This window comes from Drosophila willistoni (genome assembly GCF_018902025.1).
Source record: "Drosophila willistoni isolate 14030-0811.24 chromosome XR unlocalized genomic scaffold, UCI_dwil_1.1 Seg8, whole genome shotgun sequence".
Taxonomy (NCBI): Eukaryota; Metazoa; Arthropoda; class Insecta; order Diptera; family Drosophilidae; genus Drosophila; species Drosophila willistoni.
Window position 1 is genome coordinate 1,164,278 of NW_025814059.1, and position 144,179 is coordinate 1,308,456.

Genomic DNA, 144,179 nt, shown 5'->3' on the forward strand with positions numbered 1-144,179 from the left:
GTGAATCTTAAAAATCGATTACAAAATATCAATCGATTAACTTTAATCGATATCTAGTATGCCACCACTTTTATCATCGACCATTAAAGTAGGCCTTGACTTCCGTCAGAATGTCAAAAATAAATTTTCCTAGCTAGCATTAAAATTCTTGATCATTAGTCTCACATCGTCTGTGACTCGGAACAGTTCTCAGCTCTCCTCTCTTAAAATATTTTCCCTATTTAAAAATGTTTCCCAGTTTTTCCTTTTTAATTTGATTAAACCAAAAATATCAAATTAAAAGCCCAACTGGTTCTTGAAGCTATTACAATTTTCCTTTTTATTTATCTGAATATTAATATACCTATTAATGCACTATACTACGAGTAACCTGCGGTATAGATTCGAGCTTTAAAGAGGCAATCCATTACCTTTCTGTAAACGATTTTAAAAAATCGGTTTTGTTACTAGTTTGGAATGGTATGGAAATATGTCATAGTCATACCTCTATGATACATATATACATAGGTCATCGTGTGAGCTTCTCCAGTTTGCCGATTCAGTTTCCCAACTAACTCAATATTTTGCTGCTATTACAACACCATTGGTGGATATCACTGTTTTAATTTAATTTCATTCATTTTATATTTGAACTACAATTTTCCCTTCAAAGGCTTATGATTTGAACGATTTCTCAAAGATTTGAAATTTCAATCAAATTGCAAAGCTCAGTCGTATTTTTCCATTTGATTTATGTAAATATTAATATTTTATTTCCGGAAATTCCGTTTTTTAACTATTAATTCAGCCGTTTATCTTCCCCTCTTCCACGCAGTTTATCAAGTTTTTAATGAAAAATGTATGTAATTTTAGCCGCTTATAATCGGCAAATGATTGACAATTGCCCCATTTCAAGTGTATTCTCTCTTTTTTATACCTACTTTTTGTTTCGACTGTTTTATGATTCTTTAATGCTATTGAACTAAAAATATCAAATTAGAAACATACTGAAACTATTGGAGGCGGGAATTCTGGCTGTTTTCAACTATAAATTCAGCCTTTTTTTTTACTTTACTTTTTTCAATGTCTTCATAATAACGATTTATTAACATTTAATGTTTTTGTAATATGTATTTAACTTTAAAGTGTTATAATTGCGCACAGCACTTTAGATAAGCACATTCCATCCGATAATTCGGATGACTTTGCAACACTCGTGAATTTTAAAAATCGATTACAAAATATTAATCGATTAACTTTAATCGATATCTAGTATGCCATCACTTTCGTCATCGACCATTAAAGTAGGCCTTGACTTTCATCAGAATGTCAAAAACTATTAGTCTCACATCGTCTGTGACTCGGAACAGTTCTCTGCTCTCCTCTCTTCAAATATTTTCCCTATTTAAAAATGTTTCCCAGCTTTTCCTTTTTAATTTGATTAAACCAAAAATATCAAATTAAAAGCCCAACTGGTTCTTGAAGCTATTACAATTTTCCTTTTTATTTATCTGAATATTAATATACCTATTAATGCACTATACTGCGCGTAACCTGCGGTATAGATTCGAGCTTTAAAGAGGCAATCCATTACCTTTCTGTAATGTTTTAAAAATGTTTCCCAGTTTTTCCTTTTTAATTTGATTAAACCAAAAATATCAAATTAAAAGCCCAACTGGTTCTTGAAGCTATTACAATTTTCCTTTTTATTTATCTGAATATTAATATACCTATTAATGCACTATACTACGAGTAACCTGCGGTATAGATTCGAGCTTTAAAGAGGCAATCCATTACCTTTCTGTAAACGATTTTAAAAAATCGGTTTTGTTACTAGTTTGGAATGGTATGGAAATATGTCATAGTCATACCTCTATGATACATATATACATAGGTCATCGTGTGAGCTTCTCCAGTTTGCCGATTCAGTTTCCCAACTAACTCAACATTTTGCTTCTTTTACAACACCATTGGTCGATATTACTGTTTTAAATTTAATTTCATTTATTTTATGCTTGAATTACAATTTTCCCCTCGGGGGCTAGTGCATTTCATTTTATTAAAATGAAAGTATTACTGGCAAAGATTTGACATTTTTTCATTTAATTTCAATCAAATTGCAAACAAAGTTCAGTGGTGATTTTTATCTCTCTTAGAATTCTTTGTCGATGTCGTTTCTGGTGTACAAATAGTGGACACAAAATAAATAATGGCAGTTTATTATTTGCAAAAGTTGCCTTTTTGTTGGGTTTTAAAAAAGCTAAACCCACTTTTGATTGATATGTTTATATGAATATTTGTTAGGTCTCACACACAAACATTTTCCTGTGATTTCATTTGTAAATTCGCAATTGACTTTAAATGAAAACTTACGTTCGTTTTATAAACGTTTTTTAATTTACAAGCATAGTCAACATTTTTAAACAGTCTATTAAACGTATTCTTGGAGCATTTCTAAACAGAATTTGTTTAATAGTAGGAAATGACATTCAAATATCCATTGCATGGTCATTACATGGACAAAAGGATTGTCTGGATTGTGCCTAGTTTCTTTTAGTTTCACTTAACTTTAGAATAAACAACATTTCCATCTGTTTTGTTTAAATGAAAACGTTAAGCATCTTGCCTTTCTAGTATGATTCATTTTCCATACTTTGGCTTACTTTTGAATCACAAATGCAATATCTGCATAAAAATTCTTTTATTCAGGTAGCAGCTGGACTTATCTGTCTATTCTAGGCAAACCTATTCATTGCCTGAAACTAAATGCATGAGCTCAAGCTAAATTGCAATTCTTAAGCTTTCAGCAGATACCTGCAGGGCCAAGACAAACTGATGTGCCACAAAGTGTTGTCATATTAACTTGGGCTAAAAACCAAGCTTTTTATTCCATCCGATAATTCGGATGACTTTGCAACACCCGTGATTTTTTAAAAATCGATTACTAATTATTAATCGATTAACTTTAATCGATATCCAGTATGCCATCACTTTTATCATCGACCATTAAAGTAGGCCTTGACTTCCGTCAGAATGTCAAAAATAAATGTCACATAGTCTGTGACTCGGAACAGTTCTCTTAAAATATTTTCCCTATTTAAAAGTTTTACCCAATTTTTCCTTTTTAATTTGATTAAACCAAAAATATCAAATTAAAAACCCAACTGGTTCTTGAAGCTATTACAATTTTCCTTTTTATTTATCTGAATTTTAATATACCTATTACTTCGGGAAAGTCCGCTTAACTACCAGTTATAGGTACGCATTACCTCGTGAGCTTCTCCAGTTTGCCGATTCAGTTTCCCAACCAATTTAATATTTTCCTTCTATTACAACACCATTGGTCGATATTACTGTTTTCAACGATTTCTTAAAGATTTGAAATTTCAATCAAACTGCAAAGCTCAGTGGTGATTTTCCCTTTGATTTATGTAAATATTAATATTTTATTTCCGGAAAGTCCGCTTTTGAACCACAAGGTGGCGCAAAAGAAGTCATCCGATGTTGTTTGGCTCTTATTTTTTTTCTAAATGAAAAACTTCGATTCTGTACCTTTATTTTAATTGCGTTAAGTCGAGAAGATGATATCGGACAAATGGGCGCCGTCACATTGATTGCCATACGGGCTCGTTATATGGCATTTTCCATCACTTCGGCGAGAGTTTCGGGCGATAAATTATCGCATTCGTGTCGGATATTTACTTCCAAGGTATCAGGCTTGTTAATGTAAGCACGGGACTTTAAAAAACCCCATAAAAAGAAGTCCGGGACCGTTAAATCGGGCGATCTGGCGGGCCAGTGCAAATCGCCAAACCTCGAAATTAAGCGACCCGAAAACGCGTCCTAGACACAATAGACACAATTATTCCGCGTTCTTGGGGAGTGTATCGCTCCGTGGCTTATTCACTTGTATTCTGTATCTATCTAGTCCACAAATGTCAAAACAGATTTGACATTGGCGGCCATTTGCAAAAATGAGAGCATCTTCCAATAGGGTCATTTCTTTTGCGGCACCTTGTATTAATTCAGCCTTTTATCTTGCCTTCTTCCACACAGTTTATCAAGTTTTTAATGTAAAAGGTGTTGATGTTTAGCGGTTTATAATCGACAATGATTGGCAATTGCCAAATTTCAAGTGTATTGTCTCTTTTTTTGCCAAATTTGCATTTTTTTTTTTTTTGATTCTTTAATGCTATTCTACTAAGCAGACGCTCACTTGACATTAAAATCATAAAAATATGCCGACTTGAATAAAATTGAGAGCTGTTTTGGGTTTAGAGTCTATGTGAAATTGAAATCCAAGATAAAAAAGGAAACTGACGTTGATTTTCTTTTGTTAAGCATCAAGTCGATTTTTCGATTATTTGTGATAGTATCATCAATTATTTCCAAAAAATTAAAAAATTTGTTGACTTTTAAAAAACAAGAGTTTCTTCAGAGTTTTTTTTTTTTTTTGAAATAAAATGGAAAACTTATTTATTTGCAAACTATTAAATAAAGCAAACAGTTTAGCCTATTTATGGAATTTGCTTAATTGTCCAGTAACATAAAAAAAATTTAATGAAAGAAATCTCTCTTATCGGTTCAATAATGCCAATTGACATGTTTATGAACGAAAATAAAATATAAAGAAATGTGTACAAAAAATATAAAATAAACGAAAACGAATCAAAGCACAAGAATGGCATGTTTTGATTTTACCCATAGCGTTAATGAGCTACTTAAATGTATATCCCTCAGTTGAGTTGAAAATTATGCATAAACAGACTTACTACACACACACAGATACACACACATACATATGTATATATACATACATACATATATTATGCACTAAAAATGATAAAAAATGTCACCATAAAACTGGAAATTTTATGCCTTTCATTTGGCAACCAGAGCCATAAAAAATGCATATTTAAATTACAACCAAATTTGGACACGCCGACTTGGCTAAAAAAAAAAAAAAAGAAAAAAAAAGAGTAGGCTCAAAGAGCTCCAAACTGAAGCTCAAGTTGAGGCTGAAACTGAAGCTGAAGCTTTCCCCGCGGCTTTGCATATCATAAATAAGCAAAGTGCTGATGGTGATGGTGGTGCTAGTGGTTATAGCGGTATCAGGGGAAGGCACTCCAAACCCCACACACACACACACACATTAGCTGAGAGATCTAAAAACTATTTAACTTTTCAATATTTTAGCTAAACAAATTGTGACAATCGCAACGCCAACTCGCTTCCGTCGCATACTCGCAATACACAGCCCACCACAAAATGAAAAATTGTCTAACATTTTTCTTTATGCTGGCTTTTAAAGTGAATAATTTGAAAACATTGTAATACTTTTATTTTACTTTCGTTTTCTCGTCTATCTTCCAATTTTGTAGTATTAATTTTAATAGCTAAACTTTAATATTTAATATAATTTATTAATTTTTTCAAGTAATAGCTAAAACTTACCTGTCCTAAAGGCTTGTTGTCTAAGGTTTTTGTAGGTCACCTACAAAAAAACAAGAATTTTCTTCTAATCCGAAAACTTTCCATTCAAAAATTTTTGAAAATCAAAGAACATTTTATGAAATTGGTCAGATGTACATATATATGGTAGAGAAGGAGATGTTTTCGGCTCTATAAAGCCGAGTTGATATATCGATTCATCTCAGTTAAAACATTTGGTATTAAACCTTAATTCGCTCTACTTACATTAAGTTCTTGGGGTTTTTCGAACTAGAGAAACGAGCATTCAAGTAATTAGTCTTAGGGGAAAAAAACTTATTTGTTTCTTAGGCTTTCTGAACCCAAATTTGAATGATTTCTGTTTCGCCTACAAGGTTACCAAGCTTGAATGATTTACGAAGTTTGAATTATTTCTGTTTCGTCTACAGGGTTACCAAGCTTTATATTTATTTAGGTATTAAACTGCTTTCGAGTACAAATACTGACAAAAATAAAACAAGTATTTCTTTTTTTTAGAAGGTTTCAACTTAATTCGAATCTAGTTCTAACAAATGAAATTCCTTTTTTAATAATTATTTAACATTGAATTTATTATTACCATAAACGGAAACGGGAATATGTCGATTCTACTTTGATGACTGTCGTATATTTTCTCGTCTCAATCATCTTGTTGCTTGTTCTTGTAAATATGTAGGTATTTATCTTTATTTCTGTTTTATTTAAAAAACAGTATATTTTTTTTTACCTATTTCTTATTTCTAAAGAATAATAGACAAATATTTAGAAGATGTAAAGTGAATATGTCAATGACAAAATTGAAAAGTAAAAAATCAGATCCTGTCAAAGCTATGTTCCGAATCGAAAATCAAGATCAGGCCTGATTATATAGAAATATAACTACATAAAACATATCCACTACTAAAAGTTAGCCCGAGGCTTAATACTTTACAAGTATTACTGACGTTTTTCTAATTTTCTCAACTGATGGTATTATTCAAACAAGTTTTCTAACTATTGAATTAGAATTTGAATTGAAACCTTCTAATATAATGATTCCACTTTTAAAGAAATATAAATTCCTTTACTTTTAATGCCTTTTGACTTTGATGCGTCAGATCATAATGCGTTAGAGTTATTTTTTCAATATTATGCGATCTCCATACCCCCCGAAAATAAAAAAAAAACAACCAAACATAAAGGCAAAAGTGAGGTGTCGTCTGGGGGCCCAGGTCACAGCTTTTTTGAGGGCGCTAATCTAGATTTTGCGTCATTATGATTCGCGTACAGATTATACAAATTTGGTTGTCTGGTCTCTCTGTGTGTGCCCCAGCTTGAGTTTTATGTTTATGAGACATCTGCAGACAACCCAGCGGGTTTCAAATGTACAGCATCGGCATCATCATCATCATCATCATCATCACCATCATCATCACCATCGTCATCAGACACGATCTTCATCCTCACGATGAACAAACCAATTTCATTTTGTGATTCGTTCAGCTGTCGGTATTTGTGGGCTACTGTTTCGAATTTTTCAAAGTCGCCAAATAATTTTAATGATCTTGCACAACAACACACACATACACAGACACACAAAGTACTAAATTAACTTAAGAGCCTTGTCTCGAGCTAAAGTTGTGTTTCTTCTTTTCTTTTCTTTTTTCTTCTCCTCTGCTTTTGTGACTTAAAATGATTTATGGCATTCCTGAGAGAAGGTCTAAACTGAAGGCGACAGCTTTTGATTCTTTTTGTTTGGAGGCAATCCGAAAAATCAAAAATACAAATAGTTGCAAATTCTTGTTATCAAAAATCAAAGATTGAAAGCTTCAACTTTTATAAATTTTTAAAAATAATTTTTAGTTTAATAAACTTTCAATAAAAGAAGATTTCAAGAGGTCTTTCAAATCGTCTTTGCTTTCACCTAAAGATCGCCATATTTTCTATAGCATAGTTTTTAGCATAAAAGTAAACTATTTACTTCCGGTTGATAGGAAAATCATTACGAATGCTTAATTTAATAAAATAAAACTAAAATAAGGAATTACATTCAATTATGGAAATTAAAAAATAAAAATCAAATAAATCAATTGATATATAATAAAATCATTTTTCATTATATATCGAAATTAGTTCAACAACAAATCGAAAATGGTTTGTTATTAATCTAACTAGAATTAAAATAATATAAATTTTCGATCAAAACGAAATTTTAAATTTTCTTTCTTCATTTCTTATTTAAATCAATTTTATGCTTGAATGAAATTTTAGCAAAGGACAAAAAAATGGATATTAGTGAAATAATTGCTTACATTAGCCGGCATCAAGTTAATCTGATAAGCATTCTGATGTCTCTTTCAGATGTCTGGTTAAACACACACCAAAAAAAAAAAAGGTCAATAATTTCAATTTTTTTCACTGATGATTAACCCCCCAACTCCTCCCACCCTCTTTTCTCACGAAACAATGTCACATGTGAATCATTAGCATTACGATCTGTTAATGATCTCTGTCCGATCACAAAAACCACAAATTCAATTGAAATTTTAATCATTTTGTCAAGTGATTTGAAAGTGTGTATACGTTTCATAATAATGGATCAAGCTAAACCCTTGATACTTTGCCTTATATATTTTATGTGCTTTACCCTTATTATATACACCGAAGGACGTAAGGTAAATGAGAGAGAGGTAGATAGATCCTTTGATCCTTGATTTCTTTCTTATTATTTTAGAGCATTGGTCATATCACTTATACGAAAATTGTTAGTGATTTTTCACCAAAATATATTCGAAATTTTTCCGCCACTATCAGTGAGGATCGTCAGATAGTCAACAATACGGTTGACATTAAAAGGAATCTAACATCGGATATATGGTTTAAATGCAGTTTGGCTCAACGTGATGGCAATTCCCATGGCTATAAGAATATGTTCTCATACAATGTGAATGCCTGTCAATTGATTAGAGCCGGCAAGGGTGTAAGTTTGATACACTTTTGGATTGAGAATTTCTATAAAGTTAGTAATTTACCCAAAGGTTGTCCCATCAAGGAGGTAAGTTAATATAATTGTAATTATTTGAACTAAATATCATCTCTAATAAATTTTAAATTATAGGGCAATTATTATTGGACCATTTTACCGGATAAAAGTGGCTTACCAAAATTTATGAAATCGGGCTATTATCGCATTTCAACTGAATTTTATGTAAGAGATTGGCATAATGATTTCTTAGTCAATTTCACAGTTTATTCCGATTTAAAAATGAAATAAAATCAATGTGTGTGTGTGTGTGACATTTTCCGTTTGACTTTTGACATTAGGCCATTTTTGATTGTCAGTTTTTGATTTTACTAAACCTAAAAGGATTTGAGTGTTGTGTCAAAATCAATAAACGATATATAGAAGAGATATTAGGATATTGTTTAGATGGTAGATGGAGATTGGCAAGCTACAAGTTAGTTACTTACCAGTTAATGGAGACTTCACTTTGATAAATGACACATATGTATATAGTAGGTACATATACACAAACAAACATACGCAAACTCTGGCGGAATCAACTTATTTTGAATGTCAATAGATTTTTGTGGTAACTGTACACAAACAAATGTTTAACTAATCTAATGTTATAATGGTTATATATATATATATGTATAGTTTATAGACAAATATATACGGGTTGGTTATATGTTCTTAAATGTTAATACTTATTGGGAGACACTTTGTTTGTTTTGCTTAAGTCACTGGTTTATATTATTTTATACACAAAAAAAAAAAAATACTATTGAACTACGGTCTATTTTGTTTAATTAATTATTATATTTATTATGCAATGTTTTTTTATTTTTTTTTTTGACTGTTTTGCTGGCTGTTTTTTTTTTTAGTTGATTCTTAGTTGATTTGGTAGATAGAGTTAGTTAGTTAGCTGCTGGTTAGTCATTTGGGTTAGTTGGTTAGTTGAAGATTCCAGAGAGCTTGCACGTTGAATGCTTGTTGACGTTCGTCCAGTTACTGAGACAACGTTGCACGGCATTTGCATCGCAGCTGCATTCCTCGAGAGCCCACAAAATGGGGGCAATCGGCATGGCATGGCACGGCACGGCACTATGCAACACGACACGACGACACGACAACTTGGAACCGACGACGACTAGACCAACTGAGACGAATCGTTGCCATTTTGATTGCCGAAAGGATGCCTCGACTCGTTGCATCTCCTGCATGCACACACATTTCTATGTAGGCACGATTTGTGGTTGCTCTTGTCGTGCGCCTTCTGTGTTTGGTCAGAGGCGAAAAGTGCGTGGGCATTAGGTTTTCAAGTATTTGCCATTTCGATGACTGAGCGACTGACTCATTGACTGAGTGACTACCTAAAACATTACCCATAATAATTTGTTGCATACATTTTAGCTACTGTTTAAGGGCGAGAGAGAGAGAGGGGGAGTGCAGCTTTTAATTGTATCTTCTCGCACCCATTCAATCGTCCCTACTTTCCTACTCCTTCTTTCTGTGTGCGTGCGTGCGTGCGTGTGTGAGTGTGTGTGTGTGTGTATTCAGTTGACTGAAATGGCTTAGCCAATGGCTGTGCAGCTTTCAAGGTCATTCCATTTTGGCGGCCATTTTAAATGCACTGCATCGTTCAATGACCGCCCATCCGCCCACACATATAATGCATTTCCTGCCCAATGAGCTTCTCACAGGGTTGCATTGACAGCGTCCTTCGGTGGGCGTGACCTCGACATTGAAACTCCCACCCAGAGCTGGTGCAAACAACAAAAAAGTCCAGCTGATGACCAGAGTTGCCAACACATTGGCAAAATGCCTCAAATTATCGAAATATAAGAATATCGAATATATTCTTCATGTTTTTTTTGTTTTCGTATGTTATTCTCGTGTTATTATTTTCATTTCATTTATTTCTTTTTGCTTCGTTTCTTGGGTTTTTTAATTTTATTTTGGCTTTTTAATTAAATTGAATTGGCTGTTGCTGTTGTTGTTGTTGTTGCTGTTCTTGTTGCTAGTGTGTTTGGCTTATTGGCGGGCCCCAGCAAAAACTCATTTCGTTTACTGCCCCATAAATTAATCAGTGAAAACAATAAAGATTTCAATATAATTTTCAACGACATCCGGTCGAATGCGGCACCAAATTTGGTGGAGGAGACGCGAGACGTTTTTTGTTTCTACACACACAAAAGTCGAAGCGGCCACTTTGCGAGCGCCACATATGGGAGGCATATAAAAACAACAACAACAATAATGAAATTCATATATATATGTATATAAATATCTAAATATATAGATGTACATATACATATGTATTATTTGGTAGAAAGACGAGGGACATTCAATAAGTAACTGGCATCTTCTTCAGGCCCACGACTTTTTAAAAGGATTTAAAACACTTGAGTAAGTTAAATAGGTTAACTTCGACCGCGTCCAAGTTTGTATACCCTTGCAACATTTTTGGTAACTCTTTCGTTACCCATAACCATCAAAGTTAAGAAACGTTTTATCTAAAACGGCTAATGTTTGCGAAAGAAAGGCCCACAGGAAATAATTAAGATATTGATCAAAGTCACTGTTTTCTAGTGATTGTTCGTATGGGAGCTATATTATATAGTCACCCGATCTTGAATTTGGCATAGTCGTTTATATGTGTAATAAACTTATTAAAATTTAATTTCATGACAATAGTTTGGAAAATAACGAAGTTATTGAGAAACGTCACTGTTCGTGACTTTGCCGTTTGTACGGGAGCTATATGATTTAGTGGTCCGATCCGGCTGAATCCGAAATATACAACCTGTGCAGTATACACAAGCCTACATGCAAAGTTTCAACTCTGTAGCTCTAACGGTCTAAGAGGAGTTTGCGTTGATCCAGACGGACGGACGTACGGACATGGCTATTTGAACTCGTCACGTCGTGCTGATCAAGAATATATATTTTATATGGTCGGAGATGCTTCCTTCTTTGCGTTGGACACTTCTGACCAAAATGAATACATATATGCATAAAATCCCCTTTACTCCTTGTCTATGGTCCTTGTTACTGCCAAGTCAATATGATAGAAAAATAAAATTTTGGTCAACAATGTTTGAAACAAAAAGATTGAAATGAATGTAAATATAAGTTGGTTAAATGGGTTGGATTCTTATAAAGTCGTTGCCTTAGTGGGGACATACTTAAACAAAAATACTAATTATCTAGAGTTCGATTCCTGGCTTAAGCCTGAAAGGTAGTTCCATAAGGGAATGAAGGAAACATTGAAGTTGGTTAAAAAGATTAATGAAGCAATTGTTTTTTCTATTTTGGAATCAAACATTTTAGCCTAATTTAATGCTTCTTTTTCTTTTGAATTTGTAGCAACTACTCATTACTTTTCCCTAATTAGATTGTGGACTGTTGGAATATGAAATATTTTTGAACTTCTTTTATGTAAAAAGAGGGAAAAACTGTTCAATTAACCCATCTAATTAAAATTGCTCGTTTATTTCATATTCAAATTTAAAAAGCTTCAGTTGGCTATTTATTTTTGAGAAAACTATTTGCTTAAAACATCTCAAATGAAATGAACCCACAAAATACGTTTACAAGAATTATATAATTAAATAAAGTATACACAGATTTTAGCAGGAAATCTAACCTAATGACCAAGTTTCGGGAAATTAAACACCATCGCTTTTAGGGATGCATTTTCCTATAAGCCACTGGCACTAATTGCAGATGAAAAACCATCGATAGCCGGCGATAGCAGCACCATTGCTAACAATACTATCGATAGTTTACCACCTCTTGTACTAATCTACTAAATTTTTGCTTTTGTAAGACAATTTCCTTGCTTTTTCTGCGTATTAGCCGCCTTTAGAGGTAAATCTTAAGTCAGACATTAAAATCAAAGGCATTATTGCATGGTGGAGTTTTTTAACATCAGCAAAAAGGAAAACCACATCTTAAATGCGCAAACTAGTTGAGAATTACAACTTAATGAAGCAAAAATAGGTAGGAGAGGCTCGCAACATTCGCTTTTTTACGAAATAAGAATAGAAATAAACGGAATAATGCCTCGTATAAGTGTAATTACGGCAGACTTACACGCTAGGGGCGTACAAACAAGAGATGTGACAATCGATTTACTTTATGTTGTGTGTGTGAAAATTGAAAACCTTGTGGTGCCGCAATATATGCGTGTATCTGCCATTGATTAAATCAATCGACAGGATATTTTCGTACGAAAAGGATAGCACTTCGCCCTACTATAAATACCAATATGTAGTACCTATATATAGAGCAAAAAAGCATATAATTTGAATTCAATTTTATTAAACACAAAATGGGCTGCTGGCTGGCAAAAGGAAATTCTATTTTTTGCCTCTTTAAATTTAATTTTAATTTTTTATGACTAAGTTGGATTCTTTTTTTTTGTGTCGTGTTTGTATTTCTCTATCTCCCTCTCTCTCTCTCTCTTTCCATCTCTTTCGCTGTGTGTGTGTGTGTTTGCGTGCGTGTTTGTGTGCATTCAATTTGCAATATGTATAAATTTCGTTCTGTGGCCTCTGACGTCACAAGTGTCCTAGATAATCTTTGTCTGCTTTGCCGAGGTGAAATGTATAAACATGAACAATCTCATGGCAATTTAATAGACACAAAACTCACGTGCGAAATGTGTGTGTGTGTGTGTGTATGTGTGTTAAATTAAATTCAAATTAAATTGATTTTATTTTTGCATTTCAAAAAGACTTTTTTCAAATCAAATACTTTTCTGTTCCCTTTCCCTCATGAAATACTTTTGCATAGGGAGAGTTTCCTCGGCTCAGTGGCGCACTCTGGTATGATTCCCCTATTAATTGGAGGTTCTGCTGCCGTGGGTTTCTGTTACCTTCTTTACTTAGATCGCTACCAGGTCCAGCCGAGGAATTCCCATCGTTAAGTCCAACGACTTAATCGCTCGGCAGTTTGGCTTCTAAAAGGCAATAGAATGCTGGGGACAGTCGTCTCTCTCCCCCCATCCTCGACATTTCTTTAAAGCTCAAATATTACTAATATTTGGGAATTTGGAAAGAATTCATCCATATTTTTTGTGGAGTTGGAACGAAAACCTAACTGCAGTCTCTTATCAACAAGAGCTTGAGTAAATATTAAAATATTGAAACAAAATGTATTCCTTTATCTAAAAGATTCTTCCAAAATCGCTTCAAACCATGGACGGATTTTAGATGGAGGAGTCTAAGCAAACATCCTTTCTCCATTTTCGATTTCCTTTAAGCCCAGTTAGTGAGTCATCGCAATAATCATCTTATTCTCAGTGAAAATTACTAAAATTTATAAGTCAAAAATTGGGTTTTTTTTAACAAAGAAAATATAACATTTAGATTCGTCTATGCTTAAAATATAATTAAAATTTACATAGTTTATGTAAAATCGAATTGATCAGCCTCCCACCAACGCACTTAAGCAAATGATGGAAGTGAAAACACTTATTGTTAAAAGTCATAGCACCTCCTCCTCCTCCCCCTATGAACGAGGCATGAGGGGTTGAATAAGGCTAAACAGGGAAATAAGATAAATTTCAGTTAATTAAAGGATAAATGTCATTTTGGTTAAACTTTGTTTGTAAATTAATAACATTGCAAATGTTGAGAGACAAGACAAAGTTAATTTGTCAAATGCAGAAATATGTTTTAATTAAGCATATGTATATTCGAATTTTAGTTAGAAATTTTGTCTTAAATAATTGTTAAAGCAAAAATGATTATTATTATTTCTGTGATTTTAGATTTGAGTCTGATTAATATTGATGTTTAGACGACGACGAACAAAATTGATAAATTTGCATAATTCAAAGGAAACATTGTATAAATTTCCATTTGACTTTTATTTCTCCTTTTCATTCATGCAGAGCCAATACACACAGAGAGAAAGAGAGATAGAGAGAGAAGGAGAGAGATTGAGATAAGAGTGGAGGAGAGGACGTTGTGGCATTTATTTGCTAAGCATTTTAAGCTGGCACGCTCAAGTGGCCATGTGAGTCCTTCGCCAGTCGTTTCGTTTTTCTCAATGAATTCAAAACGACGACGACCATCATCAGCCAACCCAACCCAAAACACCCACACCCACACACACACACACACACACATAGTATATATATATATATATGTATATATTCAACCAAACAGCGCCAAGTGCTGCCCTAGTTCCACATTCTCAACATTGTCTTCTTCTTTTTTACTCAACATCATTCACCACCAGGTCAGGGCGAGGCCACCCAGCCAGCTAGCTAGACCGACCCAGTGAGCCCTTTTTGTGGATACCATTTTGGCGAATTGCCTTGTGAATGAAAATCTCACGCCTTCTCACTCACTCTCTATCTCCAGCTCTCTCTCTCACTCTCACACAGTATGAGATTTGTGGCGTCATTGAATAAAGTTTGCTTAATGTTTGTTGTATGCTACCCTCGAGTTTCTTTCTTTTTGCCTTTGGTTTAGCTTGGATGCCACATGTCATTGTTACCTCTGCGCCTGCCCCAAGGCAATAGCTTGGCCTGGCTTAGAGTTGGGCCAAGTAAGGAAAAAAAAATGAGAAAAAATCAATGAATGAACATGAAAACACGTATCCCTGTCTCTCTCTCTCTCTCTGTCTCTACATATATTTTAGTCAATGAAATTTCACAGACACACACACACACACAAGCACACCCGGTTGGTGTACACACACACACACACACGCAGACAGAGAGGGATAGAGACAGAGAAAGGAACAGGGACATAAATGTATAACGCTTATTTATGATTTTTTATGGCCAAAAATGTAATGAAGGAAACTCTTTCCATTTTTGCAAAGAATTTCCTTCAATATAATAAATTCTCATCTGTTGTGTGTGTGTGTGTCTCTGTGTGTGTGCGGTGTAAGTATGTGTCGATATATACCCCCCATAGGTGCAGTTGATTTTTGCTACGTGCCAGAATCAACGTAATACGATACTAAAACATATACTGGGGACATTCCACAACGTTCAATATGATGTGCGAGTGTGCGTGTGTGTGTGTGGGTGATTGTGTGTGTATCATAAATGCTGATATTTATTGCACAATTCGCATTATTATTGCACTTTTGGGTAGACACTTTAAAACTTTATGGCACTTGAAGCATTTAACAAACCATTCATTCATTCATTTATTCATTCATTCATCCATTCAATGCTTTGCTAGAAAAAAAACAAATTGTTTTTATCGATCTGCATTTTGCACTTGCCATTTTTGAAGTTAATTACTTGAGGGTAATCAGGTATTTCCTAATCACTTGAACCTAATTTCAAAATAGACTTCGGGAAATTTCTGAAAATTTAAACCCTATAATTTGCAGAGTGTTCAATATATTTTGCTCTTTGGAGGCTTATGTATATATAATGATATGACTATTTCTTTGTACTAACCTGAGAGAGAGGGCTCCAACATGGCTTCATCTGGTCAACTTGCTCCAACATTATCAGCTTATTTGTTTCTTAGTTAGAGGTTGCTGTTGACTAAGTCCAAGTCGAACGAATTTTCACAATATTTTGAACGAAAAGCATAAATAATTTTTTCCTTAGGCTCTTTTTAAACCAATTTTTTCGCGAACTTAAAAAAAACGTTAACTTTAGGCAAAGAAAAAGGTAAAATTGTATAACAAAATAATAATTTCCGAATAGTTTTAAAGGTAAAAGGATACAATTTCTATTCTAAGTATATAAATTTTAAAATTTTAGTAAAGCAAATCATAGCTTTGCTCTTTGTTTCAAATGATATTATTATAGGTCCCTTTGGAAGGGAAATTGAGGAAAATTTCACCGGCACCAAAACCCACCTATGTATAAACCTAATCAAACTTTGATATTTAAGAACGAACAGGAAAATTGTATACATATGTATGATTTTCTTCATTTGTGGAAAAACTTGGAAAGCAACTCCTCAATTTGTTAAGAATGGATTCGCAGAAATAGATTTCGATATGTGTAGATATTTAATAGAATTTCAACTTACCTTACCTTTTCCTTTCCAACAGCTACAGATGATTGTTTTCTCACTCACCCACAACACACAAAAAAAAAAGAACACTGCATACACATAAAAACCAGAGGGCCGGGGCTAACTTCGACCGCGTCAAAGTTTGTATACCCTTGCAACTTTTTTGGTAACTCTTCCTATTCAAAGTGGAAAAACTTTTTATCTAAAAAGGCTAATGTTTGCGAAAGAACGGCCTACAATCTTAGCATAGGAAATAACGAAGATATTGATCAAAGTCACTGTTTTCAACCGATCGTTCCTATGGGAGCTATATGATATAGTAACCCGATCTTGATCAAATTCGGCACAGTCATTAACAGATATATTTAACTAACAAATGTTTAATTTGAAAGCAATCGCGTCAAAAGTAACGAAGTTATTGACAAAAGTCACTCTTTTCGAAAGATCGTTCCTATGGGAGCTATATGATATAGTCACCCGATCTTGATCAAATTTGGCACAGTCGTTTATATGTGTAATTAACTTACCAATATTAAATTTCACGACAGTAGCTCAGAAAAAAACGAAGTTATTAAGAAAAGTCACTGTTCGTGACTTTGTCATTTGTATGGGAGCTATATGATATAGTGATCCGATCCGACTGAATCCGAGATATACAACGCCTGCAGTATATACAAGCTTACATGCAAAATTTCAGCTGTGTAGCTCTTACGGTCTAGGAGGAGTTTGCGTTGATCCAGACGGACGGACAGACGGACAGACGGACGGACGGACGGACGGACGGACGGACGGACGGACGGACGGACATGGCTATATGAACTCGTCTCGTCATGCTGATCAAGAATATATATACTTTATATGGTCGGAGATGCTTCCTTCTATGCGTTGCACACTTCTGACCAAAATTAATATACCCTTTTTGCAAGGGTATAAAAAGGACAAAAAAATATATGTACATATATGTATATAACAGGATCTTATTAGCGAATCACGCATATTACACCACTAGAAGCTGAGCAAAACTCTCTCACTTTTTTTGTGATTGGCTTATTCCATATTCGCGACAGAATTAACGACTGAGACGCAGCGCTGCATTACGCTTACTTTTTCCGTTATTTTTTTTTCTTCTACCAATATGAATTTTCTATGAAAAACTTGAGAAATATCCAACCGAATGCAATGCAAATAACACCAATTAGGAGAGGATTGATTTATCTTCACACCAAACTAATTTGTTAACAACTTTAAACACTTTTAAAACATAAAAAAAATTAATTTATATTTTCACTTCAAACGGGATAACTGAACACGCTTACTTGTGATGCAAAACTAAATGTGTGAAGGAACAAGAGAGAGAGAGAGTGAAATATACAAGAGAGAGGAGCTTTGACATTCTCTGACCTGCAGCCAAGCTACGATCGGTTAACGGTTAATCAAGTGATGTATGCGAGAGTAATTATAATGGCATCCCTTTTACTCCTATTTTCACGCACTTCTCTTGAACTTTACAAATACATTAACATTTTTGTATTTGTTTTTGTCTCTCTTTGTCTTTTTTGTTTTGTTTTGATTTTATGCATGTTAATGGGTGGGAGGGGCGATTTGCTTTGATGGGATGCTGCCGGATTAAAACTTATACACTTGCTCGCAAAACTCTGCGAACGCTTAGAAGAAAATAAACGTTTTTTCCACATTCAGTTATATTATTTGAAAACTATTTTTATTATTTAAAAACTGAAAAACATGTTACCTCAAAAGTCTGCGTACAAAATTGGAAATTTCATGTTTTTTATATATTGTGGGGTTATCTAACAGATGTTAACAGATGTCTTGGCATTGGAGTCAACAAGATTCCGTGTTATATTGCGGCATTTCTTTATGATTACTTCTTTTTTTTAAATGTACCTAGAGTTATGTAAGCTACTTTGTATTTTTAAGAAGTAATACAAAATATAGACGAGTCTAACTAGCAAATTTGATGGCCATGGTCTCCAAGATCTGAGATGATACTGATCAAGTGTGTATATATAAAAGATGTACTTTATTACATTGGCAAGGCTTATTTAAGGACTTTGCACATTATTTATGTACATATAATATAAACTACTTCACTTAAGATTAGTAGCCACTAATTTAAAAGATTTCCAGGCAATTTTAAATTGTTTAACTATAAAGATATTTAAGATTTGTTATTTTAAAATGAAGTGATTAAATCAATGTTCATATGCACTTATGAACATATGATTACGTTTCAAATGTCAAACTGTTGACCCTCTTCAATAACGTTTGAATCCTTGGTTAATTGGCAGCTTTGGGTCCATTTTTTTCAAGGGAAAAGCTAGTTCTAATGGTGGTTCATTAATTGACGCACTTGAAAACTCTCTGACACACACACACACACACACAGATAACCATTATGAGGGAGACAAAGCCAAAGCCAATTCAAACGAGAAGCACTTAAGCCAAAGAGTTCAAGAGAGGATAAATGACCAGAAAATGGAGGACACATGGTCGATGGATGATGGGGGGAAAAGGAGAATCTATATGTATGTAGATATATGTTTCAAGGACTTACGTGTAGAGCATACAAGTGCCTGCCTGCTTACATTTGCGTCATTCACAAAAAAAAAAAAAGAGGAAAACTGGAACACTTTGTCCATCTATATACATACGTACCATTTACCGTCTCTATATACTATTCTCATCGTCAGAATGAAGCTCATAACTATGAACGACACAATTGTCCTTACCACATGAGCTAAAGAGCAACAGAAACAGAGAAAGAGAGAGAAAGGAAGAGAGACAGCAGGCCATGCCCGTGGCTATCATCGTCGTCGACGTCGTCATCATCAGGTTGAACGAACCCGAGACCCGGTCTGACCCAGTTTTCATTCTTCTTTTTCTTTTTTATTGTGCTGCTGCTGCAGCAGCCGTTGCCAGGCATCCTCCATTCATACGCATCCTTGTGCCGTTCAATGACACAGCCAAACTAACCAGCTGCAACTGCAGCATCAACGCCACCAACGGCCGGCGGACTAAGGCTATGAATGAAAACCAGCAACAGCAGCGGCAAAACGTCGACGGTTTTAGTTTTTTTTCAGGGTATGCGCATGCCAAGTGGGTCAATATCCTTTATGGAGGTTACCAACGCCCACGTCATGCAACACTCACAATGCGGCGCGTCATGACGTCATCGGTGACACAGTTTTGCCTTCACCGCCCCTCCCTCCTTCGTCCCTCCATTCACCCCAAAAAACTTCTTCTACAACTTTTCTATTTGGCTCTTCTAGTCGTCTCCTCTTTGTTGGTCTCGCTCGCTCGTCTTTTTTAAGTTACGTATACGCAATGCAATTGTTTTGTATTTTGTTTCTTGTTTTCGTGTTTTATTTGTTGTTTCATTTAGTTTTATATATTTTTGTTTTTTTATTCTCTATATAGGCGTAACAAAAAAAAATTAAAAAGGCTCAGGCAAAAAATGTTGCATTGAAAAGCGTTTTACAAATTTCGATTTTAAAAACCATTAACACAATTATTAAGCGACAATGAAAATGACCACGACTCATTGACTGATCGATCGATTGATTGATTCCATTGACTGCACAAGTATTCCAAAAAAAAAAAAACTAAAGAAATAGAGTGAAAGAGAAGGATTCACAGACAGAGTGGGAGAGAGAGAGAGATAAATAGAGAGGGAGATAGAGAGAGAGAGAGTGTGTGAAGTTGTTTAAAGGAATCAACAACTGTATCAACTTGGCCGGGATCATTAATCATCATCATCATCATTATCATCTTCATCATCATCATGATCACTTGACTTGATCATTATCATTGAGAAAGAGTGCACACAGTCTGCAAGTTTCAAATAGTTAATAGAGTTGTTTGTTTGTTTGTTTGTTGCTTCTTCGTCTTCTGGTTGTTGTTGTTGTTGTACGTTTCTTGTCTATTTTGGCAAATATGATCACTAGAGAGATCATAGACGACAATCAGGAGAGATGGATTTATAAAATCTCAAAGAGTTTCTTCAGTTCGACCATCAATGCCCAATCGGCCTTGATCAGATCATCGCGGAAATAATCCTTGCAGGCATCAATACTCTGGCGTGATATCTGCAAATGAAACAAATTATATATATATATAGTAAATGTATATGCATATAATATAGGAGAAATCTATGAATTATTGCCCACACCAAGTATTTTTATATTTTTGAATACATAAATCATTCATTTCAGTTTTCATTATTCACATTATCAACTTTGTTTTGGTTTGGTTTTTAATTTTTCTTTTTCATTTATAATTGGAACGTGCCAATTGTCATAAGTTGAGACCTCCGATTTCAGGATGCGCATATTGGCTGCGGTTGCTCCATCAATCAAACAACAGGGCAGCAGCAGCTTGGCACGTGTGTGTGTTCTTCCCCCCCACCTCCCTCCTTTATTCTCCTGGACAACTGACGCATAATAATTAAAATGATTTTTAATAATAACTTTTTGTTTTTCTTTCGATATCGTTTTCTGTTACCCCGTTGTTCTCCCTCTCCCTCTTCCTCTCCCTCTCCCTCTCTGTGTCTCTTTCTAGCTGCCGCCCCCCTCTCCTCTTTTGATATTTCAACATTTTATTAAAGCCTTATCGTAGATATTTTAGTGTCGCCATTTTTTACGGCATTTTTCTTCTTTATTTAATGCGTTTTTTTAATGTTTCACATTTATGGAAAGTGGGAGAGACGAGAAAAAGCCAGACTCTTGAATCTTCTTGGTTTTCGCCTCTGACTTCGAAGTCGAAGAAGAGTCAATCTCTGCCCTTGACTTCTTGGCAGCGGCTGCGGCAGCGGCGACTTTATATTTCACGTTTAATTATTATTTTTGGCGACTGGCATATTAATTAGCCTTTTGGGGCTCACCGATCAATGGTTTTGATTATTTTCAACATATTTATTGAATAGGTTTCTCCTACTCTCCACCACTCCACCACCACCTCTCAATTCAATTCAACTCAATTCAAGCCTGGCCCAGACAAAAGATGCCTTTATATGATAAGGCCCCCGGAATCAGAAACAGAATCGTTGACTCTCTCTCTCGTGGTTGGGTCTGCCGCCGCCTTTATGACTTTTGCATACTAAAAACTTTGTTTTTGTTTGACTTTAAAGGATAAAAATACTTTACATATCTACAATATAAATGTATATAGACAGAGCGCTGTAGGCTGTAACTATAGTTAGTAGTTGTCATTAATACGAAGTTGGAATTAAATATTGTCGAGAGAGAGAAAGAGAGAGAGTATTGAATTTTTATTCAGTTTTTTTTTTCTCTGTTTTGTTTTTAATGATTTTTGCCATTTGCCGGTAGTTATTAAAATTCGAAATGGTATCCCCCCGCTATAAAAAAAAAATGGCAATCAGATCATGTTTCAAGCATAAATTACTATAAAATAACTATTAAATAATTTTTGTGGTCTAAATAATTTATGTTATATCCCAGTGTGAGTGATGCAAAGGGGGGCGGGAAGGGGGAGTAAGTGCCATAATCACATATTTGCTCAAATCCTCATAACAATTCAGATATCTATGTAAATGCTATGGCAAAAAACGATTCCCTTAGGAACAGAGAGAACAAGATTTAACACCAAACTATTATCAAGTTACTCTAAAAAAGAAAACAAAGGCAAAGACAAAAAGAAAAGTTGAGAAACACGTGGAAACTCTAGCATTCTTGTATCTATTCTTTGATGTTTTTTCTAATTAAGCTGGAAAATGGGGAACTTCAAAATATTGAAAGTGCAATATCGCTCGACAATTCCATTCTTATTATTGTTTTTTTTTTACTAAAGAAAGACAATAAAAACAGCCAGCGCGGAATTGTCACATTACTTGACCTTATGAATGACCTTTTCTATCAAAAAAAAAAAAAGATGACTTGCCCTAGAGACAATTGACAACACATCAAATTAAATAGAAAAATTGACAAAGTTTTTCATACTAATCAAGAGACGATGATTCATATTACAATGATAGGATTATGTTGAATTGGTATCGACAGTTCACTTTACTTCTTTTCACTCAATCGTAGCATCTCACGGTACATATCCATTCAGTCTTGACTAATTTGCAAGCTATTTTTAGTTACATTCAAAATAATAAATATAATAATAGAAAGGCCTTGCCCAATTTGGTTGAACTGACGGCAGGGCAGGGCAAGGCAAGGCAAGGCCAGAATCAAACTGGGTTATAGCGCTACACACATTGGTGGGTTGTTGCCTAGTCAAACGCCCGGGTCGACAAATGCGTCATAGCATACATTATTTTAAAGTCATAGCCGCAGCTCAATTTGCACAATGGTGAAAACTGAACACTGAACACTGAACACTGAAACCCAACCCCCAGTTAGAACCCCCGAATCCAGTTGCAACATAAACTGGCAACTGGGTCAAGTGAGTGCCCGAAAACACAACACAAGGCGGCGTCGGAGGCGGCAAAAAAAAAGAAACTGGGTTACTCGATGACGATGACGACGACGGCGGCGACACCGACGACTACAACGATGTCGTCGACATCGTGAACATGGTGGCTATGACTGTGACTGTGACTATGGATGACTATGACGGGCATCGTCGTCGTCGTCGGAGAGATGCTTAAAAGTCAATGAACGTTGTGGATGCTGCAGCAAGTGCAATTGCCGTGGAAGGTAACAAGTGACGTCAGAGTGGAAAAAAGGGACTTTGTCGATCCAACAGGTCAGCCATGACATAATACTCTTTCATGGCTCTCACTATCATGAGCATCATCAGCATCATCATCATCATCATCGTGGTCGTCTTTGTTGTTGTTGTTGTTGCCGTTGTGTACAGCAAAAAGAAGATATTGACGGCTAAAAATAGCCAAAAAATATCTCAAAATAGAATAGGAAGGTCGCTTGCTTGGTCTTTCATTGTAACGAAAGCGAAAAATCATCAACAACCAAGCCAACCAGCCAACCAGCCAAGCGTCGCCTTTATCCTTGAGAGCTTTTTGTGTGATGTTCTCAATATTATTATTATTATTCCATTTTTTTTTTGTGTATAGGCCTAAAAATATAAGCTATATACGAAATTAATTGAATCAAACTGACAGCAAAGTGAACTCAATGAACAATTATAAACCATCCCCGCCTCTCCTAGTCTCCTCTTAGCAAATTGCTGACGTCACACAGAGAGAAAGAGGCAAGAGAGAGAGAGAGAGATATGAAGCAACAGAGTAAAGAGAGTGAGATAACAAACTAAAATAATGTGAAAAATTAAGTTTATTATTGATTTTTTGTTGTTTTTTTTTTTTTGGTTTTTCGTTGTCAATTTTCCACCATCTTCTACATCATCATCATCATCAGAACGACCAATCCACTCCTTTTGACGTCAGCGTGGTTTTTAAGTAATTGTTAATCAAATGATAGAACTTTACACAATCAGTGCCAAGGTAAGGAGAAACCAGGAGCTAGATGATGGTGTGGGAATGGGGAAGAAACCTTTTAACGCCACTTAAGACAGCGACAAGCAACAGCAGCAGCAGCAGCAGAAACTTGGCCATGTAATTTGATAAGGCAAGTGGCAAAGTTTAAGTGCTCACGGTAGAACAAATGATAGGTGAAATTATTTAGAGTGGGGCTGGGGCAGGGGCAGGTAGACAAAGTGGTCTATCTACTACAGCAGATTCTAACGCCAAACTATTAGCAATTGACAGCTTTTGGCATTTTAGGGCCAGTTGATTGCTCTAGAGCAAAACTTAATTGACAGACGTAATTATTTATTGCCTAATTGATAGGTAATTATGGTGGTCGGAGTATTGTTGTTACACCTATCAAATGTAACCTTTAACCTTTTTTTTCAAAAAAAAGCGATTGGCAATGACAAATGATACCAAGTAGGCGGGGCGGGGCAATCAATTTGCAAAATGATTACCAAACAAACACACAAAACAAAGAAGAAATATAATTTCCGCTAAACCACAATGGCCAACGATTAGAAATCTAAACGATAACAGCAATTTGAGGTTAACAAACGATAAACGATATACAAAAATATATATTGAGAATTTTTAAACGACAAACGATATTCAAAAATATCTTTTGAGACTTTCTAACCCCAAACGATTAGACCATGTAGAAACTATAACTATAATATCGAAACGTAAAGTACGATATGTACTTTTTAATTCTCCAACTAAACGAGAACCAGCGATAACTTTTCTTACAAGCCGATTTACAGCGATTAACGACAAACATTAGAATTGAAAACGATTCGATAAGCCAAAATAAGATACGATTAGAAATGATAAACGATAACAGCAATTCGAGGTTAACAAATGATAGACGATATATAAAAATATATAATTTACAAGTTTAATCGAAACGTAAAGGTTATTCTACCTAATTTCCCTACAAGACGATAACTAGCGATAACTTTTCTTACTGCAAACGATTCGATAAGCCAAAATGAAACACGATTTGATGAGATAAACGATAACAACAATACGAGGATATTAAAAGATAAACGAAATACATAAATAACTGGCAAGAATTCCCAAAACAAACGATTATTAACCATAAACTATACACAAATTATAACAATTTATAAGTTTAATGTTAAAACTTAAAGGCATTGCTACTCCGATATCTTTCATTCCAAGCCAATAAGCAGCAATAAAAGGCATATTAATTACAAAATGAAACACAGAAACAAATTCACTTACAAGCCGATTAGCAATTATGAAAGGCAGACTAACTACAATAGAAATACAGTTGCCTCGAAAACGATTAAAGAAAACAGTAAACCATCTTTGCATCTCTCTCATCGAATTGCATGCAATTTAAATAAAGATTTAGAAACAGATTTCCCAGATTAATATCATGACCACAACAACTAAGGACTTTGGTAAACAACTTAAGCAAGCTTAAAATGCGTTCAAATATAAATTGAATGAATCTCGCCAAGTCATTTTATTGCGATGAAAAGATTAATAAAGACTATCTTAATGAGTAAGCAAACTCTAGCAACACAAGAGAGACGACAGGTAGGTAGGTAAACGCAACGACGACGACGATTACTATTATTGTTATTGTTATTATTATTATTAAATAAGAACAAGAGCTAAAAATTTCCAAGTAGATTGTTCCGCTCCTTGGGTCTTAGTTAGTTAGTTAGTTCTGCGCATAACGCCCAAAAGTGGTTTTGTGCTATGCTAGGATACTGGCCAACTGAAGTGGGCCAAGTGCCACTTGAGAGACGACGCAAGCCACAAGTGCTTGTTGTTTGGTTTTTCATTTTTGTCATGTATTGCTTAATTAAATATTTTGTTGTTGTTTGCGATTTTTATAACTTACCTTACTGACAAGCATATCATCCGCCTCAAAGTGCCGTCCAAACATTTTTGGTGATTCACCAGGAATTGGTTCGATTTTTATACAAATCTCTTGACCTTTGCGCGCAAATTCGATTTGCTTGTGATTCGATTCAATCGATGTGACAATGCCAATGTCCACAAACTGCAAAAGAAAGTTACAAAATCGTAAGATAATTAATTAAAAAATACAAATTTATTTCATTAGAAGCATCATTTAATTTGAATTGAAACAAACAATTATTAATTTCACATAGCTAATAATAGGAAAGGAAGAAAATGTAACAAGAAAATTGAAATGAAAATTAAAGGGTAAAGGAAATGTTGGAATTATTGCCAATTAAAGATAGAGAAAGTGAGATAGAGCTTTATCAATATTTGTGCATACATCTGGGCTTATGCGGCGTATGTGTAATATGACACATTAGTTAAGTTAAGAGACAAAGAAAGGGGGGGGGGGGGGCAGAGGTGGTGGGAGGTAGGTACATGGTTGGTCACTGATAAGTTTCACAAGCTCATTTTGTATGCAAAGAGAGGCTAAAGGGTGGAGGAGAGAGTAAGCAATAAAATAGCTTCACACACACACGCACAACAACAAAGGTTTGCCAAAATGTGAAGAAGCAGCAGCGGGCGGGCATGAACAATGTGTGGTAAATGTTAAGCTTATCAACGCATCTGGCCCAAGTTCCATGTGTGGCGGTAGCGAGGTCGTCGACGGCAACAGCGACAGCGGCGGCGGCGACCACTTCCTCAATATTGCCGCCAACTGATAAACAATATATACATATATATGTATATAGTGTATATACAAAAACTTGTGGGTGGTGCCACAATTAGGAGTGGGAGGTTAGATAACGAACGAAACCAACATTCATTCACCAACATTTCGCCTCCCTGTATAAACTCGCCACTTACACTGACAGAAAAAATCACTCAACATTATTGAGGCAAATTCTTCAAGGATAATCTGATATAATGACAAAGCTTGTTTTGTTATTTCGGCTATAGAAATCAAACAAAACGATATGAAGTTACCATAGTATTGAGTTTTGGTTTATGTGATCTTTAATTATCAATACTAATTCAGTTGGTCATTTAAATTGATGGTCAAAATACAATTTCTTTCTTTTCCTTTCATAATAATCCAAATTATAACGATTCCATTAACTGTGTATCGACAATTTTAAAGTTCTATACGTCATATCGATTAATATTGAAAACATTTTGTTTTACTTTCCAACAAACTAATGGACTTGCTTCAAGTTTTGGCCATGCATGGCTTGAATTTATCAAAAATTAAGAGCTAATAAATAAAAGTTACAAAAATTTAAAGCAATTTAATTGTAAAATCAAATTGCAATATAGAATTAAATTTGCATTATTTGCTAACAAATTTTCCAAGGGGTAAGTCGTATAATAGTTTTGTTTTTTATTCATTTGTTTAGTTTCAAATTTCGTCAAGTGTATTATTTCTATCTCTATGGCCTGGCCAAAGTCATTGAACCAAATTGTAACATGTTTGTTGTCGTAACCCGTTTGCATTCAGCGTCAACAGCAACAGCAACAACAACAACAACAACACAGGAAACTGTTGCCAAGCTAAAACGTTGACGTCGGCGGACGACTGCTGCTTCTGCTGCTGTTGCCGTTGCTGGTGCTGGTGCTTGTGACGCCTCACTCAGCGTTTCCTGTGGGCGCCCCAATGGCGGCCACGTCGTCGTCGTCGTTGTCGTTGTCGTCTCCGTCGTCGCCTTAGTCGTATTCGTCGTTCGTATTTCATTCAAACCAAATAAATTATTGAAATTTTTTTTTTTATTTTTTTTTTTTTGGCTTGTTGCTATCGGTGCAAATAGCTACAACACATTTACACACCAAAACACACTCTCGAACACACACACACACATGGCTAGGGTTAGGGATGGGCAGGGGCATATTTGTCACTATTTCCTGTCGTTGATTACTCATACGCTCTGTATTCCATTCGGTTTTTGCTTTCTTTGGTTTGGCTTGTTCATTATTTTTTTTTGTTTTTGAGCTGTAAAATTTTTCATTAAATGTGTTAATTTATTTCCATTTCCACACAATTTTTGTTCTTTCGCTGCTTCTGATGCTCCATAGTGTGAAAGAGGGGGGGAAAGGCCAAAAGTATCTCCTCAGAGTGAGTGATATTTATGATCGAGGAAGTTATTACAGAGTCATGATACTCGGATGCTAGACAAAAATGGAACACTCAACGGGGCAGGCAACTTTATTGATCAAAACAACAAACTGCAGATTTGTGATGTCTCTTGAAATGCAATGAGAGAAGTGAAAGAAATTAACCTTTTTTGAAATTTGCTATCTTTAAACATATTTTTATATAATTTCTTGATGCATTTTTATATCTTTCTGGAAAAGATGAAACGTTCAACGTATAACGTATTCTTTCTTAGATTATTTGCCTATTTTATAATTTTACAAGGATAAACTCTTTGTGTGACTCGCAAATTCTTCTTTCCTGGGCCAAAAATGTTGGCTCAACTCCTTTTTTAACAATTCTAAACTTCATTAACTAAACTTTTCTATATATATTATTATAAAATCACATGTAATAGTTGTTTCCCCCCTTTTCATCATTTAACTACAATTATTACTTATACATTGACCATTAAGAAAAAAATGAAAAAGAAATTATGAATTATTGTTTTCTATTTCTTTCCAAATAAAAGAAAAACAAATAATTTGGTTTCACATTTTGAAAAATTTTTCTTTTTTGGATTTTCTAATACAACATTTTTTCTCTTGCTGGCACTGGCAGAGGCAGAGGCAGCGACTGCGCTGCGCTGCGTGTGTGTATCAACGTTTATCTAAAAATATGATTTATATATTTCGTGCAGACCGGATGTCGTCTATTTTCATACAACAACAACAACAACATCATCGTTCGCGTTGTATGAATGAATGAGGCAACACACAAAAACAAAATCAAAATCAATTTTTTGTTTTTTTTTTTTTTTTGTGAAAGGGTATATTGGTTAAAAAAAAAGAAAGAGGTCCATTGATTTTGGCCATTGTGAATAATATATAGCTAGATTTTTGAAGTTTTTAGCCTTGCTTAAAAAGCTAATTAACTGTATTACGGGGGCAAGGGCATTGGAAAAGTTTTTCTTTCTTATTGTTAGTATATATATATATATATATTTGTATATGGTATATAGTACAAACATTTTTTGACACAGTTCCGTAATTTCTTTCACTCTCGCTCGCTCTCTCTCTCTCTTTATTGAAAAAAGCTTAAACTGCTGTTGTCAGCAGGAAACACTAAATTAGTTGACGGCAGAGAGAATTACGTATACGTACATAGATACAAATATATATATATATATATATATATATATGTATGTATGTATATATGATAAATCAGAGTGCCGAAAAAAAAGCTACAGAAATTCGCAACATCCGTCGTTGATCTCGATCTCTCGCTCTTTCTCTGTCTCTCTCGTCTTTCGCCCTGACTCTCGATGTTTTTGTATACAAAAAAGATTTGGCAACGTCATCAGAATGATATTAGCAGCTGCAACTTCGTTTCCATTCAACAACGACACAAACCAGTAGCCAGTGGCAACATCAATCTTTATATATACATCTGGATGTGTCTGTGTGTTTGTGTGTGTGTGTGTACTTTTCAAATGAATCGAAGAGGCGAGCAGCACAAACAACAAACAAAAGCTACCAATAACAACAACAGTCAGAAAGTTGCCTACGTCATGTGTTTGAGAGATGAAGAACTTGTCGCTGATTCGAGTGTTACTTGCAACAGCCAACTAACCAGCCACAAAGACAGAAAGACAGTCAGTCAGTCAGTTAGGGCCCACATATTGAGGAAGCGCAGTTATATAGTCGTCATCATTATGATCAGCAACCAATCAGATAACCCCACTCAGCCTAAAGTACACACACGCACTCGTCATCTGCCTACAAAAACATTTCTAAAAAGAACACAAATGGGAAGGGGATCCTAGGACAGAGAGAGAGAGAGAGAGCGAGAGAGAGAGTGGCCAAGCTAAGCAGGGTTGCATAATCAGCTAAGAAATTATTCGCCCTGTATTAAAAAAGTATTAAATAAGCAAATAGTTAAAGGCATATAACGTTAATTATTCCAGAAAATATATATAGTCTTGCTTGACTTGGGCAAAAATGGCAAAAATCGAAATCGATCAGTGTTGTAAAGTCAATTTCAAGACAACCAGTGCTGTACAGATTCAGGACAGTAACTACAAATAATCTTTATGTGGTCTTTACTTATATTTCCTTTTACTATTTAGAGCGTTATGATGGGCACTTCAAAAACATAATACTTTATGTTCATTGTAATCATCGCTCGAAGCGGATATAAAAAACCAAAAAATATGCTACACTAACTCGATTAGTGAAATGCATTTTCTAGTTCGTTAGTTTCCTGCAACCCTACATCACTTGACAATGCACACACAATTCTAGCTACTGCCCACCACACCACACCACAGCGCAAGGCAATGGAGCTTTAGCAAAAAATACTTCATTTTGAGCAATTTCAAGTACCCAACCAACCAACCAACCAACCAACCGACCAACAGGCAAAGGCAAAACTGACAACTCGGCAACGTCAATTGAAGAGGCTTTCAACGGTAATAACAATGCCAACAACACCTACTAAATGAGCCAACCAACGAATTTTCATCATCATCATCATCAGCAGCAGGCAGCAGTATCAGATGATCATCATTATCTATGGCCATAGGGCCATATGTCTAGTCATGCTCATTAGCATTTGCATCAGTGAATGCAACAGTATCGCCCACAACGCCTACAACAACAACAACAATGAGAATCAGAGCTCGTGTAGGAGGGCTCCAAAACATACATACATACATATGCACATACATATGTACATATGTATATAACAAACAAAAGTCTTTCACTCACAGGAAGTTAGTGGGCAACACTCCGAGAGTTAAGTTACATAAACGTATTATTCCCTTTGAGACATGACAAGCCCAGCAGCAGCCAGCCCCTCTCTTACCTCTATCATCTAACTATCTAGTCCAGTGGGTGTTGTTTTGGCTTACCTTCATTGACTAAAACCACTCAACAAGTTAGAGAGTGAGAGGGCAATAGTTAGTAGATAGGGAAGAGTGTATTTGCCAACTCTAAGTTACTATTTAGTTGTTGTAGTTGTTTTATGTTTTTTAATTAGCGTCTGGCGCAAAAAAAAAAAAAAAATATTGTATTGTTTAATTCATTTTCATTGATTTTGATATCAGTAAATCGGAAATACTTATAGATACTCCCCACTTACCCACTCCAGAGTTTCATTGTTTATTGCCATTAATCAGTAATCAATAATATTGGAAACGTTTGCCCACATAAATTAATCCAAGTGCAAAACAATCAATTACGAGAGTGAATGAATGAAATACACACACACACACAAAGTCGTTGATAAAAGGCATAGTACGAGGAGAGGAGAACAACTGCGGGTGGTGTGCATAGTGTGTGTGTGTGTGTTTTGGGTATTGATAATTATATTCGAAGTGCGAACGATATGGCTCTAACCGTCACAATTGCAATCGTTAGTTAGGATGAAGAGGGACGGAGGGGGCAGGGGGAGGGAGATGGACTCTGAAAAGGAAGTGAGTCCGCACAAATTGCACAAGGTGAGGTGCTGCTATAGTTGGTGTTACCCATATACTCAATTCTCTTGCTCTTGCTCTTGCTGTTTCTCTGGTAATCATTCTGGTATCAAGTTCAATGCCTGACATGCTTTTGTTGTTGTATAATGGCATAGAGACCAAGGTTGACGTTTTTTTTTTCTTTTTTTTTGGTTTTATTTGGTCTTTGTTTTATTTTCGTTTAACCTTCGTAAAGTGTTATTGGTGGTTGTGTATAGAAGGTTTACAATATTATTTTTGTTTTATCAGACGTCTCTCTCCTTCTCTCTCTCTGAACAATTGTGAAGTTAAGTGAATTATGATTGTTGTAGGGCATGGCATTGCTGCCGTCGCCTCTCTCTCTCCTTGTCAAATGAGAGGGGGTAAGTAAAAACCGAAAACTTTATAAAACAATTTGTTCAATTTACTTTTTCATTGTTACGATAAGTTCTCTAATCAACTAATTATGCTATACATGCGGAATGGGTAATAATAATTTGGCAAGGACCGAAATTTTTGACATATTTAAGTCTATTTATAGTCTGTTCCATATGATGAATATATATAGTCAGGAATATTGAGTTTAAATTACAAGTCGTTTTAATAATTTAGCTTTAAGCTTAAGACTTTACTTACAAGAAGTTGATTTCTACACATATTACAGGTTAACAGATATAAGAGATGCAGAAGGACTTCGTCTTATTATTCTTTTCTATCGAAAAAGACAAGCAAGACAAGAAATTTCAAAGTTTGAGAAAGTAAAGTGACTAAAACCAAAACTTTGTCTGCTTGAATGAGTAATTTCTTTGTATTTCTCATGCATAAAGAGTTTGAACAATAAAAAATCGAAATCTCTCTTATAAATAATAATTTAAATATGATGCCAAAAAATGCATATTAATTGGTAAATTGAAAAAAAAAAGCTTCATTATTTTTTTTTGCTGCATTTTGAAGTGTGTTTTCTTTTATTATTTTTGTTTTTTGAGCACGTGCAACACACCGCAAACATAAAAATTATAGCACCCAAAAACAACAACTAGACTGATGGCTTTGACTAATTGACGGTCACATGGCAACAGAAATATCTGCCCCACCACCCTCCCATTTCATCATCTACAATTCATTTCTCTTAGCTAGCAAAAACAAGTGTGAGAGAGAGAGGAGAGAGGCGAGAGGAGGGTGATGGCGGGCAGCAACCACACCAGACAAATTGTCAGCCCTTTATGGTTTATTGTTCTACTTAGGAAAATTTTGCGTAGGCGTCATCATCAACTTTGCTGGCATCGACGTCGACGTCGGCGCTGGCTTTGGCTTTGGCGTCGCTGTCTGTTGCCATCGTCTGCTAATATTTGCTGTTTGGTGTTTGGTTTTTTTTTTTTAATATATAAATGTATATGTTGTTTTTTTGTCTAACTTTTATAACATGCAGGCGGTATGGAACACACTTACTCTCTCTCTCTCTCTTTCTCTATGCTTCTTTGTCTCACACTCTTTTGCCCTTCTTGCCTCGTTTTAGCCCACTCTGTTTCGGTTGCGATTAAACAAACGTCAATTAAGTATATTTATTTTGGTCGCGCGTGTAACCAAAAAAAAAAAAAAAAAATAGACCCCATGAAGAAGAAAGAAAAGAGTGAGAGAGGGAGAGAGAGAGAGAGAGAAGAACAAAAAGAAGAAGAAAAGAATAAAAAAAAAAAAAAACTAAACATTTTTATGCCATTTTTCCGTCGTTTTTGTGCAAATTCAGCATTTCCGGCCAAGAAAAACTGAAATGTGACGATGGCAAACCAACTGACCAAACGAACCAACAGCAGAGCGCAAAATACAGTTCTTCCCCCCTCCTAAACACCTCCTAGATCACACACACACACACACACACACATACATATCTACATATATGTATGTAAGCCCACCACCAAAAACAACGACGTCAATTTTTAAGCCACACAAAAAGAGCAAGTGAGAGGGAGAAAAAGAGAGAGAAAAACAAAAAAAGCTTTGAGTAATTTGCTAATTACGCTAATTTCGTTTGTTGTTGCTTTTGCCCCGCTTTTATTGCAATTGCCATTTGTAATCGCCAGCCATTGTTGTTGTTATTGTTGTTGCTGCTGTTGCTGTTTATTTTCATAGTAAATACAAAGCACTCATAGATACAGATACATTTGCCGCAGTCAAAGTGAGAGCAAGAGAGCCGGCAAGACGCGGAAGGCGCAAAAAAAAAACCGCGTATCTAAGCGGATTTTATTATCTTATCGTTTGCTTGAATGACTTTCTGTGTGTATGTATTTTATGACTGTGCAAACTAACAGACGAAAGATGAAGCCCGCGCCTAGCCTAGACAACAACAGGAAATAAGCATTTTTATGAATGAAACGAAAGCGAGATACACACGCACACACATACGGTGAGAGAGCAGCAGCAGACAGAGAGAGAGAGAGCACTTATACGGATAGATAGTAAGCAAAAGAGGCGCAGCAGTTACAGTTACAGTTATAAGCAAAATGTTTAGCTAAATATTTTGCAAAGACACCGGCCCCTCAGGGAGGAGGGCGCCAGCAGCCAGCAGACTAAGCTTAAACAGTTTAACAGTCAATGTTAGTTAACATTATAATCATAACATGGAAAGAACAAGGATCAAGGCACTGTTAAAATTGCTTTAAACCTTGTTTTAAGGAAAATTATAATTCGTTTGGAAAATGTTCCGATTTTTAAATGTGTTCAATAGCTTTTAGGTCTCTATTTGTCTTCTATTTGTAATCAAAAGATTACTTGTCGTATGCGTAATGCGATCGACATCAATCGAAGCTAACACAGGTACATATATCTGATTTCCATTTGTTCCTTTTAAGGGGATAGGTATATAGAACTAAAAGCCAAAAAAGGGTAATTTATGAAAATTACTCCTAGAAGAAGTTTCTAATATTGATAATTGGAAGTTTAATTTATCTGAAAATACGTAGATCTTCTTGAAATATCAAAAACCTTTCGCATAAGTGAACTCAGCAAAGATTTATCTCGATATATCTAAAGGTTAATTTTATTTTTATTCAGTAATACATCATCTACATGTATACAATTCATTTATTTAAAATAATCTTGAATAAATTTTGTGTCAAAGAATTCTACAAATATTTTTATATCATATTCTATCTATTTGATTTAGGTGTGGTTTGTCCCAATCAGCCAGAAAGATAAAGAATTAGATTGTAGAGATATATTCCTTATATAAATCTTGTATATTATATTTATGGTTGTTTGTTATAATCTTTCTTTGTTTTGTTTTGTCATTTTATATTAGAAGCTTTTATTATATCTTTTTTGTCCGTTTGTGTGTGTGTGTGTATATATCTTAGAGATATAAAAGACAAAGTGAGTGAACCCGCCCACACACTTGACAATAAATTTTCTATGATTATGAAATGTTCGCCTTTGGATGCCGCTGATGTGTCTCTGCTGACGACAGCAAAACGAGATTCATAAATTTTCATTCATAAATTCTTTCGAGTCAACGGCATAAGGAACACCTGCCCTTCTTTTCTTTTTGATTTTCTGTCTCTCTGTGTGTGTGTGTGTGTATATACATATGTATGTATTTTTTCTTCTTTGTGAAAGAGAGGTGCGAGTTAGGTAGAGGAGGGAGGGATCTGTCTCTCTCGCTTAGGGGTTGCTTTTTGCCTGGTTACTTCCAATTGCTAACAGCATTTTTCAAGTACTTACTTAAGTTTTTGGTATCTTGCACACACACACACACACACACATATTTCATTCATTCATTCATTCATGCGTTTTGCTACGTGCGGAAGTATTCACTTCCGTTCTGCCGCTGTTGACGTTGCTGCTTCCGTTCTGCCAGCAGCCAGATGCGGGACCTACTACAGCTGCCTTTTTGGCCTGCTTCCATGACCGCTTCTCTTTCCCCCATCTCCTTCTTCTTTACACACTTCACTCCATTCGCTTACAGCTGCAATTTCTTTTGTATTTAATTACTTGTTCCGGTTCTTAACGCTGTTTTCCATCGCCTTCTTATCGCTTCATGTTCACAAAACAAAAAAGAAAACAACAAAAAAAATGCTCTTTTGTCATCACACGTATCGTCGGTCTATCCGATTTGCTTGCTCAACACACAAACACACACACACAAACACAAGGTTTCAGCCTTCTAAGCAAATATTACTTCCTTTTTTTGTCATAAGAGTAATAATACAAAACGGAAGGAAGTAAATAAGGATACCCCCTAAAAGGAACTCTCCATCACTTATGCTGAGAATTAAAGTGAATGCCCTATTAAATGTCGGATTATATTAAGGATTGGAAAGGAATTGAAATACGTGGGTCCTAAAAAGAAAATGACAGACCAAGCCATACCAAAAACCGATTAGGACTGAAAGATTATGAACTAACAAGAAGAAAAGGATATCTTTAACTTGTTGTTAGTTAAGATAAAATTCCATAAAGACCTTATACATACGATCTTTTATGTAAAAAGAGGAATTTTCACTAGAGAACTGTCTGCAAACTTAGGCCAGAGTAAAATAAAGTCAAATTTTGAAACATTTGACGTTTTCCATTCAACTTCAAAACTAAAGCAACTTAAATTTTAGTTCACTATATGCACATTCTATCACTACTTAAACATAATAAGCATGATTAAATAAAAAGAATTTATATTACTTGTTTCATCTCCCTATCACTCTCTCTCTCTCTCTTGAAATACAAGTACAAGGTTCATTTACAACCATCGATACCTGTTGGTCAATAAAGATAATTATCACCTGCATAAAGCAATGTTGTTCATTTTAGTTATTGTTATTACCCCACCAACAGCAGCAGCAACATCATTGAGAAGTCACAACGGAAATCATAAGCCATGAAGGTAAACAGAAATTGAAATCTTTTGGCTAAAAATGTCAGGCCACAACCACAAAAATCAACCAGACGACGACGCCCGACTGACTGACTGACTCGACTGACTCTCCCTTACCTCAAAAAACCTTACCCAATATAGGAGACCATAAATTAAGCAAGATCAACACGATGTCTGTCTGTCTGTCTGTGTTGGATGGGATGGGGCTGCAAATTGAGGCTGCCAACTGGGACTTCAACTGGGCCTGAGATTGGGCAGGGCAAGGCAAACTGGCTACAAGTGCACCTCAATATATACATATACACACATACACACACACATACATATAGTGTATAAATCGAAAAAATTGCATGGCCCCCAAAGGCATTTAATTAACAGAAACCAGCAGTAGCAGCACATTGAATGAGCTTTCATTTCCGCTACAGCAACAGCAAACACTTGCCACAACTACAACAACAACAACAATAACAGGGTTGAGGCATGAATGAAAATATTAAAAGATATTGATCTGCCTGCCTGCCTACTACTGCTGCTGCTGGTGCTCGATCTCACTCAAGTGTTGCAACCGAAAAAGAAAAGAAAAAACCAAAAAAATAACAAAAAAAAAAAAAAGACTTTTGCTCACAGATTTCTTGTTTTCTTTGTGGTTTTGCAAGGAACTCGCTGAACAAGATCTCTCCCCCCTTTCCCCTCCTCCTTTCACTCTTTCTCACTCGCTCTTAACATCAAAATGCAAAACTCTTTGCCATCCTGAAACGATTCGCAACATATTTTTTATCATATTAGATTAAGGTATCGTTTTGGTATATACCTTTTATTTCCATTTGATTGATGAAGAAACCTTAAAAGATGTTTTATGGGGATATGTGGAATTTGATTTCTGATTATATCATAGCTGTATATGATTCCAAGATCTTAATAAAGCACATCATTTTGAATAGGATTTTCCAAGATTATATTTGAGATCGAAATATAATCTTTTTCCTAAGCGCTCTTCAATATACCCCTATATCCATTACAGGGTATATCACAAATGGTCTGCTGTCTTTATTTCTGTTTTTAAAGACCGTCTTTAAAGGTGGCCAACAATCATTTGGATCATTTGGCTATGTAGAGCCACCAGTAGATTTTGTATTCTCATAGACATACAAATATATATACATAAATGTATGTATATATATGTGGATCTGACGGATTTGGCGCTGGGAAACGCCTCCAACTTCCGTTTGCTGTTTTGGTTTTGTGTAAAGAATATACACACACACACACACATAGAGAAACATAGAGACCAGATGGAGAGAGATGGAAAAAGGGGGGCACAAAATAATGAAAACGTAGTATTCCTTGGCAAAGATGATTATGATCATCATGTTCCAGTGGGTAAGTGAATGTATGATTGACTGAGTGAGTAAGTGAGCGGGTGGGGCGTGTTTAAGTTAGATTGTGATGCGATAAACACAAACTGTTTGCTACAAGATTCTAAATTGGCCTTATTTGAAAGGAAACAAACCCCAAATACAATTAATAAATCGATTCAAGACTCAATCTGGCCCTGGTGTTTAACCCCAACAATTAACCCCAAATGCACTTGCCCTTTTCCGTTTCTGACAGTTGCTCAATATCATTTTACACCTTTCTGACACTTACTGACAACAATCCTTCTCCTTGTGTGTGTGTGGACTTTTCTGTGAACTCAATTTGTCTTTTGGATTAAGGGTTGTTAAAGTACTCACAATTATATATCACCTGTTAACCTCTTATACTTTGTCTTCAATGAGACTAACCAAAAAACGGGAAGTGGAAGTGGTTTTCTTTTTTTGTGAGCCAAAACCAAACGCCTGTGAGAACGGAAGTTTTTTTTTCAGTTAGTGGTTGAACTGGGAAGTGGCAAACAATGCGAAAACAAAAGCAACTGCTGATATTACAGATTTAATTATATAATTAATAAATGTAATCAACCAACTGGGCAAGACAACAAAACTCTGCACTCCGGACTCGGTATCTCGGCTAAATGGCTTTGGCACTCTGGCACGCATGCCCATCAAACGATACGCGGCGAAAGGAAGTTGTCGCTGGTGAGACAGCAAAAAAAAAACAGAATCATACCAAGAGGGTCTTACTTAAACTTAAACTTTCATTCAGAAGTTTTTAATACTCTATAATATATTTCTTGCTAGCCCGGAAACTACTTTGATTTCTATTAATTTAGTTGCCAATTAACTACTTCTTATTATAAATATTACTTGTGTTTTATTGTGTTTAATTGGTGTCTCTTATTCAAGCTGTGTTTATAATATACCCTTCTTTTAGGCAAGGGTATACAAATCAAAGAGAGGAAGAGACAAGTCAACGGAAATCGCAAGGCAAAAAAAAAAAAAAAAACTGAACGACTACGAGCAGCATTCTTAGTCTGAAATAATGTGCCCAGTTTTAAAGTGGAGTTTGATCTGAGAGGGGAGACAATCAGAGACAAATGAACATATGTATCTCTCTACATGTGTGTCACACACACACACACACATCCAAAACATACATAAGAAACATTGATTGAAACTATCATGGTGACTTGTTAAATGAACTATTGAAAGTCAGGAAAAGTTAAGAAATTTGCTTTCAAAACTGAAGATTATTCTATATTCACATATGTCTATATAGATCAATCATCTAAGATCCAAAATGATACCCATTTCATCTTTCAAAACACTCATTTATATAATATCTATCCAAATAGGCATTATCTTCCAAGTTCCATAAAAAAATATTCTTATTTTTCATATATTTTAGTATTTTTCAGAGAATTATAAGTTTATAATCATTATCGAAAGTAAAATCAACATTAACTTAATCAGAAATCTAAATATTTTCGAATTTAAGGACTTTACTCTGAGAATTTCAATGCAAAATGGCATCTAGATGTAATGAAAAGAGATTTTATACCAAAGTAAACTCATTCACCATTATTTTTTGCAAAATTCTGAATGTTAACCAAAACATTTTAGATGTTGCTGTATAGGGTGTTGTATAGAGCATTACGAGAACACAAAAACTAAAAAAAAAAAAAATCAGTTTTGAGTCTTCTTTTGAAAAGAAGAAAGAAAACGTTAAAAAGAATGACGATGAATGACGGGAAGCGCACAGCTTAGCTGCGCTCTGCTGGATAATTGAGGAAGTTATAATTGCCAATGAATGCCTGCCAGCCGGCTGGGCTGGGACGACGACGACGACGACGACGACTTAAGCGACCAAACTGATTGTCCACCAGCTGGCAAAAGTCAAGAGCATACAACAAGGGAGACACACACTCTGGGAGAGAGAGATAGAGGAGAGATAGAGGGGGGCAAGTGGACACAAGAATAAGGCGAACCCTTGCCAAGATCGAGGCAAAAAATGTATGGAGTAGTAGTTGTAGTTGTGGTAGTAGTAGCCAACGTTGGTGTCGTTGTCGTTGTCTTTTGTTGTTTTGCCAAGAGGAAACAGTTGTTCCTCTTGGCTGTCGTTGTTGTTGTTGTTGTTGTTGTTGTTGTTGTTGTTGTTGTTGTTGTTGTTGTTGTTGTTGTTGTTGCTGCTGCTGCTGGCAAACGGGAAACAGGACATGTCAGCGCATAAATTGAAATGAGTGCTGCCTCCGTCCGTTTACCATGACACTCCTCCAGCCTGCCTTTGCAACTCCAACTCCGACCACCCGCCTGCCTACCCCTCTACCCCTTTCACGTAATCATCATCATCCACAACATTGTCTCGAAAAGCATCAGTAGCAGCAGCAGCAGGATAACCATAATTGAATGGAAAAGCTACTGCAATCGTCAGTTAAAACGAATCGAGTTGGGCTCAAGTTATTATGAAAGAATTTAAAAAATACAAAAAAAAAAAAAGAAAAAAAAAACAACATTGCGACGCAATTTTTTAAGACGATGAGCTAATAATTATTTGTTATGTTCTTCAACTCAACTGCATCATGGAACAACAAAAAACACACGCACCTGTGTCAACAATGGCAAAAGCAAAAGCTACCCCTAGCCAAAGATACAGAAACCACGATGGTCTGATTGTTTGATAGGTAGGTAGGCATAAGAAGATAGGTAGGTAGGTAGGTAAAAACGCAAATCAAATACAAATAAGCTCATTACAATATCTAGATACTTGACACGTTTTTCCTTTCATTTTAAGTACATATATAAAACGACAAGGACTTTCATTGTTACGTTTTTCTCTTCTTCTTTTCCTTTTTATTATTTTTATCATCATTATCGTTTATCCAAGACGCAATAGAAATCGCACTGAAGTATCTACTACGAGTATAAGTAGTATATATATATATATTTTTTTTTTTTTTTGTACAAAGCATTACCATTCAATAATGATTCAAGAAGATGCAAATGCGTTTTTTTTTTTTTTTAGAGTTAACTTATACACTTACCTCCTTGCTGGGCACACAAATTGGTGTTCCAACTTTAACAATGCCATTCTCCACCATCACACCCATCACAATTGGATCACGACTATTGAATATAAACTGTGGCAGTATCTAAAAACAAAAAACAAGAGCGAAAACGATGTTAATGAAGAAGATTCAAATGAAATTAGTTCAATGATGCCTTAACTAATAAGCGGCTTAATCTAGAACGATCGATAACAATGGGTTGAACCAACTCCATAACTACTTTTTAAATAACACTGCATAATTACACATATATACTGGCCAAGTTGGGCGATGCTAACAACAGTTTCCAAACGCATCCCAAACTGTAATTGACCATCAGCTGTCTGTGTGTTCGTGTGTCATGCACTCTACAAACTCATCAAAAGAAGTAAATTAACTTCGATGCTAAGTGGGATTAGATTAGATTTTGAAAAGGCTTGATATACTCAGCTAGAACATATACTTATTAATTAGTCTTAAAGCTTTGAACCTCAATAGAAATCTATCTAGGAAGTGCCCCTAGCTTATCTAATAACTAACCCTAATGAATTTCAATTAGAAGTCTAGATATATTCAACTAAATAAGCTTATTCGCAACCAAATTATTGTAAAACCTAGAATATATATCTTTAAATTTATCCAAAAGGATAAAGGATTAGGCAGATCTTGTTGGCACACATCATAATGGAATAGAAATAGTTATTGAAAACTTCTAAATAAATTCATCTAAAATTTTAAAGTTTTTAAAGAACAAAGAAAATTATAAAAAAAGGATGTTCTAAACAAAGTTCTTCAGAGACTAACTAAAGTAATAGAGTATCTCCTAAGTTTAATTTACATATATTTAATACAATAGATAAGAATTTAATATTTGTATATTAACGCTTAAATTAACTATGTGTATAGAACATATGCAACAAGTTAATAACTCAAAATTATAGAAATAATAGAAATTTCCTGGTTTCAAAAAGATTTTTAATATTAGATTATGTTTTATAAAATTCTTAAACTTTTTAAAGTATTAAAACAAAAATATCCACAATAAATTATAAAGATTTCCGTAATATTAATTAAAAATTTCTCTGTTTTTAAAGTTTTGCAAGCTTTTATAATACAAAACAATTTTATTTCCGTCTTTTGATAACTTGAGTCTATGATAAAATTGCCAAAAAGTTGCAGTAATCATATAAAAAAAATGGCAATTTTTGAAAAAATAGAATTCTAATTACTAAAATTTCCTTTTAATAAATGGATTAAGAGATCTTTAAAGCTGCTCGCTGATGAAAAAGTTAACTTTCTGTTTGAGTCAGATTTATTTTGCTTTTTTAGAGCATTTCGTTTTCGTTATGGTTGAAAGTTGAAAAAGAAAGAAAATAAATTGGACTACCCAAGAACAACTCAATTTCCGTTGCGTCAACTGATGGTGCAGAAGGCCTCAAATGGTTTGCCGCCTGAAGCAGGAGAAGGAGAAGGAGATGAGAAGGAGGTGGAGCAGCTTGAGAAGGAATTGCATCCCATCATAGAAAACGATCGCACGTAGCAAGAAAAAGTAGCCCAGAAGAGAGAGAGAGCGAGAGAGATAGAGAAAGAAAGATATCTCCAACTCTTACGGGTTTTAACTAAAGAGAGGTAGGTAAGTAGGTGGCATGGGGGAGACACAAGGCGAGTTAATAACTCAAGCTAAACAACGTCATTGTTATTACAAGAATATGTTGGACATGGAGAAGGAGGAGGAGGAGGAGAAACAGCAATAACAAGAACACCAAGAGCAAGACAAGCCACTGGGACGAATAGACTAACAGCTGTGCGCTATGTGTCCAATTACCAGCACAGTGGGAGCTCTAGTGAGGGATATAAGTATCTAGCTTGATATTTAGCTCGGCTAGCCCCAGAGTCTTAAGTCTAGAGACAAGAATCGAGAACCAAGAGCTCTGACTGAGAGAGAGAGAGCGAGAGCGAGCGTCTTAACATTGCATACGACCATAATCTAATGATTGCCTATAAATCAAATACGCTGTTTAAACATTATTTGAGCAGGAAGTGTGGACGTGATGCAGGCGTCTAGTATGTATGCATGTCTGTCTGTTTGTGATGAGGGGCAACTCAAGAGCTTTAATCGCTTGTTGAGTGGCTGGCTTTAGTTGTGCCTGTTGGCTCTTGGTTAGTTGTTCTTGGGCCAGCAGCAGCAGCAGCAACAGCGGCAGCATCATTAAGACAGGCCAAGACTAGACAAGGCACAGCTGGAGATCGGTCTATTGCTGCCATCGTCATGTAGTATATATGTATACACTAGATTGCCCAGTCGATCTTGTTGGTATTGGTATCGGAGTGTTGGAGTATTGGTGTTGATAGTGTTTTTTGTGGTGTTCAACGAGTTCAAGTTCCACTTGGTGTTTTCAAGTCAGAGCAGATTGCATTTTACACCTGTAGCTTCTTTTGGGGGTAATTGCAGGCTGGCCACATTAAAATAATGCCCATAATGACACCAAACCAGTGGCATATCAATAAAAACCAAAAAGGGGATCCATTTCAAATGTGGTTAATATCTGTACATAGCCCCTTCCTTTTTGGCTTTCATAGGAATCCAAATATTAAAATCTCTCATTTTATATTTCCCTTTATTTACCTTTATATCTGCTCTCATTACGTTTTTTTTCTTCTCAAAAAGATTTCTGTTCTACCTTTTTGACTGTATCCATCAATTTTCTCTTATATATGTAGAGAATATAGCTTTTCTTTTAAAACCATTCAGCAATTATTGTCTGTATATAAGTAACTTTTCTGTATTATTTACATTAACTTATCAGCTTTATATAGTAGATTCCTTTCTCCTTACTCCTATTGATATATCAACTAATTATATTTCAATTTATGCTGCTTTAGTTAGTTTCTTTCTCCTCTAATCTAATCATACTATGGTCTTCCCCATGTTTCTTTTCTTGGGGGAACCACTGGTCATCGTGTTGAGTTAAGTGTAAGTAAGTTTGGTTTTTTTTTCTTTTTTTGTTTGGTCTTACCTTTAGTTTGCATGGAAAGACTGCTATGGAACGGAACTCTTCACGTTTCTTGTTCTTTAGCTCCTCACGATATGCGGTGAACTTGTCGAACAGATGATAGATAATGTCCGCTTGGAATATCTTAACGCCCAACGAATCGGCCATTTCCTGAGCCTCACGCTCTATCTTAACATCAAAAGCCAAAATTGTTGCATATCTAAAAGGGCAAAAGAGAAAGGGTTACTTACAAGAAAACATAATTAAACAAAAGAATAATAAGCATAATGATAATGATAATGAATCCAGCTCTTTAAGACTGTTTTCTGTGTCTCTGTTTGTTTGTTAATGATCTTGCCACATGGCGGCCAAGTCAGGCCAGGAAGCGTTAATAATTGAAATCACAACAACAGCAGCAGCAGCAGCAAGAAGAAAATCTCGGGTTCGATTCGGGTCTTGTCCGGTGTTTTTTTTATTATTATTACTATTATTATTATTGTTGATTTTAGCTTGGTCAACTTGCGCTCGGCGCGCTTTCAATGACAGGAAACGACAGAGAGAGACAGACAGTCGGACGGCCGGACAGACAGTCAGATGTATGGAAGAAATCGACGGACTAACAGTTGGCATTTCAAGATTCAAGACTCTCGACTCTTGACTCATGCACACGACACGGCACGGCAACAGAGTCCAAGGCATTTGGCTGGTGGTTTGATGGTAGTTTAGTTTGCTTTGCTTGGCGGTGGTGGCGCCGCCAACAGTAAGGGTCTACAAATTATGTGCTGGCTGCTTTTGATAGTCTTTGAAATAAAGACGACGGGGACGGTGACGACGACGACGACGTCGGTGACTTAATGAGCGGCATTTTTCGATTTTGTATACAGGAAAAGGCAAAATGTTGGCAATTTAATGCCTTTTAAACTGTCGAAGACTAACGATCTATGAAATATTAACAATTTGTATACGAATTAGTTCCTGTTTGTGTCTAACATTGAGTTCCCTCCCGCCCTCGGCCAAATAATCTGTGTGTTTAAATTTCAATTACATATTCAAATGTCTCTTGCACTTAAAGGCAAAATCTTCAAGTTAAGTTAATGTTTGCAGTTCTTACCAAAAACCCTTCAAAGAGCTCATTTAAATATCTGTTTTAAAATATTAGTTACAGCATTTTACCAGTTTCTATCAAATGAAAACTAAAGTACAGTTTGGAATTGACTTTATGAACTTTCATTAAAAGCTATTTAGAAGCAAGCTGCAGAACTTTCTTTAGAATTTTTTTCTATAGATGCATTTGGTACATTTTATGTTAAAATCTAAAGAATTTGATTACATTTCTTTAGAACTTCTTTTGATGTATTTGGTAAATTTAAACTCAAACCCTGAAGGATTTAAGAGACCAAGTTCTCCACTAATTGTAGACTATTAAGAAATTTTCTTAGTACTAAATATAAACTGTTTTAGTTTGTTAAAATCATTTCCCATTCCAATATCCAGACTCACAATGATGGACAAAAATCTGCAATTGTTGTAATTAATAGTTGGGGTAAACAAACAAATGTAAAGTCGATTCATCCTTTATCCGAAGTTAGTAAGGATTTTGACTGATGCTAAGTTGATTTTTAGTTAATTTTATTCTTTCTTCCTTGTAGAGCGATAACTATCAACTCATTTATAAGTTGAGGGTAACATTTCATCATTATGGCAAAACGTCCTCCAGTTGTCTGGGCTAAGCTGGTCAGTAACATTGTACCCAATTTAAATGCGCCATATTCGAACACTTAAAAAACCCAGCAAGACGTCCCCGAGATAGAGAGAGAGGAAGAGAAAAAAGAAGGAGGATAGGCTAAACGACTTTTTGATATATGACAACGTACAATGCAATTTTATTGCCGCTTAACTTCATTAACACAATTCATCGCAAACTCCCCCTACCCCTATACTATCCCTCCTCCTCTCCCGCTAAGCCCCCACCCCCCTGCCCACTTTATCACAATGGCCACAGAACAAAGACGGATCTTTGAAGATTGTGTGTGATATAGCCGACAACAAAAAGAAAGAGAGAACAAAAATAAAAAAAACATAAGTTAAGGAGTAGCTTGTGGGTCGGGTTAAGTGATTCATTTAGCGGCAATCACAAAATGCACTTTACAATGCACAGCGGTGTGGTGGAGGAGGAGGAGGAGGAGGGGGAGTGTATCTCTGTGTGGAATGGAGTGGAAAGCGATCCTCATGATTTATTATAGAGAGCAAACCTTTAAATATTTGCCCGACAATGACGGCAGCTTTGTCTCATTAGCGTCTCAGAGTGGACGTTAAGTGGTGTCCATTGCCAATCCCCCCATGCCCTGCCCGCCGCCCCGTTCCACCAACCCCCTTTACTTTACATCTACCTTTCTCTTTCTCTATTAATCTCTTGCTCTGTGTCTCTGTGTTTCGGTTTCCATCTGTTGTTACTAGTTTTCAATTGCAAAAAAAAAAAACCAACTAAAACTATTTGTATGCATTTTCGTGCTCTGCTTGGCAAAAACAACACCAACAACAACAACAACAACCTAGCCTACACAGAAAGTAAACGGCAACGCGGCCCACTCAGATTACAACTAAAAAAAAATGTATATATATATATATATCTCTTAGAGATACAAATACATTTTGTATCTTGTTTTTTACACTAAGCTGAGCGAATGATAGATGCAGCATTTCCGTTCGTTTTGCATACATTTCCGGTGGCCCTTTACACACACACACACTAACACACACAGGCAGTAATGCATCCTTTGAAAAAAAAAAAAAACACCCCAACAAACTCCAAGCTAAATGATAAGCCCCTCATCAGAGACTTATTCACTTAGCAACGCTCAGTTTTTCATAATTTTCTTTTTATTTTTTTTTTCATTCGTTTGTTTGTTGTTGTTGTTGTTGTAGTTTTTTACTATGTGTTGGCTTGCTCTTCATTTATTTATGATTTTTACGCGTGTGGAATTTTTTAACCATAAAATTTTGCATTTTACGCTGAGCGATCATAAAAAAAAAAGAAACAAGAAAAAAATTTGTCTGAGTGCCTTTTGAGGATAGAAGACGAGGAGGAGAAGGAGGTGGAGGAGGAGGAGTAGGAGGAGACCTCCTTCTTCTTCTTCTTGTTGTTGACTATGGATAGATTATGGAGGTTTTTAAATGGGGATAAAGAGCAAAGAGGCTACGGGTGCCGGTTAGGAAGAGGGCATAAATGTATGGGTCCGGGTACGGGTCCGGGGCCTTGTCGCATTTATCTTTCTCCATTGCTCGTCACCCATAAAATATTTAACTGTTTTTATGTGAACTTTTTATGCATCGACAATTCTGGTTCGGTTTTTGTGAATATCACAAAGAGTGGCACCACTGTGAGTGTGTGAGTGTGAGTGGCTTCGGGGCACGAGAGTAATTAAATATGATCGCCAATGATCGCCATAAATTTTAATGTGATTACAGATTTGGAAATCATTGAAATGAATTTGATTTTGAATGCTAAAATGGCTAATGCCAAAACCGATCTAAACTGAGCTGCTGTTTCTGGTCGTTTTCATCTCTAATGGATTTTCAATTTGCCATTAAAAAGTCAATATTTTTATTCTATAGAAATACATAATCTTAATTGATAAACATATATACACATAAATGATTCATTTGTGAATCTTCTTCTACTTAAGTTGCCCATTTTTGGATTATATATTAGATTTATAGACTTTAGCTCAGATTGATAAACGATCTGTTGATTGCCCTAAAGAATTTCATATGTTTATAAGGTTATAACTAACAATGGTTAGAAAGATATAGCAAAGCAACTTACAACTAACTCATGACAAAAAATCTGAGTTATGTATAGAAAAACTTATGCTGAATGAAACTCCCAAAGATATTTTTCTAAAGATAAACATTTTATATAACTAGACCAAAAAAAAAGGACTATCACTCGCCCTACTTAATCATAATTATATTAATATTAAACAATTAATATTAAACAAAGAAGTTTGTTCTACTAATTTTCCCTCCATAGAGTATTAGAAATTCATTGTAAGAATACTATTTAGATTACCAAATAAATGCTGAAACTACTTTTTTGCAATTCGAATGATATATTCTAGGAAAAAATCTTTTCGATTGATGGCACAAAAACATTTCAGAATCAGAATCTATTATTGATTATTAGTCAACTCTCATTCACTGTAAACAAAGAGAAATGAAATGCTGATTTAGCCAATTTGGCTTAAAAACATTTTGCAATCTATTGCAAAGAAATGATTTCTTAGCCAACTGAGTGGTAGAGTTCCAGATAAAGTCAGCTAATTATAATAATAAATGAATACAGCAAATCAATAAACAAAGGCAACACCATCAAGCAAGTGGTGTCAAAGACTATAATTGAAATCTGACATTCAATCTCTTCTATGATAAATAAACGCAAAAAGAGTTTCATTCATTTATTATTTTTAAGCTATATATGTTTGTATGTATGTGTAGGTTGGAACAGACAATATTCTTTTTAAACCAATTCATTCACAGCAAAAAAAAAGCAAAAGAAAAAAAAAATTGTTAGTCAATAGTCTGCTCTCATGCCGCCCTACCCCCCGTCCCCCCAAACACCGCTCCAAACCAAAACTCTCTGTTCTTTTCCGATGGTTTACAATTTCAAAGTAGTCAACAGAAAATTTCTGTTTCGGTTTTTGCACAATCCATTCAATAAACCAACCAATATGAATTTGATAGTTACAATGCGGAAAAACCAAAACAAAATCAAATGAGGAAATTTCAAAGTTCAGCGATTTATGTTTCATTTCATGAGTTAACTTACTGTGCCTCATGCTCCAGCATGGTGGAAGCCTTCATTACATCACGTTTAACCACAGGACCAATGCGAATAGCCGAATACTGAAAAGAAGAGAAAAAAAAGACGTTAGAGTGTTTAGTATAGAGAGAGAGATAGAGCCCCCCATCATAGGGCATACAAAATTCGCTCGTCGCTGTGATTTGTGTGTGGTTTTTCTCTTAGTTATCTGACCCAAAGAGACGTTTAGGGGATATTTTTAGGAGCATGGCCATAAAAACACAAACCAAAAAAAAAATCTAAACTAAACGGCCTACAAGTGAGGCGCAGCAGCATATGAAAAAAAAAGGGGGGACGCTTTAGGGGAATAGATTAGGAGAAATAAGACCTCCACCAAAGGCCCCAACATGAGTTCATTCACATCGAAGATGTTCAATTTCGTCGACTCGAACTCGAATGTCGAACGGGACGAAGACGCCGACGCTGACGCCGACGCCGATGATGGAGGACAGAGGAGCATAGAGGTAGGCTAGGCACTAGGCACACACCATAGTGGCGGCATCAGTCTGCCAGATGATTACAAATGATCATTGATAAAAATAACAGCACACACATATAGACGTACAAGTGTGTATATATTAGAGTGTCTGACATGAATGAATGGTCAGATGGATGGGCACGTCGCTTGAATGAAATAAGAAGGGGAAGAAAGAAAAAAAAAAACAAAAAATTTACTTTCGATAGCAACTTAATTGCGCCACCGGATATGCACGATATGTAGAGAAAAAGAGAGAGAGAAAGAGAGACCAATACAAAAATTACTGATAAGCTTACGATACTAATTTGCTGCAGGCATCTCTTTAATCTCTTTTCTTCTCTTGCAAACAGGCAAAATTCATTTGACATTTAAATCCGTTCATTAACAAAAAGGTAAAACATCAGGTAAATGGCAGAGGCAGATGAAATGTCGGACATAACAAGAGAAAAAATTTACCAAATTACACACACACACACTCACACACACACACACAGTCAGTAACTCAAAACAGTAGAGTTAATTCTATACACAAATGGTAATTAGGCCTGTTGTTCCTGGTTTTCGATTTCAAAATGATTTGATTTTGCCGGAAACGCATTCGAGGCCTGTTTTGGCTTTCAATTCGTATTGCCTTTCAGTCAGTGGAATGAAAAATAATTGACTGCCAACAAATTTTGTGTTAGTATTGAGTTCCCATATGCTCATTAATTTACAAGAGAATTTTACTCTTTAAAGGTAATGAGAAAATTTAGTGCAAAATTTACCTCTTTTGCGTCAAATAAACAAAGTTGTACCTAAATACTAATAAAATTGCAGCAAAATGTTTGGAGAACTTGGCTTAAAATATGAAACCGAAATCGGCTTTATGAACACCAAATGGAAATATGAAAAAAAAAGAAATATATTATCAGCTTAACTATTTTTTTTTTTAGAAAGCACTGCCAACTATGGCCAATTAGACAACTTATCTACCGAGGACAGCAGAAAAAAATATTGCCATTTTCTGTCATCCTTTCATTTTCTGCATCCTTTTATATGCTTTGCACATTTTTATCTCCTACTATTCTGTATATAAAAGAAGGGTTTTTTTCTTTATAAACTATTTATAACTTGTGGAAATTAAGTAGCATAATTGGCAAAGAAATTCCACATAAATGGACAAATGCTCATGTAAAAGCATGTGGCAATTAAATGAACATAATTTAACCCATGGACTAGGTTATCATACATCATCATGATAAGTTGTTAGTAACAAAAATAAATTAAACTAATGAGCTTTGACAGAGAACTTTCATTCTGTGGGAAATGTTGAATTTTGCTTTAAATGGCAAAATATATTCCTGATTTGAGTATTTTTCATTTTAACAAGTATTTCTTTTCGGTTTTTTTCAACAAATCGTTCCTTTAATAACAATTCCCATTAGAATAGACCCTAAAATTACTATTCTAGATAAAATCCTGCTCATTTTCTACAAAATGAATCCTGTTCATCACTTTCAAAATGATTGAAAAGTTATCCGATTCTTAACGAAAAGAGGGAATCAATTAAAATGAGGACAAAAAAGGATATATAATAAACTATTTGATAAAGTTATTGAATCAATGCAATCAATGTTTGATATTGGCAAATTGTTCAGACAGTTGGGCACTTGTAATCGTCATGATTCATTGTATATTCATTTCATTCATAAAAATTCATTCATTATGTATTTTCAAAGCAATCGTCGATGTTGTTGTTGTTGTTGTCGTTTGACACCGTCAGAGAGTTGTATGAAAGAAATTGTAGTCTGTGTAACTAACGGGAAAAGTAAATACAAATACAACACATACGGAAAGAAAGAAAGAAAGAAAGATATACAAAAGAGCGAGAGAGAAGGAGGGGGTATAAAAAAAAGGAAAAAAGAGTTTTGCAATCGACAAAACAATGAATGAAATCGGAAGTTTATTGTTGTATGCAATCGTAGCACACACTCACATTCACACACACACAGAGAAAAGAGAAAAAAAAGTCGGGTAATTGTAGTCGTTTGGTTGGTTGAACTGGCGGCAAACGGAAGTGATAGCGAAAAATGCTCATTTTATGGGTTAGAAGTGTATATACAATACAATACATACATAGATATCTACATACATACATACATAAATATATATTGTTACTTATACTTGGAGGAAATGCAAAAGAATAATGGGTTGAGGGGTGGGGAGTAAGGTAGAGAGGGAAAGGCAGATTGTAAGAAGCGTTTCCACGTGGCGGCGGTCTTTTTCAATATCGTCATCAACTCATTCCCCAATCAAAGTGGGCTGCGCGTGAAATGTAATTGAATTTTAAATAAAAGAGCAATTCCATTTCCGTTTACCTACCCCCGGGCCCCCTTCTCCTCCACCCACCCACCACCCACAACGCCTTCTCCACATTCACTCTATTTTGCTTCCTCTCGTCTTCTTAGTGACCATAAAATAACACACAAGAACAAGATTTTCCGGAAATTCGGTGGGCGGATGGAGAAATTGCCTGATGCTGATAATGATGATGATGATGATGGCGATGACGATGATGGAAATGCGTAAAAGGCGAAACAAACTGAAAGCTAATTAGCAACAAACGAGGTAAATGGCACAGGTGATGCCTATTGCTGTTGCTGACGTCAACAAATCATTGAAAAGCAATGCCAACCAACTAAAATTAATAGCAATTCGTAGCAATAGAGACTCGACTCTCATCACCTCTCATTGCCCCAGAGCCCATCCATCCATCCATCCATTCATTCATTCTTTCATTGACTTTTGGCATTGAAGCGAGCGTCAATCTTAAACCAAACAGCTGATTAATGTCAAATAGAATATAAGAATAGGGCCAATCACCCATCCAACATTATTTCACATCAAATTGTACAAATATACATACATATAATGAATGCTATTAGATCAACACACACATATTGTACACAATTTGTACAAATATTTTGATAAATTTTGATAAGTTGCGAAACAATAAATTTAAGTGGCATATTAAATTGCCTTTTCTTAGCCATGTTTTAGTTTAGAACATTTAAATTAGTCAAATATTTACATGAAAATGAATAAAGTTTTCATTTGACTCTAGATTTTTGTATATCTTTGATATATATATATATATATATATATATATATATATATATATATATATAGTATATACTTCACACTAATAAAAAAAGGCAATATCTTTTGATTTTAACATAATTTAAGTATTTCTATCGAATGAAGTCGCCCTTTGGTTGCATTTAGTCACCAAAAGAGTCGTTTGAGTGAATATAAGTAATTCAATTATAATTGATACTAATAATTATTAGTATTTAAGTCTATATATAATATAGATTCTATACTTCTGAAGGGCAGCAATAATCTGTGGCCAAGAATAAATATTATTTTCATGTCAATGTTATAAACAAAGAAATAATTTTCATGGGACTTTCAAGATGTTGGTCCAAAGTGTTCATTTTAGAAGGTTGCAAATCAAAGGAATTCAGCCAATAAGGACCAGCTGACCCTTAAAGAACTGATCACCATGTAATACCTAAGCATTTTCTATAAGCAAACTTCATTTAAATATTGTCTATAGCTTTCATTATGTGCCAAAAGGGTAAAACACAAGGAAAAAACATGCGGAAACGTTGTGTGTGTCTACGGGGAGGGCGTTTTTTTCTTTGAGAAATTTTGGAAAATTACGTTTTTAGAGAACTTCCGTTTCGGTTCTCATTCTTACACACACACACATGCGTTTATTATATATAAATATATATAGATATATATATTCATCTATGGACTTCCTTTAACTGTCGTCGTCGTAGTCGTCGTCATGTTGGGCATTTGATTTCATTGAAAATGCGGTTGTGCGACGTGTTTATGAATGAAAATTAAGCAATAAGCTCTTTCGATGTGTGTGTGTGTGTGTGTGTGAGGGCAGGAAGAATTGCTTCCGTTGTTGTTGTTGTTGTTGTTGCTGCTGCTGTTTTCGTATCTCATTTATACATTCATTCATTTACTCATTCGCTTGCTTTGCTTCAGTCATTCATTGTTTTTGTCTTTCTTTGCCCCTTTGTTGTTGTTGTTGTTGCTGTTGTTGTTGTTCTTGGCAACTACGCCGCGCATTAATGAAAACGTTGGCATTGTCTGCCTCCGCTTCGTCGTCGTCGTCGTCGTCGCCTTCTTCTTCTTGTTCTTGTTCTTCCCTCACTTCCTTCCTTTCTAAAAGAATGAGAAAAAAAAGACCCAACAAATAACAAGAACAACAGAAGGCGCACAAAATTAAATTCATTCATGAAAATCAACCCATGGAGAGTGAGGGAGAAAGAGAGAGTGTAAGAGAGCGAGAGAGAGAGAAGGAGAAAGGAGGGGGAGGAAGAGGAGGAGGATGATGGTTGTTATTGTTGGTAAGGTTAGGTTTGCTTGGTTGCTTTGGGTTTATGTTTACTTTTTTGGTCGACTCATGAATGAAACGAGGCGTCACGCTACAACGCCAAGCAAGGCCTTATACGTCTGTCTGTGTGTGTGTGTGTGTGTCGGTGTGTGTCGGTGTGTGTGTGTGTGTAGATTGTTTTTTCTTTTTCATAACTCTTCAAGACATGAACTTATCATCATCATCTATTTACCCTATATACACAGAGGAGCAGCAGGCTAACGTATATCTCATTTCCAGGATATCTCTATATAATCTGTAGGCCAATATATATTACGTATACGCAACGTTTAGCACAGGGCTATTAAAACTAAGTTTGCATGTTATATAAGACTGATATTTACACAACTGAAAAGAAAAACAAACCTTGTTCGAATCGAGAATTTACATATTATATATTAATCGCCTTATCATAATACAAATACTTTTAGATCTACGCTTTAAAAAAAACATAATTTTCAAGATCCTACTATCTTAGTTACGGCTATAAAGGACATCGAATAAGAAATAGCTTAACTATCGAAAACAGATGAAAGCCGACGATTAAATTTTTTCACACAAATCGTAAAATGTTTAATGATACTTATCGATTTCGGGTCGATCTCATCTCCTAATAGGGACTTCAATAGAAACAAAGAAAATAGAAGCATAAAGAAAAGGAACATAGAAAACGACATTTGCCTAGCATAAGTATTACTAAAATACTAAAATTTAGACAACATTTAAAACTAATCGTTTGATTAATCGATTATTTTTACTTTTCATCGATTAATCGTAAACACTGTATGCGTGTGTGTGTATATGTTTTAATATCTTAATGTAGCAAGGAGGAGCGGCAGCTGGTTTGACCTTACCATATCTAAGTTTAATTAATCATATAATTAAATAATCGTTTAAAGATTTTTATTTGCCGATGGCACTATAGGAGGACTACACCAATACAATTTGAAGTAAACAATTTGAATGCATCGCCAAACAATGAATCTCTTTAAATGAATGTAAGCTCTTCTACTAAATCAACACTTGTGTTTGCGCTCAATTTATTTGAGTTTTGAGCCTTATTCGATTTAAATGCATTTATGCAAGTCTCTGCTAGATAATTGGATTATATGTGTATTGAGTGTTTCAACCTTTGATAAATTTTAAAAGCTTTTTGATTAGTGTGTTGTTGAAAAAGTTTTTGTTGAAGCTGCTACAACTAAAAGGATGGCAAAGGATAAAAGGATGCAAGGATGCTGCTGCCGTTGCTGTTGCTGCTTTGTTAGTTGACATTTTGGCAGGTTTCTGTTGTTGTTGTTGTTGTTGCTATTATTAAAAGATGTGAATTTTCTACGTAGTATGTGAAAATATTTTTCTCGGTTGACCAAAGTGGCCAATTATTATTTTTTTGACTGATACCAAAATGGGATGCCTACACATATGCGGGGGCGTCACTCTCGTCAATGGCAAGTGACGTTGGCATAACGCTCGCATTATTTTGCATGCAACTTTATAAATATAAATATATATAGATATCTGTGTGCAGTACATACAAATAAGTCTCGATTACAAATGGCAAAAACGTAGTCGGGGTGAGCAGCTATAACACTACAACTACAACAACATGATGGCTTGCGAAATTCTCTGTTGTTTACTTTTAATTAAAATGCATGTGGGAATCAAATTACGTACGTAGAAGCAGCAGCAGCAGCAGCAGCAGCCAGCCAGCCACATTCAACCAGCCTACCCACCAAGCAAACCAAGCTAACCGAGGTAACCAAACCAAAGCAAAGCAAAGCCACCAACCAGCCGACCGACCGACCAACCGACCGACCGACCGACCTACCTACCTACCCACCCAAAGTGGCACACACAATTATGGCAAAAAGTAACCGCACCACCACCACCACCACCACCGCTGGCAGCAGTAACAGCAGGTAACCAGCAACAATGCATAGAAATGGTTGATGGCTACATAATTACATTTTAGCCCAAAAAGTCAAAAGCAGGCAGCAGGCAGCAAGCAGCAGCAGCTGGAAAACCTCGCAGATGGCAACAAAGACAAACTGACAGGTTGGAGAAGTACCAACACGTTATCTAGACGACTCTATGTCTATGACTAGGTGTATGTGTGTGTGTGTGTGTGTGTGTGTAGGTCTGCATGTGCAATTTTTCATTCAAAAAACAACAGAGTTGCGGGAAATTTTGTTGTGCAAATACATATATATTTCTTCGTTTTTTTTTTAGGAGCGTAGACAATGGGTTTAGATATCTCATTACAAGCAATTATTAAAAGGAAAACCATTTTTCCATTCATATTTGTTTCATTCTCTTAATTCAATGGATTTTAGAAACTTAATAATAATAATTCATATCAAAATAAGTAATAAGATTAATACAAAAATCTAACTCTAGTATGCAAAAAAGAAAAAGAAAGAAAGTAGCTAAGGTATTGCTTAAAAAATTGTCAATAAAATATATATTTACCATTTTAAAGACAAAAAGACTCAAATTTTGTATAAATTTTAATGTGTGTATATATGCTAAATGAATATTTTTGAAAACTTTGGTCGAGTTTTGGTCAAGTTCTGTCTAATTTAATTGCTTCCTCTTCTGGCTAAGCAGTTTTTGAAGTAAGTAACGGACTAATACAGGCAGCAAATGTATGGAAATCGGACCGATTTGATTAATATCAATTTGTTTCTTTCTTGACAGTCCCCTTTTTGAGCCCCTTTATAAGGTATGGTGAGCCTCTGTGCCTCTGATTGGTAGGTAAGTAGGTAGGGTAGATAGAAAGATACATAGATGCATTGCAAAATGTATGAATGAACCAACAACAGCAACAACAGCAGCAAATAACAATGATGTTGCGGGTGTAGCCATCAACCAGCCTAAAACCCAATGTGGCAACAACAACAACAACAGCCAAGCTCTTGTTGTATAAGAAAAAAAAGAAGGAAAACCAAAAAAACAAAACAAAAAGTCAAGTGCCAGAAGAGAGAGAAAGAGTGCGAGGGGGTGGTTGGGTGGCACAAAAGAAGAAGGAGCTGGTTGCAGTTGCATTTTTTTCTTTCTTTTTTCGTCATCGTTGTTGCTTTTATGAATGGCAGCGGCAGCGGCAGACACAACCGCCATATTTGGCAGGCAGCAGAGGGAGGAATGGGGCGGCGAGGGGACTACGAGGTGCAAATGTTAATGAAGTCAACGCAACCGAATGAAATTGCAGGCCAAATGCATAACGGTGTTTGCAATACAGAGAGAGAGAGACACTAAGACAGACAGACTGGCAGACTCACTGACTGAGGGAACTGGTGAAGCAAAAAGGAGAAAGAAAGAGAGATAGAGACAGGTATAGCTATGGCTATGTGTGTGTGTATAAGTACAACCCGTTCCCGTTGCTTAGTCCATTCATTCATTCATTCATTTATCGTTGTTGTTGGCTTGTCTTTTTCTCTTGGTTTTGGTTTTCCTCTTCGGCATTTGGGTACTGTGTTCCGGCAGGCCAATCATAAAAATGTGCAACCAACGGACCATAAATCTGCCACATGACGTAATATGGGAATGGCGAAAGGAATGCAGCAACAGCAGCAGAGGCAACAGCAGCGGCAGAGGCAACAACAGCTCCCGTGTTAGAAAATAGAAATCAATAGCCTAGACTAATGTGTTTTGCAAAAATCATACGAATTAGCGTAAGAAGTAGGAGGAGCAAGCAAGATGGGCAGATGGCTAAGTGGGTGGGTGTGTGGTTAGGTGGGCTGGGTAGGTACGGTTGGTTGAATTTTGGTTAGCAAAGAGGCCTAATCTCAATAGTGACGCACAACACACTAAACGCCCTGGCCACATGGTCATCCATAGTGTGAGAGAGAGAGAGAGAGAGAGAGAGGGAAGAAGAGGGAGAGAGTGAACTAACAAGACCCTCAACAAGTGCAATCAATTTTTATGAATGGAAAAACGCGGCCAACAACTGATCGGCTGCTGTTTTTCTCTATTCTCCTCTATTTGCCGCCGTCGTTACGCCCTGCCGCGCATCGTGTTTAATTTATCGAAATGTGTAGCAAATGTTTATTTGATCAATGAAATGAATTATTGTACAAGCAAGTAGTGTCTGTCTGTCTACCACCACCCCCCCTCCCACTATCTCTTCTCTCTCTCTCTCGAGCAACTTTCATAAAAAGACCAGAAAGCGTGTCTCTGTCTCTGTCTTTGTATCGCGTGGCCTGTTCCATTTGGCGGTGCCGATGGCGTTGGCGTTGGCGGAGTAAAGAGCGGTTAGTTGTAGCTTTGTGTGTGACAACAACACACCACAACACACAACACACTACACACCACATCACATCATACAGTGGTAATTGATTTGTTTTCCATACAATTTATTGTGTGCGTGTGTGTAGATGTTTAGTTTATTTTTGGTTATTTTGGCGGGGGTTCACTTGTTTTTTGGTTTTTTTTTTGTTTTTTGTGGTATTGTCAATTAATTAAACTCGAAAACGAAATGAATGATATATATGGCAAACGCATTCGTTGTCTGTCTGACAAATTAACTTATCTTTAACTCAATGCCATGTAATAGCCTCCAATTCTCCCTCTTTTTCTACCTTCTCTCACGAAAATTCTTTCTTAGTTTTTTGTTTAAATAAATTTCAATTATTCAAATACAATTTTAAGCGCAAATCTATGAAATAAAATGACTGTAAGGTAAAAAATTGATAAATTTGAATTCCTGGCATTTTCTTTCAGTGAATCGAAATCGAACTTTGTTTGGTTATGAATCTTTTAAACCATTTTTATCGGTATAATTAGAAATTTATTCTTCAATATAACAAACAGTATAAACCGATTTTGATCCATTTTAAATTACGCTTACCTTTCTTTTTCATAAAAAGAAATCAACAAGTGTTAGTTTTCAGACTAAAAAGAAGATCGGATTTACCAAAAATGTCGTCCTGGGGATCAAAAGTTATGCTATTCCATTGTCATATTCTTAAAGACAAGTAAAATCTGTGTATGGCATTTAGTTGTTGTATCTTCAGATGGAAAATTATGTAACTTTCTTTTCACTTAACTACGATTTTACCTTTTTGAAACTCGGAAAATTTCGTTAGCCAATAAAGAAGAGTTTTCTTCGAATTTGCCACCACCACAAAGCTATAAGGATTATGGATATAGTTTTAATCTAACAAAATTCAACTCAATGGGCGTAGATGGTTAAACAATTTTGGTCGAATTGATCAGATTAATCTATACTTTCCATAATTTAATTGAAAATTAATAACCAACTTTTGTCTTTATTGGACCAATTGGCCTTTAAACTGATTTATTTTTCGATAACTTTAACAATTACCTGACCAATTTAAAAAAATTGTTTGCTTTGTAAATTGTAAATTGTTTGATAGGCTCGAACATTTTAAAGTTTTTCTAAATGAATTTATAAACAAAAAACTAAAGAGGAATTAAATATCAATATCAACATTATTAATTTTCACTATATTAAGCTTTATAGAAATTAACTAAAATCATTTTTGATTTTTAGTTAGAGATTTAAACTCCAAAAGTATCAAAGCAAGAAAAAATAAAAAAGAGGAGACAGTTGGACTTGAGGGGAAATGAAAAAAAACGCAACGTGTCAGAAATTAATGGGCTACGCAAAAAAATTTTGTATCTGCCAAAAGCAGGCGGTGACGGCGGCATTCACCACACGCACACACACACACACACACACACACTGAGAGAGAGAGAGACCAATACACACACAGTGGCACATCCAACGCGACTGACTAACAACTCAAATGACAATTTCCGGCCGTCAGTTTGGCAGTGCCAATAAATTGGCAACCCTGCTCGTATTTCAACGGCCACGCAGCCAGCACAAAGCAACAGCAGCAGCAAAACTCAAGCCAAAAAGCGAATGAAAAAAAAAAAAACGAAATAAATATACAAAAAATAAAGCAAAAATTAACTAAAATTAAAAGCAGAGTATATGGCCATGTGGGTGGCTAGAGCAAAAGCAATAGAGAGAGAGAGAGAGAAAATGACTCTAGGCTATAAAAGCGATAACTATAAAATTTTATGGCATTTTACATGGCATTAGAGCCCCAACCACAGCCACAGCCCCAGCCCCGGTCCAAAAGTCTCCTAAAGCTAGTTACTAAATTTGGTATAAATGAAGGCGAAACTTGTTACGTAGCCGTAGCCAGCCGGCCGGTAGGCTACCCACATGGTCATCTCTCAGAGCAGCTCAAAGAAAACTTCAAATTCATGAATGAATGAATGAATGAGATATATATATATATACGTATATATATATATGCATATGTATATCTATCTATATCTAGCCACTAGCCAACAGCAGGCAAGACTGCTGTCTGTCAGTTTGCTAGTTTGTCAGTCACACATTCAACTCTTTTGGCCATAATTGATTTTCGAAAAAAAAAAATTGAGCACAACTACAAAACAACAACATAAACGGCAGCAAACATGACGGCGACAAATTTCGTTTGTCTAAAATGTGACAAAAAAGCAAAAAAAAAAACCAAAGCAAAGGCTTAAATATCCATATGGCCAACATGTGCATAGAATTGCCGAAGAAAAACGACAGAAAAAAACACATACTTATTAATTCATTCAGTTTAAAGCCCTACAAATAGCAAGAGGGCGGGAAGGGATATGGCCAGGGGGGGCAAAAGGAAGTAGACCGAACTCAAATCTAATCGGAGTTTTAGTTTTAGTTTGTCCAAGAAAGTAAATTAAGAATCTAAAAAATTCAAGCGAATTCATCTTTTTCTATGAGAAATTTGCTCAATTTGTGATTTAATATATAGATAGGTATATATAACCCTTTAAACTGATGTATAAAGTAGAATAAAAACAACAAATGTAATGAGTTTAAAGAATGGAAACCATCTGGAAATGTATAACATTCATTTGGGAAATGTCTTTGGCCCATTGGGCATTATCTATTCCTCCTTTGCGACCAACATAAATCAATAAATTGAGTATTGAATTTTACCCAAATGAATGCAAAGATGCAACAAGATAAAATTGAATAACTCTTAAACAAATTGTTTAATATTTCACATCATCTTAAACGTTATTTTCAGGTAGAAGTTATGAACATTATTTCAATTAAATACCCTTTAAGAACTGAATATAAATAAAGAAAAGAAAAGAAATTGAAAAGGAAATTAAGGTAGGTCCTGGTTTGCCCTACACATAGGCAAAAATACTTCTAAACTGGGTTAAGGAATCATTTGAGTCATCTTTAAAGAAATCTTCTAATTAAATATGAAATCGTATTGTGCTGGTATTTCTTTTCTCTCAATTTAGGCTTAAAAATATGCAAAAAGCTGAAATTTTCGAGATGACTTGTCGTATGAGTTATGTCTGCATTACGTATACGACAAGTGTTTCTTAAATTTGTATATAGAAGAAAGGATGAGAAGATAGAAAACTTTAAGCAGTTATTCTTTTCCTGTTGAAACGTTGAAAATTCTTTAGAAACTTCTTTTAATTTTCTTTCTCTTATTTAGAGTGAAAAGGGAAAAGAGCCTTAAGCACAATAGATGAATTCGCTCCTGTTTTAAGCTCATCATTTACTGAAACTCAACTATACACAGGTCACTCATTCATTTATTCATTCATTAAGTCAGTCATTCATTCATTCATTCACATCACAACCACGCGCCTGTGACTGCATTTGGTAGCTAATTTGCATAGTTCATTTTTTTTTTTTGTATTTCGCCTCTCTTGTGGTCTTTGGCGTTGGCGTTTTTCGATTTGGAACCTAATAGCACAGCATTTGCTTGGGAAAGTGTTGCGGCTTGATGATGATCATGATGTGGATGATGATGATAATGATGACACTGTGGGAAACCTTAGCAAATGTGGGCTGTGTGCTACTAATGAGCTTGTAGTGTCAGCAGAAAAAATTTTAATACAAACAAAAGAGAAAAGAAACGACAAAACAACAAAAAAAAAAAAACAAAAACCAAGAAGAAAGATAAACACACACAGAGAAAACCAACGACGACCCTCAAAACACAAATTATTTACTTTGAAAATAGAAAATTGCTGCTAGTGCAGAAAAGGAAACAACAAGAGCTCAAATGAAGTATATAAATATGAATTTATATAGAATCTATATGTTTTTTTTTTTTTTGTTTGTGTCATGATGGCCTGAGCTAAGCGAAAAAATGTTATTATAATTATAATGTTTATTAAATTGGCAAAAAAAAAAACAACCAAATGAAACGAAACGCAAATCAATTGATACGTTTAAGGCGCGTGAAATTGATTCAAACGAAAATCGAATATGAAATTGGAATTTTGCAATTTGAGTTGGCATATCCGTTCGTTTAATGAATACAGGAGCACATTTGATTACATTTTTGGGCCAAGGGTTAAGTGCTTTGGCCTTTTTCATAATGCCCCAAGTTGGCTCCATCTTTAGCCTTGACAGAATAGAGAATTAGGCGTAAGTCTAAGACAATAAGAAGCTATATTTAGGTCTAAGATAACTTCATTTGAAAAACTAAAGGAAAAATCATTAAAATAGTTTTTTTCTACCGATTTCTGATGAAAAAATAATTTGGAGCAATCCAAGATTAATGTGGTCTTCTTTCCATCCTTCTAATCCATCCCTGAATATACATATGTATATATGTGCTTTTGCATGGTGTGGCTATATACATTTTTCCTATATCTAAATGGTATATAGAGCGCGCGTTCAGTATTTTTAGTTGGATTTTCAATCTCAAGCGAGACTGGGGGGCAGACAGTAAATGAAATGTTATGTGTATAGAAGGATGGAAGAGGGAAAGGAAAGGCAAAAGGAAGGGTGAACGTTTCGTCTGTGGGGTGGGGGGAAGGGGAAAATAGTGCGTCGTGTTGGCTACGCGCCCGTCGTTCTTAGCTGCCTGTGGCATGAATCATCAGCAGCATCAGCAAAAAACATAATGATCATGATCGTCATGATGATGATGATGATGATGTGCGACATGGCCGGGTTTGCAACTATTTGCCTTGCATTTTACACCAAAAATACGCATTTTATGTTTACGCCGTCTCCGGCAAAACTAAAAGAAGAAGAAGAATACAATTCAAAAACTATTTCAATCACCCCCTCACACTGTCCCACCCCCTTTTAATCATCCATCATCATAAACACACACACACACACAATACTCGCTCATAATTTCTCTTTACGAAAATAAAAATTATAGAAAATTTACAACTTTGTCACGTACGAGATTCAATTTGCCAAGGAAATCGACAAACAAAAAGAAATAAATATTCAAATATAAATGAAAAACGAAATTTCTTTTCTTTTTCAAACTGCGTAATTGTTTTGAAGGGGGGAGGAGGATGGGGGGTGCTTTTCGAATTTTGTTTATCAATAAGCATATATAATACGAGCTGCTAAAGAAATATATGTACATATGCCCATCATCCCCCTCCCCTTAAGAGCAAAAGAAATTAATAATATGTTTGTACATAAATTGCAAAAAGTTGAACAAATAAAAGGTAAATTCCTAATCATCCCCCTTTCCCCCACCATTCACCCACCCCCCCTTTGCCATAACCATTGAAATAAGCATTGGGATAATTGTCTAAACAAACATTATTGAGAAATATGCAAAATTTGAAATGTGCTTGAAGAATTTAAGTAGGTGCAAGACGATTTTTCTTTACTTTTTTCAAGTGCCTATTATTATTATTATTACTATTTTTACTTGTGGAATGATGATGCTTGAAAGAACTCTTACAAAATTAGGTTAAGGAATCCTTATTTAACATGAAAACTATAGTTTGTTCCTTTCTAAAAGATAAAACTTAACCTAAGTTGGGAAAACAGTTTTTTTTTTTGTTATATTCAGAATGAATTTTCGAATTTTTTTTCAAATATTTTAAGACAAATACAATAAATAATTTCAGAGATATAGTCAAGTTTAAAGGAACAAGTCGTTTTTGTCGATTTGTTATATTTTAATTGAATGTGTCTTAAAATTTGGTTTTTCCCATTGGTAACTGAAATTTCTTAAAAACTAATGAACCGATCGTCTTACAATTATCGTGTAGTTATTCTTTACAACAATATTTTCAATTTTTAAGTTGCATAATTTCTTTATATAGGCAAAATGTTATCAAATTTATAAGCCCCTAAGCCACATTTTATGTTCAAACCTTTGGCATTTGTTGGTCAAAATCAAATATTTTTTAAAATCAGCTATAAAAGAAAACTAAATTTGAATACTTGGCTTGAAAATTTGTTTTATTTCTTTCGCCATTGGTTAACAAGGAGGAAATTTGTTTGTTATTTGTCAATTCTTCCTTTTTGCAAGATTCTGAAGGAAAATATATTATACTAATTATTTTACTAATTCTATATGAAAAAAAGTCTTCAATATTTACTTCATTCAGAATTTAGTTAGTTCTCCTAGTTATCCTTTTTGGGCTTCTTCTTAAAAGAACACTTAAAATGTTTTAAACTTTAGTTGAATAGTTTTAGATTTATAAATTCAGACTAAAAGTCTGCCATTCTCTATACCATTCTTGCTATTTGAAACCAAGACATTGGTTTACCTGCTAATACTCAGACAAACATTTAAAGTTTGATTAGAAAAAACAATATCTTGCAACATCTTTAACTAGCGCCCAATTTTAAATTGGGTAAAGCTTAATTCCTTGTATTAGCTCTAGAATCCTACATTTAATTCTCTTTATTAAAATTAAACATACAAAGGAAAGCAAACTTGGTTAGATGTTTGCAAGTTTTCAACTTAAAATCGCTCACAAGATTCAATACAGAAGCTAATGAAGTAAACTTTTTATATAAACATTTTTAAAATCTTCTATGTATGTGGATTTAATTAGTGCACAACGTGAACTGCAAGTATCGCTGGGCAGGATTAAGAAGGCCATCACTGGAGGAGCCATAGTTTCGCCTCAGCTCATATTTGATGGGAAAAGAGTGCTCGGAGTTGAGTCAAAGCGCAGTGTCTATGGTGTGACAGAAACAACTACTGTGAGGAAAGTGTCCTTCATACAGTTGGCCATCTGCAAGATCATTCAGAGGCCAAGGTTATAGATACCAATGGCAATTGTGTGCTAACTGGTCAACCTGGTAAGCTCTGCGTACGCGGATATGTCGCAATCTTCGTCGACAAGGAGAAAACCGAAGAGACAATTGGAGCGGATAAATGGCTACGCACTGGCGATCAGTTTGTATTGCAAGGGGATGGCTATGAACGCTTTGTCGGTCGTCTCAAGGAGAGAAAAACATATTTCCCAGAGAGGTTGAAGACTTGCTCAATGTCCATTCGCAGATTGTGGAGGCTCTTGTAAGTAGAAACTTGAATTCTGTAAACTTTTTTCCTTTGATTTCAGTTCCGATGAGCGTTTGGGTGAAGAAATCATTGCCTTTATTCCTTGTGAATAAATCAGCATGAATATATACATATATAAAATTCAATTTATTTACGCCAAAGGTCAGAAAAATCGAACAACCTTACCCAACTAGAATGTATTCATGTTTACTTTATGAGAAAATTGTGTAAGAATTAGGTGATATATGTGGAGAAACATAAGGTTAAGGCTCAGTTTTTGAAATAATAAAAGAAATATTCGGATGAAAATAATGTGAGAATTAAAAATTAGGGCTTTTTGTCTTGTCTAAATATAAGACTATTGAAAATTTAACTATTGGTAGTAACATTCGAGCATAGAAAAGCGACATTCTTAGAACAAAAGCTTGTTAACGGCTAATACAGGTGACAGATTTGTAGATATTTCAACAAAATCTAATATACAAGCAGCTAACAATCTCAATATGCGGTCTAGCACCTCAACAAATTGGATATATTAACTTAGTAGGAAAAAAAACATTTTCCATTTGAGGAAATCACAAATCATTTGCCAAAAACTGTTCAAAACTATCAGAAAAGGATTCGAAAATGTCAATACAGACATGAATTGAACAGGTTTTGGTCAATTCATCAATTAATTATTACAAGTTTTCGTGTTTCTTGACAGTTTTCAGTAAAGATTTGTGATTCATTTGATTTGAGGATAATATTTTGCAACCCAAAATAATGGGATAACACATTTTATGGAAAAATTGTTGTTTATCTATTGTTATTCCGAAACAAATATTGCATTTGATGCCCTGATTCCAATCGAATCTAATGCGTGTTTAGTTAATTTTTGCGTTAAACTTACCGGAATTTTGGAGGTACGTAGAAACTCTAGCAATGCCTCTAAGGAACCCAAAGTGGAAGCCTGTACATAAACACCTGACGGGGCCAATTTAATGTGACTCAATGCGCTCTTTAGCTCACGGGCAACTTCCTCTCTGAGAAAGAAAGAGGGAGAAATTAATACATTGGCCGAAATAAATATTGGAATTTCACTTACTTGCATATTTCAACCTCATCGGGTTTATGGGCAATAAGCAGATTGATGCCAGCAATGGCTTTTTCCAAATCTTTGGCAGCAATTTTGACACCTTGAGCGGCCTTCACCTCCTTGTGCTCCACATAGGCATTCTTGACACGCAACTCCCTCATGGGCTGGGGCATGAGCAAGGAACGTATTTGTGTGACTATGGGACCATCTGTGCCGGCAACAACCATTGTTTGACCCTCGCGTAGCTTGCCATTGATCAGAATGGCATCGATGGTAGTGCCCAGGCCAGGCAGAGCCTTCACTTCGAGAACAGTGGCCTGCAATTCCTCAGAGTACATCAGTCGTTTGGTCAGCATATTCTGACAGAAATCGGCAATCATAAAGAGAAGATTACCCATACCCTCGCCGGTGATGGCACTTGTGGGCACTAGGGAGATATAGGTCTTGGGATCTGTATTCTCATAGTATAGAGCGGCATTGAGACCCTGTTCGGCAAATTGCAGAATAACATCCTTGGTGCGCTGTTGGAATTCTAGCTGGGTGTTGGCCTGCTGCTCTTTCACCACATCGCGGACATCACGACGTGGCAACACTTGCCAATCATACAGACGATCGATCTTGTTGAGGGCAACAATGAAGGGGCATTTCTTTTTCTTCAACAACTGGATGGATTCAAGGGTTTGAGGCTCCAGGCCATGCATAATGTCCACCACCAGGATGGCTATATCACAAAGAGACGAACCACGATTACGTAAATTGCTGAAGGACTCGTGTCCGGGTGTATCGATAATGAGCAGACCAGGCAATCGATGCTCAAATCCAATGGCTGACTTCACATATTTCGTTTGCTCCTTAATGGCATCAATTGGCACATTGGTGGCACCAATCTGTTGGGTAATGCCACCAGCCTCCGAATCCTGGACATGGGTACGACGCAATTTATCGAGAATTTTAGTTTTACCCGTATCGACATGACCCAGAACACAGACAACACCGGCACGCAGTTCATCTGTGGTGCGTTTCTTCTCGGCCTCGGCCTGACGTTTGATAATACGCGCCTCGGCTCTGAGACGTCGAGATTCGGGATCATTGGCCAGATTGGCATCTTCTTTTTCATCAGCCGACGAGGATGAGGCATCGCTATCGTCATCGTCATCGTCATTCTCATCGTCATCATCGTCGTCTTCATCGTTGCTGTCGTCATCATCGCCCGTTCCATCGTCATCGGCTTTGCCATTATTCGTGGTCGCCTGTGAAGATTCATCTTCGGCTTCTGGTTCTGCTTCGCTATCGGTGGCATCCCAGCTATCCTTAACCACCTCCTCCTTGGGCGTGGTCTCACTGGCAGCGGCGGCAGCAGCAGCTGCTGCTTCCTTGGCCTTCTCCTCGACCGTGGCTTTGGTCTCATCGCCTTCGGCAGCCTCATCTTTGGGTGCCTTCTTCTTATTGGGTCGTATGCGTGTACCTGCAAAACACACACACACACACACGAGAGTTATAGAATATTAACAAATGCAAATACCAACCTGGTCGTGGTGCCCTCTTCTCATTGGGATCTGGAATCTCCAAGCCTTGTGCTTTAAGTGATTCCAACAGTGCTTGGGCACGGGCACGATCTTCCTTTTGCTTCTTGGTCAGTAATTTACCCTCGGCCTTAAGGCGAGCTTTGCGCTCTGCTTCACGCTGTTTTTTCTTCTCCTTCTTTTCGGCCTCCAGGCGTAGAGCCTCCAAGCGAGCCTCTTCGCGCTCATCGTGCAGCCTAATACGTTCCTCCTCCTCCCTTTGCAGACGCTCTTCCTCCTCTTTACGCTTCTTGAGTTGCTCCTGCATGGCTGCGACTATGGCAGCGGACATACCCTTCTTCTTGCCCTTGCCCTCATCTTCGGCTGCTTCTGCTTTCTTATCTTTTTTACCCTTCTTCTTGTTGTTTTTGGCACCTTTTCCGCTTTCGTCGGCGGCATCACCCTCAGTCTCTGGCTTGATCTCCTCTGTGACTTCTTCTTCTGCTGCTGCTGCTTCTGGCTCTGGCGGCGGTGATGGCTTCTCGGCAGCCTTGGGCTTGGGCTCGGTTGCTCCTCGCTGCTTGGCCAATGCTGCTTCACGCTTTTGTCGCTCCTTTTTCTCTTTTTTCTTTTGAGCAGCCGTCTTCATGCCGCCCTCCTCCAAGCCATCGTCATCTTCATCATTGGCAGCAGCATCTTTTTCATCTGGTTTATCCTTGGGTGCTTTCTTATTCTTACGTTTCTTGCTAAACTCCTCGTCATCGAGATCATCGGGTGAGACAACAGTAGTGGTAGGTGGTGCTGGTGCTTCACCAGCATATTCAGCCTGAAGTTCAGCCAATACCTTATCCAAATCCTCATCATCGTCGCCACCCTTGCCCTTGCGCTTTGACTTTTTGCCCTTTTTCTCATTCTTTTTCTGGGCTTTTGTCACCACTTTGTCATCGTCATCGTCTGGTTCGCTTTCCACTGCTGGCGGCGATGCATTACCATCGTCATCATCATCATCATCGTCCATTAGCAACTCAAAGGCGGATTTCTTTGCGGCCTTGCCTTTGCTTTTGGTTGCAGCGGATGTTGCTTCATCATCAGAATCCTCTAATTGTGCCTTCGACTTCTTTTTACTCTTGGTTTCCTGGACATTTAGTTTCGTGACAGCCTTCGATAACTCTTCAGTTGCGCTCTCCTCATCCTCGGATTCCACTTTCTTGTTCTTCTTTTTACCCTTTGCCGGCTGCTGCTGCTGCTGATTCTTCTTATTCTTGACGCTCACCTGGTGGTCACTGTCCATGTCAGAGTTCATGCTAAAAACAAAAACAGAGAAAACGAAAAACATGTAAATCAGAAAAACAATTTTTTAGAAAGTTGCCAACACGACAATTGGCCAGCACCTTGCACTCACATCTCTTCCCCTGAGGAACCGCCACCTCCTTCCGCTGTGGTCAATATCTCTTTCTTGCCCTTTTTAGCTTTAACCATCTTTCCTGGCGTAGTCCCAACACGCTCCTCCGCTGAACACCCACAAAATGCCGTATGAAATTCACTGCTGAAAGTAAAGTGTGCACGCGTCTGCGACTACCCTACGTCTTTCCTGGCCTCTCCTCTATTACTATCTATCTCGCTCTGACAATGTATGTTGTTGTCAAGTCTCTTTGCTCCACACCGCTCCGCTCCTGCTTTTTGTTTGTCCTGCCCGCTTAAACGGCTAGCCAAACGAAATGTCCAATGAATTTGAGAAAACTAATATATGGATTTGCCCACCGACAGCTTCTGCTTTCAGTTAGTCACAATAATTTGGAATTTAGGCAACTGACACTTTTCTATGTGATATATTGTGCAAAATTCTTCGTAAAGCTGTAGACAACACACACAAAATATGTTTTTGTTGTTGCACAGCTGAGTTGAGGTTAGGTATTAGTGATGAGCAAACTGTTGTCACCAATTTATCGATATGTTATCGATGGCTATCAAAAAGTCACATGAAACAGTTCACAAGTGACTTAGGACGGGGCGAATTACTCTAACAATAAAAAAAAGGAAAGCGAATTCAAAAATCTAAGCGAATTCGGTGAAATGCGTGTATTTTAAGATATATTGCATATTATTTGACCATAAGTTAAAAGTTACACACAAAACCTTACCTTATCTAGGCATCTAGTTTATCCATTAATACATCTGAACATCTTTACAATGTCCACCGAAGAAGCATCCACCAGCCGCTCCAATATATCTGAGGCCGGCTCAAGTATAAGCATTTCTTCTGCTCCCGCTGAGGTTTGATTTGATTTGTTTTGTTTGTTATTGAAATTCATGTTTCTCTTCTTCTTGGTCAGGCAAAGAAAGTCGAAATTCCGCCAGAGACAGAGGCAGTACTGGAAAGTGATAGGGCTCTTAAGACCACTGGAAACCACATGTTGCGTTTACAAGAGCTGCGCAAGGAGCTTAATTACATTAGTGAGACGGACTGGATGTATGACAGCTTGGAGAAGAAGCCGCAGCAGTAGAGGACATATCTAGGGCTCATTGCCCTTAATGTAAATTGAAATCATAAGCTTGTTGTCTCTTAACCTCTGTACATTGATGAGCGCACTATCAAGTGGACAAGGATTAACGGCTTAAAGTCCTGTCCAGCAGGACGGATTGCCGAATCATCCCCACCAAATATTGGTTCTTCAAGTTATGTTAAATTTATATTTTAATTAGTATTAATGAACACTTTCTTAAATAATACCAAATTGTATATACGATCTCATATTTTCTGTCATTAAATTGTGTTAATAAAAGGAACTCTGCCATTTATGTTAAAAAAAAGCCCAAAACAAAAACAACTTTGCCATTTATGTTAAAAAAGAAGAACCTCAAAAACAAAAAAAACTTTTAAGAACAATTGGAGAAAAATTCAAATAAAGTTTTCAGTTATATTAAATTATAGAGTTGCCCAACTTAATTAATTACAATCAGTGTGTACATATTTGAAAGAACCGTTAAAGTCCTAGTGCAGGGAGCCATTTTGTTTTTACCATTTGTTTTGCGCTTTTCTTCGCAAATAAGTTTTCAGTTCTTATTCCTACTTCGTTCTCCATGACAAGAGGAAAATGCCTAATTTCGAGCTAGAGGATATCTTTATTGTGGATAAGGAAAATAATGGGCAAAATGCTGATGGATTTTATGTGAGTTGTGTGTGGTGTGGTATAAATATTTTGTGTGTATTTTCCTGGTTTGTTTTCAGCGCCTTTCGAAAAGTCATTGGGTAAAGGATTACGCGGACGATATACTTAAGACCCTGATGGAGGACGAGAAACGTCGACGTCCCTTGTATTACTTATCTCGCCAATTGAGCGATCGCAGGAAAATGTTGCAACTGTGCCAGCATGTGGCAAGTTCCTACAAGTCGACACGTTGTGCCCTTCACCTATGTAAGTGGCCTTGATCCTTGCCCCCCTTCTCCATTCTCAACGATGTGTTCTCATTTACATTCTCCGCCAGCTGTCTACTATATGGATCGCTTTGTGGACTTTTTTAAAATCCGTCAGGATAAATTGTATTTAATCGCTATGGTCTGTTTCCATATTGCCTCGCAAATTGAGAATGTGGAAGCTAGTGTGCCACGTTATATGGATATGAATAATATGCTTAAAAACATGAATGGCATGTCATATGCACCTTCTGAATACAAAGCCGTCGAACGCAAAGTGTTGCAATATTTTGATTTCCAACTAATACGCCCAACTGTGGCTACTTTTGTGGAGTTCTTTGCCTGTAGTTTTCTCACTCGCTCCGATTTTGAGGCCTACACGAAACTGTGCGAGGAACATCCCGAATATGAACGTTATGGCACTTTTCAGGATATGCTGGCCGATCTGGTTCATATATTGCTACGTATGGCAGATTATACCATTAGTATACATCGTTTTGGCAATGAGCCGCCATCCCTCTTGGCAGCCGCCTGTATTGCGGCAGTCCGTCAGTATAGCTGCTTGCCCCAACGCTGGACACCCCAGCTGACTGAATTGACATCGCATTCGGAGCGTATTATTGAACCATATGTAGATATCCTAACACTTTATCATTATTATAGCAAATCATCGGCGGAACGTTTAAAATCATATATCGAAGAATTGGAAGAAGAAACGAAGTATCCGGTAGGTTATATGGGTTATATGAATACTTCAAATGCTGATTCCGGCTGTGATACAACAACGCCAAGTAAAATAGAGAAAATCGAAACGGTCAATATAATAAGTGTGAAGCAAATACGGAAACCAAATTTTGATCATCAAACAGGAAAAGATGACGAGAAGCCAACCAAATCTGGCACAAACGACGAGGATCATCTATCTGATCAATCCATCAAATCAATAAACAAAGAGAATATTGATCAATCATCATCGAATGACAATGAAAAACCGTCCATGAAGCGTAAACGCGATGAGGAACTCTCTTCGGATCTATCATTAAACGATACTGGCCTATCATTAGACATGTCTGAAGAGGAACTCCCAGGTTTAAAAGAGCTTCTGGAGCCAGCATCAAAGAAGCATTGTGGCGAACATCAAGACACTGACAATTCTCGTCACAATGTGAAGTCCGAAAAAAATTAAACAACAATCCAACAATTTTAGTTCACATGAATACACTGGAATGTATTCCTTGCAAAACTAATAAGAATTTACTTACAAACTTTCCAATTTGATTTTCCTGTATATTCATAGTTCAATATGCCCGGAGATGATTTTTGTTATACGATAGATCAAATTTTGCCAAATCCAACGACTAAAATGCAGAAATAGAAATATGAGTACAAACGAATACATATGTACACAGCAGAAGCTAAAGCAGAAGCTGTTTTTTTTTGTTGTTTTCTAAAATGTATGTTAATATTTGCCCAAATATAATTTGTTTCTCAAGTTGTAAATGCTTTTGAAAAGCGCCACAAAAAAAAAACAAAAATGTTTGTTTTAGATCTATAGGTAAATCCATTTGTACCTGAACAACCTGAGAATCTATCTATAGCCCAATCCCATTTTCATTCATCCTCTTTACTCTTTATATACACAATATAGTAATTTTTTACCATTTATTTGTTTTTTTAAGAGCTTTTTGAAAAATCACATTGAATTTAGTATATAATCATTATCTATATATATGTATGTATATATAGTAGATATATATATAAATATATGTTATATTATATATTAAAATGGAATTTTCTCAAAAAAAAAAAGTTTAATAAAAGAGTCAACAACAAAAACGATGTTACAAACCTAAAAATAAAGCATTACAATTTCGTTTAGTCAAAGAAAGAAAAAAAAAAAGAAGAAAATAAAGAACCGATCGTCATTGGAGGGAAGGAGATAAAACATCATACAACATTTGTTTTGTATAAACTAGGAACAAATTGAAAAATGTAATAAGTGCTAAATTATAAGTATGTATATGTATGTATATCTATGCTAAGATTCTAAAAAGAGGTTTATTTATACTGGGATATAGATCTAAGTGTGTTTTTGAAGAGGCGGGTAAGGGGGACGCACATCATTTCATTTAATACATTTATAATTTATTTGTTTTTTTTTCGGTTTTTAATTGATTTTTCTCTGCTACTATCCAAGTATAAACTCCTCTTTATCAATTAGAATTTACAACATTTACAAGAGCTGCTCCGAGCAAGTAGAGTCAGGTGGGGTAGGTTGAGGTGGTGGTGGTGGTGGAGTGGAGTCGGGGGGAGGGAGTGTATGGAATGTTACTTTCATCTGATTGTGTTGGCAAGAATATCAAATCTCATCGCTGCATATCGCGTCGTTTTAATACATCGAAAATAACATCAGATGAATTCTGTTTATCATTGCCAGACTCATCATCATCGGAATCGGTTTGCTCTAGCAATGGTACAGTCAATGATGAATTGGCACCACTATGGACACCAACAATTAAATTGCCACCGCCACCACCGATGGCACCATCACCACCACCATCAGAACCACCACCACTCGCCACACTATGGAAATTATATTCAGCTGTTAAATCATCATTATCATTATCTAAATGCAATGCTTGTTGATGCTTCTCCGCTTGGGCCATATTGGAATATTTGTGTACCAAATGGCATATAATGCCGGCCAAACAAACAGCCAAACCAACAATGTTAATGGAACTCAATTGATCTCCTTTGATTGTGACAGCCAATACCAATTGACAGATATCCTTGAAAATGCCAGCTATCGACAGTGTTAGACTGGAGGTTTTGCATAGCACCATGAATTCGCTAACCTCCATAAGGAATGCAATAAGAGCACCCAATGTGATGCGTGCTATAGTCCATACAATGATGTCCTCTGAAACGTTTTTCAAATTCTCTACCACTCCATAAAGCTTTCCACCTGAAAATGAAAGAGAGACAAACAAAACCAGGTGAAAGAGAGAGACAGAGAGAGAAGTATTAACTTTAAATTAGAACAGGACACATACCTTCAATACCAACTACCAATGGCAATAGAGATGCTATCATCCATGGCTGCATGTGATAGATCATATCGATGGGATTATGTAGACCTAATTTTGATTTTTGCATTATAAATTGGGCAAAACTCCAACGTAGACCACTACTAAGTGAGGCAAATAAGATGAAAAAGAAGCCCAGGGCATTAAACTGTGTCGATTTATAGGTGAACATAAAGAGACCTGTGCCAATGAGGCCCACTATGAAGACCAAAGACCAGCTCTAAAACAGAAACAAAACAAATTAAGTTAAATATAATTTAACAACAATTTAACCTTACCTTACGCTCCAGACCCAACATGATGGCAAATAGCAGTATAAAGACAATAGTTGATGATTTGGTCATGGTGTAGAGGGATATGGGCACCAAGGCTAGTCCCCAATTGGAGAAACCAATATCAATACCACTGGCCACACCAGTTGGTGCCATTTTACGTATGGCCACACGCCAATCCAATTGCACACGAGTCTTGCCCACACGCATCTGATAGATATGCCGGATGAGGGCAGCCAACATGAATTTCAATACCAAGTGATACGTTACTATGGTCAATGGGAATGGCATCTCACGATTGATATCAGTTTGATAGAATGTCAACGTGATTGATAACGTCAAATAGAGCAAAATTGTGGCCAATGTACCAATGGCCATTTGCATGAAACGTGCATCGGCATGGCGTGTCATCATCATTGAATTGGAATTCCCCTTGCCTAATGACGTGGCAATACTAGATGCTGGTCCACCAATTGAGATACCGTCAACACTGCTGTTGCTCCGCGTATTGATGTACTTGAAGTTGGCCAGTTTTTGATCTAGACTAAGTTCGACTTCCTCACAATCATCGTCTTCGCCACCGCTACCGATACCAATGGTGCTTCCACCACCACCGCCGCCACCTCCTCCGCCGCCACCGCTGCCGGCACCAATGCCACCGCCTTCACCGCCGCTCCCAGTGCTGAGACGTTCATATTTTGCAGCTACCATTATCTTCTCACCTCACTTTTTTTCCCGATCGATCCACTCTCTCTTGCTCTTTCACTCTCTTGCTGTCTCTCTGGTCTGTTCGCTCTTCTTCCTTACTAGAAATAATATAGAAGTTGCTGAGTTGGAAGTGAATATTGCTACGCAACAGAAAAGACCCATAACAACAACAACAATAACAACACTAATAATAAAAACAATAGCAACAACTGCAACACATTGCTTACCTTTATTTTGTTATCTTAGAATCTTTATGGGAACTACGACAATTGGAGGGAAGGTGGAAACGACGATCCATATGGTTTGTGGTAATTTGTTTGTCCGTTATCTGCGTGTTGATGTGTGTGTGCGTAAGAAAGGGCAGGGGGTAAAGGATAGAGTGGTAAGGCAAGGTAAGTGTGATTCAGTTAACAGAGTTTTGGCAGTATCGGCAAAAATTGAATTTGTCTTTACGTTTCCATTTCTTTTTTTTTCGCTGGCTTCGTCTTCCGTTTGCCTTGCCAACTGTTTATACAGTTGTTGTTGTTGTCGTTGCTGCTGCTGCTGCCGTTTCTTGACTTGTTTTTTTTTTTATTCAACTGTCTGTGTGTCTGTATGTGTGTGTGTTGATAAACGTAGTACAAAAATATATCGATAGGAATTGCACAACTATCGCCAGGTATCAACCAGCTACCAGCTGATTATGGGTTGCAGGGGTGAGCAGGTGTAAGGGACGAAAACCTGTTCAATAATCTAAATAAAAATGCATTTAACATTGTTGATAATTTAATATTTTATTTTTCAGCTGGTTGTGCGTTTTTCAGAATAAATGCATTTCTCGATGTACTTGTCACAATTTAGGCAGAATTCCATTGCTGCAACACTATGGGAGCTGAAAAGAGAACAAAAAAAAAGAATGGCAAAAACCTTGTTAATTATGCTACTCAACTTTGATTTAAGGCACTTGATTTAAGGTCCATTCTGATTGCTTAAATACTTCACAATTCTTATCAAACACTTTGTATCAAGTTTCACTTAAAATTTGATTTTAATTGCCACTTTTCTAATTGGCACTAAATGTGTTCCGATTAGAAATGCATTTAATTGTTACAAACATTCTATTAACTAAAACGATTTAGCCACTCCTTTTTCATGTTTGGCATCTAGCACGTAACGGTTTTATTATAAACCATGTAGTTAAAAGGATGTATGCCCGTTTTAATTAATAATTCTGTTCAACAATGAAAGTTTGTGGAAAATTTTATATAAGGTTTTTCTTTTACCTAAGCGAATAGCGGCACACAGTGTTCCGAATACAATGAAATTGAATCGCACTTCAGAGGACACACGCTTCTGTTCCTCAGCGGGATCGGGTTGAGCTTGTTGGAGGCGAAACATTTTTGTTGTTCGGCAGGCGGGCGGCTTTATTTAATAATAATGGAATACGATTTCAATTTGACAACAAAAACACCGCGTGTTTTCTTTTCTATCACCTGATTTAGTGTTGTTAAATTAAGACAATCGATAGACGTGCCAAGTTGATCGATTGTTTTTAGTGTAGCCAAAGTTATCTCAGTGTTTTCTAGTATTTCAATTACACGCGTGACAATAATGATTTTAATCGAAATTTAAATAAATTTTAGCCGTTTTCTATTTGAAATTATTCCCATAATTTTTTTGTAATCTGAGTCATAAAAAACTATGATTTTTAGGGGTTTATTTTATTTTCAGTTAATTTATGGTAGTAATCAGTTGAACTTGTGTCATAAATTTAAAAAAAAAATAGGCAGCTTAAAGATTTTAGCACAATATAGTTTCGCACATATATATTTTATGTATATTTTAAAATCATTGAATTCGCAAATTATTTTTAAATTAATACCAACTTTTTAGATTTATTTGCCCATATACATATATGGTATTTTTATGGTATATATTGCATCTGGGTTATTTTTGAGAGATTTTGAATTCATCTGGGTACGGTCCCACTGGTGCGTATCCTGCGTATCCTTGCAGTGCCATCCTTTTTAGTTGATTTTAGCAGGACAAACTCGTCGCGACCAAGCCGCGCATTGTTTTAAGTTGCAAACTTTAATCAAATCTCATAAATCAAAGCAGAAATATCAAAAAGAAACAACAACAAATCCCTAACAACAACAATGTGCAAGGAAGACAAATCACATTAACCAATAACATAAAAAAAAATAACAGCAACTACAGTGATCAATTGATAAACAGAAAGAGAGTGAGAGAAAGAGATTCACATTGAATTCCAATTCTTAGTGCAAAAAGGCGTGCACAAAGATGTCGACGACAATTGTGGAACAGGTGAGGGGGGTGGTTTGGGGCCAAGATAAGGATAAGGCATTGTAAATAACAGTTAATTTACTTGTACAAGGAAATTAAAATTGAAGCGGGAAATTTATCATTGGTTTCGTTGCTAAAAAAAAACGAGGGAGGCAGCGTTCAAGTAAAATAACGGCATTCGATGTTATGTTACGGTATTCTTGTATATTTTCTTTCAATTTTTTTCCTTTTTTTTTTGGTTTGATTGCGTGTGTGTGTTTCGAAAGACCGCCCGCCGACTGCGTAACATTCAGTGTCTGTCAATTTATTTGTATGTGTGTGTGTGTGTCTGTGTGTGTGCGTTGTTTTTGCATTGCCATGCCAACGACTAACGGGACTTCCGCCTGACGTTGGTCTTGCTTTCGATTTGACAGTAAAATTCGATTAATTTCTAATCTGCCAAATCAGTGTGACAAGTGCAGACGACGAGCACACATACACACACACACGCACATATATACATACATATGTATGTATGTATATGTACTCACTCTCACCCATTGACAAATATAAATAGCTGCCATTTTGCAAATGAATTTCAATTCCCATTTCACACACACACACACACTCTCGCACAAATCGACACCCTCACACAGACGCATTTTAGCATGCAAAATTACATTTACTTTTGGTCTAGTAACAGTGATTTAACATTATTTTGTTTCAAAATTTAATTTGAATGTTATTTTTAAATTCAACTTTTCTAATTATATTTAAATTTCATACATATGTATATGTAAATCCTGCCCAGCTGAGACTCAGTGTGTGTGTGTGTATGTGTGAATGAGTGCGTGCTTGTCTGCCTGTGTGTGTGTGTGTGTGTGTGTGTGTATGAGTATTTCTCTTTCTTATATTTTGAGCAGGAATGTTCCTTTGGGTTGTCAAAGTCAATGCGAAACTTTTGTTGCATACTTTCAGGGGTGTGCGCATGTAGCGCGAGTCATTACGTTTTATAGACTTTATAAGAAGTTCGTTTTATGCAGTTTGCCAGCAAAAGTTTTTGCTAGGTGAAATGCCATGTACATGCTTTCTATATACACATATTATATATAGCTGTGTCTCTCTGTTATATATATATATATATATATATATGCGGAAGTTTGTTCGTTTTTGTTGAGCAACTTAAAGTTGCGGTGGAAAGATAAACATTTTGCGGCATTTTCTTTCTTTTTCTTGTTTTGTGTTTTTTATGGCGGAAAGACATTGACAATAAGCAAAATGTGCTACCTATAATTTTTTATTGTAGTCAAATTACATGCAGATTATCAAGGATAATGGGCATTTAAAAATCTTTTGTTGTGCCTTATTATAATACAAAATGGAAACATTGAAAGAGCTATCAACTAAGAAGTTTTTCAAAATTAAATTACTTTTACATAAAGCAAATTATCTATCAAGTTTTGGTTTTTTTCAATTTTGCCTACTCAAGTTATCAATAGAAATTCCTGCCGCATTTTCTTCATTTTTGTGCGAAAATATCGTAATAAATCAAAACATAAGTTCAATAAACGAACTCTGTTTGCTGAATTTTTGAAATTTCTATTAACAAAATTTGTGCTAGATTTTTAAAGAAGTTCGCAATGAAGACAGTTGCTTAGATTTTACGTTAACGATTCATAAATGGTTAAATATTATTATAATTAATTCTATTATAAACGTTATTTAACATAATCCAAACTTAATTCTTATCGCAGTAGTCTTTATTTGCCTTCATTTTCAGCGCCTTCTGCGATACTCATACCCTTTTGTAATATTATTACACCAGCTTAGCTTTATTTCAGGAGTCGCCCTCAAACCACAGAACAGAACTCATAATGAAAGATTTCAATGGTTGGTGCTTTAATTTATGTAGCCCATAAAGGCCAAACACCTGATATACATAACGCAAAGATAGATAGATATATATATATATAAGCATTTACATGGATACATATATATCTACCCCATCAACTGCAATACATAGGCTAACTATGCGGCATCCTCGTCTCATTCAGCTCCAACCCGCATAGTTTGCTATGTCGCTGTTACGTGAGAGGCTTCTTCTGTCTTTCTTTCTTTTTTGGTGCGCCATTTTGTCAGAGCATAAATTACAACTTCAGGGCTACTTACCTGAAGTGTGGTGGTGGTGATGGTCGACGGTGGTGGGCGTACGGTCTGGGCAGAGCCAAGAGGGGAGTTAAGGGTAACAAAAAAAAAACCAAAAAACAAAAAAGGGGAGACGCGAGTGGGGTGCACGTTGTGAACGTCTGTTGCCATTGCTGTTGCTGTTGCTGTTGCTGTCACTGTCGCCGGTTGTTGCTTACATAATGTTAATGATGCCATGCTGTCCATGCCGGCCTAGAAAGCGTATAGTACAACGATGCGGTGTGGGATGGGGAGGGGAGGGGAGGGTAATACAGTAGCAGCAGCCAGAGCTCATTTCATACTGTTTGCCAAAACAAAAGTCAACGCGGAAAAACTCGCGTTGTTTGCAACAACAGTGTGTGTGTGTGTGTGTGTGTATCTTCACTTCTGTTACTCCCTTTTTTTGTCTGAACTATGCGGTGTTGTCTTCATTTTGCACGTTTACATGGTTATGCATCCTGTTGTTGTAGTCTTTGTTGTTGTTCTTCCACAAATTTGCACACTTTGTATTGAAGTAAGACTGCAAACACTTGGCATCAAAGCATTGGAAGAGCAGCTTAAATAATAGCTGATCAGTAAACAGTGTGGCTGTCTATTTTAAATTCTAATATATGGTCACACTTTAAAGCAGTATTGGGTAACTAAATCAAAGCATCAATATTGTCAGAATTAGATTAGTTCTTCGCCATTAAACTTTATGCTAACAGTGTTAAAAATTCAAATAATGAATTCTATAATATAACTAAGATGGGTCAGACTTATTTCACAGTTGCAAAATCATTCTCAATAATCTTAAAGACATCTTTTTGTATACGTACATAGTTTTTTGTTTTGTAAATATATGTATTGCATGGCATCCTTCATATATATTTCATATTTATGCTCGTTTGCTCATGTGTGCTGACCCTGCATATTATTTCAACTTGGGCGACATAATCAAAACGTTCCCTTGTCACAGTCAATGTGTTGTAACGATCCTTTTCGTCCTTCGGGATATTTACAATTATCTCTTGGGCTAGGTTCGGCACAACAAAATTTATTTTGTGCCCCGGTGAAATTAGAACAGGTTTGTTTATTGATTTGTCTTGGTGGTATGTTTATTTACGATTGTTTATGGGCTTGGTTGGATATGACAAGTTTCCTTTAGAGGAGTCCCGACCTCTTTCCTGGTATTTCGGTAACAGGATATATCCTTGTACCTTCCAATATGCTGGGAATTGTCCTGGAGCAGTTTGACCTTACTCGATTCTTGCATAAACACGGTGTCTTAGTCCTATTCCAAGGACTTGCTGGTTACAGGATAATTTGAGAGGTTACTCGTAAGGCCGTCTCAAATTATTCTGACTTTTCTTGATCCTTTCACTTGTTTGTTTCACTAGTCTGAGCTTTTAAGGTTACTCGTAAGGCCTTAAAAACTCCCTTGATTGATCATGACTTGTAGACTTGAGTCAATTAGTTCCACGTCTAAACTAAGACTGCCTTCTAAACTAAGACTGCCGGCTCTGTCGAGCGTGGTCCCTTAAATATATCCCGAGATGCCCATAGGGCGCTGGCTGCGGCGTCGTGCTGTTGGCAGCGGCGTTGGGACCGTGTCAGAAGTGGGTCGCCTCTTCCGGCGAATTCTGCTTACCGGCAATATTCAAAGAATGGCTAGGCTAAAAAGTGCTATGGGTCGCGATGCACGCGTGCTGTGTGCACTCGTTTAATTTCCCTTGCAATGCACTTTTATACGTATATCGTATCTATCAGATAGAGGGCTTCCCATCGTTCATCCCTCCCCCTTCGGTTCGTATATTCCCCTATGCAATCCACAAACCATTATCGTTTCATATAATGCATGCATGCCCCTCACGCATCTTCCCGCTTGTACGCAATTGCCAGCGGTCGCATGTGGTTCGATCGGTCATGTTTGATCGTAAATCATGGGATCGAGCCATGTTGGACTTGGTTGCCCATCGCATGTGTGTGCATATCGGCTTCTTGCATTATGCTCCCCACGCATCTTCCCGCTTGTACGAAATCACCGGCGGTTGTGTGTGGTTCGACTGGCCACGTTTGATCGTATGACACTTCTATCGAATCGGTTCGATCCATCAGCAGCGGGTTCGGTCGTATATCGTACGTTTGGTTTGTGTCTCGGCTGTATCTTGTATCTGGTGCATCGTTTGCACCGCTTGATTGTGTTGTTGTGTGGGATATTATAGTTAATTATAATGTTCCTCACACTCCCCCCCTTCTTCGGGAGTGATTTGCCCTCCCCTGTTCCTTGTACCTTGTGTTTGTTTTCTGTATGTGTATTTCTTTCTCGCTGCCATGTCATCAGAGTCGTCCTTACTCATTGTTCATCTAGTTTCTTGCCATCTGTTTGTTCACATATTTGTTGTTTCATCTGGCTGATATGTGCTTGCCTGGTTTTTCCTGTTTCTTTGTGCCGTAATTTACATATAACTGGAGACTAATTGGCCTTTATATAGGCAGCTCCCACGGCCTCAGGGATATATTGGTGTAGTACCGCTATACAGCTGGCCAGTTTCCATCGGCCCTCTGCTTTCACCCACGCATCCACTTGTTGCTATCCGTGGTGAAAGTCCCGTTAATCCTTGGCGCATATGTCCACTTTCTCTGTGGCTGCGCGCTCATTTATTCCTTGTCCTTGTCTTTCTTGCTTGTACACCTTGGCTTGCATCACTTTTTCATGTTGGCGTCGCCTTCCCATTGGCCGCCACACGTATCCCGTTTACTTTTCGCTGCTTTCCCTTTTCTGGCGGCGCTGCCGTCGCCCGTCGCTCCCCTCAATCCGCTTGTCATACCCATACTTCGCTCGTTCTACTCGTTTCTGTTTTGTTTGCGATTTTCCCCTTGATCAGCCAATTTGTTGAAGAAACCTCTTGGCAGGAAGTATTTCTTGAAGCCCTCAACGAACTCCTTCCACGATCGCCACTGCTTATTGTTTGCGACGTAACACTTGTGTGCTTTGACTTTCAGTAGTTCTGGCATTGCTCTTGGGATCATGTCCAGCTCGATGTCATACATGTCTGCTAACCACTCGATTTGTTCTATAAACTCTAGCAGTCTGGAATTGCCATCGAATCTGACAGTCCACTCCCTCTTTGTGTCGGTGCTGTCTAATGCTCCTTCGCTTCCCCATCTTGGTGGTGCAAATGGAGGAATCGCTAGTGTAGCGATATTTATTTTTTTGAACTCCTCGGTTTCCTTGTTCTCACCATTCTCGCCTGACTGTGCTGCGCTTATTTCTGGTTTTTGTTTGGCCATTTTTGTGAACTTGAGTTCTAATCTTCTTATCTCCTCTCTCCACTCTGGATCAGACTCTTTGTTGTCTATCCATTCGCCGAATTGTTTTCTCATCTCCTCTACCGTGCCGTTCATGTTGACTCCGATCCATTGGCCTGTTTGTAGCAGATCCTCCTTCTTCATGTGGTACATCCATCCTTTCTTCATGTGGTACCTCCATCCTTTCCCCATTTTGATGTTTTCTTTTCAATTTTTAAACTTTTGTCTTGTTTAAAATTTCACCAGTATAGCACGTTGGGCGCCAGTTGTAACGATCCTTTTCGTCCTTCGGGATATTTACAATTATCTCTTGGGCTAGGTTCGGCACAACAAAATTTATTTTGTGCCCCGGTGAAATTAGAACAGGTTTGTTTATTGATTTGTCTTGGTGGTATGTTTATTTACGATTGTTTATGGGCTTGGTTGGATATGACAAGTTTCCTTTAGAGGAGTCCCGACCTCTTTCCTGGTATTTCGGTAACAGGATATATCCTTGTACCTTCCAATATGCTGGGAATTGTCCTGGAGCAGTTTGACCTTACTCGATTCTTGCATAAACACGGTGTCTTAGTCCTATTCCAAGGACTTGCTGGTTACAGGATAATTTGAGAGGTTACTCGTAAGGCCGTCTCAAATTATTCTGACTTTTCTTGATCCTTTCACTTGTTTGTTTCACTAGTCTGAGCTTTTAAGGTTACTCGTAAGGCCTTAAAAACTCCCTTGATTGATCATGACTTGTAGACTTGAGTCAATTAGTTCCACGTCTAAACTAAGACTGCCTTCTAAACTAAGACTGCCGGCTCTGTCGAGCGTGGTCCCTTAAATATATCCCGAGATGCCCATAGGGCGCTGGCTGCGGCGTCGTGCTGTTGGCAGCGGCGTTGGGACCGTGTCAGAAGTGGGTCGCCTCTTCCGGCGAATTCTGCTTACCGGCAATATTCAAAGAATGGCTAGGCTAAAAAGTGCTATGGGTCGCGATGCACGCGTGCTGTGTGCACTCGTTTAATTTCCCTTGCAATGCACTTTTATACGTATATCGTATCTATCAGATAGAGGGCTTCCCATCGTTCATCCCTCCCCCTTCGGTTCGTATATTCCCCTATGCAATCCACAAACCATTATCGTTTCATATAATGCATGCATGCCCCTCACGCATCTTCCCGCTTGTACGCAATTGCCAGCGGTCGCATGTGGTTCGATCGGTCATGTTTGATCGTAAATCATGGGATCGAGCCATGTTGGACTTGGTTGCCCATCGCATGTGTGTGCATATCGGCTTCTTGCATTATGCTCCCCACGCATCTTCCCGCTTGTACGAAATCACCGGCGGTTGTGTGTGGTTCGACTGGCCACGTTTGATCGTATGACACTTCTATCGAATCGGTTCGATCCATCAGCAGCGGGTTCGGTCGTATATCGTACGTTTGGTTTGTGTCTCGGCTGTATCTTGTATCTGGTGCATCGTTTGCACCGCTTGATTGTGTTGTTGTGTGGGATATTATAGTTAATTATAATGTTCCTCACAGTGTGTATGTGTCACATGGCGTATGCGTAATGCAAAAGTGCATCCTGAATCCCCAAGGATAATGGTTCTCTCTAGTTTTGTCTCGTTATGCTTATTTGCGCAGAGAGTAGAAGAGAAAACTGCATAGCCACTGGGGTCCTGACACACACACACACACACACACACACACACACAGGCCACACAACGTCAAGGTTCATGGCCTCAAAGTAAAATGGGATGGCTAACTCTATATATGTATGTGAGTGAGACCCTAATGCATATATATTTATATATATATGTATATCCTTGATGATGCTGCCGCCATCGCTTCTGCCTTGCTGTGGCTGGTTATTGCTGCCCCGTCCTGAACCAAGGTCAAATTTAACTGTTTTGATTTAATTTATTGTTGCATAAAAAATTCAAACGCCTAAACACCTGCTCATCCTTTGACTTGGCTGCTTCTTCTTCTACTCATCTGCGACCACTAAAAGGCAATATTTTTGCTTGTCTGCCTCTGTTTATCTTCTTCTTTTGTCTTTGTTTCGTATTTTGATTGCTTTTCCACACTCGCATCTCACCCACAATGCCGTTGCCTTCCCCCACAGTCATTGAGGAGGTGACTCAATGTCTTGCTCATTTCCTTTCGTATAGACCAAAAAGAAAGAAAACGAAAACAAAAAAAAAAAACCAAACTATGTTCAGTTTCTTTATCTGCTTCTGCACAGTGGTTAAGGGATGGTTTGATATTAGCCACGACATTTGTTGGTTTGCAGTTTTTTGGTGAATTGGGTTTTCTTTGTCCAAAATGAAAGTGGTTTGTTTTGCCTGTCTGATTCCTCAATGTCTGTCTCTCTCTCTCTCTCTGTGTGTGTGTGTGTGTGTGTGGGGAAAAGTTATAAGTGTATGACTTCATATGGAGAAACGTTTTCCTTTGGCAGTTTGTCAGTTTCTTTAATTTGGTTTTCGTTTTGTCTATGAAATGAATTAACATTTCGTTTTTCTCTACTCCTCAATTTCTTCCCCTCTCTCTCCCTCACACTTTGCTTTCTCGTTTGGCAATTGATATGGATAAAGCGATTAGTTTGCAAAACTCTTTTCTATTTCTGTGTGTGTGTGTGAGCGCAAATCAATATCGATTTCTAATCTAAAGAAAACTTTTGCGAAATAGCAACTATGTGTTTTCATTTATTTTCTACGAAACGAACCTAATTGAATCGAGTTCAGTGATTCTGACATAATGAACTAAATCAATTTCGTTTAACTGTCAATGCAAATCTTTTGATTAATATTTACAATTAAAAAATTCATCAAAATTTAGAAATGCGATTAAAAAATTAAACAAAAATGTTTTTAATTGCCAATTAGAGCTGGAAAACTATTTTACATTTACCTATTGATTTTAATTTGAAATTTCACTTGTATTCAAGTTGTTTTCAGTTCTCTTGGAGTTCTTTTAAAGCATTTCTATGATTTGATTTGTCTAGTTTTTAGTTCTGTGCCCAATTGATTGATTCAATTGGATATGCATTCATAAACTTCTAATTTATTCAAATGTGTTTCATTGATTCATATCTGATCTGTAGAAACTATTTCATTTGGATGCAATGAATTGGAAATATATATATTTGATTATTTCCCCCCCACCCCTCAAAGAAGACAAAAATTTAGCCCACTGTTTGCACCGCATTAAGGATTATCTTTCCCACACTCTCTGGCATTGTTATTCCAATGCGATTCTTGCTGTTTTTTTTTATTATTATTTTCGAATTGTTGTACTCACTGGCAGTCTTCGTCGTGTGCTACTTGCTTTTGTGATTGTGTGTTTGCTGTCTGTTTTTGATAGCTGCGATATTTTCATTTTCTCATCAATTTTTAATACCCTGTATGCATATAGGTTATTTTTGATGGGTATCTACAGATGTTTGTTCAGCTCAAGTGAATATATGGTTGAAAGCTATGAGCAAGATCAAATTGTTTTATATTTTACTTATAATTTAGTGTTTTTTTTTTTAAATTATTTGCTTACGAATATGAATAGTTTATTGAGTATATAGGGTGAATATTTGGTCGATCCAGCAATATGGTAAAGCAATCTTTTCTGTTCATTTCTTTCTTTTTTTTTTGGCGTTTCTTTTTGGCAAAAGACACAGGACACGAAGCGTATGTGTATGGGTTTCGCTGTGTGTGTGTGCGAGTGTGCGTGTGTGGTTTGTTTTCTCATTTTCTTGATTTTATTACTTTTACTTTTTACGATTTATTTGCTGAAATTGCTTATTTCCCTCTTTTTTTTTTGTCTCGAAAGATTGGTGTGGGTGAAGAGGGAGTCGCATTGGGTAGAGGGATAGCTGTTTCAAAGAAATGGAGGGGAGTGGCATGGGTGTGAGTGTGTGTGTGGAGGGAACAAGGACTGTTGCTGCGCTACCGTTATTATTGGTTCTGCATTGTTTCTTTGTGTGCAGCTCTCAATCTCTCTCTCTCTCTGTCCGTTTCTCTGTTTCTCTCGCCCTCTCACTATTTCGTTTATACGCTATTTTGGCTTCTGGTTTTGTCTCTGACCTTTTCCTATCCTTCTCTTATACGCCATAACGATTTACTTGTTGTTGGTGTTGGCAAATTCAATCAACGTTTTGTTTTTAATCGATTCCTTTTTGCAAGTCTGAGTCCTTGGCTTTGACTTTTGTTTAGTTTCGTTCTGTTCACTTCAGTTCAGTTCAGTTTTTTTTTTATCATTCTTTTTTTGTTCCTCTCATTGTTTATTATCTGTCTATGCACACACACACACACACACGTTCTCTTTTTCACAGTTGGCAAAAGATGAAAATACAATTCCATTTTGCCTTTTCAACTTTATCCTTATGAATGCGCAATATTTCATTTTCATTAATCATACGCCACGTTGCCTTCACATAAAATAGTTAGTTTCTTTTTTCTTGCACACGGATTTTCCAAGTTCCTGCACATGCAAAACTGCAAAAGAATTGAGAAAATGAAGGAAACTCAAGTAATATGCAAGGCAATGGCAGCCAGACAACGCAAAGGGGAAGACCCAGTAAGGCATAGATTGAAGTAGAAGAGCGATAAATAACCTAGCACACATTTTGCATTTTAAATTGTGCTTTAAATGTCAATTAAACAACAGCACAGCACACAAATTTGGTTTACATTTTTCATCAAATTATGTTTAGTTTTCCTCCGGCATCCCTTTTTTGGCCAGCTAAATGAATCTTTAGATTCATTAATATTTTAAAGAATAATTTCCAAGAATCAAACAATAAAGCAAACACACAACTTTCAATGGTTTACAAATTATTTATTATCAAATAACAATTAAATGTGATTGTAACAAATATCCAGAGCATGGAAATTTTCCTTATTTTCTTCTATTTTGGAAATGAATCGCAAGCATATTCAAGGCATTCAATTCGACTCTCATTGTAAATCCAAATCTCTCATCTAATTATGTCTTCATTATACGCAAATAGCTATTATTAAGGAATCGCATGCATTTCAATTTTAATCTAAAATTAACTCTCTGAATATAACTATTTAAAATTTGAATAATTGACTCAAAAATTGCCACCAAGAACAAAGCCGCTGACTCACTTTATATTCCCCTTCTCTTTGTGTTTTTTTTTTTTTTTTGTTATTTGCCACACAATTTACCCCAAAAAACAAAAACAAAAATGCATATTAAAAAAATATGCTAAAAATATAACGCAAAAAAAAAGACAAGAACAGAAACAACAGCAGCTTATTAGATAGTATTATCGACCATAAGGATACCCTTTTAGCTCTTAAATATATATTTTAAAGTTACTTCAAAATATACTCAATTTTATTCAATAATGAATTCATTTATTTTAATTGCATTTCTTTTTTGTTGTTAAGCATTTTGTCTTTAAGCTTTCAATTAGAGACATTAATTTTGGGTTTAACATTTGCTTGACAAGCTTATCTATTATTATCTTTGTATATTTTTGCAATCCTAAGGATAGTCGGTTATAGTTTTGAATCGATTATTAATGCATATATGCATAATGCCTTTTGTAGGGTATAAACAAAATAAAAAAAACTCAAATTTTAGCTATCTAAATTGCAAATTTTGCGGTCTGGGTAATTGAAAAACATAAACTGGCCTTGTAAACCATCCCTTTTGCCATCTACTAGCTGTGCCGCCCCCTACCAAACCCTCTTCCCCGCAACCCCCGACTTGCTATGTTCATCTTTTAGCTACCGTTCGGCATTTTAGTTATGCAGCATGGGCAGCAAATTAAATGAAAATGGCGCTAAAAATAGCAGAGAAGCAAATATGTCGCCAGTAAGAGATGAAGCGAATAGCCTTTTCCTCCCTAGCCCATCCCCTTTTCACAAACACACACACATATATATAACGGTCTGCTAATACAATTACAAAAGCGCTCTGGCAAAATGCCTCAATTTACAGCAAAATGGCTGTCATCGATTTCCGGCAAAAAGAATTGAAATGTGCGTATGTGTTCGCGTATATGTGTGTGTGTGTGTGTGTGTATGGGTATTGATGAAATGATTTCGCCATTCGGTTTACTCTTTCACTTCGTTATACTTGCGTTTCATGTTGTATTTTTCCTTATTTTCCGCTTTCTTTTTTGTTGTTGTTGTTGTCGTTTTTATGTATTTGACATTTTACGTTATGCGTTCAAAATGTCATCAAAATATGCATAAATTTTGTGTTATGTGTATATATACTGACTGCGTGCTTGTGTGTGTGTGTGTGTGTAGTTGTTATTGTTGTTGTTGCTATGTACACTCATATTACTCGATGGAACATGGGCAACTGCCACATGAAGTTCAATATTTGCCTCTGTTAAACTGTAGATGTATTAACATAATGTGTCAGGCGCAAAAAGCACACAAAGACAAACTCACTTACACACACACACACACACACACAACCATAACGCACACATGCATACATATATATGTACATATTTGCTGGGCCTCACTTGGTTTTGGTTTTTGGACCTTATACATACATATATGCATGTATATGTATGCATAGTGCACAGTGGGACCAAGTTTTCCAACTAGATTTTGTCTGTTGTCTTTTAGTTGTCAATTCCCTTGGGTCTTTAAGATCCAAAAGAAGCCTTTTGTATATCCATTGGATTTTTAACTACAAGAAAAGAAGTCAAATTTGGCTTAATTTAACTATAAAGTGACAAAAAAAAGATTTCAATTGCAAGGACTTGATTTAAAACCAAGCAAATATTTTAGTTCTAATAAAACTAATAGGAGTATGTATATACATAAAATAAATTGTTTATAACATTTATGTATATACTCTTGTAAAAATGGAGACGTTTTCGACCCCCTCTAAAAAAAACACGAAAAATATGTGGAGGAGTTGAAGTATTTTTATGAAATTTGCTAATGTTAGAGTTTTTAATGTGAAACAACATATCTCCAAATTTCACAAAGATCAGATATAGAAAACACAAGTTATAGTCAATATATAATTGATAAATTGACTTACACGTAAAAATATATAATAACATGTAAAAATATTATGTTTAGGGACTGCAAGGGTAATTTCTTTGAAATTTCTGTAATACAAAAAACGGATTTGCTTATTTTGGTCAAGAAAAAGAAGGCATACCCGAACTTATAAACCATTGACAGACCATAGATATAAGTCATTTTCATGGTCCTCCATGGTAAATATAAAAAATACCTTCAGCTTGTAAATCACCGACACCAATACCAAATTTCAACGAAATCCAACCACATTTAGGTTCGCAAATCGCTATATTTAATATGCAGCTCTTTGGGAACTTATATTACATTTTGAAATTTGTACGACTTTGAACCGTTACAAAAAGACTACCACTGGAAATATTTAAAAGAGACATTCTCTTATCGAAAAAGCCCTGTCCTAGATAAAAGATGTTTTATATGATTTAAAGTACATTTTATGCCAAGTTTTCTGAGAAATTATGTTTATATTTATAAAATTGTTTTTTTCAAAGACTCGTTTCGGCGACTGACTTTAAAAAAAAATTGATCAACAATGTCTAGAAATGAAAACACAAGACATGATACATGATTAAAATGAATAATATTTAGACTAGAGGAACTTTTTAATCATTTTTAAATTTGCTTTATCTTCAAAGACCAATTATAAATGCAAATCAATTAAAAAATAAAGGTTTACCCTTTAAATTGTAAATTTCTAACAAAAAGAAAAAACCGCAGGTATAAAAAATAAATATATATGAGAAGAAAAAATCCAATTTTCTTTTACAATTCACACTGACTACTAATAGACTCGGTATGCTGGCTGTTGTTTAGCTGTTCATCAGAATATATACTAGATAGATGCTAATAGGTTTGCCCGATGGCAATCTGCCACCTAAAGGAGGCAACATTTCCTAGAAAATTGTTCGTCCTTCTTCAATTTTTCCATGAGCATGGGTTTTTTGTTGTTTTTTTTTTGCATTCGTTAGAAGGTACTTAAGTGTTCAACCTGGCGTAGATGATGAGTGATGCTAATCACATCAGAACTTATATACATAAAGAAAATATTACACTTGAAGGCTTTAAGATTTAAATGGTTTATTAATGCAAGTTTATTGGGAATGTGGTTTCTAAATGGGTTTTAAATTAACCAATTAACATGTTGTTGCTGCAAATCACTTGTTGACCTCCTTCTCGCTTTGCTAATCCCACAGCTTCAACTAAGCTGTAAGCCAAGTTAATGGTCATTACAAATCTCATTTAAGTGGCAGAAACCAATAAATTACTGAGGTAGATGAGAACCAATTAGAAGTCATAATAGTTCCTTTAATCATCATCATCATCATCATCATCATCATCATCATTGACGTTATCATCGTTTATCGTTGTGGAGTGGAACAGTTTTATGAACTATCTAAATGATTAATGAATAGTAAATTGAATATGGCACTAATTGCTTAGGTATTGCTTTTGACACACTGTGCATTTAATATCTTTTTAACTTGTGGTGAAAAGTCAGTGAGAGAGCGAGAGAAAAGAAACCCAAAAGAAAAGGAGAACAACAATTTTTGTGAAAAATATGACAACAACTGAACTGAACTGAACTTAACTCGGCAGCAGCAGCATCAGCATCAGCGACGATGGCAGGAGCAGCAATAGCAGCCAACTGTCAGCCAAGTTGTGGCATCTTTTTTTTTTGTCCCCTCAACCCTCTCTCCCCCCCTGCCGGGTTTCCAAGTGAAGGATCTGCGACTCTTTCAGCTATCAACTTGGGTTTTGCTTCCTCTACCAGCTGTCAGTTGGTGCACATTGCTTCCGCCGCTTAAGCAACGCACACACACACACACACACACACACACTCACTGTGAGGCATGTCACGTATGTTTGTGCTCAAGCATTCGCATAAACATTCCACCATTCCTAGCAGTGGGGCACACTCCTCTCCAAGCCCATTCCGGCGCTTTGCCCCCTTTGCGCCTTCTTGGCAGAGACCAGGACACATTGGCATTGACAGGCTCGCGTCGTTTTGTGTTAAATGTCAGAGCTATGGTTGAAGAATAAACACACATACATAGAGATATGTATGTATATAGACGCGCTTTCAGGACATCGCTCTTGGGGTCATAGCAATTGACCTTCCATTCATCACTAAACAGTGCGCGAGAGGGTGGTCAAATGGACGGGGGTGTGGTGGATGGTGGGGGGTGTAAATATTGTTTACAAAAGCATTTTGTGTCTTAATGGCAAGTTGTGTTCTCCTTTCTTCAAAGCAATCTATTGATGTTTACAAAATTTATTTATTGATTACCGCAAAAGCAAACCAACAAAAAAAAAAAAACCGAAACCGAAACCTAAACTCAACTGAACTGAACTGAACAGGCGAAATAAGTTTCGGTTACTAAAATAACACAAGAGAAAACCCCAAACCAAATTCCATAGCGTCCTTCTGTAATTATCCCTTCAAATGAGCCTGAACGACAACGACGTTGACGGCGACGTCGACGGCAACGTTGACGATGGCGACGATGATGATAACTTTCACTAAGGTTTAATCAGGCTTGTAAGCATTTCTCTAGCTAGCGGCAGATAATGATGGGAATGGTTTGTTTCTTTTCTTATTCGTTCTTGCCTTTTTTTTTGGGCACCCACTTCCTTGTTTTTTTTTTTTAAGCCTTTTGCATCTACAGAGCAGCCAAATAACTGTAAATAAGAGGCATAAGGCAAAAGCAGGAATGTGACACAAAATGACGGCAGACGGCAACACAAATGAAAGGCAGCTGAAATGTTGCTGTAATGAAAGACTTGAGCAACATAATAAATAATGGCAAGTTTCACATGCCCCCCCCCCCAGCACTCTCCCACCCCCGCCACTTTCTCTTCACACATACATATACACAACCACCTAACCCTACCATCAATGGTTTTCCATTTCTGGTGAAACTAATCCTGCAAGTGGTACGAGGCATGAGATGACAATTAGAAAATGTCTCCAAGAAGCAAAAAAAAAAAAATAAGAATAAAAAGGGGCAAAAAAAAAAACCACAGAAAATAAGCTATGAAAAATGAGCTTAGCTCTGAAAGAGAGAAAGAAAGAAAGAACCAACAAACTTCACACACAAATTCATGAAAACAAAGTGAAGTGTGACGAAGATTTTTATGGAAAATGGAAAATTGAAATTGATGAAGAACTTTTTGTGTCAACTTTGATGACAAAGTTCTTGCAATATTCTCATTAAGCGGACAAAAGCAAAAAGTTAATAAGCAAAACAAATACTGAAAAAGAAACGGAAAAGTCACGCTTTTATTAACAATTTCAAGTATATGTATGTATGTAAATTTACCTTACTCTATATAGGAAATTGCATGCGGAAATGACTTGTCCAATTAAAATCTATTTAATGATAATGAACTCAGACTTTGAAATTACTTAAAGTTAACCTTTTGTTAAGTTAAGATTTAAAAGATAAAAATAGAGATAATAATAAATATTATAAATGCTTACTTAGCCATTTTACTAACATTTTAATGTAAATTGTTTGTTAATTCAATTAAATTTAGAAGCATTTTCTAGAATTTCTCATGGCAAACGAATCCTTTTTGAACCCCTTTATTGATGAAATACTCATAAAAGAGCTTAATAATCATAATCATAAATGACTCCTTTGTCGGGATTCACATTTGAAAGAGTCTCTTTTTTGATTTAGTCACAAAAAAAGAACAATTTTAATCAAAAAGAGAACTTAAAAAAGACTCAACGGGGGGTGATTTATGTTAAAACAAACTTCCAAATGTTTGGTGGGTTTTTGATTAAGTAATTATTAATTAATTGTATTAAAACTTACACCAATAATAATAAGAATAATAGTAATAATAATGCAATATACTTTTGTAATAAAACTGCATAACTTTATCCTATTATGAAAAGCTTTTAAAGCGTAAAATAATCGTATTAAAAACAAGCAATGGAATAAAAAATGTTAGCTGGGCCATCAGCAAGAAAAGTTCAATTGGTCATACTTCGGTTTTTGTGTTAGTTGTCGTTATTTTGCAGCTTTTTGTTGTTTAATAAATAGGTTTTTTTTTTTGCCATATTCATCATCATCATCAACAACACACACACACACAGCAAAAGCGTTTATTAAATTATTTAAAAAAGCATTGAACAAGCGAAAGCCAAAAAGAAACAAAAAAAATGTTAAAATGTGCAACATGAAAATCATTTTATGATCTGAAACAACAAAAAGAGTCAAACAAACAATGTAAAATAAAATTCATATGCACAACAATATGCATATATACAATAAATTTTGAAAGGATTCGGCCATTACGATATCCTAGACTAGGTTGAAAATTGATAACAATAGCTTTACAATATAGGGTATAAAAAACTTTGATACACAAACACAGAGAGAAGGAAAACCAATAGTTTTTCTCTTTCTCTCTCTCTCTCCTCTCTATCTATGTATCTAGTTTGTTTTTGTGCTGTGGAACGAAGCCCATGTATGTCCTTTAACGGAGGCCATAAGGAACGTTTTAACTGTTGCCGCCTTTGCTAAATTAATTAATAGCATTGTCTGTCTTTGGCAATTTACCACCAGCAGCCGCCTCTCATTTTCTTGGGGTTTTCTTTTTGCTTTGCTCTCTCGTCTCGTCTTTGGAAACTATAAATTGAATTTTCTTATGGCGTTGGCAAAAAAAAAAAAGGAAAATAATCAACCAAAAATGAAGAAAAATTATTTCCTCGTCTGTCTCTTTTTTTTCCTACCGAATTTAAACGGCAACTTGTAGAAGAGGCCAAGCGAAGCCATACAACTTTCCAGCCCGAAAATCCTTTTTTAATTAAATTTTCTGTATATTGTGCAGTTTTTAGGTTTGCGCGTATGTGTATATGCCTGTGTGTGTGTGTGTGTCTCTGCCTGTGTGTGTGTGTGTGTAAGTGTGTCTCCTTGGAGTTTCGTTGGGATAACCAAAAGACAAAGTTTCAACTGGCGACGTTCTGTTCTGCCTTGCTCTTCTAGCTTACTTTTTCTTTATTTTTGCTGTTGTTTTTGTTGTTGCTGTATGTTGTCAAGTTAATCCAATTACATATATGAGAATGTAGTTTGCACTTTGATTTTGAGACTCTTCAAATGTGGTTTGACTTTTTATACCCTTTTAGCATGTAAAAGACAACAAAAACCAACCAAAAAAGTATAGTAATGGTTCCCTAACGATTTAATTTTGTTAACCGAAACGTTAATATTTGTTGCAAAGAGTTTTTTAATAGCTAAAAATCTGGTATTATATAGCACTGACAGGAGTTTGTTTTAGAAGGAGCAGCAACCAATCGAAAGGAAATCTCCTTTCTCCAAAAGTTTCATCTTTTTCCTCCTCCAGTTTCCCCATAAAAAATCAACTTATTTTTCACCCCAAAAACAAACGACTTCAACTTCCCCAAAATCTTCTTTTAGATTCGCCAGATCTAGATTCTAAATAAACTTGACTTAAATCGTTTATTATTTGGGCTCACAATCATCAATCAACTTATATTATGATTTCGATACTTATATCATCTTACATATATTTCAAAATTCATTTTCAATTACTCGACTTAATTTTTGATTGGGTTGAAGAATTTGCACCAAGAGTTTGTCTTGTTTTTAAGACTGCGAAATCTCTGATTCGATAGTATTCAAAATATTAACGATGGGCCGCCTGTTGTCTTGTTGAGAAAGTCATTGAAGCTTAAGTTAATTCCCGATTATATTAATGTGTTCGGGTAACCAAAGCAAATGAAGTTTGTTTTCGTTTTAAGTCCAGTAATATATAATTGTAGTGGTATAGGAGAAGGAAGTTATCACTGCTAAAGGTAATGTGCTCATCTTTATATTCAAGAGCGTGTTGAATAGATTTGAGATTTGAGCAGTCCGCAGGATAGAATCCTTGATTAATCCTTGATTGTCCAGTACAAAGAAAGATGTTGAAATTTTTGATTTTCTCCCTTAAGTATACAGCCATCTTCAGTTTTTAAAGTTTTCAGAATCTTCTGCTAGCAGCTATTTGAATTCCATCTCGGATGTTTCCGATTTATGGAAAGGTTGTGTTGATATTGGTAGAGCCATGTCTCAACATAGAGATGATAGATTGACTTTATTCCATTTAATGACCTCGAGCAGGCTAATAAATAACACACGACGCACAAATTTTGTTGTATAATGCATACTAAAAAGTGTATTTAGTATTCAGTATTTTGAAGGCCTTCTAAGCAAAAATACAGCTAAAACCAGCTACTAACATGCATTGTTGTTTGGCCAACACAAAAAACACGGCTACGGGTAATGGATGCTGCTATCCATCATTAGCTATCCATCATTTAGCTATAAAATTTAAAAAAAAAAAAACAGCAAGTCTGAAAATTTTTAGTATGCTGACTAATAAATAGTTTACATAAAGCAACACAAACAAAAAGCAATGAAAAGAAAAACAATTCTCAAATGAAATGGGAAATAGGAATTTTTTTTTAACAACAAATTTAACAAATCTTCTTTACAGATCCCATAAAGAAGATCCTGCAATATTTGTAATACTTTAAACATGTTTTGCCCAACATGAAATTCTTTGAATTATATAGAACTATTTGAAAAAAAATATATGTATTGTATAATCAAATAAAGCTCCCCCTTTTATGGGTTTTAATTTCGACTGCTTCCCTGGCAAAATTTTATTTCATTGCTGTTTGTTTTTAGTTTTTTTTTTGTTTTTAGTAACTGTTGCTTTGTGTTTTGTGTTCTTTTTGCTAGCAGCAAAAAAAAATAAGCAAATGAAAGAAAACAATACGAAATAGCTGAATATATGAGTAACAACAACAACAATAACTTGAAAACAAAGAAAAAAAAAAACCTCTGGCTAATCTGTTTATTACATATGCGGGGCCCACTTTCTGATTTGACTTCTCACTCACACTTGAGAGAGTTTTAAACACACACAACAAACAGTCAGAGCAGATAGAAAACCCAACTAACTGACTCTTTCTCTTGGCGCCTTATCAGTGGGGACTGGCCTGTGGTGGTGGTGGTGGTGGTGGTGGTGGTGGTGGTGTTGGGGTTTACTGTAGTCGTATACAGTGTACCCTTCCATTTCGATAAGCCTTTTGAGATGGCCTTGTTGCCTTGATATGCCATTTGTTGATGCCATTAGAGCATCAAAGTGTTCTCTATAGCCGATCATCAGTTAATCTTATCTCTATTGGATGCTGTTTCGGGTTAAGCACACAGCACACGTATCTCTTTACTATACTATACACATATATATATATATATATCTGGCCTGTTTCGCCACATTTATAAGCATGACGTGCATTTTTATGACATGAAACGTTTCAAAAATATATATATATATATATAAAAGAAGATCCGCTGTGTAATTTAATGTCATGTAGCTGCTGTCCACTGCATACTATTCTGGCTCTGGGTCTGGCTCCCTATCTTTCTCTCTCACTCTTTGGTTTTGCCTCTGCTGCGTCTCTGTTGTGTCTCTGTCTGCTCTGTGTGGTGTTCTCCCTCACTTAATTTCACTTCTTTTTTTTTTTTGACATTTTCTGTGTGTGGGTATTCTTTTTGTTGTTGTTTTTTAGTAACGTTTTTGCAGTCGAAACAGTGTGACACTTTGCGTCCGGTTGCGTACCCACGAAACGGAAGTAAAATTAATTACAAAATATTTTCTTCTCATAATTTCATTTTTCTCCATCATTTTGTATTTATAAATTGGTTTTTTTTTTTTTTGCAGGCGGCGACGACGACGACGACGGTGTCGGGAACAGGGTCCACTACAATAATAGCTGCAGCAGCAACAACAACAACAACATCAGAAGCAGCAGCAGCCGCAACAGCAACAACAATAACAACAACAGCTGGCAATACAGGGCCACCAATATCAGGTTCAGCGATTCCAGATTCAAACGCTTTGCCATCTGTGGCAGAAATCGAACAACTACAACAGGCATTAATCGAGAAGCAAACTCAATTATATGCCCTTGAGACAGCCTGTCTAAGGGAAACCGAACGTCAAGTGGAATTGGAGGATAGTGTCATTGCCTGGCAGGATAAATACGATCGATTGTACGAGTCGCATAAACGTGTCCAGAAGGTCAATCAAAGTCTTGAGGATAAAATGCTAAAACTGGTCGATCGCAATACCAGCGAAAGGGCTCAACTAACTAGCGATGTGGCAACGCTGAGTGTTCGTTTGGCCCAGGCCAATTTCAATATAGCCAAGTTGCAAAGGGAAATTGTAAGTACAATAAAAAGCCGAAGGAGTTTTCCTCAAAACAATGACTTTTCAGTTTTGTGATAAATTAAAGAAGACTCAACTTAAGCCCAATTTCATAATCTAATGCGACTAAAGAGGTGCAATTTTTAGGATTTCTTTAAACTCATGTAGAAGAACAGCAATTTTTTAGTAAGATATTTCTGAAACTTACTTATTTTACTTCATAATAGTATTACAAATCTTTGAGAAATAATTTTCTGATCGTTGAATATGCTACATCATTTTTACATAAACATTTCTCAAATTCTCAGACTCTCAGACCTATTAATATGATCATTAGTGTAGATATTGCTTCTACAGTTTCTTTAAATTGAGAGATAAAACTTGAAAAGAAATTTAAAGTTAGTAGATTCTTTATAAAACCTTAGTACAATTTAGTGGAAAAGTGCAAACTATTAAATCTAACAGTGCTGGGTAAAATATTATGACCATCTAGTGTTGTCGTAGTTTTAATCTTACTGCAAATTATCACTATTGAAATCTAAGGCTATATTAATAGTGGTGGCTAAGAACAATCAATTGAGAGGACCCCAAAATGATTATGCAAGGCAAAGTTAGTTGAGAATATCGTTCTGTCGGTCTTAAATTTTCTAAATCACCTAAAAATCCAAAGTTATAAGTATTTTTGAGATCCACTTAAGCATAAATCTCTATTCTACAGTTTGTTAGCTTTGAATTAGTTATAAAAAAAACATGACACTATATACTTATATATATACTTTTGATGAACCACGTATTCTCTTCTTTAGCCCATTTAGAATTGGTTAGTTATCTCTATTTTATCTAAATAGCTGCAAATAGGCCTGAGGCAGAAAGTCTGCCATCTAGTTTACCCTGCCCTTTATTGTGGCATATACATAATTGAGGTAACCGCACAATGTGAATTCATTCGCAATTTCACACAACCAAAATCGATTTCCACTTAAAGTCTTATAGAAAATCCATGAAAATCTTTCTGCCGTCTGGCGTCTGGTTGTAGCTGACACTTACACCACCCATCGGCATTGTCCTTGCAGCCTGCCGGAGCTTGCGTCGTAGTACATTTAGTACATATGTAGTCCTTGCCAGCTTAGAGTGGATTTCCAATCTAGTCAAAATGTAATTTCCAGACATAACAAATTTTCCAAGTTTTTACTTTGCTTTTCTCCAGTTTTCTTTTTTGTTGTTTTCAATTAAATCCACAACGTTGTCAACTTGGCTAACAAAAAAAAAAAAACCCCGAAATACACATGATAGTATTTGGTATTTGGCCATTTATAGTTTCCTTTCAATCCACTCCTCTCTCGACTCCTTTCACTGTCATTCTAACTAGTTAATTGGCCGCCAACTTTTGTGTGTTTATTTTTTTTCTTTCTCTTCTTTGGGGCTGGGAGGTAACTTTAAGCTGTTGGAAAGCCCCTTAACGCGGTGGCAGAAAACTCTTTCTAAACGAAAGCAAGGCGCCAAAGCGTTAAAAACTCGTCGTTGGCTAAAAATGAAAAACTAGAAGCGGACAAAAAAAAAAAAAAAGAAGAAAAACTACAAAACTTTTCCAATTCACTTTGTTTTTGCCAGCTATGCGTCGAAGAAGGCAAATACATATCTACTCAAAAGTTTTCAATTAACGCAAAACAGCAAAAATGCCTTTGGCCCAAAATGCACTTGAGCTTGGCATTGAGTGGATGGAAGGATGGTTGAGGGCGAGGAGCTCAAGTGGGTGAATGGGTCTAATGGGAAGGGGGAGGGGGGGGGGGGGAAGCCTTTTAACGTAGGTGTCCTGTGGCTGTTGTCCTAGGTGTTTGCGCAAAGCGATAGCCCATGTTGTGAACAATTAGTGGGCCAAATGGCCAAAGAGAATGCAAAGAAAGAAGGCAAACGAACGGTTTGTCGTTTAGGGGCTAAGGACGGGGGGGTGGGCACAAGAAGGTGTTTAAGTCGCTGATGGAGAGTGGTTCGGGGGAGGGGGGAGTCACCTAGCTAGCTGTTGCAAGTTGGTCACCAAATGAAAGAGAGGGAAGAGCAGAAAAGTCGAAGGACCAGTCAGCCAACTGCAGCAATGGCGGCGGCAGCTGCAACTGTTTTATTAACTTGTTTTTTTTTTGCCGCCCCTCACCCTCCTTTGTCCTTTTTTTTTTTTCGTCCTGCTGTACTGCTTCTGCTTGCTTTGCTGTCGAGTGTTTGCGCAAATTAATACTTAAAAAGCATTTCCACCTTTTAAAAAGTTGTGCAGTTTCTGTTTCATTCTTTGCTTTGCTTTCCCTTCCTTATTTTTGCTTTGTCTTTTTATTTTTCTGCTCTTCTTCGTCTTCTTCTTCATGTTGTTGTTGTTCTCGAGGAGGCGCCCTTTTAAGTATGCAATGCTTTTTAAGCGGTTTATGTTACCCCATTTTTTCGATTCTTTTGTAAAAAGTATATAGAATTGAAATCAACAAGAAATATTGAAGGCGATTGAATCTGTTGTGCTTTGTGTTTCATTTGAAGAATTTCTCTGAGATTTTTTAAAGTTTGAAAAATTCGATTTTTAAACATTTCTTTATATTTGTGGAAAATGTTAAATTGTATTTTGATAAACTGTGTATAATTCAAACGTCTTAGATTTGATTTTCTTTCAAATCTTAACACTTTGCACTTGCTTTATCTTGTTTTAAATTTAAGATTAATTAACCCAAAAGTTAGACTTATCAAAAGGTTTAAAATCTAAAGAAAGTCATACTTAATACTTCATAAGATTATTGTCAATTGAAATAAGCTTTTAAAAATAGTATTTGGGTTTAATGAATTTTGTTTTTTTCTTTTTTACTGTCAATTTATATTCAAATTGTTGAAAGTTAGTGCATTATGGGATTCATTATATTCACTAAATGTCATGTATTTGTTAACCTTTTGTTGTCTGCTGACTGTTGAAATGTAAAGAAACTGAAATAAAGGCAGAGAGACAGAGAGAGAGAGAGAGAGAGAGAGAAAGATTGATAGAGATAAAGAAAGATAGAGATAGATGGAGCAAACACAATGTCAATAACCTTTTGTCGTTTTTCGTTGACTTGGTAGTACCCTTGGTAGCCCCACCCATCTCCGTGGCACTCCTCACATTTACCTCTCTCCAGCTCATCCGCCTTTCCAATTGTGGCAGATAAAAAATCAGCACTTGGTCATGGACTGTCGCTGCGTCACGTGCCGAGGACGGATCTTCTATAGCCAGTTACCTTCTGGCTACGGACAAACCGCCAATGTCTCCTTCCCCGTCCTTCTTCCGCACCCCGAAGCACTCGTCTCCTCATCACCGTTGCTCCATCACTACCTTTTTGGCATGCCTTGGCCATGGTTCGTTAATCTGCCAGTGGCTTTTTGCATGATAGCTTGGCATTTCCGTTGCAAAACACTTAGTCGCATGCTCTCTGCCTTCCCTTTCGCCCACTTGCTATGCTAACCATTGTAGTTCCCCCACTCCTGGCTCTCCCTCTCTCTCACTCTCTCTCTATTTCTGTCTCCATCTCTCAATCAACCAAGCGCCAACCATCCACCTACCTCTTGGCCCGGCCTAGCCTGGCCTGGTCTGGTGGTCTGGCCTGGTCTGGTCTGTTGTCCTGTAATCCTCGAGCTACGTTGTTGTTGTCTGTTATTATTGTTTACTGCTCTTATACAACAGAACACAAGCGGAAGGAAGAGCTGAAAGAGGAGGAGCAAAAGCAGGAGCACAGATACACGACGATGAGCTATAGTAGAAGATAATGTTGGAGCATGAGAAACAGAAGGAGGAGGAGGAGCAGCAGTTGGTACGGGTTGGAGAATAAAATGCATATTACGCCGCTTCCGTTTATGTTTTCATTGCATTTTCTTTCTCATTCTGGGCATGATTCGAATGTTTTAAATCGCCTTCCAGGCACAGGTTCCGCCCCTTTTATTTCTACCCAGGCTATTTTTTTTTTCTCTCTTGTTTTTTTGTAATTCCCACTTGCATTAAATGCCGAGTAACTGTAAATATGCTGAGGGTCCTGGCACAGACCTCACTTCCAAGCCCAACTCATCTTTTTTTCCGTCTCTCTCTCTCTCCCTCTACGTTTCTGCCTGCTCCCTTCAAGCGAGTGCAATTGGAGCAGATAAAATGCAAGCGGCAGGTCTCGCAGTTCACGTGGCAAGCAATGGACGATTCCCAATTCCCATTACATGCTACGTTGTTATTGTTGCTCTAGCAGTTTGTAATGACGCGTTTGTGGTTTCGCCTTCAGTGTCCTGGCACTACTCCTGCCTGATGTCCTTCTGTTGCCAGCAAATGTGTGTGTAATTAATGTTTTGTACCTGCTATGCACTGAGCCAAAACATCACATGGAAATTGCCTTTTACTTAAGCCGCAATTCAAATCATAATTGTTAGCAAATTGGAAATCGAAATTTTCAATCGCTTCACAACATCTGAGTGACCAACTCTAGAGCTTATTGTAATCAAAATGGCAATTGATGCTGTTAATCGTTGTATAACTCCTCATTAACCAATAGTAATTAGTTATTTGATCTGAAAATCATTTACCTGGCGGCATTTTACGTTATCTAAAGCGAAATTACTTTTGGTTTGTGTTACTTAAGGTTTTTCCTTTTTCTAAATTTCTCTTTTTATCATTCTATCGTGATGAAACTATTGATAAGGTACGAGAATTGACACTTTTCTATTATTGAAATGCCTTTGAGTTTCAATTCAAGTCTGGGAAGTTCAAGAATTATTTCAAATTTACAATTCAAGTCTAAGAAACATTTCGATTATAGATTTCGATTAAAAGTAAATATAGATTTGTCATTTAGTTTAAACTAATAGCAAATTCTTCTCACTGTATATATGTATTCTCTATTTTTCGTTGTTGTTTTTTTTCTTCTATCCTCTGCTCGTTTACTATTTGGATTCCCTTGTTTCCATATCAAGAAACCGTCTTGTGCAACATGGCGTATAAGTGATTGCATTGTAGACCCATCTTCTTCATATCCATACATACATCTGTGGCATCATCATTTCCCCCTCCCTCTATGCTCACCTTTATCATCGTTGTCTATGTCTTTCATTCCCGTTCTATATGTTGGTAAGCTGATGATACATAAAACCCCCCAAAGACCAGAAGACAACATCTGTGTAGGTATTGTCTGTGTGCGTGTGCTTAATTCCTTAAAAGTTATTTACATATTTGCCTAATGTGGCTTGCCACTAAGCACAGCAGAGCAGAGCAGAGTAGAGTAGAGTAGAGCAGAGCACCACCAACCGCCACCACCGTCACCGCAACCTATCACCACCACCGCACCACCAGCGTCGTCGGCTGGCAAGTTAAAGCCAAAGCCAGCAGCTTAGGCAGCAGCCAGGCAGCATCAACAAATGGGCCTAGGCTATTTGGGATTTTTGGAATGAAATTGCTTTTTGGCTTCTGTTGCGTTTTTGTTGCCGTTTGTGGTTCTCTATGTGTATGAGTGTGTGTGTGTGTGTGTGTGTGTATATGTTTTTGAGCACACAAAATAATAATGTTGAAATTTATGCAATCAATTTGAAAATTATTCAATTATGAAATGTTTTAAATGGATTTGCAACACAGATAATGTTGCTTGTTGCAATTTTCACTTGAATGGTCGAATGTGCTCAAGTAATATGTAACATTTAAGTCGGTGACCCAAAAGGATATTCAATAAGCCGAACACAAAACTAAATTGTGAAAATAGAAAATGAAAATCTTCATAATTTATGAAGTCATTTAAAGTGTTTAACAGGATAAATTTCAACAATATTGGGCTGAGAGATTAAGCTATTTAATAGAAATTTCCAAATACATTAAAGAATTGTCAACTGATTTTTGAGATGTCATCTATGGCTTCTGGACTTTAAATGGATTTTTTTGCTGTTTATTTTTATTGACCCTTATATCAATTCATAATATACATATATACCTAAATATGTATCTATTTGTATATACATTTTCTCATTCATTTCACACTTGGCTAACGAAAATAAAAATAAATAATTCGAAAATCCCTGTATTCACTCAGACAGGCATTTCTTAAATCCCACTTCGTGCTCCATAACACCCATAACTATAATGCTATCTTTCTCCCTCTCTCTCTCTCTCTCTTCCTCTCTCCCTTGCGCGCTGGCGAATAAAAAATCGAAATCCCCCAAAGTAAACAACCTGACCATTCACATTTTTCCTCTGTTTTCCTACTCCACCCATCATGATATATTTGACTCTGCTTTTTTTTTTGTGATGTTCGCCTCGCATTTCGTTTTTGCATTCGTTTTTGTTTTTAATTTCCCTGCACAAACAATGAAAATTGTTCCGGTTGCATGTCAAATGAACCAAAACAGCAACAACAATAACAAGTAACACAGCCGGAAAATATGCAGCCAAAATGCACGTAGATTGCCCGAGAATCAGGCTCAAAAAAAAAAATGTGTGTTCATATTACAGCAATAACATTGCAGCAAAATCAGATCTGAATTCAGCCGATGGCCAGCAGTCAGCCATATCCTACTCCAATTCCAACACCACTCGCCCCATCCCCACACACCGCTTATTTCCTCTTTTCACCTTTTTCTCGTCATAGTTTTTTCTGGTTCTTTGGCTCTTTCAGCAACTAATAAATGAAAATGCAAGAGCGACAGACAAGTGCCAAAGCTTTTATACTCTTTACGAAATGTAAACATTAAAATCGGCTTTTAAATGGAGTATACTAGACTCATACACATAAAGTCTCTAATTTCTATCGATAACATTGAAGAAATATCGATTTGTAGACATTTAGAATTCTTAACATCAATAGAAATATCAATTTTATGAGTTAATTACTTTACCGACTAAATGAATGGGGGAAATCAAAAATAAAATCGATACAACATATCGATAAATAACTTTAGAGATAGAAATATCGTTATATTTATTAAACTTTTGTTTTGTTCAAACATGAAAAGATTTGCCTAGCGACTTTTATATGTTAGGGTATACATAAAATTGTGAGAATGCTGAAAATCCCGAAAACGTTTGTCAGAAAACCAAACCTGTGAAACAAAGCAACAAAAAAAACAAAAAAAAAAGAAATGGCAACCCATCCCAGGTGAAGAGAGGCAAACAGGAGAAAAAAAAAACACACACAAATTCGGAAGCCGCCCAACTAAATAAAACCAAGGCAACCGTGACGTACATTCGACCAAACTTCTGGTCTATAAATGTCTACCTACACGCATACATTTACACATGGCAAACACAAACAGACATACACACACACACACACACAGCCATTGTTTCAGTTGGCTCCATTTTGTTCTTTTTTATTTGGTAAATTTTAGCAAACGAATTGCATGGCTTGAATTTGTTGATGTTGAAAAGAAATTTGAGAAATATGTATGTACAATTGTTTTAAGAATTCCAATTATTTATACAATAATGCAAAAAAGAAATTTGCTAGAAACTTGAATATTTGCAATATAACTACCATTCACACAGTTTTAGAAGCGTTGTATGCACATTCTTCTCATGACTTTAAATAGTCACAAAAATATATGAAATCTTGATCATTTGTTTACATTTAGTAAAATATATTTCATATACTATTCTTTATATATACTATATCATCTATATAATGGTAGAGGAAAGTTATAAATGATCAGTAAAATCATAAAGAATATAAACAAGAATAACACAAGAAAATGGAAAATGAGAAAGAAATTTGTATAATGGTTGAATTAATGATATCAACAAAACAGCGAAAAGCAATGGGAAATTCCAAGTCAGGCTTTAGTTCACTTAGATTTTGTAATGGAAAAGTAAACAATATGAAATCGATGACAAGATGGAAAATTATAAATGAAAAGTGATGTGCGGAGCTGCTAGAAAAACATTTGTTTCGATTTCTTTTTTTTATACCCTATTTCAATATGTTTTTTTTTTTTGTATCCTCTTAGACTGACATCCTCTACCTTTCTGTCCTCGCCTCTCTCTCTCTTTCTCTCTCTCTGGCTATGTTTTCCATTTTCCGTGTGCTTCTTTTGGCTCTTTGTGTTTGTTTCTGCCACTCATGTTGCTGTGCCTATTTAAGTGGCAGACTGTTGCTTGGGGTTTTTTTTTTATTTATTTTTTTTTTTTCCCTCCCGTTTTCTTGGCCCCTTTTGTTTGGCATTTGGGCAGCCGAGGCCCAAATGTCGGCATTTCATTTGCGCCTCGTTCTAACAAATCGATATTTTAAGCATTTTAATGTCTGCGTCAAGCGCAAAATGTTGGCGCCAACGCCAAGTTTTTCCCTCCATTTACCTCCTTTGAGGCCAGGGTTGAGTTATCCCCTGTCCCCCCCCCTGAATTTTGTGTCCCGTGACCGTGTCCTCGTGTCCCGTGTCCCGTGTCCGTATCCCATGTCCGCGTTCATGTTCATGATTGTGTGGCGCCGTCGTCGTCGTCGTCCTCGCCATCTAATGCCATTCCTGTTCAGTTCTGGTTTCGTAATTGAGCTTCAACCCTAATGTTGAAAGCATGTGCAACTCATATTTTTATGCAATTAGCCTTAATTTACTAAATCAATCATGATAAAAACGAAAAACGATAGAATGAAAATGTGAAAAAATAACAAGAGCTCTCTCTCTCTCTCTCTCTCTGAATTGCCTGTAATAGATGCCTTGACTTAACCTGTACGTTTATTTTTTATTTTTATTTTTAGTAAAGCGATTTTTCCCATTAAAACTGTGGTTTATATTTAGCCGGAACTCGTCTACAGAGATAGGCGAAAGAAAAAAAAAAAACACAAAAATACAGAACGGCACATACAAGTCCATCTATAAATGTATGTGTGTATATGTGTGTGTGTGTGTATATGTGTGGGAGAGTTTTAGTTTTAAGAGCATTTAAGCTGAAGTGGGTTGATTTTGTATAAAGAGTGTTCATAAACGAGAGGATAAAATGTGCATGTAGATGTGGAGTGGTGATGGTTCTAGGATTCAGGTGAAGGCGGCGGTGGTGGTGCGGTGGTGCTGTGGTGCTTGTGGCTTGCGATTTGCATGCCAAAAACAGAGCAAATTGAAGAGCTAGATAAATTAATGGGCAGGTAAAGAGGAAATGCTGAAGCATACTTTATCTAAATGTTGCCAATTTTTAAAGGTTTTTTTTTCTTTTTCGTTCTTTTTCTTTTTTTGTGTCCCAACATAATAGGAATGGGATAATTGGCATGGCTAAGGATAACCACAGTATTTGAATAATATTTTGTGGGTCTAGAAATTTTGTGTGCTTTGTTTTGTATTAAAATTCATTATATCCCAAAATAAGATGAGAAATGAAAGTGGGTATTATGTGGAGTATTTATTAAGCTGTAGTAGATTTTTTGCCGTTTTTTTTTATATTTTTCTTTGGGTTTTTTTTTTTTTTTTAGCTATTTATAGAATTTTATATTCATACTCATAATTAAATGAATTTTTTAAAGACCTTTGCTTGGTTTTAGTTGGAGAAGGGGTTTAGGATCTGTTTCTTTATCGATTATCCGATTACTTCTTTAATCATAAAGCTTTTTGGGTTAAACTTATTTTGTCTTTCCTGAGATCAATATGACGCAATATTTATTAATTTCTTCTCTATGTATCTCTTAAGATAAATTTTAGCAAAGCAAACTACTTAAATTTTTAACTGATCGAATAGGTGTTCAATGATTGTTGAAGGTTTCTCTAGTTCTAAGTTTTGCTCTGTAAGTTTCGGAAGGACAAACCAACGAAAAAAATAGCATTAATTTTGCAACTTTCTGCCAATTTGGCCACTTTTCCATTTGTCAAGCTCAATGCGTGTTATATTTGCCATGTAACAACTTTGAACGTGGCTCGTAACGTGGTTTTTTTAGGGTTTGTTTTTTACCCCACCCCTCTCACTATATGTACATATATAAAGGGATAGATAGATATGTGCGATGTACATACAAATATGCATGTACATATGTATATATATCTTTTTATTCCTTCTTGCAGTTGATGTATGCATATTGAATTGCCCTTAGCATGACAGAGAAGAGAGTGAGCAACACTCTGGCAACAAAATGGGAAAAGAAAATTCTTTGCTCCATCCTTGTAGATGGATGGTGAATGGTGATGGCACGCAAATCAGCAATATATCATTGTGTCTACTTCTGGCTAGAAGGTAGAACAAAAACCAAAATAACAAAAAGAAAGAAGAGGAAAGAAAAAAAAAAGCTAAGGATGAGCCTTACTTAAGTGGCATGCAAAAATTCAACGTCAGTCTCTTTTACTCTCTATGTATATCTCTTCTAGTCACTATTCAGTCAAATTGTTGCAGTTTGTGTTTTTGTGCCCCTTTCTCGACTGCTCGACTGCTTTAGCTTAGTTACTCTTTCTTGTTGTTGTTGTTGTTATTGTTTTTATCACTTTTGTTTGTCTTTTAGTTCTTGATTAGTTTCCTTTTACTGGCCATTGTGTGTGTGTTATTTATTATGTAAAACTGTACATGGCCAGTATGGCCATCATTTACATAAATCAATCCTAAGATATGACCTTAAGACCTGAGAGTGAGTGAGTGAGTGAGTGAATGACTTTTAAGCCACACAAATGTTACTCGAGTGAGTGTTAATATCAAAAGAGGCAGAGATTAGAGTAATTGGAATATAAATTAGCATGATTTTTATGCTGTCATCCTTTGAGTAGCTCAAGATTCGATTTAAAGATGTTTAATTATAGGATTTCTTAACAATGTGAATAATTGAAGGTGATTTATCCAGGAAGAGGAATGTAAAACTGCAAAAGGATAAGGTGTTATAATAATATTTGACACTTGGGTTTTGTATAACTGGCAAATTAAAATGCAGCCAACCTAATGGCCCGTACGAAACTCATTTGGACACACATGGCTTCCATTTCCATTCACTCACATATGGATATGTGTATTTGCCCTTGTTTTTTTTTTTATGCCAAGCGAAAACTTCAAAATGAAAATTGCATAACTCCAAGTTGGGCATTATCGTTTGCACTATGCACCAACTAACCATTCTCTTCACATTCGCCACATGTGCATTGGTTGGGGGAGGGGAAGGGGGTACGAGGAATGGACATGCGAAGGAGTGGAAACTTGACGGGGACATGGGGCGTATGAAGCACACACTCACACACACACACACACACTTGACGCTTTAGCGTTTTTTGAACTCAACTCAACTCGACTCGACGGACGTATTAAAGTTTTATGCGATGCGATGCAATGCGTTGTTAGCTACACGTGCATATAACCACATACATACACATATGCATATGTATATGTAGCTAAATAGTTTTTGTATCTATGCAAGTTTTGCATTTTGTTTGGTTTACAGATTTCTAGCAACTAAAAATTGTTCGTTTTGTTACGTTTTCGTTGTAAAATTTGATGTTTGTTCCATCCATGTGGTTGACCACTTATGTCTGTATGTGTTACAGAGTGTATGTGTGGGTTCATCTCACTGTGTGTGTGTGTGTACGTTGTGTGGGAAGGTAAATATCGACAATAAAAAAATTCGTTGCCTGCTTTTAGGCTTGCCTATTGCCCGTAGTTTGCATGGTTTCTGGTCTGTTTGTTTTTTAATGATTATTTTATGATCAATTAAAAAGGTGTTTCTAGGATTTACCTGACGAAAATTTACTAGCCAGTTTAGCAAGAGATTTTAATTAAAATAATAACTTGACTGGCATTTTTTTTTGCTTGTGTTTTTTGAACACTTTGTGATACTAAAGACCCTAATAGAATTTTAATGCCCTTAAAGTGTGTAGCTCAAATAAAACTCACATGAAATATGTATACATATATTCACGTCAGACACACATGATACCTGCAGGATACCTTTATGCGTAGGTTGATCGATTTTCTTTGCGAAATAGTTGTTCAAAGACTCAGACAGACACCTACAGCGTGTCAGGGCAGTGAAGTTAATGCAAACACTTCAAGAATTCCGAAGGAATGATTGCATTGGGCGTTTTCCTAGAAGACAGAGCAAGGCAATTGCATTTCATTTCATTTCCGTGGTAGGAGACAAATCGCAAAAATATTGAAGAAATTGCATTTGGCAAAATTGTGCGGAAATCATATTTCACACAAATGCTCTACGAATAGAATTTCAAAGTCTATAAATAGATATAAGCAGGTTTAAAATTACGCAAATAGACTTTAGTTACTGTAGAATCTTGAGTACTTTAGACAAATTTATAGGATACTTACTTTGTGGGTTAAGTAGTTAAGATTATCGGGAGGTAAGTTTAACAAATTATTTTCAGATTGTTTAAGTTTTGGAGTTTCAAGTGTAGTGAGAAAAGAATAAGTAGAATATCTCTCTCTCTCTTTCATATTATATTCTTAGCGATGGTCACTTATCGATACATAAAACCACTTAAAAAATCTAGCAGATCTAGCGGGTTATTGAAACATTCAAACAAATGACTCAATTTGCACACATGAGAGAAAAGTTTGAAGCAAAATTGTTGGAAAACTGTTGAGAATGTGACTGAATGTGAATTCATGTGACAAATGAAATACTTGCTTGAAGTTGTCTGGCTGCAAATTTGGTTTGATGTTCCATTGGATTGGCTATGTTTTGATGCACTTCCGGCAAATCTCTCTAATGGTTAACTCTTGCTGCTTTGAGGCGGTAGTGGTCCAAGTATTTTACAGTTGAGAGCAGCTCTCGACAGCTGCCTGGAGTTGCGACAACTTCCTCTGAGCTTGAGCCTACACTGCGAGGAGGGTTGGGGGGTAAAGTAGGCGGAATTCTGATCCCCAAGATTACTATTCGCTAATTTAAGATGCTGGCAGATGTTTTTGGGTTTGCCATAAAATCTTTTGTTTCTTTATACGGTTTATCACATTCTCTTTTTGTTTTTGTTTTCTTTATGAAATGCATAAGCTTCTTTATATATATATTTGAAGCATTTTATCGTTATATTTACACAGAGATACACAGTTTATCCCTTTTGTATTTTATATTTACAATCATTCAGAGGCCATGAGATACTTTTCTTTCACTCTTTTTGTCCCCCGTCTCTCTCTCTCTCTCTCTCTCTCCCTCTCTCTCTCTCCCTCTCTCTCTCTCTTTCTCTGATGCTTTTGTTGTTCGGTTTTTGCACATTGCACGTGCGTGTTGTAAAACATTTTGAAACATTGAGAGTGCTTTGTTGCCATAAAACTTGGAATCGAGCAAAAAAGCAGCTTAACTTTGTTGTTTAGTGTAAAAGCTTTACAACTCGTTGCTGGTTGTTGCTGTTGGTTCTTTTGCTTTACTTTTACTTTGTCCACATTATCACCCATTGAGCAAAAAGTATAAAGGGGTTTGTCAGCTTTAGGGCGCGGGGAAGGAGCGGTTGGAAAAAAACGTCGAAATGGAAACTTTCTTCGATCTTTTGCCACACAGCCACCCAACAAAGTATATCTATATGTATATAGTGAAAACAAATTCACAACAAATAGTTTGGCGAGCACTTTAAGCACTTTAGAAACACATTTGAAACACCTTTAGTTGGTCTTTTGGTAGCCTTCCACCGTTACCCCCTTCTCTCGCAACGCCCTCCTTGTTACTGGGCAGCAGCTGTAGGCTTTTGCGGCTGGCTAAAGATTGCAAAGTTTTTCCTACCAACCAACCAACCAACCAAAAAAAAAAAAAGGGACAAAAAAGAACGAGAAGAGAAGCCCAAAATGCTTTTCCTTGCCTTCTTGTTTGTTGTTTCTGGCAGCTGCGTTAGTTGTTGCTATTCTTTCTCTCGTGCATGGCGGCTTTGTAAATAAATAAAATTGAAATAAATATTAAATAAATAGAGCGAAAAAAAAGGCGACAGCATGGCAAAAGTTAAGTTTCAACCAGAAGCTGCTTTTGGGTGCGTGGGTGAAGTAATATGCCAAAAATAAGACAGAAGGCAGTCAACTAAAAAGGAGTTATGAATCCAAAAGTTAAGCCTCTTTGTGGGTCCATGCGGAATTGGCTGAAGGGAGAGGACTTCCAACCGCCTCCCCCAAATGACTAGACTTGTCGATCGAATTCTCTCTCATAGATGAGGCTAGTTAGTTAACCTGTCATTAGATTAAAGAAAAAACCCTAAAAGAAAGTTGAGGTTTTGCCCTTATTAATAGCCATTTTGGTTTTTATTTTCTTGTTAATCAACTTTACCTATAGGTGTCAGTTTCAGTCTTTAAAATCAAAAGAGGAAAAGTTAAGAAGCAAAAAGACTTTTTCCTTTTTTCTGATATTTAAAGACATTCTTTATTAGAGAATGGAATGGAATTTTATGTGAATGCATTAGCTAAATCTTACTTTTATGTGAAACTAGAACTAAAATTTGCATAAATTATATATTTTTATTCCTATACTCTTGTATTTAGAAAGGGTATTTGAAACCTGCAACATAAGGAAGAAAGCATCTAAAATCAAGGAATTAAAAAGGGCCAACTTATAATCAAGAAGTTCCTTAGGCCTCTCATTAGGAGTTTAATTAGGCCTTCTAATAGTAATGTGTTAAATAAACAGATTTGTTTCCTTTCCTAAACTTTAATCAAACTCCATTTAGAATATTTCTATATACATATAAACCTTTAAGATTTTAATACAAAAAAATAATTGTTGAACATTTTTCATATTATTCGTGAAAAGTTGCTTAATAATGTTGAGTTTTTCAACCATTTGTAAGAGCATGGCTTAGTCATTTAAGTTAAGGGTAATTGCCTTTGCCACAATAAAAGTTTCTTTGCCAAAAAAGAACTTGGCTAAAACTAGAAGAGTTCAGTGAACTAACTAGCTCCCTGTTTGAGTCAATGCCAATTTTTGGTAAGACTGTGGCCACATTGCAATTGCAAATTGATTGGTTAAAAAGCGAACATTATTCTCAAGATACTTGCTAGTTAAACACACACACACAGATTATTTAACATTTAGTTGCTCTTAGTGCAAGTGTGTTAAATGGCATTCAATTAGCTAACTGAAAATGTATGTTATTAGCTGTTGATTAGTTGGCTACAAAATTCAAACATTTTGGCCAATTAGTTAACAATTGTTATACAATTTTCCTAAACTTGATTTGGTCATTTTAAATTTACTTTCAAGATCAACTAAGTTTTGCAACATCATTGTCTAAAAGGTTAAAGACTATTGCCAATCTAGTATATGTATGTTGTGTATTTCTAGTGTCTAAAACAATGAATAGTAGATTAAGATGAGCAATGTGTTTGTGAAATAAACCCAAATAGAATTGACTAATTGATATTGGCAGTCCACTCACCCACACCCATACCAACACACACACACACACACACACAGACACACAGAGAGGGACTAAACCACCACCTTTGACTATTCATTATTTCAATCAATCTCTTACCTTTCTATTAGATTTATTACCCAACTCCAAACCATTTACATAAGTTACGAGAAATGCCAGAAACCTTTTGTGTTGTCCCCCCACAAACCCCACCCCTCTCAAACCACCCACTTAAGCAAGGCTCCTCCACACTAATTGCAACTGCTTAACGCTTCCCCGTCTATATATGTGTGTGTCTGTGTGTGTGTGTGTGTGTGTGTTGGTTGGTTGGGTGGGTGTTTGTATGGTTGAGTGTTTTTGTGGTTCCACACACCACAGAGACTTCTTCTCTACGGTTGAGTTTTTCTTTTTCTCATCTTCATTTTGGTTTGGTTTTTCGCTTCTTTATTTTTATTGTTTTTGCTCATTCTTTGCATTTTTGGCCTGACACGCAAAATAAATTTTCTTTTTTCCAACTTTTGTGTGTTTCCTTTTGTTGTTTTGCATCTCAACTTGGTTAAATGAAATGTATATATAGGCATATGGTTATACATATAGATTGCCGACATTTGTAATTACTGCTACGCGTTATTGTTGGGTCTGGCATTTTGTTATTGTAAATCATAATTTTTGCATTGCATTGTTTTTGACATTCGGCGCCAACTGGCTGCATGATTCATCGTCATTCTCATCGTCCTTGGTGTCCTTCTCCTCATCGTTGGCATTGCCATCATCATCATTCCTGTTGTTGTTGTTGTTGTTGGTTGTGATTCCATTTTTTTAGGGTCCCTTCTTTTTGCACGTATCGCTTACGCAATGATGTGATGGGTCGACCGGGTGTGTGTGTCTGTGTGTGTGTGTGTGTGCTGTGCGTGATGTCTGCTCTGCTTCCTTTTTGATTGAAGCGCATTTTTATGAAAATCTGTTTTTTATCGATCCGTCAATTTAATTTATTTTTTTTCATTTATAGTCGTGATTTTTATACATTTCAAAGGATAATATGAAGAGCAGTCTGATATAAAGTGAGATATATGAACATATATATATATATACATATATAGGTACATATAGGTAAAACTATAATTACATATACGAATTTCCAGAATTGAATTTTTCGCGAATCACAAAAGAAAGAAGGAAATTTTTGTTTTCTCATTTTAAAGGAAATCTTTAAAAAGAAATAAAAGAACAATAGAATATAAAAAGACATTTTTCAAAAGCTTACAAATCAAACTCCCGACTCTATATTCAATTATATTTTTAAAAATGTGTCTATTTATTTAAAAATATTAATTAAAAGAGGCTTACAATTAGTGGCAAATTCAATAATTAAAATGTCATGTGGTAAACAAATGAAAAAAAACAAAAAACTACTGCAAACAATTTTATCATATGCTGTGGTTAATAAAATTAATTAAGCCAAATGAAATAATCAGAAACCATAGAATTCAATCTAACTTATTTGCAAAAAAAAAAAGAACTCTCCGACTTTAGTTGACATCTGAAAGGCAATTTAAATAAAATAAATAAAAGCGACAACTGATTTTAATAAAGTGGCAATGAAAGAGATTGGCTTGAAGGAATTTTCATTTTATTCATTAGATTATCGAATAACAAGGATTAAAAGTCTGAACTCTAAAGTCACAAAAAGTGGACAATAGATAAAAACAGAAAGTGTGGCCTACTTTTAAGCGCAATCATTTGAATTGAACTAAATTTTTCAATTTCTTTTGTATTTTTGCAAGGAATCGATTCACAAATGATCTTAACAAAGCTTTTAACTTAACATACTATTGCTAATAACAGTGATTTAAACTAAATTTAGTCTTTTCTTCTTCACATTACTCAAGACTTTTGTCGTCAGAAACTCATATCCTTAGATATATCTAAATGTTGACTGTGTCCTGGGCCGTTTGATGACCTGATGTCAGCTGCGTTTTCTACCTTAAGGCAAGACATCCTTGTCATGCAAATATATTGTCCTTTTTAATTAAAACACAAGCCTCAAATTAGTGCACATAATACACAGACACACTAACACACACACACACACAGACACACTCACATAAAATACAAGAAGCGAGAAAGAGTGAAATAAAGTATGTTTGTCTTTTATCCATATAAATTTCTTGGTTTTTTTTTATGACTGACCTTAAACTTAAATTGGTTTTTGTATGTGTGTATTTGTCTCTCTCTCTGTGTGTGTGTGTGTGTGTGTGTATGTATGCGAGGTAAATGAAGTCACTTAGCTGATGATGTTACAATATTTAGATTTTCAGATTGAAAAGATTTTGATGATGGCATTTTGTGTTTTGTTATTTTGACTTTACTTCTTTTTGTGTGTTTGTGTGTGTGTGTGTGTTGTCCTTTTGTTTTTGTTTAATGCTTCTTCTTCTTCGTCTTATTATTCTTCATCATCTTTTTGTGTATAAACTTTTCGACCCACATAAACAAGTTGCCCCCTCCACCCCGCCCCCTATATACACCGCACTTACCACCACTCCATCCCCTTTGCCCACAAAGTTTTACCCCCTCTCGAGACTGTTTGATGTGTAATGTTTGCAAGTCGCTCATTAAAAATAATTACATCTGTTTTTTGCTAAGAAATGGGCAAAAAGAAGAAAAAAAAAATTAAATAAAAAAAGTATATACATATATAAATATAAATGTAAATAAAGAAAAGGCAGCGCCGACTCACAAAAAAAAAACAGGTGAAGAAAATTCTACAAAAAGAAAATAAATAACAGAAAAGAAATATGTAAATCCAAATTGAAATAAGAAGAACAACCCTCAAGGCATAAGGAAAAAAATAAATATAAATAAAAAAATACACCAAAATGGTGAAAATTTAAACAAATTTTTCAGGTAAATTTAGCAAACTTCATTGATTATCTTTTACTGAAATGACTTTGAACAAGTTTCAACTGCAAAAACTTTTTCACCTCAAATATTAACACAACAAATAAATCAAAACTTTACACACACACACACAAAGAAGAGAGAGATAGATAGAGAGAGGGAAAGATAGAATGGGGAGAAACTAACATACATTTTGGGGATGACTTTTGGTTTGGTTTTTGGGTAGCACTTTAGCACATGGTTCACTTTGAAATCGAAGCAAAACATAAAACACACAACTAAGTACACACAATCACACACACACACACACACATACACACACACATATGTATGTATGTGTATATGTATATTTATGACCATTTTCATGATTGACCGACTTGTGCACACAATTTGAAATGTCTCAACATGGGATATGGATATATAGTAAGCATGGATGGGCCTTCATATAATAATGTATAGTCCATGTCTTTCTGTCATTTCAAGTGTGTATACTTTGTCTCTGTCCTCTAAGTGTGTCTGTGTGTGTGTGTGTGTGTGTGTGTGTGTGTGCTTGTGTGAGTGTGTGATGAATAAATGATGCGACCAAGTCAAGTTCCAATGATTTGCTTTAGTTTTTGGATTTGCTTTTGTACTACAAACAGAATTGCGAGGACAACAAAATAAAAATATAAAAACTTTGGGCATATCGGACTTTGTAAATTGATCGAAATGCAATACATTTAAAAATAAACTATTTTATAAAGCTATTCAAAATTTTAATCCTAAAGATTCCCTTAATAATAGTTAGCAGTCATCTAGTTAAAGTTTAATTTTCTATATTTTGTTTCAAAATTAATAAAACTTTTAATTTATGATATATTTTTTTATTTGTTGCAAAGAGTATCGCCAAGTTGCTATTCAAAGTAATGTCCTGTTTTTTTTTTTTGCTGAAAAGGAAATGTGGTATGGCCTCCATTTGTTGGTTTTGTGTCGCTTGATAGTCCCTCCATTGCCATTGCCCATGTGTCGCATATTATTTGTGTGAAATAAAAATGTAAATTCTACATTTTCCACGCACAAGCGCACATTACCCCGTTCCATCAAAAGATACTCCAGCCACTCTGTCACTCTGTTCGTCCCTTCCCTCCGTCAGTCCGTCACTCTGTCAGCTTGGCAATCCTCAATTCTCAATTCTGTGGGTTGACCACTTTTATTTGCTTTTGGCATTAGGCAATGTTTATCCCCTGCCAAAAACAAAAATGGAAACAAAAAATAAAGGAAAAAGAAAGTCAGAAACAAAATGCTTTGACTTTAAGAAGGAGATCAAGGAGAAAAGAGAGAGAGAAAGAGAGAATGAAAGAAGAGGAAACCACTTGGCAATGTTTACGCTTATGCTAATTTTAGTAGGCAACTTCATGTCCATTCAGAGTGTATGTATGTATATGTTATGTGTTTGCATTGACATTTGCCCCCACGCCTAAACATATGCAATAAAATTGTTGTTCTTTTGCCTGGACCCATAAGAGTCATTCGAAAATGTCGATTACGGCAAACAAGGTGGACATTTAAAACCCTTTAGCTCTCTGTCCCATCTCCCATATTTGAAACCTTTGGCTTTAAATTTCGACTCCTTCCTCCATCCATTCATCGTTCATCCATAAATCCTGAAATCAAATTGCACTAAAGCTAAATACTAATGGCTAAATGGTGGTTGGCATAGCTTTTCATATAGGGTGCCCCCCTTTTGCTCTCTATTAATGGGTGTAAATTTATTTCTAAACTCTTAGGAATACTTAAAAATTGATAATCAAGAGAAAATTTTAAAGATTATAAAAGTTTTTTTAAATATTAATTTATCAACTAATCTTGCTTTTAAGTCGACTAAATTGCAATTGCCAAAGGCCTTAGCAACGCTTAAACTAGTTGGGAATTACAATAAAATCCTTGAGAAGAAGATTGACAAAGCTTACAATACAATAAGTTTCAATTTCAAAAAGCTGTCAAAGTTCTTTAAGTAAAACTAGTTAGAGGAAAGGACACCCTATATACAAAAAGGAGTAATGTAAAGAGAAAGAGAAGAGAGGAAGAGAGAGAGACAGAGAGGCAAAGGCTATTGCCTACGAGAACTTTATATATGTATGTATGTCCCCCTAAAGCATAGTCAGCAACCTTTTGCATTAAATGTCCTGACATGAATGACATGCAGATTCACTTTACTCAACTCTGTGTCTGGTTTTGCCCCTTCCCCCTCCACCTCCCCCTCCCCCTCCTCTTACCATCTATCTTGTATCTTGTATCTAGAATGCTTGCTGCATTTACCAAGCTTTTGAGCAACTAATTAGATTTCGTTAGTTCTTCTGGTACTCTCCCTCCGTCTTTTTAACTTAATTTACTATGCAATTCTCCCTATCTCTCATCGCTTTCTATCTATTTGCGGCTGCTATTGTTGTTGTTGGTGTTCTTGTCATTTGTGAAAATTAATTTTCTCATAATTTAGTTGACATTTTGCATTTGCGGTTTTGATTTTGCGGTTGGTCGACCTTTAAGGCACTAAAAACCTTAATTAGCACAGAGGAAAAACCATATTTTCCCCTACTGTGAAAGTGTGTATGGATGTATGGATGTATGGATGTGTGGGTGTGCGGGTGTGTGTGTGTGAGGCATTCGAAGAGTAGGTAACTGTGCCATATACATAATTTTACCATAATATTTGTGCACATGCTTCGCCAGAGAGCAATAGCTGCTGGGGCAGCAACAGAAGAAGCAGCATGAGCCCTAACTACCAACCTACACGCTGGGGATACGAAATGACATAAATACGGACTACAAGCTAGTTATTTAACGTACATGAGAGAGATTTGTGGTAATTAACATTATCACGTTTATGCGAGTCAGAGAATTCTGAATTCATATGTCAAGTAAACTATGAAATGCAACAAACCTTATTTCTGTATTTACCAAAATGTTTCTATAATGTCAGGGATATTAAGTTTTAAGTCTATTGTTAACCACTTAACACTTTTTAAAAAGCAGTTTTCATTGCAACATTTTACTTCACAATAATGACTATGAAATTTATGTATGTATGAGGGAGAAAAAAGTCATTAATAATGTACTTGAAAACAAATTAAAAACTTTTCAAATTGCTTTAATTGTTCGCCTGACACTTTTCACGTACAAGTTGATGGTCCTCTCTCTCTCTCTCTTTTTATACCCTTGCAAAAAGGGTGTATTAATTTTGGTCAAAAGTGTGCAACGCACAGAAGGAAGCATCTCCGACCATATAAAGTATATATATTCTTGATCAGCACGACGAGACGAGTTCAAATATCCATGTCCGTCCGTCCGTCCGTCCGTCCGTCCGTCCGTCTGGATCAACGCAAACTCCTCCTAGACCGTAAGAGCTACCGAGCTGAAATTTTGCATGTAGGCTTGTATATACTGCAGGCGTTGTATATCTCGGATTCAGCCGGATCGGAGCATTATATCATATAGCTCCCATACAAACGGCAAAGTCACGAACAGTGACTTTTCTCAATAACTTCGTTATTTTTTGAGCTATCGTCGTGAAATTTAATATTGGTGAGTTTATTATACATATAAACGACTATGCCAAATTTGATCAAGATCGGGTGACTATATCATATAGCTCCCATAGGAACGATCTTTCGAAAACAGTGACTTTTGTCAATAACTTCGTTACTTTTGACGCGATTTCTTTCAAATTAAATATTTGTTAGTTTAATATATCTGGTAATGACTGTGCCAAATTTGATAAGGATCGGGTAACTATATCATATAGCTCCCATAGGAACGATCGGTGGAAAACAGTGACTTCGATCAATATCATCGTTATTTCCTATGCTAAGATTTTAGGCCGTTCTTTCGGAAACATTTGCCTTTTTAGCTTAAACGTTTTTTCCACTTTGATGGCTATAGGTAAGGAAAGAGTTACCAAAAAAATTGCAAGGGTATACAAACTTAGACTCGGTCGAAGTTAGCCCCGGCCCTCTGGTTTTTTTTTCATTTTACATGCATATGGTAAAAGTAAAATTTTCCACATAATTAACACCTTGTTAAATTTAGTTGTCAATAAACAAAGTGACAATGAAATGAACTTAAACTTGGTAATGTTTATAAATATTTAACACATTCGAAGAGCACTCAATGGAATAGCTATTAAGCAAAAGTCAGAGATTGACAGACTTGAAGCTTAGAAACAGATTTGCATACTAACAGATTACAAGCTCATTTTATGGCTGTCTAAAGAGGCTGAAAATTGTGCTTAAAATGAGATCAATAATGTCTATTATTAACAAGGTCTCTTAATGGTTCATTCCATTAATATGTCACATGAGTTGACAGCTTTTCTTTGCAATAAATTTATTCACAAACTTCACACATCGCATAAACTTGGCCTTTTGCATGTCAATGCGTTTTTATTAGCAAATCAAAAGCCGCCACAAATGGTTCACACGAACGAGCACACACACACTCGCACACTCACACACACACACACATTTACTCAATAAAAGCATTTTTTCTGCTCCATTCCCCCCTGTAGCTGCTTCAACCTCAGCCACACACACACTCTCTCTCTCTCTCCCTCTCTCTTTCTATACCTCTCACAATTTTTTGGTCTTCATTGCCTTGGTTCCGCTTTTGGCTTGCGGTCAGTTGGTCGCCGGTTGGTCAGCAAACAAGCGTGAAATTGCACAAAACCCATGACGGGAACACGACCATTTTTATTTTCTCACTCACTCACTCACTCACTCGCTCGCTCGCTCTCCCTTGCTCATTCTTTTGGTTTTCTAAAGCGAGTAAAAAAAAACACAAAAAACGGACGCAAAAACAAATGGCAATCAAACTTGCGGCCTATGAATGTCCTCGCCATATTTTTCGCATGCAGCCACAAAGTATGCAATGAATTGACATGCAATGAGCATTCTTTGCACATAACTTCTATTCTGTTTCTCTTACTGCTGTTGGTTGTTGTTGTTGTTTGCTTGGTTGTCATCATACCAATTAATGCTCTATTGATGATGTTTGATTAGAAGCATCGCTGGTTGTGGTTTGAACAATGACATTTCTGGCCAAGGAGTCATATGTATGTGGTAAGGGAATTTTTTAATTAAATGCATACAATTTGCAACACGCGCTAATGATTCAATTATCTCAATAACAAACACACACACACACATAAACACACACATTGATGGAACCACAGAATATGTATGTACATACATATGTGAAATTCTATGCTAAATATGTATGTGGCTCTGGCAATCTAGCCACGCCCACATGTCAATCAGCCTCATATTGCATTTTGCGCTTGCTTTAATTAAAAGCGTTTCGAATCGATGGCCGCTGCTGCTGTTGCTGTTGCTGCTGCTGCCGTCTCTGTTGGCACGTTTTAAATTTAGCTTTCCTATTTACAATAAAAGCAATCTAACGATAGCGACCATGAGAGAGAGAGAGAGAGAGAGAGAGAGTGAAAAAGATAGTATGTGCAAGGATTCAGGTTGGTTGGTCCTTGAAGTACTTTGGCAAATGGACGAACCAAGCTTCTACTCGATGAGGCATTCTAACCCCATCCCTCCCCACCCTACCCTATTCCATTTCACCTCTCAACGGCATCAACAGCATTTCTCCCCCATCCAACGGACACTTCATTAAAGCCTGTAAAGTTGAAAATTTATTTGCATTTTCATGCCACAAAACGTGGGAAATTTTGTTTTCCTTTTCTCACTCCCTCTCTCTCTGTCTTTCAAGTGCCTCTGCAGCATTGCTTGATGATGACCTACAGGCAGAAAGGGGGGACTGGAGGGGGGGACGGTGTGGTTCGTTCACTTGAAGAGTGTTGAGCGAAAAAAAAAAAAAAAAAAAAATGCACTAACCATTTCGCCAGCTGAATTTGAGTGTCCATGAAAATTGTTTGGCTGATAGATCACGATTTCGATTGGTTCTCCATTCGATCCATTTTCGAAATAAACCTGGCAAAAAGGCTATCCACTTAACTATAAAGTAGATACAAGTAAAATGCCTGATGTCTGCCAAAACACGTAACAGAAAAAGACATATACTTCAAGAACATTCACATACAAATGTAGCAAAGTTTTCGATCTATCTTTAACTTTCATTCAAAATCAATTAGTTTACTCATTTATGAAACTAAATTCAACTAACTGGCAATCAACTGACTAAGTCAAGAACCGATCCAGTAGCTATTTGTACCCAATTTTTCCTTAATTCTTCAATGAGATACCCTGCAGCGAAAAGATGGAGTTATTATTGTTAAAGTATAGGATATATAGTTGTAAAACTATCAACCTAACCATATTTTACAAGCACTGACAACTAAGGCCTTTGGCTTAGACGAAAACTACATCCATACGAACCCGGATCCTCGTTGTTCAGTTGACTAAATGACTGGGTCACTTAGACAACTCATCTCCGAGGACTGCAGAAGGAGTATAATAAAATGAATGTTACTAAAGAATCATGAATTTATCTCTATTTCCTTTACATGCGGCAATTGCAACTCATTAAACTATCTAGTTTCATAATTTTTAACTCTTTCTTCTAAATCTTTCTTTATTTTTGAACAATTTCAATAAACATTCAACTGAAAAGATGTCGAACTAACACTTTGTTGTCTCAATCTCTTATATACCCTTCAATTTTAGACACACAGATTCAAAAATATATCTCAATTGACTTGCCAAATTGGAAATAGGGTATTAAAAGGTCGAAAATCTATATGGCTTGATCAATCAATGTCTCATCTTATATACAATTTTGAGTGCCACTTGCCAGACCTAAAGGGAGTTAGCCCTTTTTGCCCACTCTCAATGCTCGTTACAATTTATTTCATTTCTATTTCATACTATTTTTATGCAATTTTTTTCTTTTTTTTTGCCTTTGCCGGGAGCACACAATAATAAAAATGCCTGGCTAACTAGGGAGAAACTGAGAAAAAAAAAGAAAAATAAAATAAAATGAAAAAAAGACGAATAAGAAAGCAGAGCACATAAAATGCAAGCGGAGGCATTTTGCAGTTGCTTGATCCTGTTTTTTTTTTTGTTTTTTATGTGCCTCTGCAATGCTATGCAGCGTGAAAATGCAGCGTGAAAACCGAAACGAAACGAAAAGAAACCAAAGCGGGGGGAAAAAAGGGCGCCAACAAATGATGGGGCCGGGACATGCTAGCGTGTAAGTGTTGGTAAACGTAGTGCGAAATGCCGTTGCCTGTTTTCTTTCCATTTTCCCAGTTTGCAAATACTCTAACCACAAAACAGGGGAATATCCACAGAATCGATCAGCAAGAAATTTCCAAAACGTGTTTGAAATGTTTTTCTTATTGAAGTAGATGAAATTGAAATGAAGAAAGGACTAAGAAATTGTATTCTTGTCATTCATTGATTTAACGAGTGAAAAAGAGTATTAAAACTTGGCTGTAAAGGGTGAAGTTAATCTTGGTTCTATTTGTATTTGGGTCACCAATGCAACTGAGCTGCAGGTTGTTGTTGTTGTTGTTGCTTGTTTAACAAGTTCGAGTGCAGGAGCATTTGTAAAAATTTAAAAAGGCATCTAAAAGTTCTCAGCGAGAGGGAAAAATCACACACACACACACACACACACAACAACAGTAACAGCAACAGCAACAACAAAGCAAAACAAGAACCAACTTTTGAGGCTGTCGCTGACACCAAAACACAAAAGCGACAACAAAAACGAAACGAGAGGGGAAAAAACACACACAAACACACACACACACACACAAGTTAAGACTATTTAAGAATTATCTAAATGTATATCGACTATTAGTTACCCAGTATCAGCTATTCAATGTCAATTGTGAAATTTCACAACGCTTTAAACGCTAAGAATTGATAGGATTGAGTAAAACCAAATAATAAAGTGGCATAAAAGACAAATCGTTGCTACTTTTTTACTTTAGCAAATGCTACAATCGAACTGACTTTAGAAAGTTTTCGGCTATAATTAGGAAAGTCAAACCCTAATTGCATCTATCGCCCTCTAGAGAGACCTTTTATTGTTTCATAGGCAATATATGAAAACTCGACAAGCCCTTTATCTAGATTGTATACTTTCCTTGTAAGACTAGGACTAAGAGCTGTCTAAAAGCGAAAGATTTATCTCATTCTTATAAACCTTTCAGCCATCGTCTAAAAAGATGTTTAACTTAGTTGTTTAGTATGTGAAAAGAAATCAAACTTCAGCTCAAAAATATTTTTATTAACGAATAGGTCGTAGTCTAACCAGATATTTAAGAAATATTTTAACAAAAACAATGAAATTTATTTATGTAATTGAACACAACCGAAACGTAAGCTTATATTTCCAAGTGTACATTTTTAATAGACATTCATTAAATTATTGTCTGATTTTTCCTATTTGGCGACTTTATCTAAATGCTCTTTGTTATAAATAATGTTTAGATGAATATTTTTTTGTTTTTTATTTTAACGTTTCATATATTTGTTGAATCGACTCTTAAGTTAGAGCTTAATAAAAAGTTTAAGATATTTTGCTTAGTCTAGTAAGACGTTTAGATGAATACGAATAAGATTTGTGATATTAGTGAAAAGTTTGTTGCAAGCCAAAATTAAATCAATACTGCAGTTGAAAGATAGGGCCGACATTTACTGCTTAGAGGTCATTAAAAGGATATTGTAAGTATTGCAACTTTTTAACGTATACCTAAAATGCATATACCCTTTTGATCGGAAATAATACCCTGTATGAAGAAAAAAGTTAGTTTAACAATATGTTAGAGAGGTTTTAGGGAATGCAGAGGGAAATACAGAGAGAGAGGGAGAGCGAGACTAACAAAAGAAGTCAGAAAAACAGAACAACTAGAGAGAGATAGAGGGAGAGAGAGACAGAGAGAGAGATAGAGGGAGAGAGGAAACTAACCGCAACAGCAAACATATTTGACATTTGCATACGTAACAAAAAGTGTCAAAAGAAGCTAAATAAACTAACCAACACGCGTTCACTTTGGCTCCGTTCTCTTGGTCGCTGCTGGCTTGAACAACCTTCTCAACTTCCGTCACATTCTTATCTGAGAGTCTCATCCGTTTCGTTTCGTTTGCGCCCTTTTCGTTGCAGGAACGCTACAAGGCCGACATTAGTCTTGCCATACAGTTGCTGCAATGTAAACCGGACAGTTTTGTCCCCCAAAAGGTGTCCTCGGTAAGTGGCTATCCAAACCAATCGTCCAACCATTTGACATGTATTTTGAATGAATTATGAATAAATGTATTGTTTATTTTTATTGTATTTACCAAAAACAGTTACCCATTGATATACAGTCGAAAGTGTCGGCTTATATGAGATTGGAAACAAATTCCCATTCCGATTCAGAGTGTAGTAATAGCGGTGTGGGCGTGGTCACAACATCTTCCTATAAAGTGCTTCCGGCCTCCGATTCACCACCGCCAGCGGCCTGCCCATTTCCGCCCACAGCCATGGTATATTCCATGCGAGGACTTGGTAAGTGTTAGTAGACCATGATTTTCTTATGATTTCTTTTATTTTCTATATTGATTTATAATTTTTTTTTTATTTTTCTAATATTATTTGATTTATTTTCTCCCCGTATTTTTTTTTTTTTTTATTTTTTTTCTTTGCAAACTATATTCTTGTCTGTCTGTCTGTTCTCATAAATGATTTATATAGATTTTTTAGCTGTCTGTTTTATGTTGACTAAATAAACAAGTCGATATTATATTGTAGTTTAAGTCGATTGATATGAAAAAAGTTACTGATTAAGAATTGAAACTAAATCAAATTTGTAAAGTGTTTGTCGCCAATAAAGGGAAAGCTGATTGCGATATATGAATTTTATTATTGCAATAGTTACCTAGAATTTGTATATAGATTATATAGATAAAGAGAATGATATGCAAGAGTATAGAAACAACTTCGGTGCATCGAAGTTGTTTTGTTTTTCTTTATGCTTTATGCCTTTATGATTTTGAATTTTAATGTTGCATCTTTTAGGCGCACACTTAAAAACTAAAAAGCAAAATAAATAAGTACCTCACAATATCATCGTCTACAGATTCCATATAATTTCAACTCCTTCCTTCTTGCATATCCTTCATTCCGCATTTCCCGTTTCTTCTTTCAGTTTCAATATATTTAAATTGCAATTGCAATTAATATTTGGTATTAGTATTCGTTTTTTTATTAATTGCCCCAGCATTTTCATTTAATTTGTGTTACTTGTGTTTGTTTTTTTTTTTTGTTTTTGTTTGGTTTTTACTGCTGCCTTCGTTATGTAACCTTAATTACACTTTCAATTTGCTGAAACTAACTTGGTACAATAATTTTTCCCTTCATATGCATATACAATGCAACCTCAATGTAACGAGTTAGAGGAAAGTCACAACATTTTTCAAAATCGTTGAGGTTTCACTGTATTACTATTTCTCCCCCTTTTTGTTTTGTTTTTGTTGATGTTGGTTTTTTTTTAATCTACTTTACTTTGTTGTGAAACATTTACATATTTGTTGATTTTATTGTATGCAATTTATTATACCATATTTATGTGTGTGTGTGTGTGTGTGTGTGTGTGAGTGTGTTGAATTTGGCTAAGGAATGTTTAGTTTTTGTGCTCTGGCTAAAACTATTTCCTGATGAATTTTTTCATAATTGAAAAATGATGCCAGTTAAATTTTTGATGATGAAATTTTACATACATTGCATTTTGAAAAATAGTTCTGTCGAAATGCAAATGCAATTCGTTTGGTGTTTAAAATGAAATTTAATTAATTTTTTATCTTGATAGGTGACAAAAAAAAAAAGAAAAATAATAATAATTTCAATTAAAAATTACCGTAAATTATAAACAGTTGGGCAAATATTTCAAACAAAAATATGACAAATAAATGAAATAATTATATGAATTTGCAATATTTCAATGTATGAGCAGAACATCAAAAATTTCTAAAAAATTCAACTAACGAGTGCTTTAAGGGCTAGAGGGAGGAATTAACATTGGCCTAGCCGCATTGTTAATACCCTTGCAGATTTCTGTGTTACTCTCTTTTCTTCTCGAGGCATTTTTATGCCCAAAGCATGAGGCAAACTAATATCAAAGTAATGCAACTTTTAACAATATGCCTATATGATATAGTCATCTGATTTTCATCAAATTAGTTCGAATTATGGTTACTTCTAAACAAAATTGATGTTTTTCCCCCTTTTGGAAGGGTATATATGGCAGTGTAAAAGGCTAATCAAATAATTGGAAGATAATTTAAAAGAAACTTGAAGCAATTTTCATGTCATATAATTCCTTAGCCAAATTTTTAACAATTTCAAATTAAAACAAGTAATTAATATAAACAATTAACTAATGATTAAACTCTTCTTTGCTGTCCCCCCCTCCCCACTCTCCTATCTTCCTCTTACTGTAGATGGTAATGCAGCAAATGGTCCACAGCAATTGACACAAGCGACAAGCAATAATAATCTAAGCAACATTAGCATCAACAACAACAACAACAAGAATGCCACAAAGGATACTCTACTCAACAACAACAACAACAACAATAGCACAAGCAACATAAACAACAACAATAGCACACCAAGCAACAAGAACAGCATCAACACCAACAACAACAACAACAATAATAATAAATTCAGTTGCTCGAATCCATCGATAAATGGTCAAGGAGCCGGTGGTGGAGCAAACACCGATCCCGATATGATATCTCCAACAATAATGGCCAAATTTCTGGAAGATGAACTAAAAGCGAATGAGATCAAACATTGCGATACATGTCAATGCAATAAACAGGATCTGCAAGTCCTTGCCGATGTCTCACGTTCCTATACAGTGGCCACACAAACGCCACATCAATCGCTTCATCATCATCAGCAGCAGCAGCAGCAGCATGGCTCCACTTTGGCCAGCAGTGGCGCCAGTGAGCCGACGCCAATGGGCGCCCAGCTTTGTCTGCGTTGTCACAGCAATCTGAATTCACCCTCACGCACGAATAGCCCATATCTAATGAAATTGGTTAAGTCCAGTGATTCTGTAATTTCTGAAACAAAAAGTTCCGTCTCCGATCTCAATGATATGGATAAACTCTTTACACCGGCCAAAAAGGATGATCTAATGGTTAATCCCATATTGGGTCATCATAGACTATGCGAAAGAACCACCACTACAGCTGCCAATATAGCTGGTCTAGGGGTTGGAGGAGTTGGCAGTGGATTGGGCGGCGTAGGTGGTGATTATGGTGTTGGTAAGCTTACGGCCTCAACAATGATGTATCCGACAACACACTTGGGTGCCTATGCAGCTGAGAAATATCTGCTAGAGACCAGCAATCTTGGCCAATTGAGGAATGGCTATCAGCGTAGATTTCTCGATGGCGGTGGCACAGCATTGCAGCTGCTAAATAAATTTGAAAATGCAACAGTCACTAGCTCAGCCATTGCCGTGGCTCCGTCCACAGTTGCTGCTGTTGTTGCCGCTGCCATAACCGATGAGTTGCTCGTTGTCGAGGATGATGCGAGTAAACCATTATTGTCATCCATATCACAGGCGGGTGCCGAGTGTGATCCATTGTCTGGGTCGGCCACAAAGCTAGAGGATGTATGTGAGCCATTGCCCATGGCCAAGCCAATGGCGGCAACTAATGGTGGCAATCAAATGAAATCATCTGCCAATTCGGGCAGTGTTCAAAGTTTATGGAGCAATAAGACCAGCAGCTGTGAAGGAGCCAAAATGTTTGAGAATTTCAATAGGAATCTAATCAAAACGATTAAGGTAAGTATATGTCTTAGCTCTCAATGATTACATCTTACAACGCTTCCTCTCTCTCTTTTAAGGCGGAAAATCCTAAATATCGTGGACCACGTCTCTGTGCGATGCGCATCCAACAGAATGGTCAGAGCAACATATTGCTAGACAATCTCGAGTCCATTGAGACCTATACACCAGTTATCTATAAGCGACGTGAACGCCTACTCGATGAGGAACTCAACGATGGCAAGGATATCATCACCTCGAAGGACAGTAATGCTGCATCCGCTGTTGAGGCCTGGCAAGGATCAGCCACACCACATGAAACTGTGGCCCTGCAACCCGTACTCGAGCCCCAAATCGAGCAACAAGAGACTGAGAAAATGGATACCAAAATAGAGCCAATTGCCATGGCAAATAAACCTGGCGATATGCCAGGAGTTGGAGGTGTTGGTGTCGGTGTTGGTGTTGGTGTCGGTGTCGGTGCTGGTGTGGCAGTTAGTGGTGGGCAATTGGTTAATTCACCAAAACATTCGGCAAATTCCAGTTCATTAAGCGATGCCATCGATTATCAGGAGAGTGTTATGTTGCGTCGTCAGCAATTGAGTCGTGTGGCCGAATGGGTACAGCATAATACACAGCAATTGGAGCAAAGGTCCCTACAACAGCCGACTACCATAGCAAGTGATTCGAATTCTGGCACCGAGAGGCAGAGTTCGTATTCGACATTAGATCGCATGGATTCCATTTCGATAGAGAAATTATCAATGGATTCGGGTTATAAGACGACACCGCAACAAATAACAAATGGTTATCCAGATGTTGGTAAATCTACAGAGGATTCTTTATCACCTAAAACTGATATAACTAGCAATTCATTGCTCGATCAACAGCAACAGCCACAGATGCAACAGCAGCAGCTGCAGCAGCAACAACAGATGCAACAGCAACAACAACAACAACACATTACAGTTGCCAATGGTTCAAAGAAGGCCGAACTATGTACTACATATTATAGAAGAACTACACGTTCGGGTCTACCAGTGGCATATACCACAACCACCACAACCACATTGACATCATCGACGAATCCGATCGCCAATCCAATTCCAAATGCAGCCACTGTCGAGTCACAGCATTGCTCATCATCGGGTTCACCGTCTCTCATCTGCCCCGAACAGCCCACGTGTGATATACTCAACTATAAATATTATCCAAATGACACAGACAAGACCCGTTCGATTCAAGCGGAATTGCATACAACCACCCAGCATGTGGATATAGCCCAAATGGAATATAATGTCAAGCAATTTCTACTCAAACAGAATGAATGGTCCATGAGATCGGCTGGTGCTGCTGCTGCTGCTGCTGCTGCTGCTAATGGTGGTGGTGGTGCAGGTGCACCATCTATAGATGGCATAGATGGTATAGCTGGTGGCTCTCAAACTGTAAGCGGCTCGGCAGCAGCATCTCGTCTGGTTAGGCATACACGTCTCCTGGGTCCCGGTGTGGGTGAACGTGTTCGTATGGCCGCTCCTGGCGGTGCTGTGGCCAATGGTCAACCCGGCGTCCTGGCGCCGCATAGAACTGAAACGAATTTATAAGCAAAGAATAAAAAGTGAAAAACTGAAATGAATCCAAAGAAACAAGAAACAAGCAAAAAGAACAAGCAAACAAAAAGCAAACGAGTAAACCAAATTGTATTCTAGTTTAAATCAAGTTTAGAGCAAAAGTATGGGCAAGGGAAATTTTAGTTTGTATTAATCAATTGATCAATCTATATATATATACATACATATATGGCTAAGCAATGCACTAGATGTTATTTAAGTTGGGGATTATCTTATATACATATAATTATTAATATAAATGTATGCTAATAGCAATGATTTACTATGTGTACGATATATATACATACCTACATATACATATACATTTATATATATATATATATATATATGTAATACTTGAACAGATCTATTGTAATACACACACAAACACACACACCTAAGCTAGCCCAGAATGCTTCATACGCCCCAATAATTAGGCAGCTAAGCATATAGTCAAAGAGAGAGAGAGAGAGAGAGAGAGAGGGAGAGATAGATAAAGAGAGAGAGAGAGAGAGAGAGAGAGAAATTGTGGGTTTATGTGACGTTGGTTTTATGCCTAAATATATATACACTATATATTCGTTTCGTTCAAAATTGTATCCTTTCTAACCCTTCTAACCCGACTTTTGTGCCCTTCTCTCTTAAAACTATTTTCTAATATGGCCAAGTTAATGAAGCTAATGCAAATGTTGATTTAAGAGCTTAGATACACATATAAATTGGAGATTTTCTAAATGACCATCTAGGCCATTCATAATGAAACGAATGACACTAAAAATACTCGCTGTATTTGAATAAATGTATTATCTAGTGACTCACATCTCATAATTGCAAGACGTAACTCGTTTTCGTTTTTCAAATACTTGTTTCTATTAACACACTCAAAGGATCTAATGGGGCATTCATAATGTAACGAATTCTGCGAATAGGAATACAAATACTTTTTGTATTTCAATAATTGTGTTATCTAGTAGTGAAACAAGTGACTCACAACTCACAAGTTCAAGATTTCAAATACTTTATTCTATGAGTCCATTCAAACGAGTGAAATGAGTTGTCAGACCATTAGAAAAACCAAATGACTCGTTTTGGGCTTTTAAATAACTCTATTTCTTTTTCAAATATCAAATACTTTATTTCATGAACTTATTCAAATAAGAAAAGCGAGTTATCAGACCTCTCAAAAATCGAATGATTCATTTGCATTTTTGAATATACTCATGCAATGCTCTGTTATTTACTTTCGATTACTTATTCATAAGCACTCATCCAAACTTCGCATAGCTTCTTGGTTTTCCTTACTCCCATTTATCAAAAGTTATTGGAATGTAAACAGTATAGAATATATTCATGCAAATCTCTAGTTGAAATACACTTTTCTAGTGTTGGAAAATGTAGTTTGCAGCAAGTGCCGTAGAAATAGAAAAGAAATGCTAATGGAAAGCTACTAAACTATCGATTTTTAATGGCTACTCAAAAAGCGCAAAAACTACTCTTAAACTACAAACATTTCAAGTCTTCCAAAACAAAAAAAACAAAAACCAAACCAAAAAAAAACTACAAAAACTTTTTTAAACAACTTCAATGCAATCAATCAAATATTACTTACATTTCGCGAGTCTTCCCAAATGTTTTTTTTTTTTGTTTTTTCTATACAAACAATTTCACTTAGCCACCAACGTCACATAGACAGAGACAGGGACATACTAAGAGAGAGAGAGAAAGAGAGAGTAGAAAGATTTCCCTTCTTCAGCAGAACAGCTAATGATTAACGATTAATGATAACGATTAACGCTAAAAGGATAATGGATAATGAGGATAATACTTACACATATGATATTCAATATATGATTGATTTTTTTTTTTTTTTTGATGTCTGAATGTTAAAATATAAATGTAAACCACAATTTTCCAAAAAAAAAAACCCAAAAAACAAAAAAAAAACATATATACGATGTACCCCTAGGCTATATACATATATAATAATAATATACATATGATAATTATGCTATATAATGCAAATTTGATATTTGATAGAGTTCAAAAAGGCAAAACGCAAAAAAAAAATGTGCAATATTTTTTAGCAAAAAAAAAAAAAGAAGAGAAACCCAAAAAAAAAATCAAAAGAAGAAATTTTTATTTTTATAAAATGCGACCAAAATTGTATATTGTTTTTTTTTTTCTTGGATTTACAAATTTTTGTATATTTAGTTTATTTTTGTTGTTGTAATTTTCTAAGATTAATTTAAATTTGATAACTCTCCAGCTTATATACAAAGAAAACCAAAAAACGAGACAAGAAAATGATGATAAGTAAAAACAAAAAGAAAACTATAGCAAAAGCATCTAAATATATATATACATACATATATATATGTATATGTATATTATATATATATATATATACAAGTACTGTACCTTCTTAGTAAAAATTTGCAGCAAAACTGTACTCAACTCCTGCCCATTAGATGACCTTCATACAGATCGAACCTATAATCCTCTGCTATAATTGCTATATACCTACATACATACATACATACAACATACATATATATACATACATACATCATACATTTGGAATGAAAAGAAAAACGAAAAATCCAAGGCATATATATATATATATATATATATATATATATATACATTATGAACGTATCTGAACAGACATATGATTGTATAACCCGCAACCCACAACACTATTTACAATTCTATATAAATACATATATATATTCATATTCACATCAAGTATATCTGTATGTGTGAGTGAGTGAGTGAGTGAGTGAGTGTGAGCGACTGTGCGTGTGTATGTGTTAGCGATTGTGAGTTTGTGCTCTTCTCCAACTGCTCCTCCCCTCCAAAAAATATATATATATATATGTATATGTTTATAAACGGCTTCAAGAAATCATATTTATATAATCCATTCCTACCGTAAAGCTCTGATAAAAAAAATTTATATATACATGCCTATTTACTCTCAACTATTTACATGCTGATTATGATTACGATTACATTTACATATATGTATGTGTATATATGTGTATATGTATATGCATATGTATATGAACAATCTCAATTACTTTAACACTTTATATACACTGAGCAAAATGAAATGCTTCATAAATGAAAATGCTTTAAACTCTGTTATGTTTGGCCCATTTGTAAACGGTTAATTAGCATAAATAATGTAAAATCAAACCAAAAAGAATACTATTCAGTCAGTCAATCAGTCAGTCAGTTAGTCTTCTCTGTCTAACTAAGAACTAAACCTATTTAATCTAACCAATTAACTTCTCTAAGTTTGTTAAAGCAAATGTAACTAAAACAAACAAACAAACAAAAACATAAAAAAAAGAAAACAACAAAATCAACATAAAACTTAAAGACTTGAAAGACAAAAAACAAAAAGGGGGAAATAAAGCAAAGATATAAATGAAAATCAGCAAAAAAAACAAAAAAAACCAAAACTTATATTCGGTTTTACCACCTACTGTTTAATACTCTTTCTTAAGGCTACTGAGTTTTTTTGCTTTCTCACAAAATTTGTTGTTTGATTCTAAGTTAAAGCAATATTTAGTTTAAACTAACTTAAATTTTGTTCCATTCAATTCGATTGAATATTGGCAGGGATATACATTAAAGTGGTAATGCCTAACTTCTGAATGTCCTTATTGTAGTCCTTTTCAATTCGTCATCAAATGTGACATTATTGATCAAACAACACTTAATTTGCGTTGATAAATATAGCTAATCTCTCACCGATCCTTTTAGTGACTTTAAGTTTCTATAGTCAAGAACTACCGTTGGTGTAAAGGATATGCGAATAGATCTGTGGAAGCTTAACTTGAGGACTTTATTTCTTTTTTGAAGCTAAAAAATGATTTTAGATGAAATGTAGATATAATTTATCTGTTGAGAAAAGAAATTCCCTAAATTGCATATGTATAGAGTGAAGCCTCAATGTAAGGAACCTAAGGGAACCCACAATGGATTTGCTATAGGTATTTCAATAGATTTTTCCATGGACCCAACCGATAAACCGATTATTAGTTTCTTCAAGAGACTCAACGTTAATATATAACTTATACATATTGAGTTTTTGGCTATAAATGCGGATGATATTATATCATTAGCGGATTTAGGGATATAGAAATGAGGGAAATTTGCTCCTAAAAGTATGCAATAAGATGATAAAAATAACTGTCAAAGCAAACATTGCAATTTGTAATACTTTTCCAGCCCATTGCATACTTTAAGGAGCAAACTTCCGCCATATCCGTTATTATCTTGGATGATCTTTGCTGTCACTTTAAGGGTATTAAACAGTTCGTCTTTTGTTTGTTTTGTTTTCCTTAACACCTCATTCACTCCACCCCTTTCCTCCCACTTGTAATTCAGTGCTCAAAACATACGAAAACAAAAAAGAGAAAATTGAGAAACAAAAACGTGTTCCACTTAACCAATAACTGAAATATCAAAGACATATATATATACATTATATAAATATATCAATAAATAATTTTCAAAAAACGCAACCAAAACTATAAAACACTGCCCCGCCCTGCGCCGCCAGGCCCCGTAAAAGCATTCCGTTTCACATTCATTTTGCACCCTACTTCCGATCCCTTTCACACTTTTCTCCTTCTCCTACCCACTAGTCACTCAGTCCTTTACCTTTTAGTCTTAAGTAGAATCATTTTCAAACCTAACGCCTCTAGCCTCCCCCTCTTCGGACCCCGCTCAATCGTACAGTATATAGTATATATAAGGCAGCTTAAAATCGATAATTAGCGAATAGTACAGAATGAAGAAAACTTAAAAAAACAAAAACCAAAAACACAAACAAAAATGAAATGGAATTTCGCAAAAAAAACAAAAATAACATCAAATTAAACTAATGTTAGAGCAAATATTTCAACAGCTGCATCTTATACAATATAGACTTAAGGGATATTTTTTTTTTTCGCCGCCACCGAAAGCGGCAATACTTATATCTATAGCCTTATATAGATATATATATATGATTAATAAATATATAAATGTGTGTACATTTTGCGCGCCTAGGTTGATTGTAACCATTTTTGAGCTATTGAACCACCTTAATGTGAAACAAGAACAAAAAACCAAAACAAAAAACCAAAAACAAAAAAAAAACAAAAAAAAGAAGACAAAAAAGCAAAAACCAAAAATAATTAAAAATAAACATGGAATAATAACTTTTGAATAACATTTTTGTTTCAATTATTTAAATGGAAATGGAGGCGACTTCGAGTTAGTTTTGACTAAACAAAAAAATATTAAAGAAGCTGCAGTTCTTGTTTCTTCTTCTTCCTTTATTGCCTAATCAAACCGATCAGATTAAAATTTTGGGATCTGATGTTTTATATAAAAAACTATCATATTAGTAAATTTCATAGGGATACTCCAATTTCTTTATCTACGTTTTTTGCAGGTATCTGCTGAAAGCTTAAGAATTGCAATTTAGTTTCAGGCAATGAATAGCTTTGCGTAGAATAGATAGATAAGTCCAGCTGCTAACTGAATGAAAGCATTTTTATGCAGATATTGCATTTGTGATTCAAAAGTAAGCCAAAGTATGGAAAATGAATTATACTAGAAAGGCAAGATGCTTAACGTTTTCAGATGGAAATGTTGTTTATTCTAAACTTAAGTGAAACTAAAAGAAACTAGGCACAATCCAGACAATCATTTTGTCCATGTAATGACCATGCAATGGATATTTAAATTTCATTTCCTACTATTAAACAAATTCTGTTTAGAAATACTCCAAGAATACGTTTAATAGACTGTTTAAAAATGTTGACTATGCTTGTGAATTAATAAACGTTTATAAAACGAACGTAAGTTTTCATTTAAAGTCAATTGCGAATTTACAAATGAAATCACAGGAAAATATTTGTATGTGAGACCCAACAAATATTCATATAAACATATCAATCAAAAGTGGGTTTAGCTTTTTTAAAACCCAACAAAAAGGTAACTTTTGCAAATAATAAACTGCCATTATTTATTTTGTGTCCACTTTTTGTACACCAGAAACGACATCGACAAAGAATTCAAGGAGAGAAAAAAAATAACAACTGAACTTTGTTTGCAATTTGATTGAAATTAAATGAAAAAATGTCAAATCTTTGCCAGTAATACTTTCATTTTAATAAAATGAAATGCATTAGCCCCCGAGGGGAAAATTGTAATTCAAGCATAAAATAAATGAAATTAAATTAAAACAGTGATATCCACCAATGGTGTTGTAATAGAAGGAAAATATTGGATTGGTTGGGAAACTGAATCGGCAAACTGGAGAAGCTCACACGATGACCTATGTATATATGTATCATAGAGGTATGACTATGACATATTTCCATACCATTCCAAACTAGTAACAAAACCGATTTTTTAAAATCGTTTACAGAAAGGTAATGGATTGCCTATTTAAAGCTCGAATCTATACCGCAGGTTACGCGCAGTATAGTGCATTAATAGGTATATTAATATTCACATAAAGATTAAGGAAAATTGTAATAGCTTCAAGAACCAGTTGGGCTTTTAATTTGATGTATTTGGTTTAATCAAATTAAAAAGGAAAAATTGGGTAAAACTTTTATATAGGGAAAATATTTTAAGAGAGCAGAGCAGAGAACTGTTCCGAGTCACAGACGATGTGAGACTATTAGTTTTTGACATTCTGATGAAAGTCAAGGCCTACTTTAATGGTCGATGACGAAAGTGATGGCATACTAGATATCGATTAAAGTTAATCGATTAATATTTTGTAATCGATTTTTAAAATTCACGAGTGTTGCAAAGTCATCCGAATTATCGGATGGAATGTGCTTATCTAAAGTGCTGTGCGCAATTATAACACTTTAAAGTTAAATACATATTACAAAAACATTAAATGTTAATAAATCGTTATTATGAAGACATTGAAAAAATGAAAGTAAAAAAAAAGGCTGAATTTATAGTTGAAAACAGCCAGAATTCCCGCCTCCAATAGTTTCAGTATGTTTCTAATTTGATATTTTTAGTTCAATAGCATTAAAGAATCATAAAACAGTCGAAACAAAAAGTAGGTATAAAAAAGAGAGAATACACTTGAAATGGGGCAATTGTCAATCATTTGCCGATTATAAGCGGCTAAAATTACATACATTTTTCATTAAAAACTTGATAAACTGCGTGGAAGAGGGGAAGATAAACGGCTGAATTAATAGTTAAAAAGCGGAATTTCCGGAAATAAAATATTAATATTTACATAAATCAAATGGAAAAATACGACTGAGCTTTGCAATCTGATTGAAATTTCAAATCTTTGAGAAATCGTTCAAATCATAAGCCTTTGAAGGGAAAATTGAAGTTCAAATATAAAATGAATGAAATTAAATTAAAACAGTCATATCCACCAATGGTGTTGTAATAGAAGGAAAATATTGAATTGGTTGGGAAACTGAATCGGCAAACTGGAGAAGCTCACACGATGACCTATGTATATATGTATCATAGAGGTATGACTATGACATATTTCCATACCATTCCAAACTAGTAACAAAACAGATTTTTTAAAATCGTTTACAGAAAGGTAATGGATTGCCTCTTTAAAGCTCGAATCTATACCGCAGGTTACGCGCAGTATAGTGCATTAATAGGTATATTAATATTCAGATAAATAAAAAGGAAAATTGTAATAGCTTCAAGAACCAGTTGGGCTTTTAATTTGATATTTTTGGTTTAATCAAATTAAAAAGGAAAAACTGGGAAACATTTTTAAATAGGGAAAATATTTTAAGAGAGGAGAGCTGAGAACTGTTCCGAGTCATAGACGATGTGAGACTAATGATCAAGAATTTTAATGCTAGCTAGGAAAATTTATTTTTGACATTCTGACGGGAGTCAAGGCCTACTTTAATGGTCGATGATAAAAGTGATGGCATACTAGATATCGATTAAAGTTAATCGATTGATATTTTGTAATCGATTTTTAAGATTCACGAGTGTTGCAAAGTCATCCGAATTATCGGATGGAATTTATATACAATATTACAAAAACACTAAAAAGTTAGTAAATCTTTATTATAAAGACATTAAAAAGTATAAAGAAGGGTAAAATAAAGGGCTGAAACGGCAAAATTTATAAAGAAAACCCCAATAATTTTGTTCATAGTATAAAAAAGCATTTTCAGGTAGCCATATCTCTGAATTTTGGTGACTATGACCCAATTTAAGTGCTCCAGACTTGGACTTGTAGGTTTTTTTGGAGTCGCTTTAGCCTCTTAAACCCCTTAAGAAAAAAAATCGATATGAATGGAATAAATGACACAATATGGTCCTGGACCTATTTCATTGTCTCTAATTTATATGTAAATGTATGTGTCATGATATCATTCATAGCCTTGGAATGTTGAATTTTTGCCAAAAATTGAATGGTACTTATAAAAAACCGAGAGATATGCTCGATATTATATAGAAAAGTTGAGTTGATAAATCCAATAAACGTTCAATAGAATTATTACCATCCTCGTCACCATTAAAATCTTAAACAAGATTTTTTACTACAAATTGTCAATGATTGCTTAAAAACAAAAGACAGCCATCTCAAACAGATCTCAACAAAATTCTTTAGAATTTTACTTGTTTAATTTGCCGGAAATATAATTAGTTTTTCTTTTAATATATATTTAAAAAGAATTTCATGCACATTTTGATATAAGAAAAACAAAAAGACAAATGGGAAAAGTATTCGCCAGAAGATTGTTTAAATGAGCGAATACTTTTTTTCCTTTTATAAAAAGTTCAGTGAGACTTTTGGCAAACAAATTTATAATTAAGATATAGAAACAATTTAATGAGCAACTTTATAGCTACATATATTGTTAAAGTTTCGTTGTCATATTAATAATAAAAAAAAATTAAAAAAAACAAAAAAAAAACAAAAAAACACCTCAAGGAGGTCGGTCTTTAGACAATTTGCCGACTAAAAGAGTACAGAGGATGAATATTCAACACAGCCTACTATATGTATGTATGTAAGTCTGAATAGCTTGGTTTTTAGCCCAAGTTAATATGACAACACTTAGTGGCAAATTAGTTTGTCTTGGCCCTGCAGGTATCTGCTGAAAGCTTAACAATTGCAATTTAGCTTGAGCTCATGCATTTAGTTTCAGGCAATGAATAGGTTTGCCTAGACAGATAAGTCCAGCTGCTAACTGAATAAAAGAATTTTTATGCAGATATTGCATTTGTGATTCAAAAGTAAGCCAAAGTATGGAAAATGAATTATACTAGAAAGGCAAGATGCTTAACGTTTTCAGATGGAAATGTTGTTTATTCTAAACTTAAGTGAAACTAAAATAAACTAAGTCGCAGTAAAGCCTTAAAGAAATAGGATTGTTGTCCATGTAATGACAAAAGGTATAATCAAATATTGAAAGCAACGAAAAGGATCCGGGATATTTGAATTTCATTTCCTACTGTTAAACAAATTCTGTTTGGAAATGCTCCAAGAATACGTTTAATAGACTGTTTAAATTGTTGACTATGCTTGTGAATTAATAAACGTTTATAAAACGAACGTAAGTTTTCATTTAAAGTCGATTGCGAATTTACAAATGAAATCACAGGAAAATGTTTGTATGTGAGACCTAACAAATATTCATATAAACATATCAATCAAAAGTGGGTTTAGCTTTTTTAAAACCCAACAAAAAGGCAACTTTTGCAAATAATAAACTGCCATTATTTATTTTGTGTCCACTTTTTGTACACCAGAAACGACATCGACAAAGAATTCTAGGAGAGAAAAAAATAACAACTGAACTTTGTTTGCAATTTGATTGAAATTAAATGAAAAAATGTCAAATCTTTGCCAGTAATACTTTCATTTTAATAAAATGAAATGCATTAGCCCCCGAGGGGAAAATTGTAATTCAAGCATAAAATAAATGAAATTAAATTAAAACAGTGATATCCACCAATGGTGTTGTAATAGAAGGAAAATATTGGATTGGTTGGGAAACTGAATCGGCAAACTGGAGAAGCTCACACGATGACCTATGTATATGTGTATCATAGAGGTATGACTATGACATATTTCCATACCATTCCAAACTAGTAACAAAACCGATTTTTTAAAATCGTTTACAGAAAGGTAATGGATTGCCTATTTAAAGCTCGAATCTATACCGCAGGTTACGCGCAGTATAGTGCATTAATAGGTATATTAATATTCACATAAAGATTAAGGAAAATTGTAATAGCTTCAAGAACCAGTTGGGCTTTTAATTTGATGTATTTGGTTTAATCAAATTAAAAAGGAAAAATTGGGTAAAACTTTTATATAGGGAAAATATTTTAAGAGAGCAGAGCAGAGAACTGTTCCGAGTCACAGACGATGTGAGACTATTAGTTTTTGACATTCTGATGAAAGTCAAGGCCTACTTTAATGGTCGATGACGAAAGTGATGGCATACTAGATATCGATTAAAGTTAATCGATTAATATTTTGTAATCGATTTTTAAAATTCACGAGTGTTGCAAAGTCATCCGAATTATCGGATGGAATGTGCTTATCTAAAGTGCTGTGCGCAATTATAACACTTTAAAGTTAAATACATATTACAAAAACATTAAATGTTAATAAATCGTTATTATGAAGACATTGAAAAAAGGAAAGTAAAAAAAAAGGCTGAATTTATAGTTGAAAACAGCCAGAATTCCCGCCTCCAATAGTTTCAGTATGTTTCTAATTTGATATTTTTAGTTCAATAGCATTAAAGAATCATAAAACAGTCGAAACAAAAAGTAGGTATAAAAAAGAGAGAATACACTTGAAATGGGGCAATTGTCAATCATTTGCCGATTATAAGCGGCTAAAATTACATACATTTTTCATTAAAAACTTGATAAACTGCGTGGAAGAGGGGAAGATAAACGGCTGAATTAATAGTTAAAAAGCGGAATTTCCGGAAATAAAATATTAATATTTACATAAATCAAATGGAAAAATACGACTGAGCTTTGCAATCTGATTGAAATTTCAAATCTTTGAGAAATCGTTCAAATCATAAGCCTTTGAAGGGAAAATTGAAGTTCAAATATAAAATGAATGAAATTAAATTAAAACAGTCATATCCACCAATGGTGTTGTAATAGAAGGAAAATATTGAATTGGTTGGGAAACTGAATCGGCAAACTGGAGAAGCTCACACGATGACCTATGTATATATGTATCATAGAGGTATGACTATGACATATTTCCATACCATTCCAAACTAGTAACAAAACAGATTTTTTAAAATCGTTTACAGAAAGGTAATGGATTGCCTCTTTAAAGGTCGAATCTATACCGCAGGTTACGCGCAGTATAGTGCATTAATAGGTATATTAATATTCAGATAAATAAAAAGGAAAATTGTAATAGCTTCAAGAACCAGTTGGGCTTTTAATTTGATATTTTTGGTTTAATCAAATTAAAAAGGAAAAACTGGGAAACATTTTTAAATAGGGAAAATATTTTAAGAGAGGAGAGCTGAGAACTGTTCCGAGTCACAGACGATGTGAGACTAATGATCAAGAATTTTAATGCTAGCTAGGAAAATTTATTTTTGACATTCTGACGGGAGTCAAGGCCTACTTTAATGGTCGATGATAAAAGTGATGGCATACTAGATATCGATTAAAGTTAATCGATTGATATTTTGTAATCGATTTTTAAGATTCACGAGTGTTGCAAAGTCATCCGAATTATCGGATGGAATTTATATACAATATTACAAAAACACTAAAAAGTTAGTAAATCTTTATTATAAAGACATTAAAAAGTATAAAGAAGGGTAAAATAAAGGGCTGAAACGGCAAAATTCATAAAGAAAACCCCAATAATTTTGTTCATAGTATAAAAAAGCATTTTCAGGTAGCCATATCTCTGAATTTTGGTGACTATGACCCAATTTAAGTGCTCCAGACTTGGACTTGTAGGTTTTTTTGGAGTCGCTTTAGCCTCTTAAACCCCTTAAGAAAAAAAATCGATATGAATGGAATAAATGACACAATATGGTCCTGGACCTATTTCATTGTCTCTAATTTATATGTAAATGTATGTGTCATGATATCATTCATAGCCTTGGAATGTTGAATTTTTGCCAAAAATTGAATGGTACTTATAAAAAACCGAGAGATATGCTCGATATTATATAGAAAAGTTGAGTTGATAAATCCAATAAACGTTCAATAGAATTATTACCATCCTCGTCACCATTAAAATCTTAAACAAGATTTTTTACTACAAATTGTCAATGATTGCTTAAAAACAAAAGACAGCCATCTCAAACAGATCTCAACAAAATTCTTTAGAATTTTACTTGTTTAATTTGCCGGAAATATAATTAGTTTTTCTTTTAATATATATTTAAAAAGAATTTCATGCACATTTTGATATAAGAAAAACAAAAAGACAAATGGGAAAAGTATTCGCCAGAAGATTGTTTAAATGAGCGAATACTTTTTTTCCTTTTATAAAAAGTTCAGTGAGACTTTTGGCAAACAAATTTATAATTAAGATATAGAAACAATTTAATGAGCAACTTTATAGCTACATATATTGTTAAAGTTTCGTTGTCATATTAATAATAAAAAAAAATTAAAAAAAACAAAAAAAAAACAAAAAAACACCTCAAGGAGGTCGGTCTTTAGACAATTTGCCGACTAAAAGAGTACAGAGGATGAATATTCAACACAGCCTACTATATGTATGTATGTCTGAAAAGCTTGGTTTTTAGCCCAAGTTAATATGGCAACACTTAGTGGCACATCAGTTTTTCTTGGCCCTGCAGGTATCTGCTGAAAGCTTAAGAATTGCAATTTAGCTTGAGCTCATGCATTTAGTTTCAGGCAATGAATAGCTTTGCCTAGAATAGACAGATAAGTCCAGCTGCTAACTGAATAAAAGAATTTTTATGCAGATATTGCATTTGTGATTCAAAAGTAAGCCAAAGTATGGAAAATGAATTATACTGGAAAGGCAAGATGCTTAACGTTTTCAGATGGAAATGTTGTTTATTCTAAACTTAAGTGAAACTAAAAGAAACTAGGCACAATCCAGACAATCCTTTTGTCCATGTAATGACCATGCAATGGATATTTGAATTTCATTTCCTACTATTAAACAAATTCTTTTTAGAAATGCTCCAAGAATACGTTTAATAGATTGTTTAAATTGTTGACTATGCTTGTGAATTAATAAACGTTTATAAAACGAACGTAAGTTTTCATTTAAAGTCAATTGCGAATTTACAAATGAAATCACACGAAAATGTTTGGGTGTGAGACCTAACAAATATTCATATAAACATATCAATCAAAAGTGGGTTTAGCTTTTTTAAAACCCAACAAAAAGGCAACTTTTGCAAATAATAAACTGCCATTATTTATTTTGTGTCCACTATTTCTACACCAGAAACGACATCGACAAAGAATTCTAGGAGAGAAAAAAATAACAACTGAACTTTGTTTGCAATTTGATTGAAATTAAATGAAAAAATGTCAAATCTTTGCCAGTAATACTTTCATTTTTATAAAATGAAATGCATTAGCCCCCGAGGGGAAAATTGTAGTTCAAATATAAAATGAATGAAATTAAATTAAAACAGTCATATCCACCAATGGTGTTGTAATAGAAGGAAAATATTGAATTGGTTGGGAAACTGAATCGGCAAACTGGAGAAGCTCACACGATGACCTATGTATATATGTATCATAGAGGTATGACTATGACATATTTC

The 144,179-nt window shown here is 35.6% G+C and overlaps 7 protein-coding genes and 1 long non-coding RNA gene across 9 annotated transcripts; 4 read left to right on the plus strand and 4 right to left on the minus strand.

Annotated features, from left to right (window-relative positions):
• Nucleotides 1-19,878: 19,878 nt before the first annotated feature.
• On the minus strand, nucleotides 19,879-69,292 carry LOC6645877 (eukaryotic translation initiation factor 5B). The gene is made up of 9 exons (XM_002068483.4): nucleotides 68,801-69,292; nucleotides 67,423-68,702; nucleotides 65,906-67,361; nucleotides 65,711-65,843; nucleotides 48,573-48,649; nucleotides 43,769-43,964; nucleotides 40,749-40,856; nucleotides 25,785-25,946; nucleotides 19,879-20,543 (listed from the first exon to the last, which is right to left on the minus strand). Exons 1-9 carry the CDS (start codon nucleotides 68,875-68,877, stop codon nucleotides 20,436-20,438), a joined length of 3,597 nt encoding a protein of 1,198 aa, XP_002068519.2. The 5' UTR covers nucleotides 68,878-69,292; the 3' UTR covers nucleotides 19,879-20,435.
• A 155-nt stretch (nucleotides 69,293-69,447) lies between these two features.
• LOC124460767 lies at nucleotides 69,448-70,185 on the plus strand. The gene is made up of 2 exons (XM_047012345.1): nucleotides 69,448-69,672; nucleotides 69,732-70,185. The coding sequence occupies exons 1-2, from the start codon at nucleotides 69,589-69,591 to the stop codon at nucleotides 69,900-69,902; spliced, it is 255 nt and encodes an 84-aa protein (XP_046868301.1). The 5' UTR covers nucleotides 69,448-69,588; the 3' UTR covers nucleotides 69,903-70,185.
• Nucleotides 70,186-70,292: 107 nt separating this feature from the next.
• LOC6645880 (cyclin-J) lies at nucleotides 70,293-72,478 on the plus strand. The gene is made up of 3 exons (XM_002068486.4): nucleotides 70,293-70,568; nucleotides 70,628-70,814; nucleotides 70,885-72,478. Exons 1-3 carry the CDS (start codon nucleotides 70,494-70,496, stop codon nucleotides 71,997-71,999), a joined length of 1,377 nt encoding a protein of 458 aa, XP_002068522.1. The 5' UTR covers nucleotides 70,293-70,493; the 3' UTR covers nucleotides 72,000-72,478.
• Nucleotides 72,479-72,837: 359 nt separating this feature from the next.
• LOC6645881 (solute carrier family 35 member C2) lies at nucleotides 72,838-75,440 on the minus strand. 2 transcript variants are annotated; one of them, XM_023177585.2, is made up of 5 exons: nucleotides 75,333-75,440; nucleotides 75,107-75,207; nucleotides 74,178-74,977; nucleotides 73,867-74,119; nucleotides 72,838-73,778 (listed from the first exon to the last, which is right to left on the minus strand). In XM_023177585.2, exons 3-5 carry the CDS (start codon nucleotides 74,880-74,882, stop codon nucleotides 73,180-73,182), a joined length of 1,557 nt encoding a protein of 518 aa, XP_023033353.1. In that variant the 5' UTR covers nucleotides 74,883-74,977; nucleotides 75,107-75,207; nucleotides 75,333-75,440; the 3' UTR covers nucleotides 72,838-73,179. The 2 variants fall into 2 exon arrangements, with proteins under 2 accessions (XP_023033353.1, XP_023033352.1); XM_023177584.2 differs by having other exon boundaries at nucleotides 75,107-75,440.
• A 193-nt stretch (nucleotides 75,441-75,633) lies between these two features.
• Nucleotides 75,634-76,370, minus strand: LOC6645882. Its single transcript, XM_002068488.4, has 2 exons — nucleotides 76,142-76,370; nucleotides 75,634-75,750 (listed from the first exon to the last, which is right to left on the minus strand). The coding sequence occupies exons 1-2, from the start codon at nucleotides 76,254-76,256 to the stop codon at nucleotides 75,716-75,718; spliced, it is 150 nt and encodes a 49-aa protein (XP_002068524.1). The 5' UTR covers nucleotides 76,257-76,370; the 3' UTR covers nucleotides 75,634-75,715.
• A 631-nt stretch (nucleotides 76,371-77,001) lies between these two features.
• On the plus strand, nucleotides 77,002-97,944 carry LOC111519039. Its single transcript, XM_023177712.2, has 2 exons — nucleotides 77,002-77,186; nucleotides 97,381-97,944. The coding sequence occupies exons 1-2, from the start codon at nucleotides 77,163-77,165 to the stop codon at nucleotides 97,942-97,944; spliced, it is 588 nt and encodes a 195-aa protein (XP_023033480.1). The 5' UTR covers nucleotides 77,002-77,162.
• LOC124460759 lies at nucleotides 95,058-96,636 on the minus strand. The gene is made up of 2 exons (XR_006954764.1): nucleotides 96,518-96,636; nucleotides 95,058-95,972 (listed from the first exon to the last, which is right to left on the minus strand). It is a non-coding gene; the product is annotated as an uncharacterized LOC124460759 (long non-coding RNA).
• Nucleotides 97,945-127,577: 29,633 nt separating the features above from the next.
• Nucleotides 127,578-130,419, plus strand: LOC26528893. Its single transcript, XM_023177605.2, has 2 exons — nucleotides 127,578-128,797; nucleotides 128,860-130,419. Exons 1-2 carry the CDS (start codon nucleotides 127,727-127,729, stop codon nucleotides 130,375-130,377), a joined length of 2,589 nt encoding a protein of 862 aa, XP_023033373.1. The 5' UTR covers nucleotides 127,578-127,726; the 3' UTR covers nucleotides 130,378-130,419.
• The last annotated feature ends 13,760 nt before the right edge of the window (nucleotides 130,420-144,179 follow it).

Coding starts and splice junctions, on each gene's coding strand:
- LOC6645877 (XM_002068483.4), bottom strand. CDS start 68,877: ATGGTTAAAGCTAAAAAGGGCAAGAAAGAGATATTGACCACAGCGGAA. Junction 67,362..67,422: donor GAAGAGGGCACCACGACCAG/GTTGGTATTTGC, acceptor TGTGTTTTGCAG/GTACACGCATACGACCCAAT. Junction 43,965..48,572: donor ATGCTGGAGCATGAGGCACA/GTAAGTTAACTC, acceptor TTGCCCTTTTAG/ATATGCAACAATTTTGGCTT.
- LOC124460767 (XM_047012345.1), top strand. CDS start 69,589: ATGTCCACCGAAGAAGCATCCACCAGCCGCTCCAATATATCTGAGGCC. Junction 69,673..69,731: donor TTTCTTCTGCTCCCGCTGAG/GTTTGATTTGAT, acceptor CTTCTTGGTCAG/GCAAAGAAAGTCGAAATTCC.
- LOC6645880 (XM_002068486.4), top strand. CDS start 70,494: ATGCCTAATTTCGAGCTAGAGGATATCTTTATTGTGGATAAGGAAAAT. Junction 70,569..70,627: donor AAAATGCTGATGGATTTTAT/GTGAGTTGTGTG, acceptor GTTTGTTTTCAG/CGCCTTTCGAAAAGTCATTG. Junction 70,815..70,884: donor ACGTTGTGCCCTTCACCTAT/GTAAGTGGCCTT, acceptor ATTCTCCGCCAG/CTGTCTACTATATGGATCGC.
- LOC6645881 (XM_023177585.2), bottom strand. CDS start 74,882: ATGGTAGCTGCAAAATATGAACGTCTCAGCACTGGGAGCGGCGGTGAA. Junction 74,120..74,177: donor TGTTGGGTCTGGAGCGTAAG/GTAAGGTTAAAT, acceptor TTTCTGTTTTAG/AGCTGGTCTTTGGTCTTCAT. Junction 73,779..73,866: donor ATTGGTAGTTGGTATTGAAG/GTATGTGTCCTG, acceptor TTTCATTTTCAG/GTGGAAAGCTTTATGGAGTG.
- LOC6645882 (XM_002068488.4), bottom strand. CDS start 76,256: ATGTTTCGCCTCCAACAAGCTCAACCCGATCCCGCTGAGGAACAGAAG. Junction 75,751..76,141: donor GTGTGCCGCTATTCGCTTAG/GTAAAAGAAAAA, acceptor TTCTCTTTTCAG/CTCCCATAGTGTTGCAGCAA.
- LOC111519039 (XM_023177712.2), top strand. CDS start 77,163: ATGTCGACGACAATTGTGGAACAG. Junction 77,187..97,380: donor CGACGACAATTGTGGAACAG/GTGAGGGGGGTG, acceptor TTTTTTTTGCAG/GCGGCGACGACGACGACGAC.
- LOC26528893 (XM_023177605.2), top strand. CDS start 127,727: ATGATATCTCCAACAATAATGGCCAAATTTCTGGAAGATGAACTAAAA. Junction 128,798..128,859: donor ATCTAATCAAAACGATTAAG/GTAAGTATATGT, acceptor CTCTCTTTTAAG/GCGGAAAATCCTAAATATCG.